Source organism: Lampris incognitus, chromosome 5 (assembly GCF_029633865.1).
Source record: "Lampris incognitus isolate fLamInc1 chromosome 5, fLamInc1.hap2, whole genome shotgun sequence".
Classification (NCBI taxonomy): Eukaryota; Metazoa; Chordata; class Actinopteri; order Lampriformes; family Lampridae; genus Lampris; species Lampris incognitus.
Window position 1 is genome coordinate 56,230,400 of NC_079215.1, and position 132,988 is coordinate 56,363,387.

Consider the following 132,988-nt stretch of genomic DNA (forward strand, 5'->3'; position numbering starts at 1 on the left):
GTTGTGGTGAAGAGGGAGCTGAGCCGGAAGGTAAAGCTCTCAATTTACCAGTCAGTCTTCGTTCCAACCCTCACCTATGGTCATGAGCTTTGGGTAGTGACCGAAAGGGCGAGATCTCGGATACAAGAGGCTGAAATGAGCTTCCTCCATTGGGTGTCTGGGCTCATCAGATAGGGTGAGGAGCTCGGACATCCGGAGGGATCTCGGAGTAGAGCCGCTGCTCCTTCGCGTTGAAAGGAGCCAGTTGAGGTGGTTCGGGCATCTGATCAGGATGCCTCCTGGGCATCTTCCTTTGGAGGTTTACCAGCCACGGCCAACTGGGAGGAGACCCCAGGGTAGACCCAGAACTCGCTGGAGGGACTACATGTCCAGTCTGGTCTGGGAACGCCTTGGGATCCCCCAGGAGGAGCTGGAGGGCGTTGCTGGGGAGGGGGACGTCTGGAGTGCCCTACTTAGCTCGCTGCCACTGCGACCCGACCCCGGAGAAGCAGCTGAAGATGAATGAATGAATGACTGAAGACAGCTTTCAGGACACCAAGTAGATCATTAGTGGAGGATTGAAAGAAAAAGGGATTTTATGAAGTGCACTGCTAGCAATGATCCACTTTTACATCACAAAAATAGTTTATGTATGTACATATATATGAATCCATGAATCTACTGCTACTGCTACTATTACCAGTTTCGGCTGCTCCCGTTAGGGGGCGCCACAGAGGATCATCCGTTTCCATCTCTTCCTGTCCTCTGCATCTTCCTCTGTCACACCAGCCACCTGCACGTCCTCCCTCACCACATCCATAAACCTCCTCTTTGGCCTTCCTCTTCTCCTCTCCCCTGGCAGCTCCATGTTCAGCCTCCTTCTCCCAATATACCCAGCATCTCTCCTCCACACATGTCCAAACCACCTCAATCTTGCCTCTCTTGCTTTGATATGAATCCCTGAATACGATGCGTAAATCCTAATTTCTACCCTTACTCTCCCGTAAGACGGGGGGTTTTACTGGGCAGCTCCCTGGAGTGTGAATGTGAAGCTGAAAAACAGTAGGATGCTTGGTAATGACTTAACCAACAATATAAGAAAAAAATGGGGTGTGACTGGACCAAGAAAGTCATATTACAGACTTGTGAAGAAAAGACCACAAAGAACTGGACACGGCAAGACATCCACAATCAACTATTGGGGTTTGTCTGGACCCACCAAACAATGTCGATTTCTATTTACTATAACTTCTACTGAGAATCACACAAGACGGCCCATGTTTAAATGGTGGAATGTTTTAAACAACATAATACCTGATAAATGTGTGAATGTAGTATAAATACTTTCTGCACTATCAAATCAGCATCCTGGTCTATACCCATGTGGTTGTTAGTACAGCTTTTTTTTAAAGGGGCTATGTTGTTTTGGTATAATGTATTTTATGTCCAGCTATGTTTTTCATTTCATGCATGTATTTCTATTATTTATAGAATACATTATTTATTTGTATTATCTATTATTTAGCGGCCTCACCAAGTATACCGGTGTGGGAAAAGGGCAGCGCGAATTCACGGTTGGGCGGCCATGCCCAGCACCAGCAGCCATGCCTAGCTTTGACTGTGTTTTTAGTGTCGTCGTGTGGCGTGCGAGGAGGTGTGTCTGAGGTGTCTGGCTGGGAGAGCTGGCGCTGGATCGGCTGGGAGAGCTTGGTCTGCTGCATCCTGTGGGCCCAGGGACCACAGCCTTGCCTGGAGCTGCGCCCGAAGAGGAAACACCGAGGGCGGTCTGACAGGACGCAGAAGCGGGGCAGGCTAAGCTAACTGCTAGCCCATGCAGACCGGAAGTTCCGATCAGTTTCATATGCAAATTGCCATGACCATTAACTAGAGTTACAATGGTCATGTGTACTATTCACAGAGGATTGGGGAATAGTTGTAATCACAGCATTGTACAACGGTGAGCCCCCTCGGTTTAGGGATGGTCATTCCCTCTTCACATAGATGGCCTCTTTGACTCCCCGTTCAAACCAGCGTTCCTCTCTATCAAGGATGTGCATGTCCTCATCCTTGAAGGAGTGGCCACTGGCCTGTAGATGGGTGTAGACTGTGGAGTCCTGGCCTGATGTGGTAGCTCTTCTGTGTTGTGTCATCCTCTTGGCCAGCATCCGTTTGGTTTCTCCAATGTACAAGTTACAGCAATCCTCCTGGCACTTAACAGTGTACACTATATTGCTCTGTTTGTGGCGGGGGACCCGATCCTTGGAGTGGACCAATTTCTGGCACAGCGTGTTTTGAGGGTTTGAAAGCAACTGAGACGTGAACCGAAGACGCGAGTCATGGTTAAGAAGTAGGCTAAGCTAAAGAATGGTAGCCATGGCAGGTTGTAAAAACATCTAAATGTTGGGGAATGCTTTATACAGTATTTCGCTACAGCCTTTCTTTGTTGCCATTTTATAGTGTCTAAATTTGTAGTAGCCCTGAATTTAGAAAGGCCCAGTATTTTGTTCCATCCATTGGAATTGATTTTTATTGCCTTATATAGGCTATAGGCCCTGTGATGGCATGGTGGCCTGTCCAGGGTGTCTCCCTGCCTGTCGCCCAATGACTGCTGGGATAGGCTCCAGCATCCCCGCGACCCTGAGAGCAGGATAAGCGGTTTGGATAATGGATGGATGGATGAGATGAAGTGTTTGGAAAACACGTGTCGCAACTGTTCCGACACTCCCACCCCATACGGAATCACCACTGGTTTATGCTGAGGCAGCTGGTGTCCTTCTCCTCTCTCAGATTGGCTGGTGCACTGTTTGGGCGTCTTCCTGGCTTTGACAAACTCCCAGTTAGGATAACCACACTTAACCAGGGCCTGTTTAATGTGGGATTTCTCCCCTTCCCCGGCCGCTGTGTCGGTGGGGACGTTGTCAGCTCGGTGGTACAGCGTCCTGGTGACTCCTAGTTTGTGTTGGTGGGGACATTGTCAAACTTCCAAAGAACTTTGATTTATCCAAGTGCAAAGACAATGGCTTAATTGCACCATGAGTAAATATAATTGTATATATTTTTCCAGTACAGGGCAAGTCTCATTCCTACAAACCATTTTTTTCCCTCCGAGCTCCAAAAAATATTAACAGTTAACAGTTTTATCAATGATAAGAGAATGAATTCAGACTTTACAGATATTCAAATCTGTCTCAAATTCATTTGACAAAACAGATTTACTTACTCACATGTTGGCTGTCACACATTGTATCTATACTTTTATACAATATTATCCTTCATGCAATATTCTGTAAGATTCTCTTTGGGATGAGAACAGTCCACTGGTATCTGGATTTCCTTTTTATATTATTAATATTGCATGCTGGATGTACAGATGCCTTCCATATCTCTCTTATCTAATTAAAGCTGATGTGGTTTGGACTTCTGTCAAGGACTAGTTGGGTTTAGGTGTTAAAAGTTAAGCACACAATACTAGTCCTAACTTGGAGTGTGTAGAAGAGATGAAAAACAAGGGGAGAAACAGAAAGAAGGGCTGATTTCCAAGACTACAGAAATAGCCGGGAGGTGGGCTCGATTACCGAGATAGCAGGCTAGCAGTTGGCAGGTCCCTCCGAGCCATATGGGTCTCAGCGGCAGCCTTCGTCTTGGTAGGTCTGTTCAGTTTAGGTTGATGGTCTTGAGCTGGAAAGGTGTGAACTTGTAGTGTCCTGAACAGCGTTATGTACGCAAACTGCTGCCATTAACTAACTCCAGGGGACGCATCGGCACCTCACACTGTCGTCGTCTTATAAACGCCGCTTAACCACCCCTCCAATCGTTTCTCAAGGAAAACCGGTCCAAGTATGTAAGAAAAGGAAGAGGGAAAAAGGCAAATATAGCCTCCATCACTTCTAACACTTCTTACGGGTGGCGTCTATTTGATGACAGGCAGTGACACCCTTTTTTCACCTGACTCTCAAGAAGTTAGAATCGGCTACTTTGCCAAATTTGCTAAGTATGAAAGAAAAAACAAATGACCTGGAAGTCCTCCCCTGGTCTTTTATGCTGTCACACAGCATTTAAGAGGAAAAAAAAACCAAGAAGTACAGGCCATTTATAAATCATACGGCCTCTTGTCAAGAGCTCTGTTGTCAAAACTATTGGACCATGAGGCGGTCTACAACTATTTATAGTGACTATATGAAAAATGTGAATGAATAAACAGCAGCTCTGGCAGTACTGAACCGTTGTCTGCTTAGTTTCCAGCAATACTTCATTCCAATGATCCCCAAAACAGATGAACATTTTACATCTGTTATCAAAAAGAGATCTTGTTTAGAAGTAATATCTCTAACATTATAGGCATTACAGGGCTCTACATCCTGGGAGAGGGATCCCGCCCTCCTCTGATGCTCTTCTTAGGGTTTTCTCTCAATTTTTACTGTAAAATTCTGTTGTTTTTTTTCCTTCTGTGGCATATTTCTTCATCTGAATGAAGGGTCTAAGATAAAAGCTGCTGTCTATTGCTGTTTACGTCATCTAGCTGATTATTGTGTGAACGTAAAGCCTTCTGAGACCTTAGCTACACAAATAAACTCGACTCGACTTGAAATCCTAACCTTTACCTCAGCACTTATTCCACCATGTATAGTACAGCAGAGTAGAGAAAGCTTTATTGTGCCTACTGAGGCAGTTAAAAGAAATAAGTACTACATGCACTATGTACTAAGTACCTGTGCATTGCATAGACTGGCATATACAAAGGCGGTTGTAGTTAAGTGCCTCCAACAGAGGTGCTCTGCTACATGTTATCCATCATCTTCATGACAGACTGTCAAACTAAAAACCTCTGCTATTTTCTTTCAGGTTGGCAATCAGCACTCTACTCACTGAAGTAACAAGTGATTGAAAGGTTACACCCCATTTTTTTCAGTGACATTAACTAAAAAGTTGATTCCAGGTCAGAGTTGCAATACCTTTTTGATTTCAATTAAGCATTTATTATTATGAAAGACAGAGTTTTTATATTTATTTTATTATGATTAAGGCTTTTATTCTGATGTGTCAATAAAGTCTCACTATATATATATATATATATATATATATATATATATATATACACTAGCAGAGGTACCTGGCGTTGCTCGGGGAAAATGTTCTCACCAAAACAACCAACACCATCTGATCGTTACGATATAATCGATGATGAACTAGAGGATCATTTATGATATGATACATGTGATAAACGAATGTCGAATAAACAAATCTTATTAACGAAAATTATCAAATGTCATAATTTTCAATCCATTCATCAAGCTTCTTTGCCAATGTGTGTATTAATCGCTCAGTGCTCAAGTGCCTCAGGTCAAACCACGTTGCATGTCTTACTATTTGGCGCTAGGATAGCATTGACAATGTTAGGCGTAGTGCCTCCCTTAACCACTGGAAGGATTTGCCAAAAGTTTTGCCACAAAATAAACTCAGTTTCGCAAATAAATCAAATTTTTTAATTGGTTTTTGAAAAATGTTTCAAACTGTGCAATCCTTGGAAAGTGCTGATTCTAAAGATACCTTTCTTTTTGTTCTACAGTGAGTATTTCTGGAGTTTTAAGGGAACATACAAACATACACTCTTGCTTTATATATATAGCGGGGTTTTTTTCTTTTCTGAAAACCATCAATGGTGTTGATAAAAGTGCCCAACAAATGAGGAATGGAATATATATACACACACACACACACACACACACACACACACACACACACACACACACACACACGTGATGCCCTGTGATGGCCTGGCAGCCTGTCCAGGGTGTCTCCCCACCTGCCGCCCAATGACTACTGGAATAGGCTCCAGCATTCTCACGACCCTGACAGCAGGATAAACGCTTTCGATAATAGATAGATGGATGGACTAACACATCAAGCAGCCAAAACATTAAAACCACTGACAGGTGAAGTGAATAACATTAATTGTTTCATTACATTGCCCCCCTTCAAGGGGTGGGATATATTAGGCAGCAAGTGAACAATCAGTTCTTGAAGTTGATGTGTTGGAAGCAGGAATAACGGGCAAGCGTAGAAATCTGAGCGACTTTGACAAGGGCCAAATTGTGATGGAGAGAGCATCTCCAAAACAGCAGGTCTTGTGGGGTATTCCTGGTATGCAGCGGTCAGTAACTACCCAAAGTGTTCCAATGAAGGACAACTGGTGAACTGGCGACAGGATCATGGGCGCCAAAGACTCATTGATCCTCTTGAGGAGTGAAGGCTAGCCCGTCTGAACCGATCCTACAGAGGAGATACTGTAGCTTAATTTGCTGAAAAAGTTAATGCTGGCTATGATAGACAGGTGTCAGAGCACACAGTGCTGAGGCAGCTTGCTGTGTATGAGGCAGCAAAGCGCAGATCGGTCAGAGTGTCCATGATGACCCTTGTTCACCGCTGAAAGTGCCTACAATGGGCACGTGAGCGTCAGAACTGGACCATGGAGCAATGGAAGAAGGTGGGCTGATCTGATTAATCGCATTTTCTTTTAGATCATGTGAACAGCCGGGTGCATGTGTGTTGTTTACCTGTAGAAGAAATGGCACCAGGATGCACTATGGGGAAAAAGCAAGCCGGCGGGGGCAGTGTGATGCTCTGGATCCTGGCATTCATGTGGCTGTTACTTTGACAAGTACCACCTACTTAAACATTGTCCCAGACCAAGTACACCCCTTCATGGCAACGGTATTCCCTGATGGCAGTGGCCTCTTTCAGCAGAATAATGCACCCTGCCACACTGCAAAAATGGTTCAGGAATGGTTTAAGGAACATGACAAAGAGGTCAAGGTGTTGCCTTGGCCTCCAAAATCTCCAGCTCTCAATCCAACCAAGCATCTGTGGGATGTGCTGGAAAAAGAAGTCCAATCCACGGAGGCCCCACCTCGCAACTTACAAGACATAAAGGATCCGCTGCTAACATCAAGTCAAGTCAATTTTATTTGTATAGCCCAATATCACAAATGTGTCCCAGTGGGCTTTACAGCAACACCACTTCATGTCCTTAGATCCTCGCATCAGATAAGGAACAATTCACTTAAAAAAAAAAACAACCTTTAACTCGGAGAAAAAATAGGAATTGGCTGATTTTATCCCAGTTTTTAGATTAGGATAAGCGGCTTGGATAATGAATGGGATGGATGAATGTGAAGCACTGTATAGCTTTGTTTTTGTAATAAACTTTATTATCACTATCATTATAACGTCTTGGTGCCAGATACCAGAGGACACCTTCACAGGTCTCGTGGAGTCCATGCCTCAGCATGTCAGAGCTGTTTTGGCAGCATGAGAGGGACCTACACAATATTAGGCAGGTGGTTTTAATGTTTTGGCTGATCGGTGTGTGTAATTTGTGTTTTGTCCTTGTGACCCAGTGAGCAGCTCACCAAGTCCAATTGCTGTCGTGTAAAAAAAGTTACTTGGCCAATAAAGGTGATTCATATTCTGAATCTACGTCCCTTTTATCATCCATCCAGTTTTGTTAGCCTCTTGCTCCTTTTACAGATAATGGGAGGCTTGAGCCAGCATGCTTTGAGTGGAGGGCAAGAAGGCACTATGAAGAGATTTTCAGTCCATAGAAGGCCCCGGGGACATTCCTATTCATAACTGTGGTAAGTTTATTTGTCATAGGCATTTTAGGGTCTCTAATTTACATGACATGCATGTTTTTGTGACTGGGGGAAGGGGGGGGGGGGACTGGGGCACCCGCGGAAACCCATGCTACAATTGGGTACAATCGGGGAATCTTACACTCCACATAGCGGTGCACGTATGATCAAGTGAACCAGCACCTAGGATCATCTTGCTGTGAGGCAACAGACTTAATAAGTAGAAAGAGAAACCTTAAACCTTAAAGGTGATTTTTTTTTAGCAATCTCCATTTAAATTTGATGGCACTATATTTCCAACGTAATCCAACATAATCTCACAGACAAAACGTTTATATACAATTTATTTGCATTCCTCAAAAAATGTTGACTGCCAATGTTTTGCGGTTTCCAGAACATATATATATATATATATATATATATATATATATATATATATATATATATATATATATATATATATATATATATGTAATAGAGAGAGAGTAAATGGCATGTTCCTCAAAGAACCATCCAGAGTGTCAAAGTGTACTCCCAGCTGCAGCATAACAAGGGAAAAACATCAGATCCCGACCACAGCAGAGACCAATCACACAACATCAATGCCCAGCCACTGGTGACTGGTGGACCTAAGAGCAGACCACAGCAATATCCCAGAACAAGAACCAGTTATCATCACAGTGGCTGATATCCAACGACGAGTCTCAAACATGAAGAACTGGACTGCACTAGATCCTGACATGATTCACACCTACCATAAACACCTGGCAACACAGATGAACCAGTTGCTAATATCAGGGTCTCACCCTGACTATTTAACACAGGGGAGAGTGATACTGATCATGAAGGATCCTCACAAGGGTACAACACCTTCAAAATACTGCCTAATAACCTGCCTCTCCACAACATGGAAGATCCTGTCAGGCATCATAGTAGCTAAGCTGAATAGGTACATGGGTCAATACATGAGCAAAACTCAGAAAAGAATTGGGGAACAACACCAGAGGGTCAAAGCATCAGCTACTGGATGATAGAGCAGTCACCCAAGACTCTAAGACCAGACAGACAAACCTGAGCACAGCCTGAATCTACTACAAGGAAGCCTACAATTCAGTGCACCACTGGAGTGCTTGGCACCACACAAAGCCAACAGGACACTAATAGCCTTCATTGAGAACTCAATGCAGCAGTGGAAAACAACACGAGACGCCAACTCAAAGACAACAGATTGTTTATTAGCCACACGACCAAGGCTGTTGGAATTGGTTGTGTGGTTGGCTAGGTAACCATCAAATGTGGTATATACCAAGGTGATGTACTATTCTGCTGCTATTCTGCATAGGCCTGAACCCCCTCAATCAGATCATCAAAGAGTGGATATGGATACAGGTTCAGAAGTGGAATTACTATACATGGATGACATCAAGCTTTATGCCAGGAATGAGTAAGACATTGACTCGCTGATTCATCTCACCAGGATCTACAGTGACGACATCAGGACGTCATACAGACTGGGCAAGTGTGGTCGAATGTTGGCAAAAACAGGAAAGGTGGTGAAGACTGAAGGGGTTGAATTACCAGATGGCAGGATAACAGACATATAGGACAGTCACAAGTGCCTGGGTATTTCACAGGCAAACGGAAACCACGAGGAGGCAGCGAGGAGGTCAGCTACAGCCAAATACCTCCAGAGAGTGAGGCAGGTCCTGAAGCGGCAGCTCATTTAGAAGAATAAGATCCAAGCCATCCACACATATGCCCTACCAGTCATCAGATACCCAGCTGGAATAATAAGTTGGCCAAAGTAGGAGATAAAGGCCACAGATATCAGGACACGAAAACTCCTCACAATGCATGGAGGGTTCCATCCAGCAGCCTGAGCCTGAGGATTAGTGAGTGTCAGAGCCACTATCAAGGATGAAACAAGGAACATCTATCCACGAGTACATCAGAACGAGGAGGAACTGCTACGTACCTCAGGCAGCAGAAGACAGAGAGTCGAGAGGAAGAAGAAGAGAAGGCATCATGAAAGACCAAGCCCCTCCATGGGATGTACCATCGACAGATAGAAGATATGGCTGATATCGAGAAATCCTACCAGTGGCTAGAAAAGGCTGGACTGAAGGACAGCAGATGCTCTGATCATAGCAGCACAAGAACATGCACTCAGCACCAGATTGGTTGAGGCAGTGGTCTACCACAGCAGACAAGACCCAAGATGCAGGCTGTGCAAAGACGCCCCTGAGACAGTCCAGCACTTAGTAGCAGGGTGTAAAACGCTAGCAATAAAGCATACACTGAAGGCATAACCAAGTGACTGGAATAGTGTACAGGAATATCTGGACTGAATTGAATACACACTTAAAGTCCCCAAGTCCAAATGGGAGACACCACCAAAGGGGGTTGAAAATGGCAGAGCTAAGATCCTGTAAGACATCAAGTTCCAGACTGACAAGCAGGTTCTGGCTAACCAATCAAACATTATGGTGGTCAACAAGCAACAGAAGACAGTGATCGATGTAGCAATCCCGAGCGATAGCAACATCGGGATGAAAAAGCATGAGAAGCTAGAGAAATACCAAAGGCTGAAGGAAGAACTAGATTGGAAGTGGAAGGTGAAATCTACAGTAGTCCCAGTGGTAATAGGAGCACTAGGGGCTGTGACCACCAAACTTGGAGAGTGGCTCCAGCATATTCCAGGAACAACATCTGAGGTCTCTGTCCAGAGGAGTGCAGTCCTAGGAACAGCTAAGATACTGCGCAGAACCCTTAAACTCTCAGGCCTCTGGTAAAAGACCCAAGCTTGAGGAAGATACACACCACCCGGGGGGGGGGGAGTGAGGGAGATTTTACATATATATATATATATATATATATAGCCTCATAGCTATATATCTTACAAACGCCTACCCCCCCCCCAAAAAAAACACTACATCTCCACTCTTCTCTTCAAAATCAATACACAAGCTACCAGAGGGTGAATGTAGATAGTAGATCTTTGGACCAATGAAGCCATTCTTCTATTAAACACTACCGCTTCTGTCGACAGCATTGCAAAGTAAGCAACAATCTAAAACTCCTTGTAGCGGCTTTAAGATGGACTGTTACTTGAAGCCTTTATTCAATTCAATTCAATTTATTGTCATTAAAAACAATGTGGAGGCACATGTGTAAAATTGAAATGAGGGCTGCGGCTTCGCCAAACATGCAAGACAGACATCGACAAACATAGCATAAGATATCTACAGATTAAGACTAAAAGCAAAAGATTTTTTTTTTTTAAAAGAGCATGAGTATAACATATTTACAGACATTCAGCGGATAGCCAGGTTCAGGCGGGTAACAGCTTGTGGAAAGAAGCTGTGTTTGAGCCTGGTAGTGCGGGCTCTGAGGCTCCTGTAGCGCCTCCCAGAGCGCAGGGGGGAGAACAGTCCATGGTTGGGGTGGGTGTGATCTCTGCTGATGCTCAGACCCCTTCGAAGGCAGCGTTTGTGATAAATGTCTTTTATGGCTGGGAGCTGGGTACCGGTGATATGCTGGGCCGCCTTGACGACCCGCTGCAGAGCTTTGTGGTCTACTGAGGTGCAGTTGCCGTACCACACTGAGATGCAGCTGGTCAGGATGCTCTCTATGGTGCAGTGGTAGAAGTCGGTGAGATTTTTCGGGGACAGACGGGCGCTCCTCAGCCTCCTCAGGAAATGCAGGCGTTGTTGGGCCTTTTTCACAAGGGCCTGAGTGTTTGATGTCCAGGAGAGGTCCTCGCTGATTTGGACTCCAAGGAATTTAAAGCTGGAAACACGCTCCACTTCCACTCCATTGATGTGTATGGGGGAGTGGCTGTAGCTTCTAGACCTCCTGAAGTCCACAATCAGCTCCTTCATCTTCCGCACATTGAGGGCAATATTATTAGTGGCGCACCATGATGTGACGTGCTAAATCTCGTCCCTGTAGGCCGTCTCGTCATTGTTGGTGTTTAGTTACAGACTGTAGCCATAAAGCTACAAGATCTACATGCAAATAGTTATCCTTTTGATACTTACCATCACTGGCATATTTAAGACGATAGCCAATCCGGGAATATTCATTAGTGAGGGAGGCGATTACACAATAGCACTGATGACTCACACGAATTCTTTTCAAATGAATCTTAAATACCACTGACAGTGTATGTATGTGTTAGCAAGTTAAACAAAAAAAAAGATGCCCTTCAGAATTGTTGCTTTAACTCATGAATATATGTATATTCCTTATACATGTTGTTACCGATGTACAACTGGGGCTCAACAGCACTTTCCTTATTAGTGTCCTTCTAACTAGTCCCTAAAGGGTTTGAAGTTGCAGCAAGGACAAACAGAAATGTTATGGAAAAACAACACAGATCCTGCCGTATGTACCAGCAAATGCACGATAAAATTCAAACAAAAGGTCATTGCGAAAATTAGCTACCGATATATGTAGCATAGGAATTCTAGAGACGACCGGGGCGCAAATAAGAAAAAGAGGCTGCAAGTAAACGCCAAACAAAGCTATTCCCTATACTTTCTATGCTGTTGTGAAAGACACTCTGGGCACCGTAGGGGTTTATGGTCCTTCGGCCTCTTCAGAGAACTGCACGATAAAGGAAAATGTTCACTGCACGCATGAAACATCAAGCAGAATGAATCTTTTAAAGTGTAAAAAAAAGCCACTTCCATTGCTGAAAAACAGCCTGGGCTCTACAGCCCCGCAGAGTAGCCGAGAGACGCTCCGTATGGAAGGGGATGACGTCAAATAGGGACTTAAGAAAACAAAGAGACGGAGCGATGCCGAAAGAGGGAAAAGGCAAAGGGGCTCTAAAAAGAAAGGGTCAGTTAAGGAGAATGATGACGTTGAAATTAGCGGCAGCAGCAGAGTGCTCATTGCTGAAAGAGAGAAGGAAGTAAGACCAAAATGCAAAAAAAGAGATGAGAGAACCAGATAAACAGCGAGTGGGCGAAGGCCGAGGCAGAGGAGCAGTGGAGGTGGATGCAGCGAGGAGGGGCATCTTAAACTAGCTGAGCAAATTGCCGTGATGGATCGGTCTTATTCCCTTGAGGACGAGGCTCCCGCTCGCGCAATAACACAGTACATCGGTGACAGCAAACTGCACACTGGGCAGTTATGAAGAGCTTTGGTTCCAACTGTTATTACGGATGTTGTTGTCATTGCTAAGCAGACGGCAGCCCACTCAGAGCTAATATTTTAATATCTCACAACTGATTTCTCAGAGGAAATCTTTCCCAGGGTGCCACAAGTCAGCTCTACATCTAATTAGCAGAGGGCGCCAAATGCGGTATTAAAGGAGTGATCATTTCTTCTGATTTGATTAACTGTACTCAGCAATCTTGGCTCACTGACTCCCCCTTCTCATTGCACAGAGGCACCAGGAGTCGAATACATACTAATATATATACAGTATGACACACTTACAAAAAAAACAAAAACCAATGCTTATCTGCAAACATAAAAATTAAAATAAAAAAAAGGCACATGCATGCACCTCCATGCACATGCGCACACACATTTCCTGCAGAAAACTGGACCAGTGCCCCACCATTAATCTAGTTTTTAATAACAGTACCCTCCTATGGGCTACACACACACACATACACACATTCTTCACAGGGATGCCCTGATTAAGTCATATCCCCCCCCCCTTTTCGTTCCTAAAATGGAGTGTTGTGTCAGAGCTGAGCTGAGAGGGAAGGGGAGGATCTTTAAAAAAAAAAAAAAAGGGAGAGGGAGGGAGAGAAGAAGGCATCCTCTGGGGAGAGACCCCTTGAGAGAGCGCCACGTGCACGGGGGTCCCCAGTCTGCAATCCATTCTCCCACACAGCAATTCTGCAAGTGACATAATGCATCAGTTTTTAGAGAAAATGAAGGGGATGCACTGGGACTCGGTTGCAGGGTGTTATCTGTTGTGCCTGGCACCATAACTGTATCTGTATCAGGACATTCTGTGGAAACTGGAGTGCATCTCTGTTCCCTTTTCTTTTTTTCTTCCACTGCACACAAAAAAATAACATTTTTGCACACAACAGCGTAGGAAAACGGGAGGTGGAAATTCAAAAAGCAACAGATTGGTCCCTACCATCGTTGGGCTTTGCTTTTTTTGTTGGTCCCTTCAACTATTTTGTAACGAGTTATTTTAAAGATGGCTATTGCTCTATGACACTTCTCTTGGGAATGTCATCCAACCAATCGGCGAAGTCCACTTCTGCTCGCTCCATACAATGGCGCTTAAGTTGCATAGAACTAACAGCAAACACAAATCTCACCTGGAAGTTTGCAATTTATCAATATCATCTTTGGTGTATCTGTAAACTCAAACTCCCATCTGGTTGCAGACAGTGTAAATTTGATCAGTTACATTTCAACAACTTGAGAAATGCTGGATTTGCGGTTATATCCTCATTATTTGCTTTAATAATAATAATGATGATGATGATAGTCTCGTAAATGAGTAGGCCGAGTAGGCCTAAGAATAAGAGCAGCACACATGGAAATAGTTCGAGTATTGCCATCACGCACTGACATATCCTGTCTTGTTTTTCCAGCACATTCACAGTTAAAACTGTGCAGGGCCTTTGGGAGGCTCTCGCTACACCAACTGGAGATTATGAACATTGCTCCCCCGAATTTATCATAAATAACTACGAATAAACATTTCTGATTAGCTATTTTATTCAAATGTGAACTACCTTGGAAAGTAGAGACTGTCACAGGGCTGGCTGTGTCCTCGGTGTCACCCAGGTCAGTTGCAACAAAAGCCGATACCTACATTTCTCCAGGTAGGGCAGTGATCCTGTGCTCTATAGGACTCAAGCCAGATGTGCTGGAACCACCTCTGGTCTTTTGAATGCTGCTCCTGTAAGCCATCACACTTTTTGTGCTAAGCTTGAGATCAGACAGGGGGGAAAATAATCGGCATCTATCCGGATTTGGCATTTACAGTGCCTTGCAAAAGTATTCAACCCCCTTGACAGTCATCACTCATTTCTGTATTATAAAAGATCCGTTCCTGAACAATATTATTTTTGTGTTACTTTTTCATAAAAATTGGAATGGGTTGAAACAGGTACAGGAATTTAAGGAGGATCAGCATCTTTATGAGGCTGACTTTGAGTTCATATGAGTTCATTTGAAGTGCAGGAGGAGTTATTGAAATTGGTGTCTTTGTGTGACGTGACCAATACAAGGGCAAGGATATTTTCAAAGCTGTTAAAAGTGTTTTAAGTGAGCATGGGGGCTTTGACAAGCTTTCAGCTGTTGTTACCGATGACGCACCATCAATGTGAAGAAGATGCACTAGATTCGCTGAGCTCCTCCAACAGAGCGGCACTGACTGCCCAGTACTGCACTGCATCATACACCAGGTGCGTAAGGTTATTGCTAGCTAGCTATTAATATACGGTTATGAATGTGGGTTTTCTTTGTGAGAATTGTTATCATAGGCTAAATCCTATTTCATTTGGATCTTACAGGAGGCCCTCTATGCCAAGACAATGAACTTCAGCCATGTCATGGATTTAGTTACCAAGGTTACCAATCTCTTTCGACGGGGGAACAGGTCTCTCAATCATAGGAAGTTTGTAGCCTTTTTGGATGAAGTGAGTGTCGCTTATGAGGCTTTACAGATGCACACTGAGATCAGATGGATGAGCCGCGGGAAGTGCTTCGAGAGGGTTTTTTGCACTTCCTTGTGGATATTACCCCGCATCTTAATCACCTTAATATGCAGTTGCAGGGAAGAGGCCAAACTGTCTCAGATCTCTATGCACACGTAATGCATTTAAGCGTAAATTAGCCCTGGTCAAAGAAGGCTTTTCATCCGACCATCCAAATTTGGCACTTTCCCGCCTGTGAAGAGACGAGCAAAGATGTCCCCAAATATGAGAAAACACTTCTCAAGTACAGAGCAGACACAGAAACACTGCAGCGGCAGTTCAAGGGACGCTTTCAAGATTTCCACGCCATGCAGCCGCAAACTGCGTTCTTCACTGACCCCCCCCTCTCTGCTGCTGTCAGTGGGCAACCCCCAGAGCTGCAGCTTGAACTTCGCGAACTACAGTCAGACCCCTTCTTTCAAGCAAAGCACAATGAGAGAGGAATTTCATTTTGGAGACCACTACCCGAGTCCCACTTTCCATTCCTCAGGGATTTTGCATTCTCAGTGGCCAGCATGTTTGGGAGCACTTGCGAGAGCAGCTTCTCAACAATGAAGCACATCAAGTCAAAAGAAAGAAACAGGCTGACAGATGAAACTGTTGCAGCTCAAGCAGGCTGGATGCACAAACACTGACATTGACAATTCAGTCTATTGTACGCCAGCGGGAGAGGCCACAAGTATCTCATTAAGACAGAGCTACTGGTCCACCTGTGGGTGCCTTTCAATGGCTTCATCAGTGTATGAATGTGTGTGTGAATGGGTGAATGTGAGGCAAACATTGTAAAAAAAAAAAGCACTTTGAGTGGTCGGTAGACTAGAAAAGCGTTATATGAAATGCAGTCCATTTACCATTTCAAGCTTAATGCATGTTTATTTGAAACATATGGAATGGGAGGGCAGAGTAGAAATGCACTACAAACATGAATATTAGTTTTTGCAGTTTAGTGTGAATGTTAACTTTTGTACCATTACTGAATGATGATTTTTGAGACCCCATTGCGGTGAAATAATGGTATATCACTCAGGAATGTGGACGTTTTGTTTCTGTGTTAAGCTCATTAAATAGCTGGTATAATAAACATTGATTACCGGTATATATTTTATTCTTTTCATTGACTTGGCAGCTATAATTGGTTAATTGAGTGATGGGGTTACAGTATCCCAGTGGTGGAAGTGCACGGTCACAATCTGGCCCTCTTGTAGTGGGAATAACATTTTTGGGGCCCTCTCTATCATCAAAGTTGCCCATCCCTGGTCTAGAGGATGACCTGTCTAGGTCAGGGTCTTGGACGAGATTGAAATTGCCACCTAAGATCAGGTAGCGACTGTATATATCTGGGAGGGAAGAACAAAAAAAGTTCAATAAATCTGTCATCATCCCTAATGGGGGCATAGATACGTGCTAAAACTACAGGTAAAATCGACGTGGGATCTTCAGTGGATTTCAAATGTTCAAATGCTACAATTTTACCAGTTAGGATAGCTACCCCTCTCGCCCTTTCAGAATACTTGGAGTGAAATACATGACTCATCCAGCGTCTCTTAATGCGTGAGATTTCAGAAAGCCAAAGGATGGGTTTCCTGGAGGAAATAGATATCCCCGTTAAGCTGTTGTAGGTGTGCCATCCCATCCATCACCTTACCCCGTTTGGTGACTCCACTGACTCCTCTAACATTCAATGAGACAAACTGACACCCCTTACCTTGAGCTCCTGTTGTGCTACACATTGTTCACACTACACTGGGGAGACAATGTGTGTCTAGATGACACCTGTGGGGGGGGGGCTGGGTTGAGAAACCATGACAGTATAGCCAGAGGAAGAAAAAAAAACTATTAATGAGCCCATAACCCTCATGAAGCTTTCCCTTCTTCTCATACTCACTAATCTGTTTATGTCGCAATTCCCATTATTTACAGTGTAACCCTACCAAAACGTGGACAATTGTAACCAAACGAAAAATTGTAACTGCTAGACCAGATATCAAACCTGTTTGGGTAAGGATGCTTGGCACTGCATTATGAAAATTCTTTCTGGAGACAATTTGACATTTCCCTTGATGAATTCAAAGAGACCCTTGATAATAGTAGCAATAAACATAATCTACTACTACTACTACTACTACTACTACTACTACTACTACTACTACTACTTTCGGCTGCTCCCGTCAGGGGCCACCACAGCGGATCAGCGGTTTCCATCTCTTCCTGTCCTCTGCATCTTCCTCTGTCACACCAGTCACCGGCATGTCCTCCCTCACCACATCCATAAACCTCCTCTTTGGCCTTCCTCTTTCCCTCTTGCCTGGCAGCTCCATATTCAGCATCCTTCTCCTAATATACCCAGCATCTCTCCTCCACACATGTCCAGACCATCTCAATCTTGCCTCTCTTGCTTTGTCTTCAAACCGTCCAACCTGAGTTGTCGCTCTAATATACTCGTTCCTAATCCTGTCCTTCTTCATCACTCCCAGTGAAAATCTCAGCATCTTCAACTCTGCCACCTCCAGCTCCTCCTCCTGTCTTTCATCAGTGCCACTGTCTCCAAACCATATAACATAGCTGGTCTCACAACTATCCTGTAAACCTTCCCTTTAACTCTTGCTGATACCCTTCTGTCGCATATCACTCCTGACACTCTTCTCCACCCACTCCACCCTGCCTGCACTCTCTCTTCACCTCTCTTCCGCACTCCCCCTTACTTTGGACAGTTGAGCCCAAGTGTTTAAACTCATACGCCTTCGTCACCTCTACTCCTTGCACCATTCCACTGTCCTCCCTCTCATTTGGGCATATGTATTCTGTCTTCCGCCTACTTACTTACTTAATTTCCTTTTTCATTTCATTTGCTTACTGACTTTCAATCCTCTTCTCCCCAGTGCATACCTCCAGCTCTCCAGGCTCTGCTAAGTCTGCATCCTACTCTCACTACAGATCACAATGTCATCTGCAAACATCATAGTCCATGGAGACCCCTGCCTGATCTCATCCGTCAACCTGTCCACCACCATTGCAAACAAGTTCTTCCTTCTTCCTCACAATATACATAATAAACATCTACTACTACTACTACTACTACTTTCGGCTGCTCCCGTTAGGGGTTGCCACAGCAGATCATCCGTTTCCATTTCTTCCTGTCTTCTCCATCTTCCTCTGTCATACCAGCCATCTGCATGTCCTCCCTCATCACATCCATAAACCTCCTCTTTGGCCTTCTTCTTTTCCCCTTGCCTGGCAGCTCCATATTCAGCATCCTTCTCCCAATATACCCAGCATCTCTCCTCCACACATGTCAAAGCCATCTCAATCTTGCCTCTCTTGCTTTGTCTCCAAACCGTCCAACTTGAGCAGCCCCTCTAATATAATCGTCCCTAATCCTGTCCTTCTTCGTCACTCCCAATGAAAATCTTAGCATCTTCAACTCTGACACCTCCAGCTCCACCTCCTGTCTTTTCATCAGTGCCACTGTCTCCAAACCATATAACATAGCTGGTCTCACAACCATCTTGTAAACCTTCCCTTTAACTCTTGCTGGTACCCTTCTGTCATAAATCACTCCTGACACTCTTCTCCACCCACTCCACCCTGCCTGCACTCTCTTCTTCACCTCTCTCCTGCACTCCCCGTTACTTTGGACAGTTGACCCCAAGTACTGAAACTCATATGCCTTCGTCACCTCCACTCCTTGCATCCTCACCATTCCACTGTCCTCCCTCTCATTCATGCATAGGTATTCCGTCTTGCTCCTACTGACTTTCATTCCTCTTCTCTCCAGTGCATACCTCCACCTCTCCAGGCTCTCCTCAACCTGCACCCTACTCTCGCTACAGATCACAATGTCATCTGCGAACATCATCGTTCATGGAGACTCCTGCCTGATCTTGTCCGTCAACCTGTCCATCACCATTGCAAACAAGAAAGGGCTCAGAGCTGATCCTTGATGTAATCCCACCTCCACCTTGAACCCATCTGTCATTCCAACCGCACACCTCACACCACTGTCACACTGCCCTCATACATATCCTGCACCACTCCTACATTTTCTCTGCGACTCCCAACTTCCTCATATAATACCACACCTCCTCTCTCTTCACCCTGTTGTATGCGTTCTCTAAATCTACAAAGACACAATGTAACTCCTTCTGGCCTTCTCAATCAACATAATAAACATAAAAATAATAAAATATAATAACAAGTACTATAATAATCATATACTCTATTTACCGGCTTTAAATTCCTTGGAGTCCAAATCAGTGAGGAACTTTCCTGGGCATTAAACAGCCAGGCCCTTGTGAAAAAGGCCCAACAACGCCTGCATTTCCTGAGGAGCGCCCGTCTATCCCCCAAAATTCTCACCAACTTCTACCACTGCACCATAGAGAGCATCCTGACCATCTGCATCTCAGTGTGGTACGGCAACTGCACCTCAGTAGACCACAAAGCTCTGCAGTGGGTCGTCCTGGCGGTCCAGCATATCACCGGTACCCAGCTCCCAGCCATAAAAGACATTTATCACAAACGCTGCCTTCGAAGGGGTCTGAGCATCAGCAGAGGTCCCACCCACCCCAACCATGGACTGTTCTCCCCCCTGCGCTCTGGGAGGCGCTACAGGAGCCTCAGAGCCCCCACTACCAGGCTCAAAAACAGCTTCTTTCCACAAGCTGTTGCCCACCTGAACCTGGCCACCCACTGAATGTCTGTAAATATTTTTAAATATTTTGTACTCCTGCTCTCTTTTAACTTATTTTAGCTTTTGGTCTTCATGTGTGTATATCTTATACTGCGTTTGCTGTGTTTGTCTGTGTCTGTCTTGCACTGTTTGGTGAAGCCACAGCCCTCATTTCATTTTTAACATGTGCCTGCACATTGTTTTTAATGACAATAAATTGAATTGAGTTGAATTGAATTGAATATACCATGTATAAGCTAAACATATGCATATATTATATACATATATTAAACGATAATTATTGTAATTGTAAATTGCTACAATAATTGAACATAAAAATGATAGATACTATCACACTACCGTTTATAGTATCGCGCTGTTCCCACACATGGTGCCAAGGGAAACTGTAAAAGCCGCAGTGGTGACCCCTGAGAAACAGGGAATATGCTGAAAGATGAAGCTATCGTCATAATAACCATAATATATACACATAGCAGAGGTTTATGGCAACATATAACAGACCTGAGACAGAAAAAGAAATAGATGAATATAGCAGGACTTAGTCCCACACAATTTCCTATCGTTCCTCAAAAAGGGAGGTAGCCAAGCTGTATATACATGAGTTTCATGCAAATAAGGTTTTTAGAAACGCCATCCCTACACTTAAAAGGCGCTTTTGAGAGAAGAGGTTGAGAGGGGATACATTATTCCTATTTCCTTCCCCGTCAGGGCACAAGGGGCGCTGTGGCCCCTCGCAAACATACACATTAGCAGAGCTCTGGATAAGTCTCTCTGAGGATACATGAAAAGCTGTTTGGTTGCAGTGTATCTAGTCCACGTAAGCACAATATTTTTCAAAAAAAATGTGATAAAAATAAAACGGACCTAGATGAGAAAAAGAAGGTTGACACGTTAACTTGTGAAACTATTAATTTAGCCAGGCCCATGCTATTGTAATTAGCCAAACCAACGAGGGCGATACAAACAAACAGCCCTCGTAAGTCCAAATGACTTTAACATCAAAAGAAATAAGGGAGCCCTTGTAGCCCAGCAGTAACAATTCTGAACCTTACGTGAAATGCTGCATCACAGAAAACGGGGCACCATCACTTTAACAACACTCCTACCAGCTGAGCCATACACAACAAGGGCTGCAATGGCGATAGCCCGCTAATTGGATGGCCTAGTAGTTAGCCCTTCAGCTGGCATGAGGCATATCGGTGTTATGAAGCCGGCCATGTTCCCACGAAAGTTGCAGCTTCCTCAGCCAAGGAGAACCGATTCTTATTACAGTCTCTGCCAGCGATGGGAAGCCATGCTGGATGTAGAAGCGATGGTCGCAGCCCCATGTGGTAGAGCTTAGCCATGACATCACAGTAGGCCGCACACCGCTTCAGGGCGTCAGGGGAATAGTCCTTTGTCTTGCCCTTTGTCCCAGTCGAATATCTCTCCATCCTATGAATCTACAGACCCTGTCTCATGAAAGCACGTTTTGTTGATTGTTCCGCCGTGGAAAAGAGTCCGGCGTCAAAACAGTAGTTCTACATTCCCCCCTGGCCCCTGTCATGCCTCTGTGCCCCCCAGGCGCCACACTTTGAGCAACGCTGTGCTAGGCTATTAACTGAATCTAGGAAATTTGATCATATCACGCCAATCCTAGCCTCATTTCACTTGCTCCGTGTTCACGTATAATCTGAAACACCTAATGGGCTTGCCCCTTCATATTTGTCGGAGCTTAAAACAGCATGTACCTTCTCATGCCCTCTGTTCTCAAGGTGCAGGCCTCCTCTCTTTCCCCCGAGTTAAAAAGAAGTCTGCAGGCTGCAGAGCCTTCTCCTACCACGCCCCTTTCTTTGGAATAGTCTCCCAGTCGAAATCAGAGAATCTGATTCCGCAGACTCTTTCAAATTTAAACCGAAAAACCCATCCCCTCATTGTCTTTAATCTTGTTGTTTTACTTTATTAATCTGACAACTTTTTCTTAATCTTATCGCAGTTACTTCCTTTTGGGAGGGTCTCACGCTGTGTTTATGACTTCAGGTCTCAGCGGTAATCTCTCGGTCATGTTCTACCAACGAGAATGTTGCTAAACCCTCTTCTGAAAGCATTACACCATTCTATCCTTCTGTTTGTATGCCTGACAGCCATGAGCACAAGTGCTCATATTGGGTGCCTGTCCCCCCTTGTCTTTCTTTCTCTCTCATTCAGGACCAGTTCTTCTTCTATAGGTTGTCAAATGACCATGGGACCCCCCCCCCCAATTCTCTCTCTCTTTGGGCTGCTGCGTCCTGTCTTCCCTTGGTCACAGGGCCATCCTCCTGCAGATTTAAGCTATTGTTTGCATTGTTCTTGTTCATCACTGCTTTTGCATAATTTGTTTTGGCTATGACTAATTTGCATCACCTCTCTCTTCTTTCTCCCTCTGTAGGAATGCTGTGTTGGAGTCTGCCACCTGCATGCATTTGAAGTCCATCCTCTCTCAAGGGCTCCGTTGAGCTGGTTTTGTGGTGCCAGGGTCCTGCTGACTCTTGAGACTGCATCTATGGGGTAGCCTGACATAGTGTTGGAGGATCCCAGATTCAACCCATATGCTTTGCACTCTCTCCTTACAATTTTTATAACCTCATGCATTTTAATTTGCTTTGCCATGTTCTATTCATTAACTCGTTTTTTTCTACATTACCTCGCTCTGTGTGTAATTTCTGATTTTACATTGTAAGTGTGTTACTCTTGTCTACTCTGCATTCAACATCTATTGCATGCGTGTCTGTCTTGGAAGAGGGATCCCTTCTCTGTTTTCTGATGGAGTATTTCCTCATTCGAGCTGAGGGTCTAAGGATAATGGGTGTTTTATATTGCACTGATCATAAAGCCGTTTGGGACTTCTATGTGATTTTGAGCTATACAAATAAACTTGCCTTGACAACAGCATAGGATGTCGGGGGAAAAGGGGCTTTGTGTTGATTTGTGTGAAAGAAAGGGAGAGGAGAAAGAGGGACTGTCAGGCCGTGTGTGTGTTCAATAAGACATCTTATAAGCTATACTACTACTACTACTACTTTCGGCTGCTCCCGTTAGGAGTCACCACAGCGGATCATCCGTTTCCATTTCTTCCTGTCTTCTGCATCTTCCTCTGTCACACCAGCCACCTGCATGTCCTCCCTCACTACATCCATAAACCTCCTCTTTGGCCCTCCTCTTTTCCTCTTCCCTGGCAGCTCCATATTCAGCATCCTTCTCCCAATATACCCAGCATCTCTCCTCCACACATGTCCAAGCCATCTCAATCTTGCCTCTCTCTTGCTTGGTCTCCAAACCGTCCAACTTCAGCGGTCCCTCCAATATAATCATTCCTGTCCTTCTTCGTCACTCCCAGTGTAAATCTTAGCATCTTATAAGCTATACAGTAGACCTCAAACTATGACTGTTTTTGGCTGGACAAGAACAGCGGGCCAGCCCTACAAAGGCGATTGTCCCTTAACAACCATGAACAAGTTACACCACTGGGGATCAGGTGACCAACGAGGAGTTTCCCTATCGGCTGTTGCTCTTTCGTGCTTATTCCAAATTTTCCCCACGCTGAAGAACGGAATATATTGCTGCTCGTTCCACATCTGGTTATGCACTGTAACAGTCCAGCATGGAGCAGAGTAGGAGAGAAAACAGCTCCCCGAGTGACAGTCTCTCTGACAAAACACTCAATGCAGAGCGAGTCTGAGAGAAACGAGAGACATCCGCAGATAGAAACAGATGAAAGAGGAGGGGGGGGGGGTCGAATTGATTTCGCTTTCAAATCACCTCTTGCACTTGCGTACACGAAATGAAACGAAATGCCGTTTCCCCCAGCCCGCAGCAGTGCAACACAAAGACAAAAACTTACACATATATCCAAACTAAACCAAAAAAAATCCCTGTCCAAAGGAACGAACACCAGCCAGGATGACTGTCAGAACCGCCGGTCTGCATGGGTTAGCGGTTAGCTTAGCCCGCCCCGCTTCCTGTCACATTGCCCTTGGCGTTTAATTCCTCCTCGGCGCAGCTCCAGGCAGGGGCCGTGGTCCCCGGGCCCACCGGACAAAGCAGACTAAGCTCTCCAAGCTGATCCAGCACCAGCTCTCCCAGCCGGACACCCTCGACACACCACCCAGCACTCCTCAAGACGACATCAAAAACACCACAGTCAACGCCGGGCGAGGCCGCCGCCAGACCGCGCTCAGTGTTATCAGAACCGCCGGTCTGCATGGGCTAGCAGTTAGCGCTAGCCTGCCCCGCTCTCCCAGCCATCAAGCGAAGACAAAACTTAGACGCAGATGTGGACAAAGACACCGCATGGATGGTACTGGGTGAGGCCGCCGCAAATGTGAATTCGTGGGGCCATCTTTTTTTTACTCACACATACGTAGCTTAACCATGTCATGTGATATGCTACTTCATTAGACTCTAACAACAAATAGTGATAATAATAAACTTACAAATATTACTGGGACCACTACAGAAAATGGCAGATGGCACATTTAATATCCAGGAGTTCACATTATAGACACGACAACTGACTACCCCTGCAACAAACTGGCCACGACTTCCAACACTGATCATACGCGGTCCAGACATATTATGAAGTTACTAGTTGTTGTTTTTTTACCTAGTCTTGTTTTTACATTAAAAAGAGTAATGGTGGTTGTCAAGCCATCATGTGCTCTTGGGCACCTGGACAGAAAACAAAACCCTGATAACGGGGGGGGGGGGCACTGCACTAGACATGGGTCTTTTCTGTTCACACACCAGTTATATTGTAATGGTGTCTGTAGCTGGTGGCGACACGGTGGCGCAGTGGTTAGCGCGGTCGCCTCACAGCAAGAAGGTCCTGGGTTCAAGTCCCAGGGTAGACCTTCTTTCCTGGCCGAAGAACAACAGACATTTTCTGCCCGTTTTAAAGCGGCGGTGAGTTCAGGTCCAGGAAAGGGAAATACAGTTTTAGGTGTACAAGTCAAACTGTGGGCTGCTGGGCCATCACCACTCTCACACTTCCCCGCAGTTGATCCTTCCTTTCAACAGACAAACGGCAGAGACACAAGAGATGAACGGAGGACAAAACGAGCGTCTGAAGTCATCTCAGTTCACAGGGAGTCGAGAATTAAAATCAGGCCTCGAGGCACGACGGTGGGATGATGTCTTATTTCATGCGTGGATTGAAACACAAATTAGCTCAATTAGGGAGTCTCTCTCACTCTCTTTAACGCACTCTCTCTAGCGCCATCTAATGCTCAGTTCTCCTTTTGCCTTTCCTTCTCCTCTCTTCTTTCCACAGCTCAAACACATGTAGGTCAGGTGAATCGGCTGTACAAAATTGTCCCTGGGTGTGAATGTGTCGGCCCTGTTGAAGGTAAGGTTGAAATTACCCTGTGATTTGGGTTAGGGTTAGGGCTACCGTTAGGGGTAGGGTTAGAAATTAGGTGATAATTACCACCTTGTTACTAGGAAATGACTAGGTAATTTCCGACCCCCTAAAATAAAGTGTTACCTACGACTGTTACCACTAGTGTGTGGGGGCGGCATGGCCCAGGAGGTAGAGCGGGTCGTCTAGTAATCAGAAGGTCACTGGTTCGATCCCCAGCTCCTGCAGAGAGCGTGTCGAAGTGTCCTTGAGTAAGACACTGAACCCCTAACTGCTCCTGATGAGCAGGTTGGTGCCTTGTATGGCAGCCTCCACCATCAGTGTATGAATGTGTGAGTGAATGGGTGAATGTGAGGCGCACATTGTAAAGCACTTTGAGTGGTCGGTCGACTAGAAAAGCCGCCATATAAATACCATTTACCATTTCTTTCATCTGCCTGTTTCTCTGCCTCTCTCTTTCTTGCTCATCTCTCGTTTCGCCTGCAGGTAACAACCAGAGCTTCTCTCTGCAGCGCAGAACTTTCTGGTTAGCGTGCCTTTACTGGTTTGTTGGTCTACAATATAGCATTTGCACAGCATCCATACAGTCTACACAGTCACGTAAGACGCACAAAGCATCTTCACTCGCAGCACTCTTGCACGTGTACTACTTTGCAATCCTTTCTCTTACTCATCCACCACCTTTTGTAAAGTACACAGAGATGTTGCTCGGAAAGGTCAGAACAAGCATGACTCACCGCCTTCCTGCAAGGATGTCTGCATGTGTCTCATAGCGGGGACAAGAGCAGGAATTAACAGAACAAGCCAAGTCTCTCCTAAAATAGAGGTTACTTAGCTAAAACCTAGAGATCCTCGAGAGGCTTCCGGAGGCCAAAGCCACCGGGGTCTCTGCTATAAATGTAGCCGGGACAGTGGAAGGAGAGGAGGGGAGCGAGGCAGCTATAATTGGAGAGAGAGGAAAATGAGTTGAACTTTGACTTTGCCTCTCTTTATAGATGACAGAGGCGACCTTGAGAAGGTGAGCAGTGAGATTGATGACGGTCATTTTGCTTAATGAGCTCACAAGAAGACCGCCTCCTCTTCCCCCTCCTCTCTGCCAGGGGAACCAATGATCTGCTCAAGATAGAGACAAATGTTGCTATGATTCACAGCAGACACCTATATCATACCATCCTTTTTAAGCCTACCCACCCCTCCACACGTCCATTATCATGCAGTTGAACACCACATGTCCATCCATCCATCCATCCATTATCCGGACCGCTTATCCTGCTCTCAGGGTCGCGGGGATGCTGGAGCCTATCCCAGCAGTCATTGGGCGGCAGGCGGGGTGACACCCTGGACAGGCCGCCAGGCCATCACACAGGGCTGACATATATATATACACACACACACACTCACACACACACACACACACACACTCACACTCATACCTAGGGACAATTTAGTATGGCCGATTCACCTGACCTACATGTCTCCGGAGGAAACCGGAGCACCCAGAGGAAACCCACGCAGACACGGGGAGAACATGCAACCTCCACACAGAGGACAACCCAGGATGACCCCCCAAGGTTGGACTACCCCGGGGGCTCAAACCCAGTACCTTCTTGCTGTGAGGCAACCGCACTAACCACTGCACCACCGTGCTGCCCACATTTCCTTCCACCTACATCTAAATACAGAAAAAAGAGCCAAGTCAGTTTCCATTTGTATAGCCCATCCATCCATTATCCAAACCGCTTATCCTGCGCTCGGTGTCACGTGGATGCTGGAGCCTATCCCAGCCTCAGGGGTCTTTACAGCAACACAACATCCTGTCCTTAGACCCTCGCATCAGATAAGGAACAACTCCCTAAAAAAAAACCGTTAACAGGGAGAAAAAATAGGGAGAAACCTCAGGGAGAGCCACAGAGGAGGGATCCCTCTCCCAAGATGGACAACGTCTAAGCGATTACCGAAGATGGGCCAGACCACGGTGGTGATGGTGGTGGTGGTGAGAAACCATGCATGTGACAGGATCCGACCAATGAGAAAACGGGATGATTTACTCAACAAAGTTTGTTTCATATCAAAGTCACAACCCGAATGTGACCTGTTCTGGTCTCTTTGCCCTTCCTGGGGTGATTTCAAACATCTCCCTTGCATGTCTTCAAAACAGTGGTGTGGAGACAGAGTGAGAGAGAGAGACAGAGACAGAGATAGAGAGAGAGAGATGGACAGAAACCTGCAGGATACTGAAAATGTGATGGAGGACAAGTGTGAAAAATGCTGAGACAGCCAGAATGCCCCCCTCTGTTGGAGGCTGTGCACATGGGGAGAACCTCTGACCCCCTATAATCCGGGTTACCTCACAGTGGGGCCAGCAGGAAACCAACGGGACCGGGAGGTGAGGAAGAGACTGGGCGACATGCAGCGATCAATTGTACGCCTCTTTCCTCCCCCACCTCCTCCGTCTCTCCCTTCTTCTGAGGGAGGGAGGGAGGGAGGAGAGGAGAGGAGGGAAGCAGCGGATGCCCTATTTCTTTCATTCTCTCTTCCTCTTACCTGGAGCAGTGCAGTTCTTGGACTCCTCGCCCTCCCCGTCCTCCAAACTGCTGTTGTCCATCTCCTGCAGTAGCCTCCTCCCTCCCCATCTCTCCTGCTCCAGAGGGCTTTGAGTGGAGATGTCATAACCTGGGACACAGGGGGACAGGACAGGGGCTCATACTTAATGTGCTGTTGAGAAAGGTCAAAATATCGGAAATCAGATGTGTGTGCTGTGCACTTCACCGCACCCTGCTGTGTTGCATACATGCATGCATGCATACATACATGCATGCATTTATCTGGCCAATCTACCAAGCTGTTGTCAACACGTTGGCCTTCCACTTCTTTTACCACATCTAAATGTGTCCATAGTTTCTAAAAGTTATAAATCAGTGTAAAAGTGTTGGCCAGACTACTTGTTTTTGCTTCTGATGCCTTGTAGGGTTCTTGTGGCACAATACTTTTTTCTTTTTCTTTTTTTTGCATGAAAGTGTTCAAGACGGGTAGGTAAACCTTTTGTAGTTAGCCAAGTTCATTGAAAGCTAGTTTAAAGATAAACCACGTCCTGCAAAGACGGAAGCAGGAGGACTTTCCGAACAACCCATCTTGGGAGCGGCCGCATAAACTTTTGACTTGTACCACCCGCGCAGCCTTCACCAAGGCAGCAAAAACCCCGCGGATCCGTGATATACTTCAGAGCTCAGCAGGAGCGTCAGAGCTTCTCCACGGTGCCGAGCCCGAGTCCAGACCGTGCCCGAGTCCGGCCCAGCAGAAGACTGCTGGGCGTGAGAAGGTGCAGGTGTTCTGTACTCTGAAGGGCACGGCTAAACGTCTCACCTGGCCTCACCTTCACTGCACCGCACGCACACACACACACACACACAGGGGCAGTGGGAGTTGTGTAACAAAACTCTGTCTCCCTCTCTCTGTCTCTATCTCTCTCTCTTTGTCTCTCTCTGTCTCTCCCTGTCTCGCCCTCCCTCCCTCTCCCTCTCTCTCTCGGGAGAGTAGGGGAATGACTAATTCGCTGCTTTGAGGAGGCGTTGAGTGCTTTGCTTCCAACTCAGCAGCATCAAGCTCAATTAAGCAGAACTTCATTAAGAACATCATAAATAATCGACTTCAATTGATATTCCAGCGGACTGATTAAGAGTTAGCGGGTGTACAGCGGGGACAAGGGAAATGCATTAACAGTCCCCGTGTTGCTGCTTGTTTGTCTTTGGTTTCTGCACTCACGCAGCGTGCAAAGCCCCGTTGCCTTCCCTCGTAACCAGGCTCTGCAGCCAGGAGTCAAGGAGGAGGAGGAGGAGGAGGAGGAGGGGGGGTTTACAACAAGAGTCCCACTGATGATGCACAAATCATGAGCGTATGAATATTCATGTCGTCCTGCTGTCCGCGGAGTGTGATGAATATGACATCTCACTGAAGCTGACGCTGATTCGGTAATCGAGCAGTGTTGCGGTGGTGGGTGAGGAGGCGCGCAGGGGAGGTGGCGGAGAGAGGCGTTCGGCTGGAGGAGCTGAGCGGGCCCTCTGTCACGCTTCGCCTTGGTTTCAGCGTTAGGCTGCAGAAACACCTGAGCTGACTGGACCTCTGTCAGAAACTAGCTCGCGGCTCTTAAAACTCACAGCAACTCTTACTGGAAGTCTATCAACCTGCAGCTGTTCAGCTGATGCTAGCATGATAATAATGATGATGATGTAACCGGTTATTTTCTTGCCCGGTGCGGGATTCGATCCGACGTGTACTGCTCCACAAGGCGACATCACTAACCGCTCGGATAAAGGCTCAGTATTATTAGTAGTTTACAATGATAATACTAAACTTCATTTTCATAGCACTTTTCATAACGAGTCCTCCCACCCATACGACCACACAGGTCGTTTGTCCTCTGCCCTCCGATGCCCCTTTTCCACTACGTGGTACCGGCTCAACTCGACTCCACTCGCCTCGCCTCAGTGTCGTTTACTCGGCGGCCCACGGCGTGGATTTCCGGCTCTCCGTTTTGTTCAGTTTCAAGGCGGACTTTCAAGACGACTCCGCACCGACCGCTTCGGCACTACAAAATGCCGGGCGATATCCCATGCGCGCATTGATGACGCAAAGTGACGCGTTTCCCTGGCCAATCAGAGGTCCGCATTGATTGTGGTCACCCCGCTCCCGTGTTTCTGGAACCTCGGCGGACGTGGTACCAGAAAAGCGGTAACGTTCACCAACATGCCGGCCGGTACTTTCCAGTCATGGACAACGAAAAAAGGGGCGAGTCGAGTCAAGTCGAGCCGTACCATATCGTGGAAAAGGGGCATAATACGACCGACGAGAGCGTTTCCTAAATTAGCGCCCCTACCGGCGGCAGGAGATATGCCACAGATACTTTTCGCCTCTGCGCATTGTGGGTTTTTAAAGCAATTTGAGAACAGAAGGTGCGGTCAGTGCGATTTTGTGGAGTTTCGTCGTCTAGTGTAGTAACTAAGATTGCCACTGGCAGCATGTTTACCTATGAATAACCTTATAAGAGCTAACTCAGCTAGCGTAGACATTATAACCTCTATGTGACATTAAACTTAGCTTTTATTAATATTCGTTCTCGCGATAGTTTATGGAAGGAGACCGGAAGTGGCTGAAAACGCAACTATAGGTCGTAATAAGCTGCTTGTACAAACGACCTATGGGGTCGTTTTTTTTGTTTGTTTATGTAAACTACTAATAAGACACGTTAGCCCCTAGCTAACGGGTCTGACCCTTTAGCCGAGCGGTTAGCGATGTCGCCTTGTGGTGCAGTACATCCCGTATCGAATCCCGCACCGGGCAAAAAAATAACCGGTTACATTGGTGGCAGCGGTGGGATCCGGAAGTGTGCAGATCCTCAGCAGTCTCTTCGGAGCGCGGGAACAACAAAGCTTCCGGGAGAGGGTGACGACTGTAATAAAACTAATAAGACCCGTTAGCCCCTAGCTAACGGGTCTTATTAGTAGTTTACATTTAGTTTAGTTTTTTGTGGAGGACAGTCTCTGCTTTACGCAAAGGAAAAGTAAAAAAAAAAAACATCAATTAAAAACAAAATAAAAACCACCGTTATAAACCAGAGGGGGGGCTGTTGCAGGTGCAGATGTCTGACGGGGACAGGAGGATGAAGGTCGGTCATCTTCCGGTCCCCGTGAGACCAGCAGACCCGGTCTAAAGAGCGCCTGGCCACGGAAGGGCTCTTGACATAACCCGAGCGAGGCCATTTAATACTGTAACGTGCATGGATAAGAGGACACGCTGGCCGCTGGCTCGCGGGCAGGACCCTTTAGTCGACTGGTTAACGTTGTCGCTTGCGGTGCAGGAGTTACGGGTTCGCGTCCCGGCCGCGGCAGTTCCTGTGGTTACGCTGTCCCCCGAATTCGCTACAATACTTTAAAGGTGACAAATGTGATTTTTTTTTTTAAATCAACGCTTATTTGGGGCTCTCAGCAAACACCAAAATGACCAAACGTCTCTGACAAACCAGCACTGTTTAACTGGCGACCACTTGATCAACTTTCAAGGGCAAGTGGTTTTGGTAACTGCACATGAAAAGGTGGCCCGAGGAAAGTTACGTAACTTCGGGGGGGGGGGGGTCTGTATGCATTTTTCGACAGCTGTGAAGAACCTAAAACCCGAACTCCGAGCTTGGCTTGACGCGAAAGCGGCAACGTGACTGTGCACACGACAGACAACGCGGGCTCGCTCGTGCAGCGCGGAAGAGATGCTGGTGGAGGAGGCTCTCCTCCATCCTCTCCGCGGGCTCTCCCCCCACCCCCACCCCCCCGACCCTCACCTGAATTCTCCGCTAGGTAGGAAAAGCCCTTCACGGCCAGCAGCAACCCGCCGAACAAACAGAGCTGGATCAGGAGCAACTCCTTCCGCTTTTTCCGCCTCGTCCTGGTCTTCGTCTGGTTCAGCGTCACCTGGGTCGGCCGACTCCGGAGCCGGACACCGGGAGACATCCTGTCCACCGTCACCGCGTCCATACAGTCCGAATGAGAGACCTCCTCTCCGAGTGGATGGTGTGCGCGCGCTCTCTCTCTCTCTCTCGCGCTCTCTCTCTCTCTCGCGCTCTCCCTCTCTCCGGACACGGTAGAAGTCGCGGGGAAGCTGGCGGTTAGACACGGCTAGAAAAGTTACAAGTCAGTAGCGCCGGGCTGTTTCTAGTGGCGAGGTGTGGGCCAAAACGGTTGTTTGCTGTTGTTGTTGGTTGGTGTTGCTGCTGCTGCGGTTGGAGGTGCCGGGGTGACCATGTTAAAACGGGGAGTTTTGCGGTAGCGGAGCGGCAGAGGACGGACGGAGGAGCTCCATGGATGACGCGTCGGCTCGGTGTCAGCTCATGGTCGACACGCGCTCTCCTATCGACGGCACTGTAGATGTTGTCCGGGGAGGAGGGGGAGGAGGGGGGTGGGGAGCGAGAGGGGGGGGATGTGGGAGAGCGTGATGGGGAGGAGGGGCGTGAAGAGTTCAGCCTAATTGGTACACAGTGCTGAATAAGATAAAATGTGAAGTTCATTTGCAATGAATTGGCCGCAGCGTCCTAAATGTACAGCTTGGCACAGGGCCGAGCGTGGAGGGAAACGCTCTGGCCACAGAAACTCAGGCTGTTTGATTTCTGTCATTAGAAATGAGATACATTTAAAAAAAAACGTTGTTGAAGTACACATCCGACTCTGCAGGTGAAGCCTGGTCCCCCAGCAGAAGCAGCAACGTGGAGTTTGGGGTTTCTCTAGACTGCCGTCCATGTAGGACGAGCAGGTTCCTCTGCGCTGGAGGCCGCTCCTCTGAAGTTCCTCTGGTCTGGAGGCCGCTCCTCTGAGGTTCCTCTGGTCTGGAGGCCGTTCCTCTGAGGTTCCTCTGGTCTGGAGGCCGTTCCTCTGAGGTTCCTCTGGTCTGGAGGCCGCTCCTCTGAGGTTTCTCTGGTCTGGAGGCCGTTCCTCTGAGGTTCCTCTGGTCTGGAGGCCGCTCCTCTGAGGTTCCTCTGGTCTGGAGGCCGCTCCTCTGAGGTTCCTCTGAGGTTCCTCTGGTCTGGAGGCCGTTCCTCTGAGGTTCCTCTGGTCCGGAGGCCGTTCCTCTGAGGTTCCTCTGGTCTGGAGGCCGTTCCTCTGAGGTTCCTCTGGTCTGGAGGCCGCTCCTCTGAGGTTCCTCTGGTCTGAAGGCCGTTCCTCTGAGGTTCCTCTGGTCTGGAGGCCGTTCCTCTGAGGTTCCTCTGGTCCGGAGGCCGTTCCTCTGAGGTTCCTCTGGTCTGGAGGCCGTTCCTCTGAGGTTCCTCTGGTCTGGAGGCCGCTCCTCTGAGGTTCCTCTGGTCTGAAGGCCGTTCCTCTGAGGTTCCTCTGGTCTGGAGGCCGTTCCTCTGAGGTTCCTCTGGTCTGGAGGCCGTTCCTCTGAGGTTCCTCTGGTCTGGACGCTGTTCCTCTGAGGTTCCTCTGGTCTGGAGGCCGTTCCTCTGAGGTTCCTCTGGTCCGGTGTGAAGCTGAGGGCAGGGTGTGGAGACGTCTCCATGGCCTGCTGCGGCGTGTTGTCCATGGACCTCACTACGAAGCTGTCAGCAAAACTAAATAAGGAGACCACAACCTCTCAGCTACACACTCCCGATGCTTCACGTCCCACCATGGAGTGCAATGGCAAGTTATGACCACGGCCAACACTTTATCTTAGCTAATATTTATTTATTTGTTTTGATCGTTGGGCCTGAGGTTTCATATAAATAGCACTGGAAACTTTCCAGCAAGAATGGAAAAAGTGGCCAGGGCTCTAGGCAATGGGTTTCATTGTGTTTTTAACCCTTTCAGCCGGGGGCCCGAAGACAACCCCAGACACAGAGAAGGGGTGGGGGGTGGGGGGGAGACGTGGGCTTCAAGGCTGACAGTCATATTCACAGAGTGACGATGATCCCATCAAATATTTTTACGTAGTCCATGGAAACCTTTTGAAAAACCTTTTAAATGTGTGAATTAAAAAAAAAAAAATTCACATCACTTCCCACGGACGTCCCACAAGGCAGCAAAGCCCACCGCCCACCCGGACGCGAGGAGGGCAGAAAGCTCGCCCGGCCTCGCTGGCTTGCAGAGGACGCTCGGACCCGGAGTTTACCAAACAAGATGAATTCCCAACCTCTCCGAGGCACACAAAAGAAAGGGAAGGGGAGGGGGAGGGGGAGGGGATGGGGGGGGCAACAAATTAAATCCAGTTAAATTGTTTTTCCATTGCCAGTGGGCCTGGCAAGGGACTGGCACACACACTAGATGTGAGATAAAGTTGTAGGGAAGACAAATGAGAAAGGCAGTGGCTTCAGATGTAACAGAATGCCTGGAATTTAACCCACTTTCCCAGGTCCAACTGACACCGTGCCCACGCCAGTGCAGTTTATCCATCACAGGAGGAGGGGAGGGGGGGGGGTCTCTCTCTTTCTAGTGTTTTGCTATAAAAGGTATTTTTATTGACAGATAGACCGGTATCCAAGTTTCAGACTCAACAAAGCAGTCCCGGGCCCTCTAGTGTTCCCGGTTTCCTTGTCCCCTTCTGAGATGTTATCAGTCGGGACTTTCTGCAGCCTCCCCTTCAGTAACCCAAAGGCCCCGATGGCCGCCTTCCCACAACCCCCACGTCTATAAAATCCAGCCCGCATGTGAAGTCTGCTGGGGAGCGGCATCGCAGGGACGGCAGCTCAGAGGACGGTTGTTGTTTTCAGCCCGTTTTGGAGCAGCGCTAGACTGTCAAGCTAGCTGGCTGGCAGACATATTTGGGTCACGTCTTCCCTCTCAGAGATCTCCAGAGCCTCGGCAGCAGCAGCAGCTCCTCAGCCCCTCCAGTTCCGCTCCACCCCAACATAGAGAAACCTCCACTCAGCACCTCGGCCGAGGGAGAGGAGGGAAGAGAGGGAGAAAGGAGAGAGAGAGAGAGAGAGAGAGAGAGAGAGAGAGAGAGAGAGAGAGAGAGAGAGAGAGAGAGAGAGAGAGAGTACAGAGTGGTTGTCCAGGAATAGCTTGCTGAACTAAAAAGAGTGGTAGAGCTAAAGTTGGTGCTGTACAGGAGGCCCAGGTGTTTCCACTGAAGGGAGAAACAAGGACAGAAGCGTGGCCCTGCTTTCCTCACACACAAAACAAGTAGGCTGAAACTGCAGATGTAAAACACAAACACACACACACAGACACACACGTTTAATCTGTGTTTTATAAAATGACAGCAAACCTTTACACCCAGGTCCTCCTGACCGACACCGGACAATTAAAATCACTGAAAAGATGAATCAATATAGAAAGCAGCTTTTTTGAGATACTTTATTGATCCCCGTAGGGAAATCATGCTCTACATTTAACCCACCCTAGCTGTGCAGCGGGCAGCTGCAGCATCCGGGGACCCACTCCAGTTCTTCTTTTGGATGGCGGGGGAAACCGGCGCACCCGGAGAAAGCCCACCGCAGACACGGGGAGAACATGCAAGCTCCACACAGAGGATGACCTAGGATGACCCCCCCAAGGTTGGACAACTCCGGGGTTCGAACCCAGGGCCTCCTTGCTGTGAGGCGACGCCGTTGACCACTGTGCCACCGTTGCCGGCCAGCGCCCATATACCACTGTGTCAGCGTTGCCATACGTTGAGATACCCTCACCGGCCCTTCACCACTACAGTTGCCTCAGACGTGAAAATGAACCCCATTCCGTATCTCCTAGCCACCAACCCCGACCTCCTCCTCTAAAGCCATGTGGCTCCTGCCTCCCTGCGGAACAGCACCTCCCCTGACGGCTCAGGTGAGGAGATAAAATCAGACGATTCAAGAGATCAAACGTGCCCCACACAGCTGCTGACATTTAAAGGCCCATTCCAGCGAGCAAACACGACTCCCCTGCTGTCTGGGTGGTACGGTGCCATTCAGTGTGCACGTGTGTCAGGTTTGGGACACGTTACGTATTCCTTTATGCAGAGGAGGTTGAAACGTGATGCAGTTTCTTCTTCCCTCGAATCTCACATTGAGCAACTAATGGCAAAACACCACCACGCTGGCAGCAAATCTTACAAAGCTCGACCTCTGCAGTGTTTCATGGGCAAAGTGCCAGCAGAGCCGCCGTTATGGGAAATGTTCCGTGGTGCTACGTCACATATCAGCTACGTATTTCCTGTTGTCTCCTCTCACTGAGGTGGCCACAGCAGAACCCATCCGTATGTCTGAGCCTGGTGCCGCTTCTGCACAGTACATGCAAGAAGGTGCCGTTTACACTTTCCGTTTGCTGCCCTCCAGTGTTTGACATGCCGTCATCAAAGGTTGGGACTGCCCCGGGGCTCGAACCCAGAACCTTCTTGCTGCGAGGCGGCCGCGCTAACCGCTGCGCCACCGTGCCGCCCAAGTCTGACGAATGCTAAAGTATACGTGCTAGTGCAACCAAGGCGTTTACAACAATGCGTTTCTGGAAGATTGGGAGTTTACGAGACTCGCTGGATGGTCAGACTGTGGGATGGAGGCACGCGGCTTGAGAAACACGCGCGAGCTTTTCCAGAAAATGTCCCCATTTCCGGTTTCTGTCGCCGGTCGAAAAGCTCCATTTTCTCACCGAGCTCGAGCTTGGTCACAGCCTCGCTCCAGACATGCGGTCGTCCATCGCGGCCCAGCAGTCCCACCTCCGTCCTGCCTTTTCCGCAGCAGACGCCAGGGACTTCCCGGTGCGCGCGCACAACCGGTTCTCCGAAAAGAACTCCGATCCAAGGCGCGAGCAGACCCGCGATTCGGAGGGCGGATGAAAAACCCCGACTCCTTCAACCACATCGCGCCCGCGTCGATTTGAGACCTTAATCTAATTCGAAGTAACGCGATTACGGTGTTTACCGTTCGGCTGGCAAAAGTCGAATTATTGATTTAAATCCGATTAACACTCGAGTTTTTTAACTTGCACGTAAACACAATTAACGCCAATCAAAGATGTGCTGTGGCGAAAATGCGCGTGCCCAACAGCTCTGCAGGGCAGATGCGGTGAAATCCTCGGGGCGTAAAAGCCGCTTCTCTCTAGACTCTCACGGGTGTTGCAGATTCAAGGTTGTTTCCCCCCCCCGCAAGGTTTTAATGAATGAAGATCAGCCCAGCGAGATCAGGAGAGATCAGCAGCGATTGCTGAGCGGGCGGCGCAGTGGTTAGCGCGGTCGCCTCACAGCAAGAAGGTCCCGGGTTCGAGCCCCGGGGTAGTCCAACCTTGGGGGCTGTCCCGGGTCGTCCTCTGTGAGGAGTTTGCATGTTGTCCCCGTGTCTGCGTGGGTTTCCTCCGGGTGCTCCGGTTCCCCCCCACAGTCCAAAGACATGTAGGTCAGGTGAATCGGCCTTACTAAATTGTCCCTAGGTATGAATATGTGGGTGTGATGGCCTGGCGGCCTGTCCAGGGTGTCTCCCCGCCTGCCGGGATAGGCTCCCGCCACCCTGAGAGCAGGATGAGCGATTCAGATAATGGATGAGTGACAGTGACTGAACCCATGACTTCCTGAATATCAAAAACCAGGCAGTGGGGCTGGCTGAGAGTTTCTGACGTTTGAAGGCCTGTAGGGTCTTGGCCAGCTAAAGACTTGGTTAGTTAGCACTGATAACCAGTAAACTGATATCTTACTAAAACAATGAAAACCTGCACAGTCAGCAAAAATGGAGTATTATCCACTACTCTTTTATTTGGATGTTTGTTCTGCTTATTTTTTTTTTGGTAATCTGTATAAAGTGCCTGAAAACATTTACATTCAGATCCCCGACTGACACGAGACGGTGTAGTCACTGAAAACGTTAATATTTCTTCTTGAATTTATCGGTCTTGTCTGCTTAGAAGTCTTATTAAAATCGCTTAAAACTGAAATGTGATTTCCCCCGATGTGTCGCTCCCTCTGGCAGCAAGAACTACAAACCAGGTGCAGCAGCCATTGTGGCTTGTGTGTGCACTGCTCAGCAGTAAACAGCTCCCGCCCAGTGAAGGCGCCACAGTGCAGCGACCACGACACATACCCACATCCAGCTTCCCACCCGCAGACACGGCCAATTGTGTCTGTAGGGACGCCCGACCAAGCTGGAGGTAACACAGGGATTCGAACCAGTGATCCCCGTGTTGGTAGGCAACGGTATAGACCGCCACGCCACCTGGACGCCCCGCTGTACTGTAATATTGATCATAGAATTGGCAGATGACCTGTCAGACAGAAGCACGGCCATGATGTTTCACTCCTTTCTGCAGTTTGAGTAGGGACGTGTTTGCTGCTGCACCGGCGTTCATCCTGGCCTGTCAAAGCACTTCAGCAGCTACACATGGAGTACATCTCCACCCGCGGTACAGAGGCAGTTAGTGTTGTGTAAACCGACTGTAAAACAATAACGGAGAAAAAGATCAGATTCCAGGTTTAATGTTAGAGATCAGCACTCAGGTAGAAATTACAAATTGCCCCGTGAAAAGGTATCTTCAGCTAAGATGTTCCTTTTGGGGCACCACCCAAACTGACGGCGTCAACGGCGTTTACAGGGTGACGAGAGATGCCATCATCGCTGCTGTCACACTGGTCAGTTTTAAGTCTGAATGGGAGTTGGGTGGGGGGTTGAGACTGGGAAAGAAAGACAATGCTAAGGAGGGGGGGGGCGAGAGAGAGAGAGAGAGAAAGAAAGCAAGGACAAGAAGGGGGAGAAGGGGGACCAAATAGTGTAGTGTCATTGATTCTAAGAATTAAGCAATGTTTTGTCACACACTGTTTATGTTCCCGTCCCACGTGTCCTTGTCCTAAACCGTTTCAGAGATCCACGGTGGTGACTGGGTGTTGTGTTGGCGATGGAGTCCCACATGTCCAATCCTTGAGAGGAGCTGCCAGGGACACCAGCCCCGGGCACAACATTCAGCGGCAGACCAAGAGGACGTTGCTGGTTTCCAAACAAGAAGGGCGACGTCCACAATTAGGTGTCACGGTCGCTGAAGTCCCAAACGCCTTTCTTCAGGAAACCAGGCTCCCGGTCACGTCGCCCAAATCGGAGTCTGCACAAAAGAAAAGAGTAATTTTGTTCTGGGGTATTTTAATACATTAGCTCATGAAACATAGCGGTGGTGCAGAGTTCGGCACGCAGGATCTAATGGATAGACTAGAATACAATACACTTTGTCATTTTTACATACATACAATGAAATTCACTCTCTGCGTTTAACCATCCTAGCTGTGTAGCTAGGAGCAGTGGGCAGCCGCCGTGCAGCACCCGGGGAATGGTTTACCCTTTCCGGGTATTGACAGCGTGGTAGACTGTGCCCGGGGATTTGAATTCAGAGTTACCTTCTCCTAGCCTTTGCCTAAAGAGGCATCAACCCACAAGGCAGCAGGTGGATTTGAAATCAGAGTTCCCTTCTCCTATCCCAATGTGTTGACTGGACTGGGCACCATGGGAAGTACCATACAGGCATGAAGGAGGACCAGATCTATCAGTAGGGATGTCGTCCTTAGCCAAAGGGCCCTTGCTGAGGTAAGGTGCTACCCCTCTACAGCCTGCGGTTGCAGTTTAGCATCTTACCCAGGACGTACCCCTCTACAGCCTGCGGTTGCAGTTTAGTGTCTTACCCAGGACACACCCCTCTACAGCCTGCGGTTGCAGTTTAGTGTCTTACCCAGGACACACCCCTCTACAGCCTGCGGTTGCAGTTTAGTGTCTTACCCAGGATGTACCCCTCTACAGCCTGCGGTTGCAGTTTAGTGTCTTACCCAGGACGTACCCCTCTACAGCCTGCGGTTGCAGTTTAGCATCTTACCCAGGATACACCCCTCTACAGCCTGCGGTTGCAGTTTAGCATCTTACCCAGGACACACCCCTCTACAGCCTGCGGTTGCAGTTTAGCATCTTACCCAGGACACACCCCTCTACAGCCTGCGGTTGCAGTTTAGCATCTTACCCAGGACACACCCCTCTACAGCCTGCGGTTGCAGTTTAGCGTCTTACCCAGGACGTAGGACGCAGGGCGCTAGGATGCAGAGGCATGTCAATGGATATGAACAATCTCCATAGGATTGATTTGAGAACGATCAGCTGACTTGTAGATGTTGTATCGGAAACGGTGGTAGCGGTTCCAAGTCTCGCCATACGATCCCTCGCTGTTTGCATCACAACAGAAGGGTGGAGGCAGCGAGAGCAGTGAAGATGTCGGAGGAGTATCACAAATTTCTCTCCTTGTTCGGAGGAATAAGCACGCAGCTCATGTTTAAGTCATGTAAACCAAACCTCGGAGAAAACCAACTCCCTCTTTAAATTATGCAGAGAAAGAGCCAAGCAAGTGAACCCCTGTTTGACATCTTTCTCCCCTGCTTGCCCTCTGCACACACTTCAGAGAGCGCTGCCTGTGCAGTCCCCGGCTGCCCAACATTAAAGATTCAGGAGTAACTTTATTGTCCCACACACTCGTACATTTGGCTTGGGCTTTTTTTTTTTTTTGGGAGTCCCCCCCTCCCCCCTTTTCTCCCCAATTGTACTTGGCCCACTTTCCCGAGTGGTCCCAGTCACTGCTCCACCCCCTCTGCCGATCTGAGGGCGGCTGCAGACTACCACATGCCTCCTCCGGTACATGTGGAGTCGCCAGCCGCTTCTTTTCACCTGACAGTGAGGGGTTTCACCAGGGGGACGTAGCGCGTGGGAGGATCACACTATTCCACCCTCGGTTCCCCCGAACAGGCTCCCCGACCGACCAGAGGAGGCGCTAGTGCAGTGACCAGGACACATACCCACATCCGGCTTCCCACCCACAGACACGGCCGATCGTGTCTGTAGGGACGCCCGACCAAGCCGGAGGTGACACGGGGATTCGACCCAGCGATCCCCGTGTTGGTAGGCAACGGAATAGACCGCCACGCCACCCGGATGCCCCTGGACACATTGTCTAGTGGGAGATACGTTTCATCACTCATCTAAATGACCTCTTCAGTCTCGACTGACTGCAGGTATCCCCACCCTTATAAACAGGTGCCGAAGTCTTGCTGAGGTCTTAAGGCATATTTACCCAGAAAGCGCTTGGGGATTACAGTGCAGCAACCCCCCCCCCCCACCCCCACCTTGCTGCTGGAGTGTCTGGGATAGGGCCACAGGCTGACAAAGTCACACAAGGGACATGGAGGATGTTTTATGTGTGTTTACACAGGGTTACGGGGAAGAGGACGAGTAGTGAAACAGTGGAGTGTGTGAGTGAACAAGACAGAGAACCCCGGGGAGGGAAGGACGCACAAAAATAAACAACAAAAAAAAGTCAAAGAGTTGGCTATGACTGATGCAATGCAGCTAGCTAGTGAATTTTGGATGAATGGAGCATCCTCCTCATGGTCAGGTCCAACAGCAATAGCGATGCTTGCGTGTATGTGTGTATATTTGCATTAGCCATGAGAACACTGTGTGTTTCTGTGTGTCTTGTGTGTGCGTAACTGTAAAATAAGAGTTGTAGGCGCTGCCAGTGCTCAGCTGTGAGAGTGTGTAAGCGTGTGTGTGTGTTTGTGTGTGTGTGTGTGAGAGAGAGGGGGAGTTCACACAGGGAAAACAGAAGGGACGGGGGGAGCTGACCCACTGCCTCCCTCGCTCTACTCGCCCATAGCTTGGCTGTTTTTCGCACTAGTAAACAAATGCCGAGGGCAAACAACGGCACCCCGCCCCGAATCAAAGCCATATGAACGACTGAACGAGAAACAAACGGGCCCGTTTCTCACGGGCATTGCTGCCTGTCACTGCAATGTCAACAATAACACGCTTTATGGTGCATGCTCAGCTGCAACGACACCCTTTGTACAAACTCCTGTTCACGTATTGTTGTCTGTCTGTTCACTGTGAGCATTGTGTAGTGTTCATATGTGTATTCACTGTATGTGAGGCTCTGCGCAAAGGGTGAAAACAAATCTCCTCTTGTAGGACGATAAAGTATAAGAGAACGGGTAGCGTCCGGGTAGCGTGGCGGTCTACCAACATGGGGATCGCCGGTTCGAATCCCCGTGTTACCTCCAGCTTGGTCGGGCGTCCCTACAGACACAATTGGCCGTGTCTGAGGGTGGGAAATCGGATGTGGGTATTTGTCCTGGTCGCTGCACTAGCACCTCCTCTGGTCGGTCGGGGCGCCTCCCGGATCGGCAGAGAGGCGGTAGAGCAGCGACCGGGACGGCTCAAAAAGAGCGGGGTAATTGGCCGGATACATTGGGGAGAAAATTTAAAAAAAGAAAGAAAACATGGAAATATATTTGGTAAATAACAAGCACATATCAAGAAGGCAAATACAGAATGCATTTTTCCTTTTGATACAGATGGGTTTTCACCTGCCAGATGTTCAACTATACACAATATATCAATATATCCCTCCATCCATTATCTGTATCACATAGCCCTGTGTGATGGCCTGGCGGCCTGTCCACGGTGTCTCCCCGCCTGCTGCCCAATGACTGCTGGGATAGGCTCCAGCATCCCCGTGACCCCGAGAGCAGGAGAAGCGGTTCGGATAACGAATGGATGGATGGATGTAGAATATATCAACAATATATACGATTCTGAAGAACTTTTTGTGCAATCTTTTGTCATGCACTTGTTAACAGTAAAACAGAAAGAAATCAGGGATGTACTGACACCAGTACTGGTGTGGTATACCGAGCCAATACCGGGCTGACACGGGACATCAGCATCCGAAATTTTACCCAAAGCTAAAAAAAATCTGACACCAACAGCCATGAATGACATGACCTGATTCTGCCTCAGTTATCTTGCTCGCCAACCCCGAACTAACGGTCTGAGTTTGCACTGTTCAGAGAACGTAATGGATGGGATCGGTCTCGATATTAGCCGATACGTACTCAGAATCAGGACTGGCAGTGAAAAAAGTGATATTGGCACATCCCTAGAGAGAAAGGTTGATGTTTCACAGCCAAAATGCACACTTGTGTATTTGGTGAGCATCTCGGCCAATAGTGGATCCATTCGAGTTGTACCAAAAGGTATCCAAAGCGCTAAATGGTAATCATGTCATAGCCAACAATGCACGCCACGTCAAGTTCATTCAGTGTGAATTTGCCTTAGATCATCAAGAGGGACTGACAGGAGACTATGTAGGCAATGTGTGCGTGCAATCTGTGCATGCTGTCTCACCCGGCTGGTGCCCTAGGGCTCTCTCTCTGAGGACACGTCCCCCTCAGCCCCGCTGCTGGTGTTGGGATCCCGTTTAGAGCGCGGCGCACCCTTCTCCCTGCTGGCATCTGAGGGGCCCTTAGGGCGGGTCTTCTCCTTCCTCTGCTGCTGATTCTCCTGCTTGGCTAGCTGAGGGACCACAGCAGACAACGTCTGGGTGCATGCTCAATAACCCAGGTGAGAAAATTCAGAGAAGGTTGATTCAGTTCATCTGGACACGACGTTTATTGAGAGAAACATTCCGTCACTCATCTAAGTGACCGCTTCGGTCTCAACTGACTGCAGGTATCGCCACCCTTATAAACAATACAGTGGCATGGTGACCGAAACCAACGACCAGTTTTCATATGCAAATTACCGTGACCATTAACTAGAGTTACAATGGCCATGTGTACTATTCACAGAGGACTGGGGAATAGTTGCAATCACAGCATTGTAAGATGGGGACAGATGTACTCTTATTGGCCAACTTGTATATCGAGGAAGTGGAAAATAGGGCTCTGATGTCCTATCCAGGGACACCAGCAAGCCATTGGTTCCGATTTGTGGACAACACCTGTGTTTGAGTCATCAGGACGCTGTACCACTGAGCTGACAACGTCCCCACCGACACAGCAGCCGGGGAAGGGGAGAAACCCCACATTAAACAGGTCCTAGTTAAGTGTGGTTATCCTAACTGGGCGTTTGTCGAAGCCAGGAAGACGCCCAAACACCGCACCAACTGATCGAAGAGAGGAGGAGGACAACAGCTGTCTAAGTGTAAACCAGTGGTGATTCCATATGTGGCGGGAGTGTCGGAACAGTTGAGACGCGTATTTTCCAAACACCGTGTCCCTGTTGCTTTCAAACTCCAAACCACACTGCACCAGAAGTTGGCCCATCCCCAGGGATCGGGTTCCCCGGCACCAACAGAGCGATATAGTGTACACTGTTAAGTGCCAGGAGGATTGCTGTAACTTGTACATTGGAGAAACCAAACGGATGCTGGCCAAGAGGATGGCACAACACAGAAGAGCTAACACGTCAGACCAGGACTCCACAGTCTACACCCATCTACAGGCCAGTGGCCACTCTTTCAAGGAGGAGGATGTGCACATCCTTGATAGGGAGGAATGCTCGTTTGAACGGGGAGTCAAAGAGGCCATCTATGAGAAGAGGGAACAACCGTCTCTGAACCGGGGGGGGGGGGGCTAAGAGTACATCTGTCACTATCTTACAGTGCTGTGATTGCAAACATTCTCCAATCCTCTGTGAATAGTACACATGGCCATTGTAACTCTAGTTAATGGTCATGGCAATTTGCATATGAAACCGATCATCGGTTTGGGTCGTTATGCCACTGTACTGTTTATAAGGGTGGGGATACCTGCAGTCAGTTGAGACTGAAGAGGTCATTTGGATGAGTGACGAAACGTTTTTCTCAATAAACGTGTCCAGATGAACTGATTCAACTTTCTGTGAGTCACAGCAGACAATAGAACCCCTTTCACAAAAATGTATATTTTCTCTTTTACTGAAGAAATAATCCTGAAAAATGTTCATTCTAGTTTGACTTATCGACACCTATGGTGGTGCAGGTAATTGCAGTGGTGTTTAACAACCGCATATCCCAGTGATCTATGTGAAATGAAACGGTCACCAGTGTTGCTGTGTCAGCAGTTTCCTCACCACTGAAAAACACAAAAACAAAATATGGGTGAACCTGGGTTTTAATTACCATTGTTAATATCTGTTGGTGAGGTAATCTGAATATTTGTGGATTAGCTTTTGTTTTTGTTTTTTTATTCCCCCCTTTTCTCCCCAATTGAATTTTGGTCAATTACCCCACTCTTCTAAGCCGCCCCGGTCGCTGCTCCACCCCCTCTGCCGATCCAGGGAGGGCTGTAGACTGCCACATGCCTCCTCCAATACATGTGGAGTCACCAGCCGCTTCTTTTCACCTGACAGTCAGGAGTTTCACCAGGGGGACGTAGCGCGTGGGAGGATCAAACTATTCCCCCCAGTTCCTCTTCCCCCCGAACAGGCACCCCAACCGACCAGAGGAGGCGCTAGTGCAGCAACCAGGATACAAACCCACATCCGGCTTCCCACCCGCAGACACACACGGCCAAGTGTGTCTGTAAGGACACAGAGCCGGAGGTAAAACAGGGACTCAAACCGGAGATGCCCGTGTTGGTAGGCAACGGAATAGACCGCTACGCTACCCGGACGCCCATTAGCTATTGTTTTAAACATCAAAAAAGATGTTTGTTTGCACCATGATACTGAAAGCTTGCCAACCACAACCACCACAATTAAATGAAATGTTCCAATATTGTTATTTCTAATTAGGACTATAGTCTTTTTTTGGGATTGTAAGCAAACAGAAACATGTCTTCATGTTACTGCAGTTCTCAGCTGTCTGCTCCTGTGATTTGACCTTTTCAGCCCGACCCAGAAGAAAATGTGATTTTAAGTAATAAAATAGGACATTTTAATTTTAGTAACACTCTGTTACTGAATTTTGTCAGTAGCATACAAATTGATTTAATGAGTAAGTATTAATTTCCTTTCTATCCCTCTCAATTTAAAAACAGACAGTTAACGCCAAAGACCTGTCAAAGACCTGACCTGCCATGTCGGTTTCTGTCCCTGATTTTATCCTCAGTCAACCCCGTGTTTCCCACACCTATTCCCCTTTCCTTCATTAGCTCCCCAGATCTTATATCCCCTGGTTTCCCTGCCAGATTGCTTCATGTCTTGTTTGTACAGCCAAGTTATCCAGCGTTCTCTAGTCCAAGTTCTACCTGTTGCTGTGTTTGAAGTCTTTTGCCTGTTCCCGGACTTTTTTTCTCTGCCTGCCTCTCATTGGACCTGATTGCCTGTTTGGACTTACTTCCCTGGTAATTTGAACTTGCGCTTTGAACCCGTTTGGTCTGTCTGCCTGCCCTTGACTATTAAACTGAGAGTTCTGTTACCTTCCTGTCTGTTAGTCATGCATTTCGGTTCTCGTCTGCCAGTTTCTTTGGGAAAAGTGACATACTACAGCTTTTTGAAATTGTGGAACCAGCTAAGTTCAGAGTGAGATCACTGCTGTGTTTCTAATCTGCTTTGGACCAAGAACTAACATTTCAGTGTTCTCAGCATTTGAAAGGGATGAAGTTAGATGACATCCATCGTTTGATTTCTAATAAGCATTCCTCCAGCTTCACCAGCTGATGACACGTGTCAGGCTTAATAGAAACGTAACGCCCAGTATCATTCGCAAAGGAATGGAAATCTAGTTTGCAATGACTGATTAATGTACCAAGGGGCAACATGTAAATACAGAAAAGAATAAGACCAAGGACAGACCCCTGTGGCCCACCATAACTGACCTTAATGTGACCTGATGTAAAACAAAGGGAGCTCTGTTAGATAAGTATGTGATCTAAACAAGGAGAGAGCAGTGTCAGTGGTCAGTGAGACCAATATAACTTTTTAGATGACCCAAAACAATGTGGTGATCAATCATGTCGAATGCTGTACTTGGGTCTAGGAGCACCGATATTGAAACTGAGCCAGAGTCTGAGCAAGTAGTAAATCATTTAACCACTTTTGTCAGAGCTGAGTTTTGGACTGATGAGGTTCACTGGATGAAAGCTGATCTATGGGTTGCGGAGCGACAGCTTTTGCAAGGAGTTTTGAAAAGAATGACAGATTTGTAGTTGGTCTGTAGTTGCTGTTCAAATCTGGGTCCAGGTTGTGCTTCTTTACGAGTGGCCTGATAACCCCTGTTTTAAAAGATGAAGCCACAATGCCATTAATCAAAGAGCTGTTTATTATCCGTATTAACTGTGGGCTTGGAGAAAAATACCAATCTGGAGGGTGTTTTAAGGGAGATTATCTCAAAGTGGGTGAGGTTGCAAGATGAAGAATGTTCAGGTGTAATCACCCCATCCTGGGTGGGAATTGAGAAGGAGGAGGATATTGTTTTTCTGATTTCATCAACTTTAGTGGTGAAGAATTCTATGTAGTCAGTTGGAGTAAGGGAGGTGCTACATATAGGGGGTGGTTTACAATTCAGTTTAGTGACAGTGTCAAAATAATTTTTTTTCTTAATTTATTTCTGATTTTTCCCTTTTTCTCCCAATTTAGTGGCCAATCGATCCCTATTTTAATTCAAACACCCAACCTTGTACTGCATGCGTTCGCCAACTGCATCTCTCCGGCCGGCAGTCTTGAAGGAGACGCCTCCCCACTTTCGTGACAAGGCGACTCCAGGCCGAACCACTGCTTTTTCCGACACACACAGACACGCATACATGTGACGAACACAAGCCGACTCCACCCCCCTCCCGAAGACAGCGTTGCCAATTGTTGCTGCTTCACCGAGTCCGGCCATAGTCGGATCTGACGCGACCGAGGCGCGAACCCCGGTCCCCAGTGGGCAACTGCATCAACACAAAGCCGATGCTTAGACCGCTACACCACCGCGGACGTTAAAATAAATTTTGGGTTATTTATTATTTTGTTATAAGGTCAGAAAAATTGAGCTGATCTAGCAGCACGAAGAGCACATTTATATACAAGTTTATTAGAGCAATGAAACCGAAAAGTTTCTTGCTTGGTTGTTCTCCCATTTGTGTTCAAGTTTTCTGTGTTTTTGTTTAAGAGACTCGATTGTACCAGGGGTACAGGTTGTAGTCTAAGTTTCCTATTAGTCAGGGGGGGAAACTGAATTAAACGCATTTAGCAATGTGAGATTAAATTTGTTAGTATACTTTTTAAGGCAACAGAACTGATCTACAGAGGTTACAGCAGACTTGAGTTGCTCAGTGAGTTTATGAATGGTAGTTCAGTCAATACGATGGGTGGTGTAGGTTTCAGGGTGACTAGTAAGATGCCCAGACATTGCAACTTAAAAAAGGAAGCAAGCAGTGTCTGAAAGGACAGGAAGATGGGGTGAAATGGCTAGATCTGAGAAAGAGAGGCCACATGTCAAGACTAAGTCAAGCGTGTGGCCATAGAGGTGAGTAGGACCTACTCAACATGCTGTATAAAAACAGTATGAGATCTAAGAAAGCTTTATTGAGTAGCTTGGATTTGTCATCAACATGCTGTATAAAAACAGTATGAGATCTAAGAAAGCTTTATTGAGTAGCTTGGATTTGTCATTAATGTGAATATTAAAATACCCCATAATTAAAAGACTGTCCATCCATGTCAGTGTGTCACAAAGAAATGTAGAAAACTCTGATATAAGAATTGTAAATAAGGCCCTGGTGGTCAATATAAAATTGCCATATGAAATGACTGCACTCACATTCACTGATTATGACAGGGATTTTACTATAGTTGTGAAGGATAGGTTACCATTGGGAGTTTTATCATTTGAATTTGTAAAAATTGGCCATGAGCCGGCAGGACCCTCTCTATCAAGAGTGGGTGTATTTAGAATCAAAATTAGGTTGTTAAGGTCTTGCTGGGATGTGAGTCAGAAGGAGTTAAAAGCTATATAGTTACAACAATTTGACACCAGTTGCCTGGTCCCTTTTCAGTTTGGATGTAAGCCATCAGTTTTATGCAAATCATGCTTAGTCTAAAACAAATCAAAATGGCTGGTAAAACCATAACCTGTTGCTGTACAGAAGTTTTGCAACCACTGATGAAGGCTAAAAAGATGGCTAAAATGTTCAGATCTGGTCGACATAATGGGGATAGGATCAGATAGGATACAGTGTTTGCCCAGGCTCTCAATAGTTAATGCCAATGATTCCATCTCACACTGGAGCTTAACTGACTTTCTCGACATGATTTATTCCTGCATGCACTATGACTGTGTGGACTGAAGGGTGACGCCCAATCAGCGTTGGTGAGAGTTTGATCAAATCTGCCACTTTGCCACCAGAAAGGCAATAGGTTACGGTACTGGGTAGATCCAAAAATCTAATAATGGAGTCACCCAAAACCAGAACTTCAGGCTTATTATTGTTTCCAGTGCCACCATACATGGAGAGTTTGGGTGGAAGCTGGTGATTAGCAATCACCGGGCTAGCTATGCTAGTGACACTGGCACTGCTGCAGGAGATGGCGTCATGGTCTGACAGTGGTGTGGGAAGGGTTGGCTGTATCAGCAGCCTTACCAGGTGCCCAAATGGAGTTATCTCTAGGATAAATACTACATAAGGACACTGAGGCTGATAGTCAGGGATGTTTGCCAATGGGAGAACTATTTCCGGAGCTAGAAGTGCTACGCGGGTAGCGCTTTTTGGATGTTGCTGTAATTCGGTTTGCTACCAGAGAGTGAGAAAATGGGGAAATTGGGTCATCAGTGACCTCGGCCAGAGGAGCAAAGCAATTGAAGAGCTGAGGAGAATCATCTTCACCATTGGGGTTGTAGAGACGAAGGGAGAGTTTCCTCCTGCCTTTCACCACCGCTGCCCACGAGGAGCAGCTGAGAGTGAGGCTAGTTCCACCCCCATGTAGCGTGGTTGCCGAGACCAATGGGGACCGACAGCCCAGCTGTTCCAGACTGGCTAACCAAGAAGAGACCTCCATTTTTCACTGGAGAAGACCCATGATAAGAAACTCAATGGATCGCAACTCAATTTTTATGTCTGTGATTGTTGATGTCCTAGCCATTCTTTAGCGGGAGACTTCAATTGGACAGTCAGAGAGACAAGATCATCAAGGTAGGTTAAGGAGTCAACATAGGTAAGGAGATTGACCCAAGTTATCCTTCTAGTAACGTTAGCTGTCCATTTAGGTCATATATTTACAGTCAATGCCAGCAGGGGAATGGAGTGTACTGTAGTATGTCACACGCAATCAGGCTAGTGAGATGATCCAGAGGCTGAACGCAGAAAACAGAAAGAAACTTCGGCAGCAGTGTTGAATTGTGCGAAATTACTCCGTTGTTCACTTGTAGCAGCCGTAGCAGTCAGATAAACAACCTCCATAAGATAAGATGCTGAGGTCCAAATTTAACGATGACAAACCGTGAAACTGGCTTGTGCTTTCTCAAACAACACTTACTGGCAATGGGCCCAGACGGGCCCGGCTGTGGTGATCCAGCTCTTGACGTTGGTATAGCTTGGTTCCCAGTTAACCAACAATATAAAATAACTTTGTAATCCATCTCTGACCCTGGCTGAAGTCGGGCAGGGATGTAGCTGGGACTGCTAGTGTAGTGTAAGAGAGACTAGGGCCATAGCACAAGTGGAAGTGCTGTGAAGCACCAAGGTTTTGCTGGCAATTCATTTCAGCGCCACATCAACAGAACATGCAACGAAATGTGATGAAAGCACAAGTCGCACCACAATGAAGGAGCTGAACAGAAAAGGAAAGCTATTTTGTAAAATGTTGGCAGTACAAAACACAGGGATTCACTTGAAGTGACAGATGGTTTATGTTATCTGCCAGCACACCTATCAGCACTGACAGACTGAGCCAGCACTAACAATTGTCAACACTGCTTCTTTGGCACAACTACATCCAACAGATCCATTATTAACGTTATTAGCTGCAGCCGTGTCTACCCTGGCAAAAAATAATATACAAAAAGTTTTTTTCTGCCATGTCCTCTTTAACACTATGACCCCAGAGGTTTGTATTTGATGTTTATGTGAATTTATGCATGCTGTATGAGTGGCAGTAAACACAGATCTCTTTCATCCATTATCTGAACCGCTTATCCTGCTCTCAGGGTCGCGGGGATGCTGGAGCCTATTCCAGCAGTCATTGGGCGGCAGGCGGGGAGACACCCTGGACAGGCCGCTAGGCCATCTTTGTTTTCTGGAAAGTGGTGTATATTAAGAGACCGTGCCTGCATTGTTTCAGAGCTGTCTCAGAGGTTTCAGAGGTCCGTTTATTTACCACACACAATCTAAAGCAAAAACTGAAATTATCTATAGGATACAGCCAAGTACTGCGTATTACTTGGCACAGGCCTCAGTTCACAGAACCGAGGCCTGTGCCAAGTAATACGGAGTGAATATGTGAACTGTTACTGCTCCCTGGCTAATGGACTTAGCCCGCATCTAGCTTTCATAAACTCCATCCATCCATCCATCCATTAGCTGAACCGCTTATCCTGCTCTCAGGGTCGCGAGGATGCTGGAGCCTATTCCAGCAGTCATTGGGCGGCAGGCGGGGAGACACCCTGGACAGGCCGCCATACACACACACACACACACACACACACAAACATTCATACCTAGGGACAATTTAATACGGCCAATTCACCTGATCTGCATGTCTTTGGACTGTGGGAGGAAACCGGAGCCCCCAGAGGAAACCCACACAGACTCAGGGAGAACATGCAAACGCCACACAGAGGACGACCCGGGACAACCCCCAAGGTTGGACTACCCCAGGGCTCGAACCCAGGACCTTCTTGCTGTGAGGCGACTGCGCTAACCACTGCGTTACCGTGCCGCCACTTTCATAAACTCTCACTTCACAAAGAACAAAACTAGTGTAATTTACAGCTATGAATCAGTGTTTACTAAGCTGTGAAGAGGCATTATCTCTGTAGGCTGTACACCTTTTACTAAATGTTTTGTTTCAGACCTAATAAAAACAGCAAACAAAGAGCTACAAGGTAGTTACACCGCTGTTGGCGAACACAACGCTGTAGAGTCCATAGAGAGACGGCTCACCATTATGCACTGCGATTCACAAGTTGCACAGTGGTCCCACTGTGTATATATTTTTTTCTTCATTTTTAAAATCCCGGCCAATTACCCAACTCTTCCGAGCCGTCCTGGTCTCTGCTTCCACCCCCTCCTGCCCATCCGGGGAGGGCTGCAGACTACCACACACCTCCTCCGATACATGTGGAGTCGGCAGCCGCTACTTTTCACCTGACAGTGAGGAGTTTCACCAGGGGGACGTAGCATGTGGGAGGATCACGCTTATCCCCCAACCCCCGAACAGGCACCCCGACCGACCAGAGGAGGCACTAGCGCAGCGACCAGGACCACATACCCACATCAGGCTTCCCACCCGCAGACACAGCCAGTTGTGTGTGTAGGGACGCCTGACCAAGCCTTTTATAAGATGCCTTATATAAGTCAGCACCAGGGATGCGGCTTGAAAAAAATCTCAAATGTGCAAAACTATTTTCACTCAATCCGAGCACCTTTCGATTATTTAAAGATGTTTAGACTTCAGATATTTTAAGATATTAAAATATCTGGAGATGTTTGGAATCTTTATTTTTACAAGGACGCACAATAAAAATTAGCTAAATATAAATTAAACATTTAGTTTAAAAAAAAATAACGGTATACTTGCTTAACATGAATTATTCATGAGCAGTTTTTTTTTTTTAACTGGCTGCAGAAGATATCAGAGCCATATTGGTTATATTTGTTTTTGGATGAGGTGTAGTTTAAAGTATACTGATCCAAGGCCTCCCGGTGCCCCAGTAGGCAGCGCCGTATGTTAGAATAAAATCCAAGCCGGCCGCTCTGATGGCCGAGCGGAATAGACCGCCGTTCTTGCAATCCGCTCGTCATGTGGCTGGGGGGTTTAGATCCCAGACTCGCCGTAACCGGTCACGGCCAGAGGGTCCACGGGCTAAGGCATTCATTAGGCCACCCTTACCTGAGGGATAGTGGGTGTAGATCGGTGTAGCGTTCGGGGACTCGTCGTTCTCCGTTTTTCATTAGAGGTCCAACACACATATTAGACTACTCTAAGGTTGGTGCACTTAGAAAACTACAATGCATCTAAGATGTAGCTCAAGTCCACGTCTAAGTTTGTCTTCATTTAATGGCTGGGAGAGCTGGTGCTGGATCGGGTCGGAGAACTTGGTCTGCTGCGTCCTGTGGGCCCAAGGATCACGACTCTGACCGGAGCTGCGCCCAAACAGGAAACACCGAGGGCGGTCTGACAGGATGCGGAAGCGGGGCAGGCTAAGCTAACTGCTAGCACATGCAGACAGACAGTTGTGGCAGTCATCCTGGCTGGTGTTCGTTCTCCCGGACAGTGAATTTTTTTATTTTATTTATTTTATTTTTAGTTTAGATATATGTGGTAGTTTGGATATGTGTTCTTATAGTTCTTGGATGTGTTTTGTCTTGGTGTTGTACTGCTGTGGGCTGGGGGGAAACGGTGTCCCGTTTCATTTCATGTGCGCAAGTGCATTAAAGGCAATGACAAATAAAGTGTTTCTGATTTCTGAAGTGTAGTGATCATTATTCATGTCAGAACCTAGAGTTGAACCCTCTGAAGGTTTCTTGGGTGCAATTAAAATAAACACATATCATTAGAGGTACCTAATACCTGACAGGTACACATGCTTTCCACTCACATCCAAGCAGCTCTTACACATTTCTTTAGTCACTCGATCAAAAAATAGTACTTGGGATTGTTATGTCAAAACCTGTGTTGGTGAAAGCATCCCTGATCAAGTCAGCAAAGATGACCTCAGTCAGCAGGACCAGCACTCTTCTCTGATGGTGCTGCGTGAGCACACACCCTCATCTATTCTCTCCTCCTCTGGAGCTATTCTAGAACGTCATATGATCACTTCAATGAGGCTACTGTGATGACTGCGTACACTGCCACTCTCTCTCACCCCCCCCCCCCACCACCACACACACACACACACACACACACAACCATTCTGAGCTTTACACAGTGAGGCTAGTCAATGCCTTGGGTTACACCACCTCTCTCAGTCTCTCTTTCTATTACGGTCCATAAAACACGTCACTAGAGGAATATATATGTAGGTATGCCATCGCTCACAGGACGACTGAGAAGAATTCACAAAAAAATGACTGTAAACACAGCTAGTAAAACTTTCACAGTAGCCAATAAATATTCATGAAGTGAGTGTCACGTTAAAAAAACGCAACATTGCATAAGATGCTGCATTATTCATGCAGCACGAGTCAGACACAAAAAAAATGTGTCATCCCCACGTGAACCCAGCCTGTGGTGGTGCCAAACTACCGCCTCATTTTATACTGTAACATCATGTAAATAAACCACTACCTCACTTTATACTGTAACATCATGTAAATAAGCTACCGCCTCACTTTATACTGTAACATCATGTAAATTAACTACCGCCTCACTTTATTCTGTAACATCATGTAAATAAACTACCGTCCCACTTTATACTGTAACATCATGTAAATAAACTACCGTCCCACCTTATACTGTAACATCATGTAAATAAACTACCTTCCCACTTTATACTGTAACATCATGTAAATAAACTACCGTCCCACCTTATACTGTAACATCATGTAAATAAACTACCGTCCCACCTTATACTGTAACATCATGTAAATAAACTACCGTCCCACCTTATACTGTAACATCATGTAAATAAACTACGGTCTCACTTTATAATGTAACATCATGTAAATAAACTACCGTCCCACCTTATACTGTAACATCATGTAAATAAACTACGGTCTCACTTTATACTGCAACATCATGTAAATAAACTACCGTCCCACTTTATACTGTAACATCATGTAAATAAACTACCGTCCCACCTTATACTGTAACATCATGTAAATAAACTACGGTCTCACTTTATACTGCAACATCATGTAGATAAACTACCGTCTCACTTTATACTGTAACATCATGTAAATAAACTACTGTCCCACTTTATAATGTAACATCATGTAATGTCACATCATGTAAATAAACTACCATCTCACTTTATAATATAATATCATGTAAACAAACTACCGCCCCACTTTATAATGTAACATCATGTAATGTCACATCATGTAAATAAACTACCATCTCACTTTATAATGTAACATCATGTAAATAAACTACCATCTCACTTTATAATGTAACATCATGTAAATAAACTACCGTCTCACTTTATACTGTAACATCATGTAAATAAACTACCATCCCACTTTATAATGTAACATCATGTAAATAAACTACCGTCTCACTTTATACTGTAACATCATGTAAATAAACTACCATCCCACTTTATAATGTAACATCATGTAAATAAACTATCGTCTCATTTTATAATGTAACATCATGTAACTAAACTACCGTCTCACTTCATACTGTAACATCATGTAAATAAACTACCGCCTCATTTTGTAATGTAACATCATGTAAATAAACTACCACCTCACTTTATAATGTAACATCATGTAAATAAACTACCGTCTCACTTTATAATGTAACATCATGTAAATAAACTACCGTCTCACTTTATAATGTAACATCATGTAAATAAAATGGAGTGGGAGAGGCTCTCTTCACACACAGCCAAATGGTTCAGACAGACAGACCGGCCGATAGATAGATAGTTTACAAGGCCGGTGGAATTTGTTTTCGGAACAATATCTACAAACTCTGCAGCACAACACATACATGTACAACAGCAAACACTCCACATATCATGAAAATGCAGTGATACAGAACACATTACACACAACTATACATACAATAGGTGAACGGTATACATGCATATGCATATGTACACCAGTGGTGTGTGAGGAGGGGACTAGAGGGAGGAGTTCAGAGTCCTGATAACTAGGGGGAAAAAGCTGTTTGTGAAGTGTTTAGTCTTAGTGGACGTGACCTGTAGTGCCTCCCTGAGGGAAGGAGCTGGAAGAGGTGTTGAGCAGGATGTGAGGGGTCGGAGATGATCTTCTTTGCTCACTTTACAGTCCGGTGATTGTGTAGAAATTCAACTGACGGGAGTGGGTTGCCTATGATTTTGGATGCCTTGTTGACAATCCGCTGCAGTTTTTTCATGTTCGACTGTCCATGCTGCCGTACCATACTGTAATAGAAGATGTTATGATGGGCTCAGTGATGGGTGAGTAGAACAGAACAAGAAGCTGCTGTTTGAGCCGGTATTTTTTAAATTGCATAAGGAAGTAAAGTCATTGTTGAGCTTCTGTAATGATATGTTCATTATTAGCTTTCCACTTCAGGTTATTGCGGATGTATGTTCTGTGGAATTCAAAAGAGTCGGTGGTGGTGATGGGATCTCTGTCTACTTGTATGGGTGTTTTGGGATTTGGCATGCATCGGAAGTCAATAATGAATTGCTGGGCTTTGTCTGTATTAAGCAGGAGGTCATTGTTTGCGTACCAAGTGACAGCTTGGTCCACTTCAATGCAGTACTGAGTTTCATCACTGTTGGCGATGAGGCCTATGGTTGTCACCGGTGTATTTCATTATTTGTACAGAACTGTGCATGGATGTTAAGTGGGTGGTGTAACATGAGAAGAGCCAGGGGGAGAGAACACAGCACTGAGAAGCTCCTGTACTGAGGGTAAAAGGGTGTTTGGTTAGGTTATTAACCTTCAACCTCTGTGGCCTGTTCCACAGGAAGTTCTGAATCCAGTGGCATATGGCTGGGTCAATGTTCATGTCCAAGAGTATGGTAAAGAGTTTGAGCAGGTCAGTGGAGCTCAAGGTGGAACTAAAGTCTATGAACAAGAAGCATGTGTAGATGTTTGGTGATTCCAGGTGTTTGATAGGAAAACTGATATGGGTCCATCAGTGGGGAGGTGCAGGATTTTAAGTATGACAGATTGACGCTCAAATGCCTCCATGGCCACAGATGTTAGGCCAACTGGTCTGAAGTCACTGAGGCAGGTGCTCTTTGAAGACTTCGGCACAAGAATGGTGTTAGATAGTTTGAAGCACTGTGGGACTGTATACTGGCTTAGAGAAGCATTAAATATATGGTGGTAAACACTGGGGCCAGTTGAGCTGCACTGTGGCTCAGCAAAGCAGGACTGATCCCGTCTGGCCCCGCTGCTTTCCTGATGTTCAGCTTCTTGAATGTACTCGTCCTCCTGGATGCAGAAGGGTGGCATTGGAGTAAGAGTAGGGGGGAATGGCTGGTGGAATAGGTTTTTCAAATCTTGCCTAAAACTTGTTTCATCTATCTGGGAGGTTAGGGTCACTATATGGAGGGCAGCAGGGGCGGGGTTTTGTTTGTAATTGGTCATGTCAAGTTTTTTTCCATACTGACCTGGAGTTAATAGATGAGAATTGTTGTTCCAATTTCGTTGCATAGCTGGACTTATTTCAGCACACAACTTATATTTGGCTACTCTGTATTGATCCCGGTCTCCATTTTTGTACCCCCAGTTCTTTACTTTGCATAGGAGGTATAATTCTTTGGAGAACCAGGCTTTTTTATTGCCATTGAACGTCACTGTTTTGGTAGCGGTGCACATTAAGAGACTCTTGTTGACTGAGGAATGAGTTCTTCACCCCGAATAAACCAATCATCAGATTTCCCAAACATTTAAATCTTAATATTGGGCTACAAAAATAAGAAGAAAGGAATTGCAACCCAACTGAAACTTGACATGACCGGGTCACACATTACAATTGCTTGAATTATTTTGGATTTTAGCCTAGACTCCAAAAGATCAATGTGTAAATTTTTTAGTGCACAGAATAAAAATGTGCAAATAATAAAAAATGTTACCATGGCCAAGGCCACTCCACCACTGCAGAAAGGACCTTCTCCTTTCGGCTTGTTCCCTGTTTTTCAGGGGTCGCCAGTCGCCACAACGGATTTGATAATTTCCATCCTGTGAGAACACAGCATCAATTGGCGGCCATTGTTAACCCAGGCCTTGATCGATCTAGTAGGTTCTTATCAATCCGCATACTGATTTGGCAAAATTTTATGTCGGACGCCCTCCTGACACAACCACTAACCCTATGGACGAGGGCACAGGTAAAGCGCTGGATGCCATCCCAGTATTCATGGACATGCCCCCATGCCTGTCACCATACTACTGCAGAAAGAATGAGTTTCATTATACTGTACAGTACAATACTATTGTTTTCTGGGCGTTTGACCCCCCCACCCCCACCCCAGTGGACTAAATCCCTGATTCATGGAAAGAAAGGAACAGTGTCTGTTGGCAATCGTTTCATTCCCCCTCTGCCAGGCTTAGCCTATTGGCTGGTCTGTTATCCCTTGTGTTCAAGCCTTGGCTTTAGCTCCTCGGCCCCCACAGGAAAACATCCCTAACAGACAAGATTAAAATTCAGGCGGCTGCTTAGAATCCTCCCATTGGGGCTTGTGAGCCAAGCCCACAGTGGGGCGAGCAGCCAAAGCCGGCCCATGACCGAGGTCTGTTGCCGGTCTGTTGATGTTGGCTGAGGTCCACTGAAGTGCCCAGAATTAAATTCAGGACGATGTTGGGGATGAATAAATAAACATTTCTCAGATGGACGCAATATAAGGCCAATGGAATATAAGGCACCCACCCCCCCGACTTGGTTTGGATTGCCTCTGAATGGTGGGATAACTATTTAGCTTCTGGGTTATACAGCTTGACAGAAGGACTTGCTACAGAAACTCAGCTGCAATACAAATTAGGCAAGTTTGACAAATACTTAAGAGTTTACTTAGAGAGTCGGTCAGCTCACCTACAGCAGGTATTACAAATGAGGGTAACCTTTTGAACGTTCAGCTACAATAGAAGAAGACGTCTTAGCTTGACGAAGGTTTTTCCTGCTATTGCCAAGGCAACAGATTGCAGGATAGGTGCACCGGGAAGTGGCCGGGTGGATTCCCACAGGGGACAGATAAGGACTGAAACATGACATAACAACAGAAAGCCCCCCGAAGCCTACAGAGATCTAACGTTGCCAATCATCCAAAACCAACACACAACACCTGTCTCACCCAACTCAACACAGAAGCACATCTGGCTGAGCACAATTTTGTGGCTTTCAGCTTGGCCAGGAGCAGGCTGGGAGAGAACACAGCAAATCAGTCTGTCTCCACAAGGACGTTAGAGAAATGACTACAGCACAGGTTGATTTTGTAATGATTTCGAATGTTATAATTGCAATCCATACTTCTAAAGTTTTACTAACACAAGGACAGACACAACCACAAATGTGTATTGCAATCAATTTTCCTTTATGTTGCATTTTAGTATCAAGGCAGCACTAAATTGTTTATAACAACCATTCACGGATCAGATTTGTGCATGGACATGGACTATGTGCCCTTTCTCAGGTTTTATTCGACAGAAGCGGATAGATTAACTGAGATGAGGTTTCACCAGGTCAGCCACGAATAAAAAAACAGCAATAGGATCGTTTCCACTTGAATGAAGAATAATTGGGTAAGTAAAAGAAAGGTGAATCAGTTCATCTGGATACAGCGTTTAGTGACAGATACATTTCATCACTCATCTAAGGGACCTCTTCAGTCTAACCTGATTGGTTAAGTGTGGTAATCCTAACTGGGCGTTTGTCAAAGCCAGGAAGACGCCCAAACAGTGCACCAGTCGATCGAAGTGAGGAGAAAGACAACAACTGTCTAAGTGTAAACCAGTGGTGATTCCCTATGTGGTGGGAGTGTCGGAACAGCTGAGATGTGTATTTACAAAACACCGTGTCTCAGTTGCTTTCAAAACACACTGCGCCAGAAATTGGTCCACTCCAAGGATCGGGTCAACCGGCACCAACAGAACAATATAGTGTACGCTGTTAAGTGCCAGGAGGATTGCTGTGACTTGTGCATCAGGGAAACCAAACGGATGCTGGCCAAGAGGATGGCATAACACAGAAGAACTACACATCAGGCCAGGACTCCACGGTCTACACCATCTACAGGCCAGTGGCCACTCTTTCAAGGATGAGGATGTGCACACCCTTGATCGGGAGGAACGCTGGTTTGAATGGGGAGTCAAAGAGGCCATTTATGTGACGAGGGAACGACCATCTCTGAACCGGGGGGTGTCACCATCTTACAATGTTGTGACTGCGACTATTACTCAATCCTCTGTGAATAGTACACATGACCACTGAAACTCTAGTAAATGGTCACGCCCATGTTTGTATATGAAACTTATCATTGGTTTTGGTTGTTATGCAACTGTATTGTTTATAAGGGTGGGGACACCTGCGGCCAGTTGAGTCTGAAGAGGTCACTTAGATGATGATGATGAAACATATCTGTCAATAAACGTTGTGTCCAGATGAACTGATTCAACCTTCTTACCTGGATTATTGAGCATGCATCAAGACAAATAACTGGGTAAGGTAACAGATTTTTTATTTTATTTTGAGATACTCTATTGATACCTTAAGTGAAATTCTTCTCTATATTTAAATCATCCTAGCTGTGCAGCTAGGAGCAGTGGGCAGCCGCCATGCAGCACCTGGGGACCAACTCCAGCTTGTCTCACGACGTCTCAGGTCAGGGGCCAGACAGGAGTATTAACCCTAACATGTATGTCTTTTTTTTTTTTTTTATTGTGGGGGATACCGGAGCACCCGGAGAAAACCCACCACAGACATGGGGAGAACATGCAAACTCCACACAGCACATCCCGGGATGAACCCCAAGTTTGGACAACCCCGGGGTTCGAACTCAGGACCTTCTTGCTGTGAGGCGACAGTGCTAACCACTGTGCCGCCCCGATGGTGAAAGATGTATCATCAAAGTGTAGTGTATTTGGATGGTGAAAGGTTTCTTATATAACTCTTGGAAGAACATGCTCTACATTGTATAGGTGGTAAAGATGGTTGAATTTGAGATATACAATGGCTTAAGGGCATATATCGCCACCTAGTGTTAAAAAAGTAGTACTGAAATGGACTCATATAGGACAGGGTTACAATTAACCTTCATATTCATGAAAAACAAAGGCAAAGATAATTTAGCTCATTCTCAGAAAATATTAAGAATCACTCCGCTTTAATTAATAAAACCTACACAACAACCGTTCAGTAAAGCTAAGCGCTGTACCTGTTTAGGATCCGAAAGACCGGCAGGCGACGTCAACTCAATGGTGACCGGCCCGTCGTTTTGGATGTGGACCTGCATGCGGGAACCAAACTGGCCATCTTAACAGAGAAAGAAAGGGATAAGACATTATGTAAGAGAGGAAAATACACACAGAGACAATGTGAAATTAGGGAAACACTGGGGACACGGGGAATATTAAACTAGCCCACATTTATCTCCGAATTTAAGTAGGCCGGTGTAGCCCAAATCATGCAGCATCTGGTACATCAACCTCAGCGATAGACAATCAGCATAAATCAGGAGTTTGTCTCTGATATTTGATGTGTCATGGGAAACTGGGATAATCTGGCACTTTGAGACAATGGGGACAAAACAGCACAAAGATAAGGGAATGGGGGGGGGCAGTAGGTTTTATCCTAAATGTTCCCCTTTCTTCCAGTGGGCGTGCTAGATTAATGACACCATCTGCACAATGAAGCTGTGGGCCATGGCGGCAAAGTGCTGCATCATCATGTTTTCCATGTGTGTGTGTGTTTGTATGTGTGTGTGTACTAATTAGGGAGCCTTATGCCTCCTTCCCCGGGACAAGGTGTTCTCTGCACCTGTTCCCGAGCGGGCTGACCCAATTCACTGCCACCCCCACCGAATCGTGGCACTGACAAACCGCACCTCCCACCCTTTTACAATCCATATCCTCCCCCTGGGGGAGACAACCACCACAACCCCACTTAGAGGGAGGAGGACAGGCCCTTACATTGCAAGGGGAGAGAGGCCACAGATCCAGACTTAAAAGAAATGGCGATGATCGGGACCCTGTACATTTCAGGGATTTCAATTAACTTGGGAGACCAGTGGCTCCGGGTAACCCTGGCTTGTAATACCACCATGCCCTCGTGAAGGTCTTCTTGCCTTGACCCCTGTTAGAGACCCTACATTGGTAACAATGGACACTAACCACTTGAGTTCATCACTGTCTTGGAAATAAAGAACTGCAGTCTACTAGTTAATACGTGACTTAAGTCTTACACTAGAGTAGCAATAATTGGCAAAGTCCCCCCCCCACCCCCTTTTCTCCCCAACTGTATCCAGCCAATTACCTCACTCTTCTGAGCCATCCCGGTCACTGCTCCACCTCCCCTGCCAATCCAGGGAGAGCTGCTGACTACCACACGCCTCCTCTGATACATGTGGAGTCACCAGCTGCTTCTTTTCACCTGACAGTGAGGAGTTTCGCTCCAACCGACCAGAGGAGACGCTGGTGCGGCGACCAGGACACATACCCACATCCAGATTCCCACTCACAGACACGGCCAATTGTGTCTGTACGGACTCCCGACCAAGCTGGAGGTAACACGGGGGAACCGAACTGCCGATCCCCATGATGGTAGGCAACGGAATAGACCGCTATGCTACCTGGACGCCCAGAATTGGCAAAGTTTAAATTTCTTACACTGCATACCTGCAGCCGAAATGACCAATTAAGGTCAATTTACGAAATGGCGACTCCTAATTAAGGTTTAAACCCTATGGTTGTGTGTTGGTTTGTAATTTTTCTTCAGAAATGTTTGCTTAAATTCCCATGAGATGGTAAATGGTGGAGAGAAGAGATTTTTGCCCATTGATAGGAAGTTGTGTGCAAATGCTGCCCAGGAAATATGACCCCAGTCAGCCTAATGGGGTCGCTATAACTAAAGGTCAACTTTGAAAAGTCATACCTCCTACGCCGTAAGTCCGATTCAACACTTACGTCCACCTGACTAGATTTTCTACCATTTGAAATTTTTTTGAACACATTTTTGTAATTTCCTCCTAAACTGAAGGTCCGATTGCTCCCAAATTTTCTGTGGATTATCACTGAACCAAGCGTATTAAAGTTGCACAGATCTTGTTGATATCTTATTTGGTTTTCATGACACTGACCGATGAACTTAAAAAAGGCGTGGCTCAGCACATACATAGGCCAAAGTCACCAACCGTTGGGCCAATTGTCTCAAAACTTGCAGGGTATGTCCACCTATGTACTTCGAAACACACCGTTACGTTTCATTCAAATCAACCACTAGGGGGTTGATTTGAATTAGGGGATTGAACCACAAATGGAAAACATTTGGCATGGCATAATACAAATTAGGGTGGCACGGTGGCGCAGTGGTTAGCGTGGTCGCCTCATAGCAAGAAGGTCCTGGGTTCGAGCCCCGGGGTAGTCCAACCTTGAGGGTCGTCCTGTGTGGAGTTTGCATGTTCTCCCCGTGTCTGTGTGGGTTTCCTCCGGGTGCTCCGGTTTCCTCCCACAGTCCGAAGACATGTAAGTCAGGTGAATCGGCCGTACTAAATGTCCCTAGGTATGAATTTGTGTGTGTGTGTGTGTGTGTGTGTGTGTGTGTGTGTGTGTGTGTGTGTGTGTGTATGTATGTCGGCCCTGTGTGACAGCCTGGCGGCCTGTCCAGGTTGTCTCCCCACCATCCACCCAATGACTGCTGGGATAGGCTTCAGCATCCCTGTGACTCTGAGCAGGATAAGCGGTTCGGATAATGGATGGATGGAATGGATGGATAATACAAATTTGACTATAAATCCGAAATTGTCCAATCATAACAAAACTCGTAGGACAAAACTCATCTTTCTGCCTTAGTCTAAAATTACTTGCCTTTCAGTACCACAACCTGTACTGCATGGTGGGTCGGTTTCTGTCTCGATCATTTTACCAAGCACTGTTCTGCCGACAAGATTATAGAGTATAGATTATTGACTACTGCAAACTGTTCTCTTCTCTCATGTGTCTTTTCTCTATCCGAATGATGTCTTCTCCTTTCTCTTCTTCTGTGTGTGTGAAAGGTGTGCCGTGAGTCTCCCTTGCATGCACGTGCAGTCGGTCCTCCTCTCAGGTCTCTATGGTGATGGTGGTCGCCACCTGGACACTGCTTGGCGTCCCCCTCATCACATTTTATTTTCATATATCTTATAAATCCATATAATTCTGTTATCCTGTTTTAACGTTAAATCCTTCTCTCACGAAGATGCGTGACTACATTTTTTTCTTCTTCTTTACATGGTGATGGTGGTCACGTGGCTCAGGTCCTGGGCTGTTCCGGTGGCGTCTGGACACTGCTTGGCATCTTCCTCATCATATTTTTCATATATTTTATAATTCCATTATAATTCTGTTATCCTCTTTCAGCGTTGTTTTGTGTAAATTGTGCAAACACAACATCCATTGCACGTTGTCCGTCTTGGGAGAGAGATCCCTCCTCTGCTGCTCTCGCTGAGGTTTCTTCCTATTTTTTCTCCCTGTTAAAGGTTTTTTAAGGGAGTTGTTCTTTATCTGATGTTAGGGGTTAAGGACAGGATGTTGTGTTGCTGTAAAGCCCCCAGAGACAAATTTGTAATTTGTGATATTGGGCTATACAAATAAAACTGACTTGATATGTTTCTTAACAATGTTGAACTACGGTAGGTAAAACTATTGTGAAATCACTCAATAGGGGGCGCCACCAATTCCAAACACGTGCATGGGCAAGGCACACATTTGGCCACAAATCAATGGCAGTTTGTCCAAATATCACCAAACCTTTCAAATAGTTTTAACTAAGCCGTTGAAGCTCTCAACTTCTAACGGTCGGTGTTGGCTTGAACCTCAGACTCGCCGTTTGCAGCTATATTCCCGTCTTTGAAATATCTGCAAGCTGCAAAACTCTAAATGATAAAGCTCTACTCCACCCTCCCCACTCCAAAACTAGACCAGTCACTTTCCACTTGACTAACCTGAGCTAAGCCACACACACAAAAAAAATCAAATCAAATCAAATATGTCTCAAACACCTACAAGGGCATAGACTGCCCCTGCTTGAATAAATACTATGACTGGGGGGGCAGCGTCAACAAAGAGCTAATTTTGGGCCCCTGCCCAATACTCTACTGCCTACGGCTACTGCTGCAGACACTGGGACAGTCGACTGTATTAACAGGCAATTTAAAGTTTTTGTTCTTACACACTTTTCCATTAAGAATTGTGCCTGTGTGTGTCCAGTGCTCCGAGTCTTATCCAGGCTCCTGACGGCCTGAAGAAGACTGGGAGTGCACACTTGCACATTTGCCCTTACAAGCCTGGTCAGTAATCCAACCACGGTTCTCCGGTGACATAAATGAGCATTCCTGCAGATAAGAAAGGCATTGGTACCGGCATATATATATATATATATATATATATATATATATATATATATATATATATATATATATATATATATATATATATATATATATATATATATAATACACACATACATACATACATACATACATACATACATACACACACATATATATATATATGTATGTGTGTGTATGTATGTATGTATGTATGTATGTATGTATGTATGTATGTATGTATGTGCGTGTGTGTGTGTGTATACGTATGTATGTATGTATGTATGTATGTGTGTGTGTGTGTCATGGGGCTCACCAACCCTTAATCAGCTCTGGCTTGTAGGCACTTCTCATGCTCTCTAAAATACTGTTGTAAAATGGCTGGGCCAGCTCCGCAGGCATGGCTGAGTGGAAGTCTGGCTTGTTGCCCTTCAGTATACATTGCAGGGTGAACTGGCTGACACAGAGTACTTCAAACTCCTTGTCCGTGACGCTTTTGCTCCACGCCCGGCCATTCTCGTCCTCGAACAGCCGCAGGTTCAGGATCTTACGAATTCTGAAATATAAGAGGAAAAAAAATGTACCAAAGACGGCTGGTGTCTTAGAACAAGAAGCAGGCCAACCTGTGCAACCTCTCTTACAATCATTCTGATCAATTTGTTCAATAATTCAACCAACCTTAACTTATACTTAGTCTGTAATGCAAAATAAACCTTAAAAAACAAAATACTTGAACCCTCATCCTACAGAACCATGCCCCTTCTCTTCCTTTTATCATTTGAAACCTGTCATTCCCAGAGACTGGCTCGGGACCCACAGGTTGGTTGCAGGAGATTTTATTTGGGTCAAGTCAAGTCAACGCCTCGCCAAATAAACTTGTAGAACTTCTTCCAGCAGTGGCGGCTGGCCAGTACAGGGCGCTGGGGCGCCGCCCCCTTCAAACATCAAGAGATGAAAATCTACTTAAACATGTTAAATATAATTTAGTTGTATAATGCAAATAATCATGAAATAAAAGTGTTTTTCAGTCTGTGAGCGTCTGTCAGCAGACATTACATATAGGTTCCACCCAGCCAAACGATACCTTATGTAAGCCCTCAAACTTGTGGCGAGCAGGTGACCTGAGGCCGCTGTCTAATTGGTTTCTTCAGATTTTCCAGGGGGCGCAGTTCTGTGTTTCCCCAGACACTCCCACTTTTATTGGCAGCGAAGCGGTATTGTTTTCATGTTTTTTGATCTAATGTGATTGGACAATTCTCGTGGCTGTCAATCATGTTCACCCTCACCATGATGCCTCGTCTCGACTGTCAATCAATCGTCTACGAACCCTGATAAAATCTATAGGCTACATCGTCCTTCTTAATAACTCTGTGACTGTGTGGACATTAAAGCAGCTGTCCAGTGTGCTGCACCAAGGTATGTAATACTAAAAAGCAAGCAAGCCCACCTATCACATTAGCAAAGTGTAAGTAAAATTAATATGCACAATTAGATACTTGGAGTAGGCCTAAAGTAATCATAGTCAGGGTAAGTAAATAGCACATAATGGGCCTAATGTGATTTGATGTGGAATAGACCTGACGTGGTTAACGAACTGATTACTGGCTGTTCAAATTGGTTCATTGACTGTTTGATAACAACAGCTGCACTCAAACACAAGCCTACTTATTCTGATAATAGGCACGAGCATTTCAAAAATCTTTCAACAAGAAGTGTCTTTATGCATGCTCAATAATCCAGGTGGGAAAAATCACAGAAAGTTGAATCAATATTCACCTGGACACAACGTTTATTGAGGGAAATGATTCATCACTCATCTAAGCGGTCACGGCAATTTCAAATGAAACGATAATTGGTTTCGGTCGTCATGTCACTGTATTGTTTATAAGGGTGGGGATAGTACCTGCAGTCAGTTTAGACCAGTGTTTCTCAACCGGGGGTCCGCGGACCCCTAGTGGTCCGTGGTGTAATTGCAAGGGGTCCGTGAAAATAAAATATCTTTAAAAAAAAGATCCTATGACATTTATAGAAATAGGATTATTTTACTCAAATGTGACTGAGACCTTTATCTACCTAAACTATAAAGGGTAACGGGACTTTTTTCTCTAATTACATCTGTTTCACAAGTGTAATTTATTGTATTTTAATAAGAGATCTCGCTCCCGTTTGCATTGTTAAAAGTTACTGCATAAAAATTCTGTTGTTACATATATCTGAAAGTTACTGAATACATATTCTGTTTTGTTACATATATCTGAAAGTTACTGAATACATATTCTGTTTTGTTACACATATCTGAAAGTTACTGCATAAGAATTCTGTTTTGTTAACTATATCTAAGTTACAACTGAAAGCTCTTATTTTTGCCCCAAAGAGTGAATAAATGCTGTAATGCAATTTAAAATGCAGTTTCTACTGTTTCTACAAATTGCAACCCCCCTCCCCCAAGATCAGGTGGAGGGGTTCTCAGGGTAGATCAAAAATACGCAGGGGGTCCAGGACCCCAAAAAGGTTGAGAACCACTGGTTTAGACTGAAGAGGTCACGTAGATGTGTGATGAAACGTTTCTCTCTCAATACAGAGCCCGGTCTCACCAATCACAAATAACACGATATTACTCTTTCATATTGGCAGTGTCTGCAGGAGTGATGGCCTGGCGGTCTGTGATGGCCTGGCGGCCTGTCCAGGGTGTCTCCCCGCCTGCCGCCCAATGACTGCTGGGATAGGCTCCAGCATCCCCACGACCCTGAGAGCAGGATAAGCGATCCGGATAATTGATGGATGGATGGATAGATACTCTTTCATATTGCATGCAATGCATACGCCAAAGTCCAATTTTGCGTGCAGATGATACGCCAATCCTTTCCATTAACTTCCGTGGAGAGCTGATGCGTCAGAATACCACGCATCACCTTGAACGGTCATGACGCCACCAGCGAGGCTCAGTTTGCCCATGAGGTTGCAGGTAAGCAGGGGAAGCAATCTTTATTTGTAACTAAATCATGGCATTTACGGTAGAATTTTAGTTATTTTCTTAACCTTAACCCTGACCCTGGTTGTGGATGCCCGCACTTCCGGCGAACTGAGCCTCGCTGGTGACGTCACGACCGTTCAAGGTGGTGCGTGGCATTTGGACGCATCAGCTCTCCACAGAAGTTCATGGAAAGGATTGGCGTATCATCTGCACCAGGATGGGATTTTGACGTATGCATTGCACGCCAAGTGTGATATATCAATTCATTTGTATGCAGATTGGTGATACCGGATTGCAATACATGTTGTGTCCAGATGAGCTGATTCAACTTTCTGTGCCTTTCAACAGGAATAATGTTTTTGATAGTACCCAATGTTCTTATTGTGCTGATAGTTGCACTTATAACACTGCATATAATATGAGGCTTTGCACACACCGTTTGTTTTACTGACGAGAGGAAAACCCGAGTCAGTGAAGCTGCGCCTAAATGCACTTGTGTTTTCTCATTTGCCAAGTATTCAAACATGTGCACATTATTTTGCGGACGAGAGGAAATAAAAACAATTATGGCCTGCTAACTCCGCCCAGCGTATTAATTTGATCTCGTGCATGGGTCTTCGGGGACACGTGCATGAAACGAGGCGGTGACGTAGCGGCCGGTCTCCTTACCTATTGAAGGTCACCTGCGGTGGCGCAGAAATGGAGGTTGGAAAAGGGACAGGGACGCGCATTTACGCGCAGGCTCGCTCCTCTCACGACTTACAGACCGGGTCTACCGTGGACTGGGTCGCGATGGTTTGTTATTTTTTTAAAAGTGGGTCCCCCTGGGGGGGGAGGGGGGTGTAATAAAAAAAAAGTAGTTTGGGAAACGCTGTCCCGAGCAACACTCACATGTAGTCGGCGTCCTTCTGGGCGTCCCTCACAGAGATGCCCAGCAGCACCACCAGCCCCCTCCCGATGGAGCTGACCTGCTCCTGTCCCACTGCCGGCACAAGAGAGGGTCGGTGTGAAACTTTCGGAACACCGGGAGAGACACAATGCATGACACCGAACCGGCGGCAGCGGGTCGAGGACCCAGCGTCGTTTCCACAGCGACAGGCGCTGTCCCGGCCGGCGTCACCCCACACACCGCGCCTTGAGACGCGACCCGGCCAGGGAGGCTGGGTTCCCGGCCAGGGAGGCTGGGTTCCCGGCCAGGGAGGCTGGGTTCCCGGCCAGGGAGGCTGGGTTCCCGGCCAGGGAGGCTGGGTTCCCGGCCAATTAGCCGCGCATGCTAACGCTAAGCTAGCTACGTGCCGCGGTCGGGGCGGCGGTAGCGATACCGGCCTCCCCCCCTCCTCCCTCCCTCCCTCCCCCCCCCGGGTCGCCGGCGCTCCCCGCAGGCGGCTCCACGCAGAGGCGTTGGGAAAACGCGGCTTACCTGTCACGCTCGCTTCGGCGACCCTCTGAATGATGGCCTTCATTGTTTTTAGCTACGTGCGCGCACACTCGGCCGCTTCCTGCTCGAGCAGAGGTCGGTGACGCGTTGTCGCCCTCTCGAGGCACGGGGCGGAAGCGGCGGCGCGCGCCTCTCGTGACCTTCCGCGCCGACCTCCGCGGGTGCGGCGCCGAGGCGCCACGGCGCGTCATGCCCGCTTATCGCGCGAGTCGAGTCCACTTTATTTGCGTGAGCCCGTTTCCCCCCCCCCCTCTCTCCAAAAACTCACTTAAAGATATTCCTTTTAATTGGGTTTGTTTGCAAAACGCCTTTGCCGTAAAACGTACACTGTTTAACACCCCCCACCACCCCCCCCACACACACATGCAGCCTATTTCAACTTACTGCACATATATATATATATATATGTATATATATATACTAGAAGAACCCCGCTACAATATAGCGGTTTGGTTATCCACCCGTCTAAATCTCCCTCCTCTTCATCCTGCCAGCTAACCGCCTTCCACCTGCCCCTAGACCCCCCCCCCACTCCAACTCCCTCCCCCCAAATGCTCAGAATCATCTGAAATGCCGAGAAAAGTGGTTTTTAGCCATTTTTAGAAAAATGCATATTTTGCATAATTATGCATAATTATATTTTAATTTTCTGCTATTTTTCTGGTCCTCTCTGGAACAATACCTACCACCTCCAAAAAAAAATGAGGATCATAAAAAATGAGGATCATAAGTGCATTTTTGCAAAAATGCATATATTTTGCATAATGCCAAAACATTTCGGAGTCCCAGAAAATTTTTTTTATACAGGTGAAAAAAATCAAAGGTGCTCAGAATCACCTGAAATGCCGAGAAAAGTGGGGTTTAGCCATTTTTAGAAAAATGCATATTTTGCATATTTATGCACAATTATGCATAATTTTAATTTTCTGGGATTTTTCCCTTACTCTCTGACACAATACCTACCACCTCCAAAAAGAATTAGGATCATAAGTGCTTTAGTTTTCGGTCCCGCTATCTACACACACTAACACCACACACACACACATTCCGAAAATATGAGTAGATAGCGGGGTTCTTCTAGTATATATATATATATATATATATATATATATATATATATGCAGGTTCTCGAAGTGGCTGCTGCAACACCTTTGTCTTCTCTCTCTCTCGCTTCTTCACAGCCACGCAACCGTTAGCTAACTTCACTCAGCTGCACAAGATGGGCAACAAAATATGGTAAACAAAGGCTGGGACAAATAATGGACTGAAGGTAGGCTCGGCCTTGGTGTGGGTGAAGACGATAGGGTTTCAAGTTAGTATAGTGAGGTTGTTTTTTTCATTGTAACTGGTTCACTTTACTGTTATTTACTAGCTACTTACTTACTTTACTAGCTACGTTATAGACAATTAAAGAAGTGTGTACTAAATCACATCTAACAGAAATCTTGCACAATTTGGGGAGTCAGTGGTTTAAGGCAAACCCAGAACACGTTGGGTGCCTAAAAGAAGAAATGCAAAAATAAATGATATGGAGCACATTTTTATTGCTCTTTCACCCTGTAAATACAATCCAGTAAGGGATTGATAACCCAATAAAACTGAGTTTTAAAAAGAAAAAGGGGCAGCTTTGGGGGGGGGGGGATTTAAATGCAGAACAAAGTTGCTTGTGTCATTTGGCAACTCTGCCATCTACCGATCACTCACATAACCGTAGCACAGTGGAATACAGCAACACTTTACAACACAAGCCACACAATTTTGCAGAGGATTGCTGCATAAAATAAATACTTCTTGTCAGTGGCTATATATTACTAAAACTCAAGGTATAGTGTTGTGTCGTTCCACACATTGCTAATCTAACAAAAGAATAAAATACATGTTGTTTTCATTATGTATCAAAGAGGAAAACACAATTGAACAAATGAGTGAAGTTAATAATTATGCTGTGTTAATTGGACAATGCAATTATACAATCAGCAACTCATGCTCGACTTCGGGTTTGTTTGGCTAGACAAAAGAAATACAGAGCGGCTGAGATTCTGCATTTAATTTGACATCTTAGGCGATAGACAGCCTACGATAGCCCATGGGCATTTAAACACGGGTGACGTCTCCTCTTCAAAGTTGGATGAGGGACGCTTATATCACAAATCATGCAGTCCTCAAGACAGCTGGACGTGCTGCAACAAAGATCAACGGCAAAAAAAAAGGCCGTGAAGTCTCAGGGGTGCAACTACTTTGGTTTGTCTTCTGTTTCAAAGAAGGGTTTCACGAAATTGTAGATCCTTGTCGTGTAAGGGATATGGTTTTCCTTGTAGATCGTGGTGCTTGTCATGCTGCCACTCACGTACACCACTCGGTTCGGGTTAGGGGTCTCGTCTTTCTCCTTCTGTCTTTCCTCCATTTCTAAGGACAGAAGGATGAGTGAATCAGTTGTGAAACAGTAGCACACCACATCGTAATAAAAAATATCCTACTACTACTACTACTCCATCTCTTCCAGTCCTCTTACATCGTCCTCTGTCACACCAGCCACCTGCACGTCCTCCCTCGGCACATCCATAAACCTCCTCTTCCCTGGCAGCTCCATATTCAGCATCCTTCTCCCAGTATACCCAGCATCTCTCCTCCACACATGTCCAAGCCATCTCAATCTTGCCTCTCTTGCTTTTTCTCCAGACCGCCCAACCTGAGCTGTTCCTAATCCTGTCCTTCTTCATCACTCCCACTGCAAATCTTAGCATCTTCACCTCTGCCACCTCCACCTCCACCTCCTGTCTTTCCATCAGTGCCACTGTCTCCAGACCATATAACATAGCTGGTCTCACTACCATCTTGTAAACCTTCCCTTTAACTCTTGCTGGTACCCTTCTGTCACAAATCACTCCTCACACTCTTCTCCACCCACTCCACCCTCTTCTTCACCTCTCTCCTGCACTCCCCGTTACGTCGGACAGGTGACCCCAAGCATTTAAACTCATCGTAATAAAAAAATATACCACAAATTAATTTGAATAATGACACGAGTCAACGTTGGCGAGTTAGCATTGTTAGCATGACTGACGCCAGAAGCGGATGTGCAGGCGACATGAACGTCAGCTACCCCGCCACTCACCCGAGTCCTTCTCTATCGCCCCCGTGTATTTCAAATAGGCAAGCGAGCCGAACATCATCCACACGCCCGCGGCGTACAGCAGAGACACGCGTGTGTTCCATTTCGCTGCGTCCCTAAACGTCATGGCGCCGCCGTAGCCCGGCTTGTTTACGCAGAGTATCACGGCAAAGGCGTCTCGCTAAAACACGGGCGCCGCCATGATGGGATACACCGGAAGTACAACGGGAAGCCCGTCTTCTTCTTCTTCTTCTTCTTCTTCTTCTTCTTCTTCTTCTTCTTCTTCTTCTTCTTCTTCGTGATTTTTTTTATTGGCGGTTGGCATCCGAAGCGTCGCATGAGCGCCCCCTACTGATTTAAAACCAAACTCTCCAACAAATCCACTGTATTGTCACAGTGTGTGTGGTGTGTGTCTGTGTGGGAGTCTATAAACGGCCAAACTAAGGCACTTGGGGCCTTGATTCTTTTTGGAGGTTATTGGGGATGATCAGGGGCACCTATAAAAATAGCAGAACATTAAAATTATGCATAATTGATTATGCATAAATATGCGAAATATGCATTTTTCTTTAAAAAATGGCTAAAAACCACGTTTCTCGGCATTTCAGATGATTCTGAGCATCTTTGATTTTTTTTCACCTATAAAATTTTTTTTCCTGGGGCTTCGAAATGTTTTGGCATTATGCAAAATAAATGCATTTTTGCAAAAATGCACTTATGATCCTCATTTTTTTTTTGGAGGTGGTAGGTATTGTTCCATAGAGGACCAGAAAAGTAGCAGAAAATTAAAATAATTATGCATAATTATGCATAATTATGCAAAATATGCATTTTCCTAAAAATGGCTAAAAACCACTTTTCTCGGCATTTTCAGATGATTCTGAGCATTTGGGGGGAGTGAGTTGGAGTGGGGGGGGGGTTTAGGGGCAGGGGGAAGGCGGTTAGCTGGCAGGATGAAGAGGAGGGAGATTTAGACGGGTGGAGAACCAAACCGCTACATTGTAGCGGGGTTCTTCCAGTAAGATAAATAGAATAGTGAGTCTTCTCCACCCATTTCCCACTCTGCTGCAACTTACTTATTTATTTCTCAAGTTTCTGTCTCAGCAGCTGCTGCACACCTCCAGAAACTCCGAAACATCCTCGCTGCGTATACAATTACGTCAATTCTCTCAAGATTTTCTTTCTGCTCCAGCAGTGCAGTTATTCACACCGCCGAAAAGGCCAAAAAAACGTCATCTGATCCTTACAAAAGCAAAACTCAGCATGCTCCCTGGCCGACTTGTCCTCCTTCGCATCTTGTCTCACGTCATATTTCTCACCCACTTCCTCCTGATCGCAGAGAGGGGATCCAGCTCATCTGGACACATTATATTGAGAGACGTTTATTCTCGCAATAAATGTTGTGTCCAGATCAGCTGGTTCGCCTTTCTGTGATTTCCATGCCTGAATTGCTGAGCATCCATAAAGACACTACTTCCTCATGATGGTTCTCTTCTCAGGTCTAACCCGGATTACTTTTGCCCCCCTGACTCTGGACATTTAGCCTCCCGTGCTGCAGACAGATTTAGTCTCGAAACCCTTCATTGCTGGATCCTCCCTCATCTCGTTCTTCTTGCAGTGCTCCTGCAGACGTGGAAAGTGCAACTTTCTCCTGTTAATGTCTCTCGCCAAAAAGTTCAGCGTTGACCGGAGAGCTTCATCCGCCTCGCACATGTCTGCGACCGTGTGGTTCTTGCCTTGTAATTGCAGATGAAGGTCATTTAGATGAGACGTGACGTGACACACAAAAAAATAACATCTCCATCCATCCACTATTCAAACCGCTTATCCTGCTTTCAGGGTCACATGGACGCTGGAGCCCATCCCAGCAGTCATGTCATATCCCAGCAGGCCCTGTGACGGCCTGGCAGCCTGTCCAGGGCGTCTAACCGCCCGCCACCCAGTGACTGCTGGGAAAATAACAAATGCCGTCACCTTATTGTCACTTAAAAAGCCACATGAGTCAGCAACGCAGCGACGGTTCACTCAAAGTTTAGTACCAGAGAATTTGCACTTTCGCCACGTTTTCAAACAGAAGTTCAGAGATGGGGACTTTTGCCGTTTAATCGACATTACCGGATAAATGCTGCATATCTTGGATCGTTGGCAACTAAATGCCTGGCTTCACAGAGTATAAGTGGCAATTAGTGAATATCATCTTTATATGTACCTAGGAGCCAAAACCCAGATAGCAAAATTGCTGTGGCCCGGACCCGTCCCACACCCGACACTTTCATCCGGCCCACATACCGTGTGGAATGATGGCACCTGGGTGGTCCGCTCCTGTTTGCCAGATCTGGGCCAGAACCGAGCCATAGCAATGCCGCATGTGCCACATATTTGCCAAAGGTGGGCCATATTTGTTTTGTGATATTTGGACCATATTCACCGTTTACCACACGGGCCACTTCAGGGTCACATCCAGACAACATGTTGCCAATAGCACCACATCTTTGCCAAAAAAGGCCCACATTTGATGTGGCATACTTAGGCCATATTTGGTATTATACATGTGGGCCACTTCAGGCTCACATCCATTTTGTCAGGGCCAGAAGAAGGCCATCAGTGCCGCATCGTTGCCTGAAGTGGCCCACATCCGGATGCTGTCTGGGAACCCTTCAATAAAGCTTGCATCGACATAATTACTGATCACTTTGGATCTCAGTTCAGAAATCTGTTGGGAAACATTTAAGGGGCATGCAGGAGGTTGAAACAGAGAGTAAAAGAAACAAAAAAATCTCACATTCACTCAAACATTCCACAGCATTCAGTGTTAAGTTGTGCAGCAGCGTTATTAATGACGGCTATTAAAGGAAACATGTCGTAAAGCCCCTCTGACTCTCGCAGGAGACACTTGTGAAACAGAAGAGGAAGTAAGTCAAAAGTGGCAATGTACAGGCGTCCGGGTAGCGTAGCGGTCTATTTCCGTTGCCTTCCAGCACCGGGTTCGCCGGCGTGGACGACACCTGGGTTAAAATTAAATCTCAGGATGTGCCACATTTCACCGACCACATTAACTCTGTGGACAACCACACCAAGTCCACCAGGGAGGATGTGGGAAAATGACAGATTAGCCCAAGGACCCCGGCCCTGGCCGGAGCTGTGCCTGAAGAGGAAACACCGAGGGCGCTCTGACAGGATGTGGAAGCGGGGCAGGCTAAGCTAACTGCTAGCCCATGAAGACAACCAGTTCCGACAGTCATGCTGGCTGGCGTTCGTTCTCCTGGACAGTGATTATTATTACTATTGTTATTATTATTATTATTATTATTATTATTGTGTTTTAGTTTGGATATATGTGTGTTAGTTTGGATATATGTGTTCTTGTAGTTTTTGGATGTTTTTGTCTTTGTGTTGCACTGCTGTGGGCTGGGGGAGAAACGTGTTTCTGATTCTGTTACTTGCTGTCAATCCCATAGCGTCCTCCCGCGCGCCACGGCCCCCTGGTGAAACTCCTCACTGTCAGGTGAAAAGAGGTGGCTGGGGACTTGTATCGGAGGAGGCACGTGATAGTCTGCAGCCCTCCGCTGGTCAGCAGAGGGGGTGGAGCAGCGACCGGGATGTCTCGGAAGAGTGGGGTAATTGGCCAGGTACTATCGGGGAGGGAACAAAAGGGGGCGGGGCTAGGCGGGGGCGGGGAATTGACGTCACTTGTTTAAATGTTGCTTTCTGGTAAACCCCAACACAGCTATTCCAAGCTGACAAAAATGAAGTTTTAAGTACAGTTAATGAAACTTCTTTGTTTTCTCATTTAGGAGAATACACAAGGGTGAACAAAAGGAGGAGGATGAATACTGGCGCTTGAGAGGGGAGTCAGCAAATACATGGATCTTTGAATGAGGGTGTAGAAAATATTGAGAAGGGGGATCCTATATGACGGGCACCCCAGACGTCCCTCTCCCCAGCAACGGCCTCCACCTCCTCCTGGGGGATCCCAATGTGTTCCCAGGCCAGATTGGACATGTAGCCCCTCCAGCGAGTTCTGGGTCTACCTCCGGGTCTCCTTCCAGTTAGCCATGCCCGGTAAACCTCCAAAGGAAGGTGCCCAGGAGGCCTCCTAATCAGACGCCCGAACCACCTCAACTGGCTCCTTTCGACGCGAAGGAGCAGCGGCTCTACTCCGAGCTCCATCCGGATGTCCGAGCTCCTCACCCTATCTCTAAGGCTGAGCCCAGACACCCTACAGAGGAAACTCATTTCAGCCTCTTGTATCCGTGATCTCACCCTTTCGGTCAATACCCGAAGCTCATGACCATAGGTGAGGGTTGGCATGAAGACTGACTGGTAAACTGAGAGCTTTGCCTTCCGGCTCAGCTCCCTCTTCACCACAACGGTCCGGTACAACGTCCGCATTACTGCTGATGCTGCACCAATCCGCCTGTCAGTCTCCCGCTCCATCCTCCCCTCACTCGTGAACAAGACCCCGAGATACTTGAACTCCTTCACTCGAGGAGCAGAATTTCCTGAACAACAAATGGCCGTGCTGAGGTAATAAAAACGGCGCCCTCTTTATACAACAAATTATTGTCATGTTTTCTCCATTAAGATAATTAGAGCTGTATCATGAAAGGGAACCACAGCAGTGTAGAAGAACAAGTTTATTTACAGTACAACGAAAATCTACATTACACGGGTTTTCTAAAAACTATAAACTTATCTTTAAAAATGCATAAGGATTCTGATCATGGAAGTTCCTCCATTTCTTCAATCAACATTCAGAAATGACGTAGGTTGGTATACATTTTGCACGTCAGACTAACTAACGGAACAGGTACTAATCTATTCTGACTGATTTTGTAATTGTTTTTTCATGATCGTGTGACATGCAAGTCTGCTTAGTCACCCAAAACAGTTGGACGAGCTAAAACAGAGACCCTGGAGTGCGGTCCGGTGGTTCTCGTTTAAATGGCTAACGAGTGTCAAAAGTGCACAGCACCCCTTCAGTCCGTTTTACTTGCATTAACCAGATCTTTTAGTAATTGGCTTTGATTCATTAACTTTAATATCCAATTATAACGCAATGAGACGATCAAACGAACCAATCAGAGATTAAGATGGCCTAAACCAGTCAGGTCCACCCCCCCCTTTTCTCCCAATCGTACGTGGCCAATTACCCTGTTTTTCCGAGTGGCCCGCTGGCTGCTCCACCCCCTCTGCCAATCCAGGGAGGGGCTACAGACAACCACATGCCTCTTCCCATACATGTGGAGTCGCCAGCCGCTTCTTTTCACCTGACAGTGAGGAGTTTCACCAGGGGGGCATAGCATGTGGGAGTATCACGCTATTCCCCTAAATTCCCCCCCCCAAACAGGCACCCTGACTGACCAGAGGAGGCGCTTTTGCAGCAACCAGGACATATACCCACACTCGGCTTCCCACCCACAGACACGGCCAATTGTGTCTGTAGGGACGCCCGACCAAGCCGGAGGTAGCAAGGGGATTCGAACCGGCGATCCCCATGTTGGTAGGCAATGGAAGAGACCGCCACGCCACCCGGATGCCCAGGGTCCACTTTTTTACACAATACGTTTGCTTTCAACTGCATTAAATATCACACTACCGTATAGGAGCAGAAAAGACGAAGGTCTACGAAGGGAAGAAGTGTCGGAAATATTGGAAGTTAGATTCACGATATTGCCAGTGAACGGATCGTTCACTGTGATGTTGGCACAGAGCCAAGAGCGAGCACAAAAGCCTATTAACAACGGGATTAAAACAGGTAAACCACATATCCCTTATTTTTTTTTGTAAGTATCAAGGCTATTAGCTAGCATGACGGTAAATTTCTATTATCGTTTAAATAAGAAAATCCAAAGCCATGCAGATGACCTACGATATACCTGGCAGCAGAATACCTTTAGGAACCGTTTGATAAAAAGCCAAGACAAATTCAAAGACATACACGAACTTCTCTGCAGACACAAGTGGTACAGACAGACTAGTGTGACCCACTATCAGAACTACCAACAGGGCCACGCGGACTCCTAAAGAGTCATCTGGTTCCACTAAAAACACCGTGACCACGTCTGGCATTTCCTGACACCACAGCGGCCTCCTTCTCACCCATCCGACAGTGATAACTGGTCTCTGGATGTAAACGCCGTGTCAGCACCACCCCTCCCCACTGCACGCCACGTTAACACAACGGCCCCCACCACCGTCCGCTTGTCGAAAAACAGGAGAACCGGATCTCAGGGTTGTGCTCGAGACGGAAAGGCATGCTGAACAGAAAGCCCTGAAAGGAGTCATTTCCACTACAGAAACTGACTTAAACTTGCATTGAAAACTATCCGTAAGACTTCATTTCATCCCCTATGCAACGTATACTCAACTTACGATACGGGGAGATTTGCGTGATTGCGTACAAAATATACTGTCGTCATCCTACGTTTGAATTTATCTTAAAAATGATCTTTTTTTTCTTCTTTTTTTAAAGAATTACATTCTGTTCAATCAACACTTATAAACATAACGGTTGCCATTCTGAGATTTCAGTAATTAATATTGAACCATGTAAGTTTATAACTGTGATTAAGTGGTATAAAAATGCTATCCTTCCTTTAGTGCAATTTTTCTTTTTTCAAACTAGAGAAACACTGAGCAGCAAGTAGTGAACTGCTCTGATTTAAAAGCCAGTAATGTCAGCGTCTACAGGCACTGCAGTCTCTATAAAAATAATTCACAATGAAGAACCGGAACCAGAACCACCTCACTTCAGCGGTTCTGAGGCGAGAGCCATGGTGCCGAAATACTGAATCTAAAAACATGATGATTCTCCTTCATGGCTTCCTTATTATTGACATCATTTTTGAAAGAACAGCGCTACACTAAAACCACCGATGAATGGTAACAGGGAAAAGGGACAAGAAGAGGACCCTCTCTGGGCCCGTGTAGCTTCAGAGAATAACCCCCTTCCCGCGGAAAAGGGGGAACAGATTCGGTAGTCCGAGCATGGAAAGTCCCGACATCCTCTGGTTATCGCCAGTCGACGGGCAAGGCATCAAGGCTTTGTCTTAAAATGGATGGCTTGTGTTCATGAACAGTACACGTTGTGTGCATAAATGCACAATGCGCATTTGTGTCTTTTGTGTATTCTTGACTTCGCCGCCGTTCGCTTGTATGGGTAACACGCAAACCAGCGTGCACATACATTAGCATGTATGTATACCGCATGTTCGTCCTAGAAGCCGGTGGAGTGGACACTAGGGATGGGGTAGAACTTGGAGATCCGACTCTGGGTGGAGGGGTTAAGGCACTCCGACTCGCCACTCATCTTAAAGAACACCTCCTGCTCCTGCAGCTTCCTGGCAAACTCCTCCTCCAGGGCCTGGTGGACACAGAGATGCAGCTGTTTTCTCAGGACACTTATTCACCCCTTACACAGATAATCCCAGTGAAGACTGGCACATAGGATACTTCACCTGCAGCAGTCTAACACAACTTATGCAAGTTACTTAACAAGTTCACTGCCAAATGGTGTTCTTTCGTTGTACTGGAGCATGTAAGAGAGACCCCCGTCTGGCTCCATAGCTCTACTGCAGGAGTTAGCATAGGTACCATTTCCCATTATCCATTAACAGCTCAACTCTTGCTCGCTCTCTCTCTCTCTCTCTCTCATATATATATATATATATATATATATATATATATATATATATATATGTGTGTGTGTGTATGTCCAGTAATGCTATTAGCCGTTACATTTATATTTACCAGACTGACTGTTACAACTTGCACAACGTAAACTCGAACAGAGTATACTTGAGCTTTACTTGTACTTTTAAACTCGTTTGACATTTTATACTTTTTGCAAAGCTCACAATAAGGCTGGTATGGTCTTGTATTTTGAAAATTATTTTAATTTATTATTTTAATTTATTATTATTATAATTATTTTATCATCCATCCATTTATTATCCAAACCGCTTATCCTGCTCTCAGGGTCGCGGGGACGCCGGAGCCTATCCCAACAGTCACTGGGCGGCAGGCGGGGAGACACCCTGGACAGGCCGCCAGGCCACTTTATTTATAATTATTTTATTGTACTAAATTGTCCCTAGGTGTGAATGTGTGTGTGTGTGTGTGTGTGTGTCGGCCCTGTGATGGCCTGGCTGCCTGTCCAGGGTGTCTCCCCACCTGCCGACCAGTGACTGCTGGGATAGGCTCCAGCATCCCCGACCCTGAGAGCAGGATAAGCGGTTTGGATAATGGATGTCAATATAAAACTTCATTATATGAAACTTCTATTGCTGGTACGTTCGTCAACATCTTATATACCAATATCCAGTTCATGAGTGCTTTAATTATTGCTCATTTAAATGGTTACTATCACGGCAGAGTTTCCCTGAAAAAAGGATACTGTTCATAGTATATCAGCTTTTAGCAGACAAACTTTGAGGAACAATGCTCAAAGAAAGTGGCGAGTTTAAAAAAGAGGCAAATATTTTGTGACCGAGAAGCATTTAAGTTTGTAAAAAAAACCTTACTATGCAACATCAACAGCTAAAACTCAGGTTCAACCATGTTTATTTGTTTGGCGGTGCAGAAGGTGTAGACACAGCAGCACCGCAGTCGCCACAATGACGGTTCCCCTTAGAAATGTGTCTCTTGGGATTCAGAGTGGTCACACACCAGTGCAGCTACCAGAATCGCCACGGGCTTTCACGAGCTGAACAAAATGTCCGTCTTCAGCGCTGTAGCTCTGAATGTCCGTTGCTGTGTATCGCAGGCTGATATGGCTTTATGAATAAAAAGGAGGTACCTTCTTCCTGGGTCGCAGCTTCTCCCTCCACTCCTTGAGCTCCAGGCTGTGATCCTCATCCAGCTCCTTCAGCTTCTGGGTCTCGTGCTCGATCAGCAAGTGGCACTTCTCGTTCTGAAACACACACACACACCCACCCACACACACAGGTTCAAATATTAAGGCCCATAACCCTGCAATGGCCTGTACATGTGTGATCAAAATGTAGTTAAAATATGCAAATGTGTGGCATCGACGATCAAAAACAAACAAAATGTTCTGCCCCCTACCTTTGTCTATCATAAAAAATGTGTGTTTGTGTGTGTGTGTGTGTATGTTGGACTAAGTGTGACAAGGACATTTCTCTCAGACACGTGCCTGCAGCTGCTGCAGCTCCCTGACGTTGGCGTCACACTGCAGCTGCAGGTCTCTCATCTGGTTCTCGTGTTTCTGCTGCTGGTGGAGCCTCTCGTTCTTCTGCCGTTTCTCTTCCTGGGCGGCAAACTGAAAAGAGACACGGACACAAATCCCACGCATGTAGACGCAAAGAGGAACTTTGGCGGCAGTCAAGTTGTTATGATGAAACCTCCTTATGGATAAAGTACACGTGGAGCCGGGATATCCCACTAAATCCTCTGTGGACCGCATCAGAATGACCATGGAGAGGTCTAGTGTTTGGTAGCTATTATATCAGGACCCCCAACAAATTTAAGCCCCAAACAAATTCTGAACCCCCCTCCATCCTTATGTGGTAGTATCACCCTGTACAACCCAACAGGACGCCTCTCGAGGAGCGTTGCGTGTTTTTGATGTGTTTGGAAAAGTACAGGTGCATGATGTGTGCATTTTCAGACGGAAGCCATGTTTTGTTACAAATTTGCACAATTATGTTCCGGAATTATTGTGCCCCCCCCCCATATATGACTTCACGCTTCCTTTTTTTTTTTTTGGATTACCCCCCTCCCCTTTTTCTCCCCAATCATAGCTGACCAATTACCCCACTCTTCCGAGCCATCCCGGTTGCTGCTCCACCCCCTCTGCCGATCCGGGGAGGGCTGCAGACTACCACACGCCTCCTCTGATACATGTGGAGTCGCCGGCCGCTTCTTTTCACCTGACAGTGAGGCGTTTCACCAGGGGGACGTAGTGCGTGGGAGGATCACGCTATTCCCCCCTGAACAGGCGCCCCGACCCGACCAGAGGAGGCACTAGTGCAGCAACCAGGACGCCTACCCACAGCCGCTACGCTACCTGGACGCCCGACTTAACTCTTCTGATAACCAGCTCAAATTACTCATGTGCTTGGGAAAGAGCATATCATTGGCCTACTCCATTACTGGAGTAGGCCAATGTGTGGAGGAGAGATGCTGGGTACTCGGCATTAGTACAGCGGTACTAGTACTAGGCATTAGTGCAGCCAGGCATTAGCACTACTCCATCAGTAGTACTAATGCCTGGCTGAATGTAGCATCATGGTATAAACGGATGTTTTGTGTCAAATTAAAGAAAAGATTAGGATATGTTTTATTCCTCACCTGCTTGACCTTCTCCCTCTCCTGCTCGGGGGTGATGGCAGCGCCAGTAATGCGAAGGCTTTTCTTGAACATGGCCATGCGGGTCTTGGCCTCACTGCGCTGGATCTTGGGCAGCCTGGTCCTCTCCTGGGTCTGCTTGTTTTTCATCTCCTCGATCATCCGCTGGTTGTAACGCTGCATCTGCTCCATCTCCTGCAGCAGACGAAGCACGCAAAGCACCACGTGAGGGTCACCTCTGTCGCGCTACCCAAGGAGAGCGGGCAGTCTGCTCACCTTAGTTTTGGTTTTGTTTTGTCATTTACTCTGACAGGAAGAAAGCCAGGGAGGAGAAAGAGGAGGACACGGGGGAGAAACTACCAGACAGAATTTGATCCTAGTTCGGTGGAAATACACATGTGATGCCAGAGGTGGCGAACAGAACCGCCTGACCGTCTCTGAGCACAAAACTTCCATAACCTTTATTTACCCTTGGAAATGCAGGCTTTCTATTCAACAATGGCCTGCATAAACATTTGGTCAGCTGGAACGGCTGGAGGTTGAGGGTTTTGCTCAAGGGTTGCCGAAGGACGGGAAAGCGTCACTTATTTTACCTTCCCGGTCAGTCTCACATTTCACCGATTTCCCCCCTTTTCTTCCAACTTCAAGCATCAAATTCATCAAGCCTCCAAATGCAGGAAAATAATCTAGGTAGAAATTCACGTCAACCGTGTATGGAAAAACCCGGAGTTTTCAAAAATAAACAGAAAAAGTTACAAAAACTCCAACTCTGCTACAGTCACAATGTCCCCCGGTTCAGTCCAGTCTTTTTATCATGTCTCCTAGTTTAGTTCACTCAGTCATTTTTGGCAGTCATTGCCTCCCATAGCTTCACTCACTCCGTCAGACCTTAGTCATGGTCTGATATCCTTCCTGTTTTACTCTGAAGTGCTCATCTGTTTCATATAATAAACAGCTTTTTCCTTGTCAGAGCTTTCTTCCTGCGTTTGAGTCCATAACCCCTTTGCCTGACGCGCTCAGCTGTAGCAATCTGACCAAGTCCTCTAGCAATAGGAGCAGAACCTGATGATATAACAAACCCAAGACAATGCAACCTCTTGTGATCCTTTAACGCCAGTGGTCAATTCCCCCGTACCTTCTCGTGTCTCTTCAGCAACTGATGTCTCTGCATGAAGTACTGGTCCTTGAGCTGTTGCTTCAACAGCTGATGCTTCTCCTGTAGATGGCGCTCTTCCAGCTCCCACATGGCTGCTTCCCGTGCTGCGTGTGGGCACACACGACTATGTTATGTAATACAGTGTTCATATTTGCACCGTCTAATCATTTTTTATTACTGGTGAGAGAGCTTTCCAGACCTCTCCAACAGCTATACTTCCCCATATGCTTGGCTCAGAAAGCGTTTCTAAAGAGATGTTGTTTATGCAACTTCCTGGCACATTAATCCCGGGATAAGGCCCAAAAGCAGCGCCAACAGGCCGTGCAGACGCATCACTTAGGGCCCTTTTGTCGGCATTAGCAGGGAATTAGGACTGTGGCCTCAAAGCTCCAAGCCGCCTTCAAAAGGAGCTTGTTCACTTGTTGGGCCGCGAGCTCTGACTACATATGTAATGTTTACGTCCCGTATGGGAACAGGCTGAACAAGTCACAAGGCGATCAGCCAAACTTACGAAGTAGAAGCTGCAAGCGATTCTTTGCATTTGCTTTAAGTGGATTGAAACGGCTGACTGGATTGAGATGGCCTCCAAAGAAAGGGCATGAACAATCGCGGGAGTGTGCGACAGTGTGGAGAAGTGAGCGAGACATTCTCATGGAGAGGATTTCATCCGTTTTGCATCTTGAAGTACACAAGTGCTCCAGCCACCTGGTTTTCCAGGGGTAGCACACATTACATACCTCGGAGGAGCTGCTGCTTGTGGTTGAGGCAGTCTCTCTCGATGGTGGCCAGCTCGTGTTTGTGCTGCTGGATGATCTTCTTCAGGGCACTGTCCAGATCCTGCTGCTGCTTCTGCAGAAACTCTTGCTCCTGAGGGATGGAAGACAAAGATTACGACTGATGCCAGGGGGGAAAAAAATAAAATAAAAAAAAATTCTCCAGCTCACATCTGACCGGGACCGACGCGACCTGGAAAACACCAACTCCACCCTTGACACTGCATACAATTAACATCTTCACAACTGCGCACACACACACACACACAAAAAAAGCTGGAGTTTGCATTTAAATGAATCTGCAAAATAAGCACATTTTTCTGAATTCTCATCCCACACGGTCCCGAGCAATCACAGCCTTCTAAAAGCACCATGGTTATATCTATTTCCTCCACACACAGGAAACACCGCTTCCTGTAACAGGTAGCGCCATCACAGAATCACAGAAATAAGTAGGATAGTCATAAAGAGGTTAATTGTGTGTGGGTGTGTGTTTGCCAGCCCAGACGCACTCTTTCTGCCACGATAACCTCGGGCTAAGCATGGCTTGAACGGGTAAACCAGAGGGGATGGGTAATTGTTGCACCACATGGTTAGAGTAGTCCAACCTAATTGGCACAGCAGACAAAGTGCAACGGCACATTTAAACACCAGCGACATCGTCAGTGGTTATAATACTGATCTAAATGCACACAAGTACAACAGATGGTCGTTGTATTGTGTTGCCCGCATCCTTATGCCCTAAAAAACAGGAAGAGAGTTGAAGGTAATGTTTTATTTCAACTTTACTGAAGCATAATATGACTAGCACATATCAGTGATGGTGGATGCAGAATGGAGGAGAATGAAAACGACCCACCGCTCTGCCACTCCTCACATAGACATGTAAAGGGGGCTGGGCCCACTGGGCTGTTTTGCTGCAACAATAACAACATATTAGAAATGGCTTTTTTTTGGTTCTGATTTGTTATTCATGTCACTGAGTGAGGGTGGTCACGATTCAAGTAAAATTACAAATAGCTCATCTATAAATCTATGTCCTATATATTTATGTCCTATATATCTATGTCCTATATATCTATGTCCTATATATGTATGCCCTATATATCTATGTCCTATATATGTATGACCTATATATGTATGCCCTATATATCTATGTCCTATATATATGCCCTATATATGTATGCCCTATATATCTATGTCCTATATATGTATGCCCTATATATGTATGCCCTATATATTTATGTCCTATATATTTATGTCCTATATATTTATGCCCTATATATCCATTCCATCCATTATCCGAACCGCTTAACCTGCTCTGAGGGTTGTGGGGATGCTGGAGCCTATCCCAGCAGTCATTGGGCGGCAGGCGGGGAGACACCCTGGACAGGCCACCAGGCCTATATATCTATGTCCTATATATCTATGTCCTAGTATATAGCTATGTCCTACCCACTGGCCACTCATTGCCATCCTATTCTACGGAACTTGTAGCTTTTCTCACATTATTAGCCAGGCGTGTTGTTCTGATGCACTGGAAGAGCCCTCACCCCCCCCCCCCTCTCATACCCACTGGATAAAAGATGCCCTATCTATGGACAATTTTATAAAAACTGGCAATCTTTCCTGGGGCATGTCAGGTCCCTCCAACTGGATTCTGTCCCCATTGACCAGGTAACCCCCCCCCCCCGCACTGTACCAACATCTTGCACTTCCTGTTTTCCCCATATAAAAAGCACACAGTATGTCTAGTATGTTACTGTCACCGTCTTGTTTTGTCTTGAACGTTTTCTTGTTGCTTTCTTTTAAAAATTATGCGTTTCATGTTATGCTACGTTATGTTGTTGTATATGTGTTGAAAATCTTATAAATAAATCATATTTAGAAAAAAAACAACACTACACATAGCACCTTTAAGCGAGAGAGATGGTCAGATGTGTTCAGGAAATAAACAAAACGACCTGGGCTGAACCGCCCCCGTCTCCGATGTCTTCTTTGATATGTTCCCTGATGACGTTAGTCAGCCGCTTGTGCGACTGTAACTTCCTGTTTGGGCCTGTTGCCTAGGTAACCACTAACAGCGGGGGCGGATGGAAATTACACGAGAGCAGCGGTTCGATTCGTCGTTGCGATGCGACGGCGCTACATGAGCACACAGATGAGCAGTGGCAGGTGTAGATGACCTACGCCTTGACCAGCTAAAGCAATGTTACATAAACACCCATAACACACACCAGAGAGGTGTGTGTGTCTGTGTGTGTGTGCGTCATGACACCTTACTATAAATAGGGACATTACAGGGCCATCAAAGTGTCCTATCCCCATCAGAGGCTTGAAGTTATAACCCTTTTACTTCTTTATTGATCCCCGTGGGGCAATTCTCTCTCTGTATTTAACCCATCCTGGCTGTGTAGCTATAGGAGCAGTGGGAAGCCGCTGTGCAGTGCCCGATGACCAACTCCGTCTGCCATTAACCGGCCTCCATGTGACTGGGCGGGAGAGCCCATGCAAACACAGGGATGATATGCAAAGCCCATACGTAAAGGCTGGGGGGGAACCCTCTCAACGGTGCAAACCCAAGCCACCCCACTTTGGACTGCAATAGGGCAGCAGAGGGGTCCGACGCCTACCTCTTTCTTGCGGTTCTTCAGCATGTTTTGGTACTTGGCCACTTCCTTGTCCTGCTCGGCCTTGATGCGCTTGGCCTCGTCCCTGAGCCGATTGGTGTGCTCTTGCTCCAGCCTTTCGATGGTCTGCTTTTGCTGCCGTTCGAGGTTCTCCACTTCCTGGTCATACTGACGCTTCTTACTCTGGAGGGGGAGGGGGCGTTTGGGGGGGGGGGGCATTTGAGGTAGCATTACGAGCAAAATACTAACCTTTAAATGGGTCACTCAGAGCTTTTTTGGATTTTACCAACACTGATGAATTAATAATGACAGAATGCAGAGAGAGAGAGAGAGAGAGAGAGAGAGATAGGAGGGATTGCACTGAGATTTGAAATGTTAGTTTGAAAATATGAGGGGATTAACAATACCACCCATTGATTACAAACAACGGATTATTCTCAGTACACCATTTACGAACTGCAGTATTAGTAAGTATTTATAAACAGCTAGAGACCAAACCTGAACCGCCAGCCCCTCACTAACCACTGGTGCATGTCTTGCTTTACAAATGATGAATTCAGCAGTTACTAATACTTAACTAATGCTTCGTTTGTGTAGTTATTAACAAGTGTTACCGGATTCTTAAATACACTTTCTTGTACATCGACCTAAAGTAAGCTGACGTTGTGAACACAAATCAGAGGCCACTGCCGCAAGAATGCTACCTTTGACCGTCGGTCAAGACTGGCTCTAAATATGGCGCTCAGGGACGGCCGGCGTTACACTGCCAGGGCCATAAATAAGCCACAAGGGCCCGGTGAGGTAACAGCAGTGGGGGCGAGGGTTTATGAAAGCAGAGATGGGAGGAACTACAACGCCTATGCTCAAACTGAGACGAAATGGGTACAAACTGAGCGAGACTGGTCTGATCCTTTTTCCTTTTTTTGGATTTTGATATCCTTTATGAATCCCTGTGGGAAATTCTCCTCTGCATTTAACCCATGCTAGCTGTGTAGCTAAGAGCAGTGGGACCAACTCCAGTTCTTCTGTCCATCGCCTCGGTCAGGGGCACAGACAGGAGTATTAGCCCCCAACATGCATGTTTCTTTTGATGGTGGGGGAAACCGGAGCGCCCGGAGAAAACCCACTGCAGACACGGGGAGAACAAGCAAACCCCACACAGAGGACGACCCGGGACGACCCCTAAGGTTGGAAAACCCCGGGGTTCGAACCCAGGACCTTCTTGCTGTGAGGCCACAGTGCTAACCGCTGCAGCACCGTGCTGCCAATCTTATCTTATTCAATCTTCTTCTCTTTTTTTTTGTGGATCCCCCCCCCCCCTTTTTCTCCCCAATTGTACCCGTCCAATTACCCCACTCTTCCGAGCCGTCCTGGTCGCTGCTCCACCTCCTCTGCTGATCCAAGGAGGGCTGCAGACTACCACAAGCCTCCTCTGATACACGTGTAGTCACCGGCTGCTTCTTTTCACCTGGCAGTGAGGAGTTTCACCAGGGGGACGCTATTCCCCCCAGTTCAGTTGGCCGCAGACACGGCCGGCTGTGTCTGTAGGGACGCCCGACCAAGCCAGAGGTAACACAGGGATTCGAACCAGTGATCCCCGTGTCGGAAGGCAACGAAATAGACCGCTACGCTACCCGGACGCCCCTTCAATCTTATTCTCACTATCTTGCTATGTCAGCTATCTTGCTGGGATAGGGCCGGACTACCCGGATGCTGGTCAGACTGGACTTAAAGGGGTTAGAGGGAACCAAAGTTAAGAACAGGGAGCAGGTTAGTAAACGGGAAGTAAACGGGAAGACGAGCCACTCACTGTGGTCTCCTGCTCAAAGCGTCGGTACAGCTGCTCTTTCTGCTGCTGCAGCTTGTTGCTCAGCTGCTGCTGGGCCCTCTGCTCCTCCTTTTGCAGGAGGCGCAGCTCTCTCAGTTCCTGGCGCCTGGGGAGGGGGGTGGAGAAGAGGGGGGAAAACAAAATGTATAGAAAATATGTGAAATATGTAGCTTTTTTTTCCCCCCACGGGATATCAGCTTGAGGCAGGGAACAAACAGAATCTCTTTAGGAGGGATTGCACTGAGATTTGAAATGTTAATTTGAAAATATGAGGGGATTAACAATACCACCCATTGATTACAAACAACGGATTATTCTCAGTACACCATTTAGTGCGGTCGGGCTCTAAACTTGGCCCGCCGCAGAACTTGTTTGTCTGCAAATCGTCTGTATGTGACACACAGGCGGCGTTTCTTTTTAGCCAGTAAGGCTGGTTACCGTAAGAATCTCATCTCCTCGTTCTTGGTGTCATTGTCTGTGATGATCTTCGAGGTGGTCACGCTGACCTCCACGCCGTCCACGATGAATTTACGGGTCTTCTTTAACGTCTTCTTCTGGCGCCTAGTGTCCTGAGGGAGACAGGAAAAAAAAAAGGAGACTTTACTTTGAGGTAGGAGAGAGACTGGCCCTCCTCATCTGACCCCGCCTCCAAAAAAAAAAATTACTCCATATCCTGTCCCTTATATTTTGCCCCCACTGTAAACAAATAATGAGGGAAGTATTACTTGAAATATAGCCCTTTTGTATCATCTTTTAAATTCATTTGGTATATTACATATTGAAGTGATACATTTTCAAGCAAAGCAAGCGTCACGAAATTCTGCTTTGCCCCATTTTGAGAGCCTGGGGTAAAACATACCACAAAATAGTCAGTGAGAGAACAACATAAATTTAGACTGGGAGTAGCCACTTGAAACCCTCAAAAGACCAAGGCCGTCACTTTGATGGTTTTGGATTTTCAAAGTTCAATAACTTTGTGAAAAAAAAGAGACCCGCCGCTCCCTGAGTGCTCCTAAAATTGCATATATTTACATTAAAATGAGTTTTAGATCAATCGCACAAAAAATAAAACAGTCAGGAGCGTTCAACATGACCGTCTCATAATTTCTGCGTGATCGTGCGCGTCATGTCACTATTTATGACGTGTGTTGGTCGCATCATTTCCTTCGCTAACTTCATGGCTCTGTCCTAGAAACACACTAGCGTCCTCCAGTGCAGAGGAACAGTCTGAACTTCATTTCTGATTATTTCCAACATGTCTGGTTACAGACGCTGTTACAGACGCACCATGACTACCACCGACGTATTGCAGTATTTACAGGCGTTGGACAGCGGCCATTTTAAATTGTTTGAAAAATAGTATTAAAGTTGTTAAAATGGTCATTTTGGTGTCGGTTAGTTTCATAACAGACATACTAACACATGTAATGCATTAATATCTCAACTGGGTATTTGTCTTGACAGAATATAGAGTTTAAAAACCAGCGGTCATTTTGACTGCCCATGGTCGTTTTAGGTAGGAGGGAAATCCCGGTCGTTCCTAGTGCTACACCAGCAACATAGCTCTTTTAACAAATGTGTTGCTGGTGTAATGGGTAGCTACTGCTAGTCTAAATGTTTGTTGTTCTCTCACTGACTCCATCCCTACACTGACTCCATCGCTCCATCCCTTACACTGACTCCATCCCTACACTGACTCCATGGCTCCATCCCTACACTGACTTCATCCCTACACTGACTCCATCCCTACACTGACTCCATCCTTACACTGGATCCATCCCTACACTGACTCACTGACTCCATCCCTACACTGACTCACTGACTCCATCCCTACACTGACTCCATGGCTCCATCCCTACACTGACTCCATCCCTACACTGACTCACTGACTCCATCCCTACACTGACTCACTGACTCCATCCCTACACTGACTCCATGGCTCCATCCCTACACTGACTCCATCCCTACACTGGCTCCATGGCTCCATCCCTACACTGACTCCATCCCTACACTGACTCCACCCCTACACTGGCTCCATCCTTACACTGACTGACTCCATCCCTACACCGGCTCCATCCCCACACCGACTCCATCCCTACACTGGCTCCATGGCTCCATCCCTACACTGACTCCATCCCTACACTGGCTCCATCCTTACACTGACTGACTCCATCCCCACACCGACTCCATCCCTACACTAGCTCCATCCCTACACTGATTCCATCCCTACACTGACTCCATGTGTTTATCTCAGCCTAGGGGTTAAGGTCATCAGAAGGTGTCCTCTTCATCACCACCAACAGTATGCTTTTGCATGTTGATATGAACAGAACTGACACTTGTTCCATCTAGCTCTGATGCTACCAAACAAAACTAAATTGATTGAATATGCTGCATCTGCCTTGAGGGACCCCATTTCCCCCTCTCCTTTGTTTACAGATGTATCTTTTGATATTTTGTTGTCCTGCTTGCATGTGTTCTTTTGAAAGGTAGACTCAGTCATGCTCAAAATAAGACAGACACAATGCGGGGGCCCTTCCGTAGCCGAATGGTTACAGTGCATACCACGTGGCCACATGGTCACAACTGTCGCCGGTTCAATTCCAGCCAGCAACGTTTGTCGCATGTCATACCCATCTCTTTCTCTCTCTCCCATTTCTTGCCTGCCTCTTTACTGTCCAATAAAAGTAAAAAATGCCAAAAAACAATAATTAAAAAAAACAAAACAATGCAACTGTTACTGTCAGCAGTGCATATGAGAGAAAGCAACGGGAAAGACAGAAATTACCCTCGTAAAGCTGTCAGAGGGAAATGATGGACTAGTGAGCTGTGAATGGTGAAAAGAAATGGTATTACGACCAGCCAAACAACGCTATGACTTCTTTTTGGTTTTACTGTATCTGCCTTGTTTGGCTCACATATAAGACCCCTTACAGAATCTCCCAGTACTTACATAATCATTTATGACCTGGTATAAGTGTATTCCTGTCTTAATACTCCTTCGGTTATTTGCAAGAGCTGACATATAATGGCACCTCAATGCCATACAGGTTTTGCATCAATACTCCTATATTGGAGTTAATGTTACGGCGTTTTACCTTTATAGAGACGGATCCTGGCTCTTTTGTTTTGGAGAGGAAGCTCGAGATAGAAAGGTTAAGGTCTATGTTGCTGTTATCTGCAGCCGAACCACTCCTCGAGTCCAAATCCCTGTCTTTGTTGTCCACAGCCTTGTCTGGAACAATTTTCTCTTTGTCAGCCATTTCATCCTCTTCACTCTGCTTCTCTCCATCCTTCTCTTTCAGAGTAGATTTGTCTTCCCCTGGCAGTGTCAAAGTCACCTTTAGATGTTTGTAAAGGTTCTCTTCACTTTCCTCCTCAGCTGCTTGGCTGGGTTCTTCCACGACTTCCATTTTTTCTTCCTGAGGAGCTACAGTGACCTCTGAATCCTCACCAGTGTCCTCGAGAGTGGCTGGGACCTCAGCTGTGTCCATTTCCTTTTCATCCTCATTGGAGATTTCCAATTGTTCCATTTCCTTGGCTGGCAGTTCAGGTTTGGTCTCTGGTTCATCTGAAGTAGCATCTACTGCTGGTTCAACAACCTGCTCCCCTGTTGGTTTGTCTTCCATCGCTTCATCCTCAACCGCAGTGCTTGGTGTCACCTCTATTGGCCCTTCAGTCTCGGGAGCGGTGGGATTCTCAACAAAGCCAGTGTCTACAACATGGTTGGCGACAGGGAGCACATCAGATGTGGGCAACACAGGCTCGACCTTCTCAGGGACTGACTCCAAGTTGGAGGGAGACAGGGGGATCTTCTCATCTTCAGAGCTGGCTACGCTGGCATCAGATGGAGCCCGTTTGTGGCCCTGCAGCAGAGCGGTTGAAAAAGAAAGTTGACAAAAAAAAAAAAACAATTTGTGAGTTCACTTAAACAGTCACTTTTTCTCCTTCACTCATGATTAAAACCAACACAAAATACTCCAAATTGTATTACAGTAGTATTACTTGAGGTTAAAGACACACTTGTTCAGTAAAGAATAAGCTTCACTTGATCTGTCTCATCATACTGGAACCCAGTGTTTTCTAAGAAAAAGAAGAGGGGCCAAGAAAATACACAATCGTTCGCTTTTTTTCTCAACAATGCAAATGTAAGTGGTAGAACTACCCACCAGTTGTGGCTCTGTCTCCTCTTCCTCCTCTTCCTCCTTGTGCTCCTCAATCTCCTCAGTGACCTCAGCCTTGGCCTCTGCTATCAGCTCCCTCAGTGGCTTGTTGTCTGTCACCCTGGTCACAAATGAGTGCTGCGCACAAGAGAAAGGCACACGGAAGACGAACGTTTTACTGGCAAATCAAGATTTAGTATTGTATCTCCATTAAAATTGGTGCACTAAACATGATCCTGTGAGCTCCTCATTGTCTCCCACCCTGATGAGAGTGAGGGGGAGGGAAGTGCTACGGATCTCCCTCTGTCCATTTGCTGGTTCGTCACACTGTAGTGCTATGTGTCTGTCTGGTGTGTCTGACATTCTTGTGTAAGAAGTGGGGTTGTTGTGACGTGTCTAGTGTGTTGGTGTAGTGTTCTGTGCCTGTCACGTCTCACTGTCAACCTTCATCGCTGGCTAGCAGAAATGCGAACAGGAGAGCCGAGCACGTAAGCCTCTCCCAGCCAGTACATAGCCTCTCCAACACCAAGCCCTATGTAGTGCCTCCTCGTGGTGGCACATGATAAGTGGGTACACATTGAGCCCTGACTGAACTACAAGGGGCTCGGAGGAGGTCTGGCCCCTAGATGTGCGGTACGCAGGCCCACCGGTGTGTGGATATTCCCTGATGCCCACGAACCAGCCCCCTGCTATGGGTTAACTAGTTTCTACTGCCTTGTAGACTTGCCTCTTTAGGCAAAGGCTAGGGGAGGGTAACTCCGAATTCAAATCCAAGAAGGCGTGGGCGGCAGGGCGCTCGATGGTGTTTGCGGCAGAAGAGCCCAATAGGATCATGAGCTCTATTAGACCAATGGTACAAACATCAGATGGCATGCAGAGGAACCACTCTGTTGGTCAATGGATGACATCACTTGACACGTAAACTGTCACTGTGGGTCAACCTCTTTATCTACTGAGCCCGTTGCACTACGGTGTACCACTTAGGAATGGGTTCTGAGGTCCAGAGAGGCTGTTCGGCGGCGGCACATCGCCGACTGTCTTAACTACTGTACAAGGCATGTTGTGAGGGGAGCTCAATGGGAAAAGCACTCGTGACAGACCAACTCAAGCAACATTCGTCTGTGACAAATGTGGACGATATTGTCGCTCTAATGTGGGCCCGATGGCCCACGGGCGTGCTCACCGAGCTTAAACTGTATCGCAGTCATCATCGTCTCGATGGACTGCCGAAGAAGTGTTATGTGTCTGTCACAAAGAGGGGACTAACAAAATGTATCAGAAGATATCGAGAATAAAGCGACAGAACAAATCATCTCATACTACACAGGCAGAAGGTTTACAGTGCTGTGCTAAACTAATGGTGGGAGCTGATCAACACATCATGGGTGGGGAGGACGTGATGCTGTTGGCTTGTTCTACAATGCCATCATCGGGATGTAATGAAGTAATCAGCAACCAAGTCTTAATTCCCGGCACTCCTCTTCAAAGTACGTCGGTAATACAGAGATCTAATTTCCGTTTTGGAAACGCACGTTTTCTTAACACAAGGTCCTCCGAAGAACGGCCTCCATTAGGAAGATGTTTTCCATGAGGTGTCACATAACTATTCATACTATGTAAATCCAGATCATTAAATCTTTGACAGAACTCTAGCGGATTTAAAACAAAACATGATTAATTCCCCAAATAACCTCACCTTTCGCTTGGCAATCTGCTGAACGTATTTTTTCGCCGGCCTCAGAATGTACAGTTTCTTCGCGATCAAGACCTTCAGCGGGGGCAGGCTGCTGTCCTGTATTTTCAAGCCCATTGAGCCTCTCACCGACCTAAGACAATCCTTTTGCTGCGGTGCCGTTCGGCAAATTCCTCTACGTGTTGGTGCGGACACGTCCTTACGGCTTCCTGTTCGCTTGAAATTGACTGGCTGTGACTTGGCAGGGCACCTTAAACACCTTCGGAAAAAGAAAGCCTATTCCGCTTACGTCGGCTGGCGCATGAAGGGATAAGTGTGAGCCCTACTTGGACACTCTGCACCATACCAGACACAGATGTCCCGTACAGGTGAACAGATGCCGTCTCTGACTCAGAGGCAAAATGGCTGCCTGTGCTTACGGTGGCAGGTGGTGCACAGACGGAGGTTGAGGTGAGCCAAGTGGGGCTAGTGTGGTTAGTGTGTGAGAGAGAATACCATGGGAGGAAAGGGAAGCAGTGTGTGTGTGGGTGTGTGTGTGATGCTACCTGTAGAAGCTGGGCTGAACTCCATCTGTTGTCCACGTTTTTATCCAGACACCTCTTCAGAAAGTCGCTGAAATCTGAGGACCTGAATGAAAACAGATGGGCCAACATACAGGTCATAATATGATGTGATGTATTATAGTCCATCCATCCATTATTTGAAGCGGACTGCTGGAGCCTATCCCAGCAGTCATTGGGCGGCAGGTGGGGAGACACCCTGGACAGGCCGCCAGGCCATCACAGGGCCGGGCCGACACACCAAGGTTGGACTACCCCAGGGCTCGAACCCAGGACCTTCTTGCTGTGAGGCGACTGCACTAACTAATATTATATACTATACTATTGTTCAAACCACAAGTTTAATTTCTTAGACTGCAGGGTTGACAATGTCTCTGTCTTTGATTTCTGAAGTGAAAACAAAATATGAATCATACACAACAAACACCATCTCCCAAAACGCCCTTTGTATTTATCACTAAAGCAACTAAAGAACCTCTGTGCTTCCCTGTTGCTGCACATGGTGCCTGGGTATCACATAATCAAGCCTGCCTTGATTGGGGCGACGCCAATGCCCAAGAGCGGCTAAGCCGGCACTCACCAGCGCGACGGCTGCATCAGGGTGGGAGGATCCGACTTGGCTATTTTCAGCAGGACTCTCATGGGGTTCATCTCGTGATTAGGCGGCTCAATCTGTGCTAGCTCAATCAGGGTGACCCCCAGAGACCAGATGTCAGCCTTGTAGTCATACGGACGGTCCTTGGACGTCTCGCACATCACCACCTCCGGTGCCATCCTGGGAAGCGGAAGATACACCAGTGACAAGAAATGTGGGATTTGTAGTCCTTACTGTTGTCCCCCAAAAAAGTGTGGGCCGATGTGAGGATTTGATGAGTTCAGTCCACTTTCCTAAAGACCAGGTAAACTCTGCAACTGCATTTGACCTCCCTAGATGATTATGTCACCTTTTCATTGCTTTTTTGCTCACTTACCAGTATGGTGTCCCTATGAAAGAGTCTCGTCTCTGCAGGGTCTTGGTATTTTTGGCAGAAACTCCAAAGTCAGCTGAAAGACAAGTGATTTACCACAGATTAGATAGAGGGACACTGCTGCTTTCGTTTCCCACAACCAGCTAAATCAAACAAATATTCAAAAACAACACAAAAAAACCCCACGGCAGAGTCGCTAATCTAATTTGGGTATGAAATGTACCGCAACAGCTTGGGAAACCGTAGGATTTTCTAACAGCCTCGCTGCATTTGCGTGTGCGGTGACGTCACGCCTTGTTCCTATCACGGGTGATGGCTCGTGAGGATACTGTCACAGCAAAGGAGAAGCAGCCTGTTGTGTTATGTCACTAAATAAAACGCCTGTTGTGGATCAACACACTGAGCTTGTTTCCATCCACCGGCGGTGACTCATCCTTCTGGAGAAGTCTGGTGCGCACACTGTGCCAGGAGGATCGCACAACGGCTGCTGCACACGAAGGAAGCACTGACAACTACCCAGTCTACTGCAGCCTGGCACGCCCTTTTAGACAGTCTGGCCTATGGAAATGAAAAAATTTTAGTTATTTTGGGTCATTATTTTAAATAATGAGCTGCAATGGCTTTTTTTTTTGGAGAGCGTTTCTCTTCTTTACTTTGATGTAGATCCAGTCCAAATGAATCGTTAGTGTGAGACTGTTGAGGATCCTTGCTTCCTCACACAACGCAGCTTCATTTTCCCCTATCACTTGAAAGATAGCTACCTGACAACAGTCTGGAAACATGGACAGAGGTGGCAGTACAGTTTTCCAGGAGGTGAAGGATAAGACAGCTTTGATTATTTTTTTGGTTTGAAGTTAAAACGATAGTCTGAGGACGGATGTCCTTGCCTGCCTAAGTGTTTGTTTCCTTATTAGTATGTGGAATTGGCACATGGGAAGGACCATGTGTCGGCCCTGTGATGGACTGGCAGCCTGTCCAGAGTGTCTCCCCCCCTGCCGCCCAATGACCGCCGGGATAGGCTCCAGCATCCCGCGACCCTGACTGGGATAAGCGGCTTGGATAATGGATGGATGGATGAACAGGAAAGAAAAAGCTACTTCCAGGAGAGAGAAGAAATATGAGCTGATATAAGAAATGCAAGACATTACAAGTTTTATCAGATGACAGAAGGAGTTACTTTGGAAAATAGCTAATTGGCTAAATGAAGGAAAATTACAAGAGTCATTTCAGTGCGTCTTTAAACGTGCAACTGATGACTTTTCTGCATTTTCCCTCTCTATAGAAGAGGCCAATGCAAAGAAAATAAACATAAAAAGGTGGGTTTGCCAACATGACATCTTTCCATACAGCTTTTAATGCACAACTTGCAATAGTCCGGATCCAAACCACTGACCACACATGGAAAGAACGTGTTTGAGATTTGGCTTTATGAAGCACTGCAGAACATGGTCTTGTCTACATCGGTGGACAGTGAAATCATATATATATATATATATATATATATATATATATATATATATATATATATATATGTAGAGTGTGTGCATGTGTTGGAAAGATGGCAAATGAAAGGAAAACCCAACATAAAGTGTGTTAGTGAGGTGTTGGTCCACCACGAGCCTCCAGAACAGCTTCAGTGCTCCTTGTCGTAGATTCTCCAACTCTCTGAACTCTACTGGAGGGATGGAACCAGGCTTACGCTGATTGGTGATCGGATCATATTTTGATGATTGAAGGGACGATCGACCACTGGTTTTTCCTAAGCCGATATTAAAGTGTAATTCCAGTATTTTTAAACCTGGGCCCTATTTTTCCATCATTTGGGTTCTAAAGGACAAATAGGGACAAACATGTTTGGAATTGGTCCAGTACTGAGTGAGAACGCTTCAGTCAGCAGCTGTGAAACAGGCTGAGATGTAATCCTTGAGGGAAATTGTGCTCGTCGAAGTACGTCCAACTAAAAGTGCTTGTTTTTGCCACTGACAGAATCAAATCATTATTTATAAGTGTCTGACAACATTATGGAAGGGATCCTTTTGCTTCTTCTGGTCTCTGTTGTAACATCCCTTTCTACCATTTGCATGCAGGGGTGTGGTTCCAGATGTTTACCAAAGAAGAAGTCACCCCGAATCTTATCACAGCTGATCATTAATTTGCAGTACCATAGCCTGACACAAGGAAATAAATTATTGCTAGCAGTTCCTCTGTGTCTCAGGCTAAGCTAACTCGAATGAATGGTCAGCTGTGGTAAGATTTGGGTGACTTCTTTTATAAACACCCGGAACCATGCCCCTGCATGCAAATAGTAGGAAGTGATGTTACAACAGAGACCAGAGGAAGCAAAAGGTAAAGAAAAAGGTCCATCTCTGTAGGGATCCTCTCCATAATGTTGTCAGACAATTATAATAACAATCTGATTCTCATCTTATCTCATCATCAGCCCCTTCTCCAGGGTAGGGTTGTGGTGGCAGCAAGCTAAGTAGAGCACTCCAGATGTTCCGCTCCCCAGCAACGTCCTCCTGGGGGATTCCAAGGTGTTCCCAGGCCAGATTGGACATGTAGTCCCTCCAGTGAGTTCTGGGTCTACCCCAGGGTCTCCTCCCATTTGGACGTGCACGGAAAACCTCCAAAGGAAGGCACCCAGGAGGCATCCTAATCAGATGCCTGAACCACCTCAACTGGCTCCTTTTGACACGAAGGAGCAGCGGCTCTACTTTGAGCTCCCTCCGGATGTCCGAGCTCCTCACGCTATCTCTAAGGCTGAACCCCGACACCCTACAGAGGAAACTCATTTCAGCCGCTTTTATCCACAATCTCACCCTTTCGGTCACTACCCAAAGCTCACGACCATAGGTGAGGGTTCGAACGAAGATTGACTGGTAAATTGAGAGCTTTGCCTTCTGGCTCAGCTCCCTCTTCACCACAATGGTCTGGTACAACATCCGGCAGCATCAGCATGCTGCACCAATCTGTCTGTCCATCTCCTGATCCATCCTATACTCACTCGTGAACAAGACCCCGAGATACTTGAACTCCTTCACTTGAGGCAACAACTCATCCCAAACCTGGACGGCACAATCCACCATTTTCCAGTAGAGAACCATGACCTCAGACTTGGAGGTGCTGACTCTCATCCCGGCCATTTCACACTCTGCTGCAAACCGCCCCAGTGCGTGCCGGAGGTCGCGTTCTGGTGAAGCCAACAAAACCACATCATCTACGAAGAGTAGAGATGCAATTCTGAGGTTCCCAAAATGGACACAGTCCTAACCTTGGCTGCGCCTTGAGATCCTGTCCATGAATATCACAAACAGAATCAGAGACAAGGGACATTCTTGGCAGAGCCCGACACCCACCAAAAACGTGTTTGACTTTATGCCGAGAATACGGACACAGCTCTCACTTTGGTTACATAAGGACCAGATGGCTTGTAGCAACTGCCCCAGTACCCCATACTCCTGCAGTACCTCACACAGAGTGCTCTGGGGTACATGGTTGTAAGCGTTCTCCAAGTCCACAAAACACATGTAGACTGGCTGGTCAAACTCCCATGCCTCCCCCAGCACCTCCGTAAGGGTAAAGAGTTGGTCTGTTGTTCCACAGCCGGGACGGAATCCGCAGCGTTCCTCCTGGATCTGAGGTTTGACAATTGATCGGAGCCTCCTTTCGAGTACCCTAGGGTAGACTTCCTCAGGGAGGCTGAGCAGTGTGATGCCCCAGTAATTGGAGCACACTCTCTGGTCCCCTTTTTAATCTGATTCTGTCAGTGGCAAAAACAAGCACTTTTAGTGGATGTACTTCGACGGGCACAATTTCCCTCAAGGATTACATCTCAGCCTGTTTCACAGCTGCTGGCTGAAGTGTGGGTGGAAAAAATAGGCAGGTTTAAAAATACTGGAATAACCTCTTAAAGCAATTTTAACTAAATTACTATCAGAACTAAGATGTTATAAAAATAATCTCTAGAATCTGCACCCTACTGTGCATGTTGAGATGTTTCTGGTGGAGCGGCATCTCTGCCCGCTGAGTTTTGTTAATCAACACAAGTGACGAGTGAATTTTAAATCCTTAATTGCAGACCAGTTTGCCGCCTCTTTTCCATGGATCTGACACCTCACATCTCTGTTCTCCATATGCCTGCTCACCAAAATGTTGCTCTATGCTCCATAAGAGTAGGTAATGTTATGGATATTAATTGGATTGTGATATTAAAGATAAGATAATAACATTAAATGGAACATGATACCTTGATTTTGTTGCACCAAGCACAGACACGCAGACTTTTAAAAGGGAGCCAATGTTTGAATAGAGCTATTATATACATTTTTTTAATGTTTAAATATTTTAAATAACATTTTCAAAAGGTTAATCGGCCATACTAAATTGTCCCTAGGTGTCAATGTACGTCTGTGTGTGTTGGCCTTGTGATGGCCTGGCGGCCTGTCCGGGATGTCTCCCTGCCTGCTGCCCAATGACTGCTGGGATAGGCTCCAGCATTGCTCCGTCAGATGCTGAGCCACGCTCATCATGATTATTCAAAATCTCATCTTCAGCCACTTTTCCGGGGTCGGGTCGCGGTGACAGCAAGCTAAGTAGGGCACTCCAGATGTCCCTCTCCCCAGCAACGCCCTCAAGCTCCTCCTGGGGGATCCCAAGGCGTTCCCAGGCCAGATTGGACATGTAGTCCCTCCAGCACATTCTGGGTCTACCCCGGGGTCTCCTCCCAGGTGGCTGTGCCCGGTAAACCTCCAAAGGAAGATGCCCAGGAGGCATCCTAATCAGATGCCCGAACCACCTCAACTGGCTCCTTTTGACGCGAAGGAGTGGCAGCTCCACTCCGAGCTCCCTACAGATCTCCGAGCTCCTCACCCTATCTCTAAGGATAAGCCCAGACACCCTACGGAGGAAACTAATTTCAGCCGCTTGTATCTGCGATCTCACCGTTTCGGTCACTACCCGAAGCTCATGACCATAGGTGAGGGTTGGAATGAAGATTGACTGGTAAATTGAGAGCTTTGCCTCCCGGCTAGCTCCTTCTTCGCCACAACGGTCCAGTACAACGTCCGCATTACTGCTGATGCTGCACCAATCCGCCTGTCAATCTCCCGCTCCATCCTACCCTCACTCGTGAACAAGACCCCGAGATACTGGAACTCCTTCACTTGAGGCAACAACTCATCCCCAACCTGGAGGGAGCAATCTACAATTTTCTGGTACAGAACCATAGCCTCAGACTTGGAGGTGCTGACTCTCATCCCAGCCATTCCACACTCAGCTGCAAACTGCCCCAGTGCGTGCCGGAGGTCGCATTCATATTCAAAATTTTAATCCAAATTAAATTCTAACATAAAAAAGGCTCACCTTTAGCATCTGGATAAAACCCATAACATTCCCAAATACGACTGTTACGTTTTTCTTTGACACTAAGCCCAAGTCATCCATGCTGGCATTTTACTGGCATGCTGTGATGTCACTCCCTCCCACCACCCCGACAATCTCAAGTTGCCACAATTGGATGATATGAAAATAGAAACAATCTCCCAACCATACACAGAACACCATTTTCCTAAAAGATATTCCCTCACTTGGTGTTCTGATGGTGGTGGTGGAGAGCACTGAGCACTGTCTAACACGTCAGTCCAAAGTCTCCCATAGGTGTTCAGTTGGGTTGAGATCTGGTGACAGTGAAGGCCACAGCATATGATTTACATCATGTTCATCCTCATCAAACCATTCAGTGACCCCTCATACATATTGATTTGTAGTGACGCTTCCCTCTAAGAGGACAAATGGACCCAAACCATGCCCGGAAAATACCTGCCACAGCTTCACAGAGCCCCCGGACCCCCTCCTTTACAGGTCTAAAAATACATCACCCCATCATTCATAAATATAAGGAGCGAAAAGGCCCTAATTCTTAACTTCCTCCAAGATCTCGTCTTTCGTGGATAGATTTTTGCCACACAACTGAACAATCCTGTATAGTTTCACCTTATTTCTGACCGAATCTGGTAAAAATATGCCCTCTTGAACTTGGACTATTTTTTCAATGATATTTTTGGGATAGGCTCCAGCATCCCGTGACCCGAATTCGGACAGCTTGGATAATGGGTGGATGGGTGGATGAATTTTGGTAAATTTACTCAGTCAGCATATTGAACACTTGATTCTTCACAGGTCTATAGCTGCATGTCATCTGAAGGTATGAGAACAGTGGAACAGAATAAGGATCAAACAGGATGTTAGCTGACGCCAGGATGGAAGATATGATCTCTAGGTTGCAAAACGGCCAGCATTTATAAGAATTTAACCCCTGGTTTGGGCAACGGAACTGAATTTTCAGAAAGCTTTGACCTCACCTAGCTTGACGTCTCCATCCAGGGTCAAGAGGATGTTGCCGGCCTTCAGGTCTCTGTGAATGATCTTGTTATCGTGGAGGTAGATGAGGGCCTGCAGGGTCTGTTTACACACCACTCTGATCTGGGGCTCCGTTAGGGGTCTCTCCAGCTCTGTGTGCCAGTGTGTATGGGGGGATGGGGTCGTAGAAACACAGAGTAAGCACACCTAACTGAGTTACAATTTGTTAAGGTAGGGTAATAAATAGCATTCAGTGAAACTAAAAATCAAGTAACTGATTAAAAATGCATTTTTTGTAGGTTGTCTAGGTCTTATAGGTCTTACATTGTTTGTCAGTCGACTGATCGGTTTGCAGCTATTGTATACAAGTGCTTGTGACATGAATTGCCTTCTACAGTTTCCATTCCGACTTCCCAAGCTGAATGCAAAGTAGAAATGCTGACTCACCCAGCATGACAGCATCTACGGCCCCGCCTGCACAGAACTCTATGAGGATCTGCCAGAGAGAGAAAACAGCAACAGCAGCAGTACACTCTTTGAATACTCAGGGAAAAAAAGGCTTTGTGCTAAGAATTGCAGAGGCTTGACATAAAAATACAGCCAGTCTTTCATGGTTAATCATAAAAAGACTGCAAAATAAAGTTATACAATGCACAGAGAGAGGTGTAAGTCAATTTATTCAGAAGACAATACAGCGCACTTTGAGTCAGTGCTGCTCTTCTAGTGCTTCTCTCTTCCATAAGTTCCCACGTTGAGAGAGAAACACTCAACTCCACCTGCCTGATGCACTCTGACATGCATGGGACACGCACGACCTCCACATCATGTTCCCGAACACCATGCCGAGCTGTCTACAGCGATCTGAGAATAAACTCCCCCCGAGGCCGAGTGAATGAAACACATTGAGCCTTTAAAGGCATTTAGGAGCTTTCAATATGGCTACTCATGTAAGAGGATTGGCCCAGTTGGGGCCACATTGCAGAAAGGGTTCAGGCTGCAGCAAAATTGCTGGCTGCGTTGCCAGACCGTAGCCCTTATTCTGAGTTCTTCAAATAGGATTAGTGTTGCTTTGCACGTAGCACCTCAGGTGGGGTGGGGGGTATGGCTGCAGCAGTTGAAAAAGGTTAAAATGATAGACAGCCCCGTGGCGCAACGCCAACTCATTTTACAACAAACGTGGTCTAAGGAAGAGGCTAAAGCCGAACGAGTGGCTATTATGGTGCCCCAGTACGAAGAGGCAAAGCCCCGCTCCCGCAATGTCATCACCACGGGTGGCTGATATAATGGTTAGGTGTCAGCCTAAATTTAAGACGATCGTTAACCTAAGAACCACTGAAGCCGATCCTAAAAAAGACCAGCTCTTACTTTTGGCGAAGGTCTAATGACGTTTCACCATTCAACGAAGCTTTTCAAGATTGTTCTGACTTCAACAACAAAGCCCTTCCAAGACACACAAAGCCACAAGTCTTGGGACGGTCTTGTCTATTCAGTATTCAGAGCCGTCTGGTGTTGCTTCTCTGTAGGCGTGCTGTTGTTTTAGGGCCTCTGCTGTTGTACAATGGCTCCCACAGTGGTCTGTAACAGGGCCAGCAGGCAGGGAGAACGATATGGGCCCAAGGGCTGTGGCTTCCTCTACCATTCATTGATTTGACGCACACAAGTGCGCGTGCACAGTCGAACCAGGGAGCACTCACACAAACACGCTCAAATCCACTCATGTGGTGCACAGCCAGGGAGGATGTGAGGTCTCATGATCTCACCCTTCATTCAAAGCCTAGAGCGAGAGCTTAAATGTCAACATTATCACATAGAACAAAACAACCCCCCCCCAAAAAAAACAAAACAACAGCAACATAAAAACAAGACCAAGAATTGGTCTTGCTGGAACTGAAATTCAATATCATTACACAGCAGAGGAAAAGGGGGCAAAATTGTAGTGGACAGAAATGTGCCACATGGGTCATAACAGTCATATTCCAAAGTCTAGTAGTCCCACACTACCACCTCTCAGACTACACTACGATTTTATGAAACCAACTCTTTCATTGCCAGGAGACTCAATATGTCCTACTTGCACACCCGGGTGTCATCTAAGCACAGATAAAAATCAATAGGCAGACTCCATTGGGCTGTGGCCATTGTTGAGTGGACAATGGGGAGGAAAAGGGCCGAGCACTCACTGGACTGCATTGGAACAGGATACTCAGGTAATCATGACAGTCGATAATGTCCTGACTGTGCAGAGTCTCTGTGGATGTCTGTGTTGAATCGCCGGGCTGAAAGTGTCAAATATGCATTATGTTTCCTTTCTTTTTGTCTGAATCCTCCTCATGTTCCTCCGCGTTCTACTAACCTGAGCCTGTTGGAGTTGTTAGGGAAGGATGGGGGAGTGAGGATTATCAAAACACTAAGATGTGAGCTAAATATATACATCTTGTTAACTGACCTCAATTCAAGCGTTGGTCTTCAGTGGAAGACGTGTTCTGTACCACACCGATCTACTGTATGTTATCTTATCATCACGCGTACATATCCTGCATTGTCTTTGGTATGAGACGGGCATCCCACCAATTGCCTGGTTGGTGTCTGACAGAGTCCCTGTGCAGTCCTCTTGTGTCCTACCTTCATATTTATGATGGCGAGGGAGGCTGCCCTTAGGTCAAGTTAACTAGACCTGATCTTTAACTAATGGGGATTGAAGGGAACCACCGCCACACCATTGCGCCTCAGGTGTTAAAACACATCACACTGTTGATCAAAACACGTGCAAACCATTTTCAGTAAAAACATGTTGATGATCAGTTGGGTGGGGGGGGGGTGGGGGGGTTATGATCAGGTTTGATGATTAACAACTCTAAAAGCTGATTGCTTCCACCACCGAGTGAACTTTGGTCTGGGAATATGATAAGTAGACTCCAGTGAGCCAGACGTGGAAGAGGCTGACAGTAGTGTAGTGGAGTGATATGGGCTGTGGATGACGTCGCTCATGTCTTCACACAACAACAACAACAACACACCTTAACTGCCCCCCTCCCCCCCACAAAGGGCTCTCTAATGTAGTGTAAAACCATGAGAAAATATTTCTTCCACAATGCTATTGTTGCATTGGAGATTTTTAATTTTAAGATAGTACTAGACACTTTTAGTTACATAACATTAAAACATCTGAATTTTTGTAAACGCACTTTGGCATTTGATCACGTTGCTGTTATTGTTATAACAATTTTATATTTGCCTTGTATGGGCTAGCAACGTTCTTGTTGCAGCAACACTGGACCACTGAACGCTGAACCGATGACACACTGAAAGCATCATCAGATACGCTGATGACACAAGACTCCCGGGACAGATCTTCTCTGTACTCACCCAGAGTTTGTTCTCATAGTAAAATGCATCGAGCAGTTTGACAATGTTTTGGTGGTTGCAGGAGGCCAGGATGTCAATTTCCACCATGTAGTCCTCCAGCTCCTCTTCAGATTTGGTGTCAATTACTTTGGCTGCGGCCAGGATGCCCGTCTGCTTGTTCTGGGCCTGCACAGTGAAAAACACATACAAATACACAAAAGGAGATAAGCTCGGTCTATTCAGTGCTGTGTCTGACAGAATCAGAACCAGAAGGACTTGTATTGCCAGGTGCTTTACATGCACTAGGAATTTTACTTGGTGTTGTTGGTGCCATTAAAAGTACAAGAGAAGTCCAGTCATAAAAAAAGTGTCTATGTGTATATGTGGTTATTTGTGGAGGTTGTGTGTATGTGTGTGTGTGTGTGGGGGGGGGGGCTCCAGCAACAGCTTAATCAACATGGTGACATTGAACATTTTGCTCTGAAAGGAAATGCCTGACACGTCTTGGGAATCATAATCCTACTTGGTCTCGTCTTGGTTTATTCCACATTAGGAGCTCTGACTAACATGTGTAATGGACAGCAGATCTTGGTTTGTGTTGGGCTGCAGGTTGTGTTGGCCTTCATTTAAAAATTTAAGGTATTTTGACAAAATACCTTCAACGATTGAGAGAAGATCTAGCGACACACAACAGACACATTCTGGTTCACTGTGCAGCTGGTAAACTCAGCAGGGCGACTGTCAGTCCCCTTTTAAAACGGAAATTTCTCGTGCTTGTTTTGGCTGCTCTGAAGGCAGGATGTGCTCAATGAAGTGGTGGCAACGACGCGGGATTCAACCCCTTCCTCGTGACCTCAGTGTTACCCTGGGGCAACACTAGTGTCTGCCATTTAAAAAGGAAATAAAAGCAACAAAAACACAACTTAATCCTCAGTATTCACTCCATCGGCTTCTGTTTAACTGTGAATCAGTGGCGAGCGTGCAGACGGTCCAAGACTCATCAGGGCAGGGCTTATTTCATCTGCGACTGTGCTGGACAGCCCCCGGCCCACACGAATAAATATATGTGCTTTAACTGGTGTCTGAAGTTCCCTTACTGGCATGGCAAACATAAACATTGTGGCGAATGATGCTTGTCTCAGCTGTTATTGCCTCTCAGTAAAAAGGCAAATGAAGTCCATGTGCTGCTGGGGGACTGGAAAACTGCACACCGGGAAGACTGGGAATTTGTAACTAAATCCTAATGGGAAAAGATTAGGCTTCAATCAAATGAATTATGGCAAAACAACACAAAGTAATTCTGGGCTGAGCGTTACATAAAGTGTCCAAAAACAGAATCTGGCCACCGAAAACAAAGGGAAGCGCAGTAATCAGGTGATTTAGTGAAAGCCTTCTTGTATCAGACTTGCTGGAGCTCTCCCAAGCGCTAAAATTCAGTCAGTCATGTAAATGAAGCTTTGGGTGCTGGCTATGCGTTAGGCTCACGGAAAATAATACCATAATTTAAAAAGGGACTCGTCTGAAACTGGGTCGGCTCGGTTCAGTGTCAATGCGAATCCAGCACTTCATGGACACGGCTAGGATGCCCAGTGAGTACGGAGTTTCTGCAAAACTACCGAGGACCAGATAGTCTACCCAACAGCCAGATGCTGGTGAACTTCCAGGTGTGATCATTTGTCATTTGTATAATATTACAGACACTTTGTCCGACACCACCAACAGTATCAGTATCTGTTTATTTTCCTTTGGGAATGCACATATCTGCCAGTCATCATGACTGGGATATGCTCAAGTAAGACTCCAGCCTGGACTGAGGACTGAGGATAGGACTTCTGTTGTTATTTTCATCATTTTACCACCCACCAAACACAAGCAGAAAGAGGTCAGATCGCCTGGTCAGACCCCATCGTGCCTCCAGCTGGTTAACGGTAGACACGAACCGAAACGTTAAATAGCAAAACGGTTGAGATGCGACACCTCTTGTGACGGAACATGGAAGGTGTTACCAAGCTTGGAGGCAACTCAATCACAAGGCCACATGGCTGATATGGTCCCACTCTGGAAGGCTTGGAAACGAAAAGCAAGACCTCCGCAGAGCAGCAAGTCAAGTCAATTGTATGTGTATAGCCCAGGATCACAAATTAGAAATGTGCCTCAGGGGGCTTTACAGCAACACGACGCCCCCTGTCCTTAGACCCGCGCATGGGGTCCGGAGCGACTCCAGCAATGTTGCCGTTGTAACAGCAAAACGTGCTCAACGACAAAACGAAACGCAAACCCAAGGAGCTGAGCTTCGGGGGTTGACAACGGGGCTCTACCAGCGGTACCAAATCTCAACCCACCTTAAAGACTTTTCCAAAGGCTCCATCTCCCAATTCGCCAATAATCTCCCAGATTTCCTCCGGATTTTCATCCCTGTGGACGTGCTCATATTGTTTCTTCTTCTTCTCATAGCCCAATTTGAATATTTTGCGGAAATTAAAAAATGACATGTTGAATCGGGGGGGGGGGTCATTCAACTGCGAAGTTGAGCAAAAAAAATCGATCTCGGCTAATTATTGTTTGTAATTACTGCATCCTAACGAACGGTCGTCTCGCATTGGCGCTATTGTGTGCGCAGATGCTCCGACACGCAAGAGACGCGTATCCTTTTAAATAGGAACGTCGCGTTCACGGCAATGAAGAGCGGAGCGTCGCGTGGCCCGTGACAAAGGTCCGTGTAGTCCAGAAGGCAGAGTCCCCCTCCGCGCACCGGGCATCGTTCACCAGTTCTAGACCCAAAAGTGAGTTTCAGCGCGCCCTGCCATCAGAAATCCACGCGGGGGAAGAAGTTCCGTTAGCACGGCGAGCTCGTCGGCGTTCCCAGCTCTTTCCGACCTACTGGCCCGACCAGCCCCTCGGGGATCGACCCGTCAAACCGAACTGAAGGAACAAATCCCGCTATAACGCGTCCGTCCTGGCGATGGCGTCCCGTAGAATAAGCCATACACACCCCCCCTCCCCTCCCCTCCCCTCCCCTCCCGGGTGACACGGCGCTACGGTCCAGAGCGCCGAACGCAACCGCGTCTCTTCTCTGCGCGAGCTCGGGCCATCTAGCGGATTTGGCGTCAAAGCGCGCTCACGAACGCACGCGCAACCTCGGCTCTGCGTTGGCGTCCCTCGCGCTGGACACGGCCTCGGCGCTTGCCGCACACGACAGGCCGAGCGTTTTAGGGAGCCGTTCCGATACGCTCCGCGAGAGCAGCTCCCCTCGCGATCTGCAGGACGAGCCGGGAAAACGCGCGGGGGCAACAACAGCGACGTTTAGCTCCTCTCGGACAAAGGCCGGACAGACGAGCGTCTTCGTGTACGCAAAACCACATTACCCAGAAGTCCTTGCGACACGCAAACGAGGCACGCACAAACAACAAACTGATAAGCCAAGCGTTTTGACAAAAGAAAGGGGATATCAGCGTCGCAATCTCGTAACACACGTGTTTTATTTATGGCGGGAAACGGAGGTTATCGCAAAAAAATAATATTGTAACGTGCACGGATAGATGGTCTAGACGCGAGATCCCAAAGTCACGTGACCGGTAGTTAGCGCGCTCGGTGGCAGCCGGGGCTCGTTTTCGAACCGTTTGCCGCGATCCACAAGCTAAGAGCAGCTACAATGTGTCCATTCGACGAGACCGCGTTGGGAAAAAACGACTTGATACGTTTCTGCTTGTCGTCATGACAACACCGACCGCGGCTACAATGGACCCAGAAGCGGAGCCCCCCTCGTTGCTGTGGGGATCGGATCCGGTCTTCGCCGCTTTCGCCAGGCTGTATGTCAAAGACATCCTGGAGATGCGGGAGTCGTGTCAGGTGCCAGGTGTGCGCAGTTTAACCACTTTGTGTAGATGTGGCTAGATTACATGTGTCCTTATCATCGGTTCGCCGTTGAATTTAAATGTGCACTGTTTACACCAGAAGTCGAACTGTTCGCAAGCGTGGTCACTTCTTCAGGACAAATCGATACCATTATGTGGAATGATCGTGCGCAGCGGTGTGTACCAGTGGCGGCTGGTGCTAAAAATGTTGGGGGGGGGCGCAGCGCACCTGACCGCTGCTTTAATGTCCACAGAGTTGTTAAGAAGGACGATGCAGCCTATGGATCAGTGTTTCCCAACCCAGTCCGCAAGGAACCCCTATCCTGCAGATTTCCATTGTAACTGTAACCGGTTATTTTCTTGCCCGGTGCGGGATTCGATATGGGGTGTACTGCACCACAAGGCGACATCACTAACCGCTCGGCTAAAGGGTCCTAACGGGTCTTATTAGTAGTTTACAGTCGTCACCCTCCCCGGAAGCGCGCCCTCGCGCTTTGTTCTTCACGCGCTCCGAAGAGACTTCTGAGGATCTGCACACTTCCGGATCCCACCGCTGCCACCAATGTAACCGGTTATTTTCTTGCCCGGTGCGGGATTCGATACGGGGTGTACTGCACCACAAGGCGCTAACCGCTCGGCTAAAGGGTCAGATCCGTTAGCTAGGGGCTAACGTGTCTTATTAGTAGTTTACATAACCCTGCATAGGTAGCCCTGCTTGTACTTACTCAACCAATCATATCGTAGCAATTAATTATGCAAGGTGTGCAACGTCTGACATAATTCATTGCTGATTGGTTGAATAACCACAAACGGGTACCTGTTCAGGGTTGCAAAGAAAATCTGCAGGATAGGGGTTCCTTGAGGACTGGGTTGGGAAACACTGCTATAGATTTTTATCAGGGTTCGTGGACGGTGGGTGATTGACAGTCGAGACGAGGCATCACGGTGGGTGCAGGGGCAGATCTACAGGGTGGCAAGGGGTGGCAGCTGCCACCTCTGGGACACAGTCTTGCCACCCCAGGAAAAAAATCTCTAGATCCACCACTGGGTGGGTGTGAACATGATTGACAGCCACGAGAATTGTCCAATCATATTAGACCAACAAAAAAACATTAAAACAATACAAATTCGCTGCCAATAAAAGGGCGCACAGAACGGCGCCCCTAGAAAACTCTGAAGAAGCCAATTAGACGGCAGCCTCAGGTCACCTGCTCGCCACAAGTTTGAGGGCTTGCATAAGGTATCGTTTGGCCGGCGCCCCTCACGCCGGAAGTATACGTATTCAGACAGAAATCAGCCAAATACCATTGACAGGCGCTCACAGACTGAATAACACATTTATTTCATAATTATTTGCATTATACAACTAAATTATATTGAACACGTTGAAGCAGCTTTTCATCTCTTAATATTTGAAGGGGGCGGCGCCCCAGCGCCCTGTACTGGCCAGCTGCCACTGGGTACTATTATACTGTCAGAATGTGTTCAGGTGTTTGGCATAGAATAGAATGTGGTCACACGATGGGTGAGAGGTGGTCGGAACACAGATGGGCTCAAATACATCAAAAAGTATCTTGTTACAAATACTTGCTCGTCAAATGTATCAAAGTAAAATACTGGTATGAGAACATGTATTTAAGTAAAATACAACTAATTTGTAATTTGAAAATAGAAAAATACATTCTATATAAACTGATATCACATTTTAGGCATTTAGTAGCTTCTATGGGTCTGACCTTAACCCCCCTGCATTGAAAAGATGAGCTCTGCTAATTTCCCCACATCATAGATTTTGAAGTGGTCAATCAGGATATCTTAGAGGTGGGAGGCTGCGAATTCAAGGGTGCATGCTGGGTGGTCTCTGTCAGTCAAAGCGACCATTGACTGAGTGAACAGCCAATTGAAATGCAACCGCGGGAACTGAACAGTTAGGCCATGGCGATGAACTAGTTCTTTCAGAAGACAATAAGACTGGGCATTTAGCAGGTGCCTTTTCCAAGAGCGATAACTATCAGGATTCAGGAACATTTATTTGTCATTTCATTTCAGGCACTTGCATACATGAATTGAAACGAACTATCGTTTCCCCCAGCCCACAGCAGTGCAACACAAAGACAAAAACACATCCAAACTACAAGAACACATAATATCCAAACTACGAAAGACTACAAAAACTACAAAAACACATATATCCATCCATCCATCCCTCCCTCCATTATCCAAACTGCTTATCCTGCTCTCAGGGTTGCGGGGACTCTGGAGCCTATCCCAGCAGTCATTGGGCGGCAGATGGGCAAACACCCTCGGCAGGCGGGCAGATACCCTGGACAGGCCGCCAGGCCATCATGTCCAAAAACCAAAATTCACTGTCCAAGAGGGCAAATGCCAGCCAGGATGACTGTCGGAACTGCCGGTCTGCATGGGCTAGCAGTTAGCTTAGCCTGCCCCGCTTCCGCATCCTGTCAGACCACTCTCGGTGCTTCCTCTTTGGGTGCAGCCCCAGGCAGGGCCATGGTCTTTGGGCCCATGCATGGATGGTACTGGGTGAGGCCGCCCCAAACGTGAGTTCGTGCCACCATCTTCCCGCACCAGAAGCATGGGCAGTATAAATGCAGTGGAGTAAGTAAATTTCTGAGATCTCCAACTTTACAAGCAACCAATTTAAGGAGTACAAAAGACACATAACAGTACCATTACAGCAGAGTGTGATACAGTATAAAATAGTAGGAGAAAGAGAAGCATGCCCCCTTCTCCCCCCAATTCCAACAACAACCTAAAAAGAGTATACTTCTTTGTGTACCCCCTAACACTGCTGTCCTTCCATATCCGTTTCAGTTTTTTTCAGCACAACTAATATCTAACAATTTATTTTTCATATTTCAGTTTTAGTTGTTTTTCAGCACAACTAATTTCTCATGATGTATCCCACATATGGGATACACATAGTATGTATATGTGTATCCCATGTTCAAACAGAGCAGTTTGTTTTTGTGAAGTCCTGGATTTTTTTGCTTTTCCAACTGGCAAATTCCTTTTCATGGTCTTCAAATTCCTTTGTTTTGTCAGGGTGCATTTATTTCAAGTGGATTTTAAAAGTTGATGTCGCTGAGTGTCAGCTGTGCACTAGCTTTCATTTGGGATCTGCAACACTGTTTGGAAGTATTTCCCATCCAGCATTGCACATTTGAGCATTGGTGTGGCTTCTTCTGTAGATGTGGCAGATGATGGGCCAGCCTGGCCAGGCTCTGATGGTTCATTGTCACTCATCCCCTGAGATGACTGACTTCTACCTAAAGATATATGAAGATGCCATTAAATTGATAAAAACACTAACAAGTCACATAATAGACACTAAAATGCAGTCCTTTATGTGTTACTTAAGCATGTGCAGGATATGTATGAGGGAAGTGTGACAGTGGTGAGGTGTGTGGTTGGAATGACAGATGGGTTCAAGGTGGAGGTGGGATTACATCAAGGATCGGCTCTGAGCCCTTTCCTGTTTGCAATGGTGATGGACGAGATCAGACAGGAGTCTCTGTGGACTATGATGTTTGCGGATGACAATATGATCTGTAGCGAGAGTAGGGTGCAGGTTGAGGAGAGCCTGGAGAGGTGGAAGTATGCATCAGGAATGAGGTACCCTTGGACCAAGGAAGTGTATCTAATACGTCTCCCTTTGGAGGAGGATTTTGGCTCTCTTACCACCTCTCTGTGGCATCTTCACCGACTCAATGCCCATGTAATGTAGCTCACTCACATTGCTATTAAAGTTTCTAGCAACCGATGATTTATTGTGATTATGATAGTTTTTAAGTCTCGTTTTGTTTTCCCAACATGATATAAATTACATGGGCATTTTAACAGATGAACCACATATGTAGCATTACATATGATTCTGCCCCTAACCTTTATGTCAGCCCCAGACTTCGGATGAGTGAATTGATTACCCTTAATCATAGAATAACAGTGTATACGATTGTGACAAGGAAGATTACCACTATGGATCTGAGACGAAAAGTGAGTGGACCTCCTATGCAAATCTGACTTAACCAGGTAACCACGTAAATTGGAAGACCTCTTACAAAAATATTTTGGCGGAGTTTGAAATGTGCTTGCAATTTGAGGGTCACTTTCCAATATGTGCCAATATCTACTTATCAACTTAATATTTAGATATAGGACTATAGGTGGATACAAATGCAAGACCCTGAGAAGACATGTCCCTAGAACTAGGTGTCAGTAAATCAGACCGCAGAACTTGTCATACCTTATTAAAATTGTTGTCCAATAATGTATCCCCATATCCCCTTATTTTAAAATTGGAACAAAGATATTAAGCTTGTGACTCAAAAGATTAATCAGAATTACAAATATGTCTGCTGCGATGGCCTGGCGGCCTGTCCAGGGTGTTTCCCCACCTGCCGCACAATGACTGCTGGGATAGGCTCCAGCAACCCTGAGCAGGATAAACGGTTTGGATAATAGATGGAAATATGTGTAATCCTCAGTACTTGACTCTATGGCAGACTTCTTTTTAATACTGGTAAATGATACTTGTAGAAATGTAGTTCCATCAGCTTCCTTTTTATATACTTAAATATGTATGAGTTCCCCTTTTTTTTGACCAAAACTTCCAAAAATGAAAAGTGTTCCACATCACAACACACTGTAAAATTGATGTATTCCTTTCTTGAATTCATGAAAGCATAGAACTCATTTGTCTTTTGCATTACCAATCCAAATCAAAAGTTTAATCAATATACTTAATATACTAAATATATATATATGATATTATAATTCGGTTGGCCTCAAGGAAGTTCTGGCAAACCATCCAGTGACTCAGGAAATGGAAGCAGGGCTTGACTCAGGCTGTGTTCAGCTGGGGGAGGGAGCTGTTGACCCGGACTGGGGATGTTGTTGAGCGGTGGAAAGAACACTTTGAGGAACTCCTGAACCTGGCTAACACGTCCTCAGTGGAGGAGGTAGAGTCTGAAGACTCAGGGGAAGGCCCACCCATTTCCCTGGCAGAGGTCTCTGAGATAGTTTAGATGCTCCACGGTGGCAAGGCGCCGGGTGTGGATGAGATTTGCCCTGAGATGCTGAAGGCTCTGGATATTGTTGAGCTGTCTTGGCTGACACGCTTCTTCAGTGTCGCATGGGGGTCGGGGTCAGTACATGAGGAGTGGCAGACTGGGGTGGTGGTTCCCATATTTAAAAAGGGGGACTGGAGGGTGTGCTCCAATTATTGGGGCATCACATTGCTCAGCCTCCCTGGGAAAGTCTATTCTGGGGTGCTGGAACGACGGCTCCGACTGATTGTTGAACCTCAGATCCAGGAGGAACAATGCAGATTCTGTCCTGGCCGTGGAACAATTGAACAACTCTTTACCCTTGTGGAAGTGCTGAAGGGGGCATGGGAGTTTGACCAGCCAGTCTACGTGTGTTTTGTGGACTTACGACTGCGTACCCGGGGCACTCTGTGGGGGGGTACTGCGGGAGTAGGGGGTACCAGGGCAGTTCCTACAAGCCATCCGGTCCTTGTGTAACCAAAGTGAGGGCTGTGTCCACATTCTCGGCACAAAGTCAAACACGTTTTCGTGGGTGTCGGGCTCCACCAAGGTTGTCCCTTGTCTCTGATTCTGTTTGTGATATTTAGGGACAGGATCTTAAGGTGCAACCAAGGTGAGGACTGTGTCCATTTTGGGAACCTCAGAATTGCATCTCTACTCTTCGCAGATGATGCGGTTTTGTTGGCTTCATCAGAACGCGGCCTCCAGCACACACTGGGGCGGTTTGCGGGTGAGTGTGAAATGGCCGAGATGAGAGTCAGTGCCTCCCAAGTGTGAGGCCCTGGTTCTCTGCTGGAAAATGGTGGATTGCTCCCTCCAGGTTGGGGGATGAGTTGTTGCCTCAAGTGAAGGAGTTCAAGTATCTCGGGGTCTTATTCATGAGTGAGGGTAGGATGGAGCAGGAGATTGACAGGCAGATTGGCGCAGCAACAGCAGTAATGCTGACGTTGTACCAGACCGTTGTGGTGAAGAGGGAGCTGAGCTGGAAGGCAAAGCTCTCAATTTACCAGTCAATCTTTGTTCCAACCCTCACCTATGGTCATGAGCTTTGGGTAGTGACCGAAAGGTTGAAATCGTGGATACAAGCGGCTGAAATGAGTTTCCTCTGTAGGGTGTCTGGGCTTAGCCTTAGTGATAGCATGAGGTGCCCAGACATCCGCAGGGAGCTCAAAGTACAGCCGCTGCTCCTTTGGGTCAAAAGGAGCCAATTGAGGTAGTTCGGGCATCTGATTAGGATGCTTCCTGGGCGCCTTCCTTTGGAGGTTTACCAGGCATGGCCAACTGGGAGGAGACCCTGCGGTAGACCCAGAACTTGTTGGAGGGACTACATGTCCAATCTGGCCTGGGAACACTTTGGAATCCCCCAGGAGGAGGTGGAGGGCGTTGCTGGGGACAGGGACGTCTTGAGTGCCCTACTTAGCTTGTTGCCACCGTGACACGACCCCGGAGAAGTGGCTGATGATGAGATGATTATTTGAAATGAATGCATGCATGTCAAAGATGCAAGTCTATAACAGCAGTACAGGGGAAGTTTACTTTTGCTTGCCTATTTACAAGATTTATTGCTGTCCCTGTGAATATATCTTTTCTAAATTCTGGTAATGAGCAGGTGTGACCCAGTGTACTTACTCTGACCTTGATGTAATATCTCATACTGTGTGTGATGGTACTAAATGTCTGTGAATGTTCTCATTCATCCAGGTCATGGTTATCCAAAGGAGTGTAATCAAGTGCAACGTTGCACTTGATTAAACTCCTTTGGACAGTGCTAAACTTTACTGCCAAGATAGTGCTCTGTCAATGATTCTTTTTGGTGCATATACTGCATACTTCACTATCTGTTTGATATACATGTTTTGTGTGTTCTCTCTGATTTTCCTGTTGTAGGCATTTACTTGTACAATTCACATCCAATTTACAAAGTCGATGTGCTTGGAACAGTTGTTTACAAGAGAGAGAGAGAAAACTTCTTCTGTTACGGAGGTAAGGTAGCTCGCTCATCCGTTTCTATACAATATATAACATACATAATTACAGTTTATATAGAGTGGGGTGCAAAAATTTTGGCCCCCCTGGTCAAAATGCCTTTTACAATTAATATCTACAGGAACAGAAACTAACAAGACCTCAAAATGGAAAAAAAGCTAAATAGACATATTTCTTAAAATTTAAAAGCAAGATTACATTTATTTTCAATTTTTACAGTTCCAAATAATAAAAAGGAAAAAGACCCCATGCAAAAGTTTGGGAACCCTGTCAGTTAGTATTGTGTAACTCCTCCTCAGGCACATATAGCAGCTTGCAAACGTTTCCTGTAGAAGAAGAAGAAGTTACTTTGTCACTGTACATACTGCTACTACTTTCAGCTGCTCCAATTAGGGGTCGCCAAAGCGGATCATCCATTTCCATTTCTTCCTGTCTTCTGCATCTTCCTCTGTCACACCAGCCACCTGCATGTCCTCCCTCACCACATCCATAAACCTCCTCTTTGGGCTTCCTCTTTTCCTCTTCCCTGGCAGCGCTATATAGACTCCCCCAACAAATAAGAGAAGCAACGTCCATAGATAGTTTTAAGAATCAGTTCAAGACCCATTTTTATGCTCTTGCTTTTAATTAATTCCATTTTATATTTCTTTTACTCTTATTTTTTATCTTGTACTGTGGTTTTATTTCTTGCTTTGTTTTATGTTTTTGCCTAGGTCTGTGTTTTATTGCTTTTAACTTATTTTATCTGTGTTATGGTTGAGTTTTATTGTTTCCCTTGTTTTTAATGTAAAGGACTTTGAGCTGCGTTTTATGTATGAAAGGTGCTGTACAAATAAAGTTTATTATTATTATTATATGCAGCATCCTTCTCCCAATATACCCAGCATCTCTCTTCCACACATGTCCAAACCATCTCTATCTTGTCTCTCTTGCTTTGTGTTCAACCTGAGCTGTCCCTCTAATATACTCATTCCTATACCTGGTCTTCTTCGTCACTCTCAATGAAAGTCTTAGCATCCTCGCCTCTGCCACCTCCAGCTCTGCCTCCTGTCTTTTCGCCAGTGCCACTGTCTCCAAACCATATAACATAGCTGGTCTCACAGCCATCTTGTAAACCTTCCCTTTAACTCTTGCTGGTACCCTCCTGTCACAAATCACTCCTGACACTCTTCTCCACTCACTCCACCCCACCTGCACTCTCTTCTGCACTCCCCATTAATTTAAACAGTTGACCCCAACTATTTCAACTCATCCACCTTCGTCACCTCTACTCCTTGCATCCTCACCATTCCGCTCTCCTCCCTCTCGTTCATGCATATGTATTTTGTCTTGCTTCTCCTGACTTTCATTCCTCTTCTCTCCAGTGCATACCTCCACCTCTCCAGACTCTCCTCAACCTTCACCCTACTCTCACTACAGATCACAATGTCATCCACAAACATCATAGTCCATGGAGACTCCTGCCTGATCTTGTCCGTCAACCTGTCCATCACCATTGCAAACAAGAAAGGGCTCAGAGTAGGGGTGCGCGGTATATGAGGTAGACGGTATAAATGATATAAATTTGGCCTACGGTAGAGATTTGGACTCTACCGACCAATCGCGATAATGCTTGTTGATGACGTCATCGTATCTGCCTCAGCGTGACAATGGCTTCAAGCACAGAGACCACGGAGCAGGAGGAGCTGGTTAAAAAAAAAACGGTGCTACGTCAGTGATTTGGACTTGGTTCGGATTTAAAAAGTCGGATAGTGAGCAGAAAAATGTCATTTGCGAGATGTGTCGAATGACAGTGCCTGCAAACAAAGGTAACACGAGCAATTTGTTCTACCATCTAAAAAGAAAACATGTCCTCGAGTATGAGGAGAGCCAGAGGATGCGCTCGACTCAAACGCCCAGTCAGTCTCCGAACACAGGAGGGAAGAAAAAAGTTTGCCCTACTACCCAACCGCAGACCTCTATTGCGCAAGCTTTTTCGTAGAGTACTCCCTATGATAAAAAGAGTAAGTGTTGGACTGACATTACAAAAGCCATTATGATACACTTATGCAAAGACTTGGTCCCTTTCCAAACAGTGGACCGCAGCGGGTTTCAAGACATGATTAAAACCCTTGATCCACGATACGTAGTGCCGAGCCGCAAGTACTTTAATGAGACAGAAATGCCCAAACTGTATGGCCAGCTCCGAGAGAAAGTTGAAAAAGACCTCCGTGAATTAAAGTATTTCGCAACTACTACGGACTTGTGGTCGACTCGCACCGTGGAGCCTTATATCAGCCTCACGAAGCAAGTGAACTGGAGTAAACGCCAAAGTTTAGTGTTTGTGTTTGCAGCTTGATTTTAATTTGAAATATGCTGTTTTTTTCTTAACTGAAAAGATGCTAAGTGTACTTTAAGTATTTCTTTCTTAAAAAATATCCGCAACTTGAGAAATTTGGTGTTGAGTAACACTTTTGCATTATAGAAAACCTCTTTTACTTGAAGTACTGTTTACAATATCCACTTTATTTTTGTGTTCTTGAAGAAGTGAGCAATTGTTATTGACAACATTTTCACTATTTTGCATTATAGAAAACAGCCTGTTGTACTGTTTTTATTTAAAATATCAGCCATGTTATTTGTGTTTGTTTGCACTATTTTGCACCATATAGTGCTGAGTTTTAATTTTGAGTTTTGAGAGCTGTACAATAAATGTTCTCAAAATTACATTATATCTGTTTTTGTTTTTTTGTTGTTGTTTTTTATTCATTTTTTATCAATTTAGCTTTGCTAAGGGACTATATAACCCATTCAGAAACACTTCCATTATAATTTTTACACTTAAGTTTATGTCGCGATATATACCGTTACCGTGAAGGGATTCAATTTATACCGCGATATGAATTTTAGGTCATATCGCCCAGCCCTAGCTCAGAGCCGATCCTTGATGTAATCCCTCCTCCACCTTGAACCCATCTATTATTCCTACCGCACACCTCACCATTGTCACGCTGCCCTAACACATAGCCTGCAGCACACTGGCATACTTCTCTGCCACTCCCAGCTTCCTCATACAATACCACACCTCCTCTCTCGGCACCCTGTCGTATGCTTTCTCTAAATCCACAAAGACACAATGTAACTCCTTCTGACCTTCTCTATACTTCGACATCAACATTCTCAAAACAAACATCACATCTCTTCACATCTGTATTGCTCTTTCATGGCATGAAACCATACTGCTGCTCTTAACCTGGCTTCTATTACTCTTTCCCTTATCTTCATGCTGTGCCTGATCAACTTTAGACCTGTGTAGTTACTACAGCTCTGCCGGATGATCCGCTGTGGCGACCCCTAACGTGAGCAGCCGAAAGTAGTAGTAGTTACTACAGCTCTGCGCATCACCCTTGTTCTTGAAAATCGGTACCAGTATGCGTCTTCTCCACTCCTCAGGCATCCTCTCACTTTCCAAGATTTATGTTAAACAATCTATACTTAGCACAAAAAGTAAGGAAATTTGTGTTTGGTAGATTATTTCTTTGTTGTAACAATGCTTCTTCGCAATAAATCTTATACCGTTGGAAAGCCTGTTTATTTCCCTTTTAAATGGGGCCACATTTGTAAGGAACATGCATTTGTGGGATGAGCAGCAGAGCTGAGTATGTGGGTTGCGCCCATGAAAAATTTGCCAAATCTTCTCTGCCAATGCCAAACAGCTTATTTTGCTGTTGCTATTGACACTTGTTTTGAGCTTCTGGTACCCCAGGTGCTGACAATCAGGTGCCTGATATAAAATTTATTGCTAAGAAGCATTGTTACAACAAAGAAATAATTGACCAAACACAAATTTCCTTACTTTTTGTGCTAAATTTAGTTATAAATTCCACTGCCATCCTAAACATCTATATATCTATATATATATAGATATATCTATATATATAGTCAAGTTTGAGTTGTAATTTTTCCAGATTTACTTTATTTTCCTCTGACATATTATCTGGTAAGATATAATTTAAATAAATTGTCTTTGATTAACTCTGTTTCCTCTTTAATCTTTGCTCTTGTTAAGTTGGCTCCAGGTTTCGGCATTAGTTTCCCCAAGTTCAAATTTAAGAAGTTCCGTATTTTTTCCCAAATAAGTCCTGAATAATGGATATATTCCAATAGTCGCTGATTACCTCCTTAATATTTTTTCTAATAAATCATTGGGTAAAAGCGATTTGTTGAATTTCCAGTATGCATTGCTTTTCTTGACTTTACAGACAGACAGGCAGACCGAGTAATTTCTAGCAAAATTATTTTAAGGTCAGATAGTAAAATATCAACTCTATTAATAAAGTCCACCATATGCCCTGAAATTAGCTAATAGTCTATTCGTGTTTTAAGAGAGCCAATTTTGTTCTTCCAAGTGAAATTTATCCTGTCAGGATGTTTGAGTCTCCTTTTATCTTTTAAGTTTGGCATGTACATAAATTGTCATTTTAGAATTGGAGGCTACATGTGATTTAGTAGGCCATCTGTCAATATCATCGTTCAATTTGAGAGTAAAGCCTCCACCTAATCTACTACTACTACTACTTTCGGCTGCTCCCGTTAGGGGTCGCCACAGCGGCTCATCCGTTTCCATTTCTTCCTGTCTTCTGCATCTTCCTCTGTCACACCAGCCACCTGCATGTCTTCCCTCACCACATCCATAAACCTCCTCTTTGGCCTTCCTCTTCTCCTCTACCCTGGCAGCTCCATATTCAGCATCCTTCTCCCAATATACTCAGCATCTCTCCTCCACACATGTCCAAGCCATCTCAATCTTGCCTCTCTTGCTTTGTCTCCAAACCGTCCAACCTGAGCTGTCCCTCTAATATACTCGTTCCTAATCCTGTCCTTCTTCGTTACTCCCAGTGAAAATCTTAGCATCTTCAACTCTGCCACCTCCAGCTCCGCCCCCTGTCTTTTCATCAGTGCCACTGTCTCCAAACCATATAACATAGCTGGTCTCACAACCATCTTGTAAACTTTCCCTTTAACTCTTGCTGATACCCTTCTGTTGCAAATCACTCCTGACACTCTTCTCCACCCACTCCACCCTGCCTGCACTCTCTTCTTCACCTCTCTTCTGCACTCCCCGTTACTTTGGACAGTTGACCCCAAGTATTTAAACTCAAATGCCTTTGTCACCTCCACTCCTTGCATCCTGACCATTCCACTGTCCTCTCTCTCATTCACGCATAGGTATTCCGTCTTGCTCCTACTGACTTTCATTCCTCTTCTCTCCAGTGCATACCTCCACCTCTCCAGGCTCTCCTCAACCTGCACCCTACTCTCGCTACAGATCACAATGTCATCCGCGAACATCATCATCCATGGAGAGTCCTGCCTGATCTTGTCCGTCAACCTGCCCATCACCAGTGCAAACAAGAAAGGGCTCAGAGCTGATCCTTGATGTAATCCGACCTCCACCTTGAACCCATCTGTCATTCCAACCGCACACCTCACCACTGCCACACTTCCCTCATACGTATCCTGCACCACTCCTACATACTTCTCTGCAACTCCCGACTTCCTCATACAATACCACACCTCCTCTCTCGGCACTCTGTCATAAGCTTTCTCTAAATCTACAAAGACAAAATGCAACTCTTTCTGGCCTTCTCTATACTTCTCAATCAACATTCTCAAAGCAAACATCGCATCTGTGGTGCTCTTTCGTGGCATGAAACCATACTGCTGCTCGCTGATCTTCACCTCTCCTCTTAACCTAGCTTCTATTACTCTTTCCCAAATCTTCATGCTGTGGCTAATCAACTTGATACCTCTGTAGTTGCTACAGTTCTGCACATTGCCCTTGTTCTTGAAAATCGGTACCAGTATGCTTCTTCTCCACTCCTCAGGCCTCCTCTCACTTTCCAGGATTGTGTTAAACAATCTAGTTAAAAACTCCACTGCCATCTCTCCTAAACATCTCCATGCCTCCACAGGTATGTCATCAGGACCAACTGCCTTTCCACTCTTCATCCTCTTCATAGCTGCCCTCACTTCCTCCTTGCTAATCCGCTGAACTTCCTGATTCACTATCCCTACATCATCCAACCACCTCTCTCTCTCATTTTCTTCATTCATCAGCCCCTCAAAGTATTCCTTCCACCTTCTTAGCACACTCTCCTCGCTTGTCAGCACATTTCCATCTCTATCCTTGATCGCCCTAACTTGCTGCACATCCTTTGCAGCTTGGTCCCTCTGTCTAGCCAATCGGTACAAGTCCTTTTCTCCTTCCTTAGCGTCAAATCTGTCATACAACTCACCATACGCCTTTTCCTTTGCCACCTCTCTCTTTGCTTTACATTGCATCTCCTTGTACTCCTGTCTACTTTCTTCATCTCTCTTACTATCCCACTTCTTCTTTGCCAACCTTTTCCTCTGTATAATTTGCTATACTTCCTCATTCCACCACCAAGTCTCCTTGTCTTCCTCTGTCCTGATGACACACCAAGTACCTTCCTAGCTGTCTCCCTCACTATTTCTGCAGTGGTTGTCCAGCCATCTGGCAACTCTTCACTACCACCCAGTGCCTGTCTTAACTCCTGCCTGAACTCCACACAACAGTCTTCCTTCTTCAACTTCCGCCATTTGATCTTCGGCTGTGTCTTCACTCGCTTCCTCTTCTTGGTCTCCAAAGTCATCCTACAGACCACCATCCGATGCTGCCTAGCTACATTCTCCCCTGTCACCACCTTGCAGTCTCCAATCCCTTTTAGATGGCGCCTTCTACATAAGATATAGTCCACCTGTGTGCACTTTCCTCCACTCTTGTATGTCACCTTGTGTTCCTCCCTCTTCTTGAAATATGTATTCACCACAGCCATTTCCATCCTTTTCGCAAAATCCACCACCATCTGTCCTTCCACATTTCTCTCCTTGACACCATACCTTCCCATCACCTCCTCATCACCTCTGTTCCCTTCACCAACATGTCCATTGAAGTCCGCTCCAATCACCACTCTCTCCTCCTTGGGTACCCTCTCCACCATGTCGTCCAACTCACTCCAGAATTCTTCTTTTTCATCCATCTCACACCCAACTTGCGGGGCATATGCGCTGATAACATTCAGCAATACACCTTCGATTTCCAGCTTCATACTCATCACTCTGTCTGACACTCTCTTCACCTCCAGCACACTCTTGACATACTCTTCCTTCAGAATTACCCCTACCCCATTACTCCTCCCATTCACACCATGGTAGAAGAGTTTGAACCCACCTCCGATACTCCTGGCCTTACTCCCCTTCCACCTGGTCTCTTGCACACACAGTATGCCTACCTTTCTTCTTTCCATCATGTCAGCCAGCTCTCTCCCTTTAGCAGTCATAGTGCCAACATTCAAAGTTCCAACTTTCACCTCCACATGCCTACCCTTCCTCCTCTCTAGCTGCCTCTGGACATGCTTTCCCCCTCTCCTTCTCCTTCGCCCAACAGTAGCATAGTTTCCACCGACACCCTGCTGGTTAACAGTACCGGTGGCGGTCGTTGGTAACCCAGGCCTCGACCGATCCGGTATGTAAGTCTTATTTAGCTTCTGTTGGGTTTTGTTGACTCTGGTCATCGTGTCTGCCTTTTCACCCTTCAAGTCTTTCAGCTCAGAGTTGACAAATTCAGCTGTTTCCTTTTACATTTTCAACCCCCTCCTGCAAACTGTCAGCCCTTTCATTAATGCTGCTGTTAGAGTGGCTGCTGTGTTTTGAACAATGTCCTTTTCTTCCAGTATTTTTCTATTTTTGCTGACAGGGGACTTGGTCGGAGTTTCCTGGGTTGCGTTCGATTTGCATTTACTAGATGCCATGGATAAAAATCCCTTTGTGTGCTCAAAAAAATAATATTTAACAAAGTAAAGGCTCACTGTTTAATTGTAAAGCAAAATAACAACTTTTGAAACAGACATATACTTAGCACAAAAAGTAAGGAAATTTGTGTTGGCAATAAATCTTATACCGTTGGAAAGCCTGTTTATTTCCCTTTTAAATGGGGCCACATTGGTAAGGAACATGCATTTGTGGGATGAGCAGCAGAGCTGAGTATGTGGGTTGCGCCCATGAAAAATTTGCCAAATCTTCTCTGCCAATGCCAAACAGCTTATTTTGCTGTTGCTATTGACTCTTGTTTTGAGCTTCTGCTACCCCAGGTGCTGACAATCAGGTGCCTGATATAAGATTTATTGCCAAGAAGCATGGTTACAGCAAAGAAATAATCTACCAAACACAAATTTCCTTACTTTTTGTGCTGAGTTTATATGTCTTAAAGAATGCTATAAGCTGCTGACTCTAAAAAAAATTCCAGGAGAGTTTTGTCTTGGTGTGTAGTTATGGCACCATCTTGTCTCAACCCCTCAGCTCTGGCAAACTAGTCATTGCTGGTTGATGTAAAAGGCATCACTACGCATCACTTTCAGTGCGCCAGCGTGGGAATGTCATCCCGGACACCAGACTTAAAACTCTGGTATACTTCCAATACCTTGCCTTGTTTGCAATGGTGATGGACAGGTTGATGGATGAGATCAGGCAGGAGTCTCCGTGGACTGTGATGTTCGCAGATGACATGGTGATCTGTAGCAAGAGTAGGGTGCAGGTTGAGGAGAGCCTGGAGAGGTGGAAGTATGCACTGGAGAGAAGAGGAATGAAAGTCAGTAGGAGCAAGACAGAATAGTACCTATGCTCGAAAGAGAGGGAGGACAGTGGAATGGTGAGGATGCAAGGAGTAGAGGTGATGAAGATGGATGAGTTTAAATACTTGGAGTCAACTGTTCAAAGTAATGGAGAGTGCAGAAGAGAGTGCAGGCAGGGTGGAGTGGGTGGAGAAGAGTGTCAGGAGTGATTTGTGACAGGAGGGTACCAGCAAGAGTTAAAGGGAAGGTTTAAAAGATGGTTGTGAGACCAGCTATGTTATATGGTTTGGAGACAGTGGCACTGACGAAAAGACAGGAGGTGGAGGTGGAGGTGGCAGAGTTGAAGATGCTAAGATTTTAATTGGGAGTAATGAAGAAGGACAGGATTAGGAACGAGTATATTAAAGGGACAGCTCAGGTTGGATGGTGTGGAGACAAAGCAAGAGAGGCAAGATTGAGATGGTTTGGACATGTGTGGAAGAGAGATGCTGGGTATATTGGGAGAAGGATGCTGAATATGGAGCTGCCAGGGAAGAGGAAAAGAGGAAGGCCAAAGAGGAGGTTTGTGGATGTGGTGAGGGAGGACATGTGTGACAGGAAAGATGCAGAGGATAGGAAGAGATAGAAACGGATGATCCGCTGTGGAGACCCCTAACGGGAGCAGCCAAAAGTAGTATCAGTAGCAGTAGTAGTAGTAGTGGTAGTAGTAGTAGTAGTAGTAGATTCTGCCAAATACAGAGAGGTTTACCTGGTGGTGATGGGCCTAATCAGCATTGTGCGAAGTCGTTTGGCAAGGGTTTGACTGTCACGGACATTTCATTTATATGTAAAAATCCTGCATTCTAGCTTTAAAATGTGCAGAAATGTTTAACTCATGTTTAACTTTGTACCACTTAGAGTTCAGCTTTGCTTTCCATCAATTAGAAATTAATAGTAACAAGACACTTAAACCAGGGGTGCCCAAATTTTTGCACCCCACTGTATGTGTGTGTGTGTGTGTGTGTGTATGAAGACAAAATATCCATGACAGACACATTGTTTGGTTTAGAGAGGGCTGTATCATATACCTGTGGTTAGATTTCATGCGTTTATTCAGTTTTAGTTGCCGGTCCTCATGTTGCCAAGGAGGTGGGATGGTGGGCACACAAAGAATAATATTCATAGTGTATTTGATTATTTATGTTAATATTTTTTTTAACTGAACACAATCTGATTATGTCAAAACTTGAAATAAAAAAATGCAATGATTTTCCAAATTGAAGATATGGAAGATACACTTTGGTTTTGTATTTAGGGGCAGTCGCAATAATTTTACAATATTCACATGGCTTCTTGTGTTTTGTGACTTTTCAAAATTTCCCAGAGGTAAAAGATTTGTTTCGGCACCAGTGGTGAGTAACTTTTCTTGGTTTTTTTCAGTGGACGACGGCACCGGTGTCATCAGTTGCCTGTGTTGGAAAAGTGAGCGGTGGAGAGAACAGGACGATCCTGCTAAATGTAAGCAACTGGACCCAGGGAGTGTGCATATTCGTGGCTGTGCATGTGCATAGGTGTTGCCCCTCAGGGTGGCGGGTTAGCCCAGTGAGTCTACCCAGAGGGCTCATGGCTGAGTTATAACGTTTTCCTGAGCTGGATGAAGTCCTGCAAGAACCTCTTGTCTGTTCACTCATTAGAAATACTTTGAATTAAGTGTCAGAAGGAAAAGGGACTGAGTAACAAATGAAAAACAGCCAGCAACCCTAGGACTACGGTTTAGGCCGAGTAGTGACAGAATACCATTCAGACCAGTTATGCTGCTATATTAGTTGGGCTATTAATGTTCTAGTTTTTGTCATAGATCTCATTGTCATTTCTTATTGTTTTAATAGCTACAAATCTATTTTGAATTGTGACAAAGAAAAGTGTACAGTTGCAGTCACCTCACAGTAAGAAGGTCCTGGGTTCGAGCCCTGGGGTAGTCCAACCTTGAGGGTCGTCCCGGGTTGTCCTCTGTGTGGAGTTTGCATGTTCTCCCCGTGTCTGTGTGGGTTTCCTCCGGGTGCTCCGGTTTCCTCCCACAGTCCAAAGACATGTAGGTCAGGTGAATCGGCTGTACTAAATTGTCCCTTGGTGTGAGTGTGTGTGTGTGTGTGTGTGTTTTTCAGCCCTGTGATGGCCTTGCGGCCTGTCCAGGGTGTCTCCCCACCTGCCGCCCAATGACTGCTGGGATAGGCTCCAGCATCCCCGCGACCCTGAGAGCAGGATAAGCGGTTTGGATAATGGATGGATTGATAGATGCCTTTATTATGGCTCTTGGGTGATACAACAAACTAAGGACATCGTAAAACGAATTCCACCTAGTCGTACTAGTAGCCTCTTTGCAATATCGTCATCCACGATCTCCGAGGCCATTGTGGACCGACTTGCATTGTTCCACAGCCCTGCACATTTTGTGGTAGCGTTTCTCTAGACGGCTTTCATTTCAGGTGTTGACACCAGCCGCTTATCCACATCAGTACATGATATGAGATGTGTTGGGTGCACATCTCTGATGTGGAGGTAAAGAAATCATGTCATCAGCATCATCAGCACCATTGAGCAGCACATCCCCGATGTTTGTACAAGTCACCTCATCCTCCTTATCTGCAGAGTCTTCGGGGGGCTGGTGTACTTGAAAGGCCTTGACGAAATTAAAGCCATTATCCGTGACGGTTGCTGTGATTTTACGAGATAGGCCATGGGATGAGTGGATGATTTCCTGCTCACTTGCAATACTGTCACACGTATGCCGACTCTTGCATCTTCTGCATGCCAGCACTGCTTTCCCACGTTGCATGTTGTGTGGATTTATCCAGTGTGCGGTTACGCCAAGATTTTATTATGCGCAGTCCAAATGTCTGCTGTGGTAGAGACATGTTCTAACTTGGGGGTGGGCAGTCTTATCCAGAAAGGGCCAGCGTGGGTGAAGGTTTTTGTTCCAACCAAGCAGTTACACACCTCATCCCACCAATCAACCAGTAGAGTCTTTGCTGAGGAACTTGATTAGGAGACACAGGTGTGTAACTGCCTGGTTGGAACAAAAACCTTCACCCACACTGGCCCTTTCTGGATAAGACTGTCCACCCCTGTTTCCTCAGATGTCTTTTTGAGCTTGACCTCCATTTTAGCATATTCGTTGCCCAGGTATTTGTTAAATGTCTTTCTGCATGGTTCAATTCAATATAATTGTCATTAAAAACAATGTGCAGGCACATGTTAAAAATGAAATGAGGGCTGTGGCTTCACCAAACAGTGCAAGAAAGACACAGACAAACACAGCACAGCAAACACAATATAAGATATACACACATGAAGACCAAAAGCTAAAAATAAGTTAAAAGAGAGCTGGAGTACAAAATATTTAAAAATATCTACAGACAGTCAGTGGGTAGCCAGGTTCAGGTGGGCAACAGCTTGTGGAAAGAAGCTGTTTTTGAGCCTGGTAGTGCGGGCTCTGAGGCTCCTGTAGCGCCTCCCAGAGCGCAGGGGGGAGAACAGTCCATGGTTGGGGTGGGTGGGATCTCTGCTGATGCTCAGACCCCTTCAAAGGCAGCGTTTGTGATAAATGTCTTTTATGGCTGGGAGCTGGGTACCGGTGATATGCTGGGCCGCCTTGACGATCCGCTGCAGAGCTTTCTGGTCTACTGAGGTGCAGTTGCCGTACCACACTGAGATGCAGATGGTCAGGATGCTCTCTATGGTGCAGTAGTAGAAGTTGGTGAGAATTTTGGGGGGTAGATGGGCGCTCATTAGTCTCCTCAGGAAATGCAGGCGTTGTTGGACCTTTTTCACAAGGGCCAGGGTGTTTATTATCCACGAAAGGTCCTCGCTGATGTGGACTCCAAGGAATTTAAAGCTGGAAACACACTCCACTTCCACCCCATTGATGTGTATGGGGGAGTGGCTGCAGCTTCTAGACCTCCTGAAGTCCACAAGCAGCTCCTTTGTCTTCTGCACATTAAGGACAAGATTGTTGGTAGTACACCATGATGTGAGGTGCTCAATCTCGTCCCTGTAGGCCATCTCGTCATTGTTGGTGATACGGCCAATGACTGTGGTGTCATCTGCAAACTTAACTATAACATTTGAAGGGTGAGTTGGCAGGCAGTCGTGGGTAAAGAGGGAGAAAAGGAGGGGGCTCAGAACACAGCCTTGAGGGGCACCTGTGCTGAGGGTCAGAGGGGAGGAGGAGTGGTCACCTAACCTAACAGATTGAGGTCTGTTGGTCAGGAAGTCCAGGATCCAGTTACAGAGGGAGGGGTTGATGCCAAGGGAGAGGAGTTTGGTGGTTAATTTGGCGGGGATGATAGTGTTGAAGGCAGAGCTGTAATCTATAAACAGAATCCGGATGTATGTGTTGTTAAGTTCAAGGTGGGTCAGAGCAATGTGCAGGGCAGTGGCAATGGCATCCTCAGTAGACCTTTTGGCACGGTAGGCGAACTGATGTGGGTCGAATGTGGGGGGGATAATGTTTTTGATGTGAGCCAGAACCAGTCTTTCAAAGCACTTCATGTCAATGGGAGTGAGTGCTATGGGTCGGTAGTCATTCAGACATGTGGATGTTGGTTTCTTGGAGACAGGAATGATAGAGGTGGTCTTAAAGCATGTTGGGACTTTAGATTGGCACAGTGAGAGGTTAAATACAGGTGTGAAGACCTCAGCCAGCTGGTCGGCACATTCCCGGTAGACCCGACCCGGTATGCGGTCTGGTCCGGCAGCCTTCCGTGTGTTCACTCTGCGCAGTGATTCTCTGAGCTCTGCGACTGATAGAGTGAGCACCTGGTTTTCTGGGTGGCTGGGAATTTTTGTGGCTGGGTCAGTATTGTCTTCATCAACCAGTAGAGTCTTTGCTGAGGAACTTGATTAGGAGACACAGGTGTGTAACTGCCTGGTTGGAACAAAAACCTTCACCCACACTGGCCCTTTCTGGATAAGACTGTCCACCCCTGTTTCCTCAGATGTCTTTTTGAGCTCGACCTCCATTTTAGCATATTCGTTGCCCAGGTATTTGTTAACTGTCTTTCTGCATGGTGGCCCACCTGCTCGTCTCACTGGTACTTTGCTAATTAATTCTCTGAAGGCAACAGACTCAGCTGTTGATATGGGAAGCATGTCTTCAACAACACACTTTGTAATCAGTCTGTGTAGTTCCGCCCGACTTACAGACTGGAGCAGAGGGCGATTTAAACTCAAGCCTTGGCTGTTTGGATGAAGTGGCTCCTCCTTGGTCAGCCGAGCTAATGTGGGCTGTGACTGGGTCACCAGTGTTAGCTGCACCGGGCTCTTTGGCAACTAGCTTAGTAGACGCGTGTTGTTTGGCTAGGTGCTTCATGAGATTAGAATTGCTAGTCTTGGCTGTGGACAAAGTTTTCCTTCCCACACATAGATCACAGCTCACCACTATATTCTTGTCCTTTGTCTTGAGGAGGGAAAAATAATGCTGGTATTTCCATGATAGAAAGCACAATCATCAGCCATTGTGTGCAATGTGTGGGCTTACTGCGCGCCATATTTCCCCCCCAGAATGCTACGATAATAAACCTTAATCCTCTGAAGTTGTCAGCTATTTTCACATAAAGTAACAGCGTAATGAGCCCATTTAAATTAAAGTAGTTGTAATGGCGTTATTAAATTTGAAAAGTATTTAGTTACACTACTAGTTACCAAAAAAAGTAGTGGAGTTACACTCCCAACACTGATAACAAGTTGTTTTTATTCACACGAACATCCAACACCAATCCTACCCCCTCCATTCGTGTTCTTGGCTATTGTTTCGTTGGTTGGAATATTGGTTCTTACAGTGTAGTTATTTTACAAACATCCATCCATCCATTATCCAAACCGCTTGGCCTGCTCTCGGGGTCGCGGGGATGCTGAAGCCTATCCCAGCAGGCATTGGCACAGCAGGTGGGGAGACACCCTGGACAGGCCGCCAGGCCATCACAGGGCCTACACACACACTTACACACACACACACACTTAGGGACAATTTAGTACAGCCGATTCATCTGACCTACATGTCTTTGGACTGTGGGAGGAAACCGGAGCCACCGGAGGAAACCCACGCAGACACAGGGAGAAACATGCAAATTCCACACAGAGGACGACCTGGGATGACCCCCAAGGTTGGACTACCCCGGGGCTCAAACCCAGGGCCTTCTTGCTGTGAGGCGACTGCGCTAACCACTGCACCACTGTGCCGCCTAGTCTATCAACATTGGTACCGTATTCAGCTTGGTGAGAAGCTATTTGTCCGATCTGCCGAGTGACCTAAATCCATCCCTCCATCCATTATCCAAACCACTTAGCCTGCTCTCAGCGTCGCGGGGAGGCTGGAGCCTATCCCAGCAGGCATTGGGCGGAAGGTGGGGAGACACCCTGGACAGGCCGCCAGGCCATCGCAGGGCAGCCATGTAACATAATTATTACCTTGCTAGCTAACCTGCTAACGCTAGCTACCTCACATGCACTAACATGCTCGCATGCGAGAAAGTCGGATTACAAAACACCAGAGGTGTAAAAACCTGGTCCAGAAAGTAAAAACCCTAACTGTGTCTTTACTCCACCCATATACTAAACCATAAGATTGCACTGACTAGTTTCCCAAATCAGCTGGTTTAATGCATGGATGGAGTAAAGACACGGTAAGGGTTTTTACTTTCTGGACCGGGTTTTTACACCTCTGCAAAACACACAGAGCGAGCGCGACTTCATTCTTTGCTCAGGATGCCATTACTCCACTATATCGTTCCATAGCAAATAGTTGTTTGCTGGTTGTTCTTTTGTCAATAATATCATCCAATCCTAATTTTAATCTTTTAACAAAAACCAATGCAAATAACTTGACATCGTTATTTAAAAGACTAATTGGTCTCCAATTCTCAACATTTAATTTATCCCTTTTTTTTTTTTTGGTTTATGGATCAATTTAATAATACCTTGTCGAAGAATTGGCGGTAATACTACTTTTACTATGGCTTCTTCAAACACAGCAACTAAAAATGGGGCCAGTGTCTTAATAAAGGCTTTATAAAATTCACTTATCAACCCAACTTTTCCAGCAGATTTGTTTTCTTTAACAGAGTCGGTACATTTTTGTACCTCTGTTAAACTAACTTTCTGATCACAAACTGATTTAAAACTGTCATCAATGCCTTTAATGGCCTCTTCTATGTCTTTAAGAAACATGTCCATGTTATCTTCATTTTCATAATCAGTAGCACATAACTTTTGATAA

The 132,988-nt window shown here is 46.3% G+C and overlaps 3 protein-coding genes across 4 annotated transcripts in view; all 3 read right to left on the reverse strand.

Moving 5' to 3' along the window:
• The window catches only part of LOC130112766 (sodium/potassium/calcium exchanger 3-like), an 86,416-nt gene extending 54,560 nt beyond the window's left edge, over positions 1-31,856 (reverse strand). The window contains exons 1-2 of the mRNA XM_056280249.1: positions 31,688-31,856; positions 27,904-28,032 (exon numbers count right to left, since the gene is read on the reverse strand). Of these exons, the coding sequence (XP_056136224.1) occupies positions 27,904-28,032; positions 31,688-31,856 (298 nt within the window). The remainder of the gene's footprint in view (positions 1-27,903; positions 28,033-31,687) is intronic.
• A 6,384-nt stretch (positions 31,857-38,240) lies between these two features.
• dtd1 (D-aminoacyl-tRNA deacylase 1) lies at positions 38,241-69,356 on the reverse strand. 2 transcript variants are annotated; one of them, XM_056280358.1, is made up of 6 exons: positions 69,278-69,356; positions 68,749-68,839; positions 65,204-65,439; positions 60,738-60,835; positions 42,983-43,150; positions 38,241-38,873 (listed from the first exon to the last, which is right to left on the reverse strand). In XM_056280358.1, the coding sequence occupies exons 1-5, from the start codon at positions 69,318-69,320 to the stop codon at positions 42,995-42,997; spliced, it is 624 nt and encodes a 207-aa protein (XP_056136333.1). In that variant the 5' UTR covers positions 69,321-69,356; the 3' UTR covers positions 38,241-38,873; positions 42,983-42,994. The 2 variants fall into 2 exon arrangements, with proteins under 2 accessions (XP_056136333.1, XP_056136331.1); XM_056280356.1 differs by lacking the exon at positions 69,278-69,356 and having other exon boundaries at positions 68,749-69,261.
• Positions 69,357-77,038: 7,682 nt separating this feature from the next.
• On the reverse strand, positions 77,039-109,168 carry slkb (STE20-like kinase b). The gene is made up of 18 exons (XM_056279776.1): positions 108,534-109,168; positions 106,213-106,377; positions 103,294-103,342; positions 102,849-102,998; positions 96,493-96,565; positions 96,102-96,296; positions 95,507-95,588; positions 93,275-93,406; positions 92,204-92,971; positions 89,544-89,674; positions 89,088-89,211; positions 87,281-87,460; positions 84,612-84,741; positions 83,854-83,978; positions 82,722-82,913; positions 81,565-81,690; positions 81,208-81,321; positions 77,039-79,773 (listed from the first exon to the last, which is right to left on the reverse strand). The coding sequence occupies exons 1-18, from the start codon at positions 108,681-108,683 to the stop codon at positions 79,627-79,629; spliced, it is 3,033 nt and encodes a 1,010-aa protein (XP_056135751.1). The 5' UTR covers positions 108,684-109,168; the 3' UTR covers positions 77,039-79,626.
• Positions 109,169-132,988: the final 23,820 nt, after the last annotated feature.

Coding starts and splice junctions, on each gene's coding strand:
- dtd1 (XM_056280356.1), bottom strand. CDS start 68,900: ATGCATTGTGTCTCTCCCGGTGTTCCGAAAGTTTCACACCGACCCTCT. Junction 65,440..68,748: donor CAGAAGGACGCCGACTACAT/GTGAGTGTTGCT, acceptor CTTATATTTCAG/AATTCGTAAGATCCTGAACC. Junction 43,151..60,737: donor GTCTTTCGGATCCTAAACAG/GTACAGCGCTTA, acceptor GTGGTCCCTCAG/CTAGCCAAGCAGGAGAATCA.
- slkb (XM_056279776.1), bottom strand. CDS start 108,683: ATGTCATTTTTTAATTTCCGCAAAATATTCAAATTGGGCTATGAGAAG. Junction 102,999..103,293: donor CGTAGATGCTGTCATGCTGG/GTGAGTCAGCAT, acceptor ACTGGCACACAG/AGCTGGAGAGACCCCTAACG. Junction 84,742..87,280: donor TGAAGAACCGCAAGAAAGAG/GTAGGCGTCGGA, acceptor TCCATCCCTCAG/GAGCAAGAGTTTCTGCAGAA.